The following is a 144,179-nucleotide window of genomic DNA, read 5'->3' on the forward strand; positions in this document are numbered from 1 at the left end:
TGTCAAAGATGCTTCTGCAAAAATAGTATCTAAGACAAATCACCAACATCTGCAAACACTCAATAAATATATCAATGCCAACAACTTCCACTCAACCATGGTATTGAGTTACCTGTGGCATCATAAAATCCATCTCCTACATGAAGATCCTCCAATTCTATACTCACACAACCAAAGTGTTAATACCAAGTGAAACCAAGATCTCCAAACTAAGAAAATACAAACCAAACTAGGAACTAATCCTGCATTGTCACCTCATCACTGTCACAAGCTCCCACTAAACTGTGTATCCAAGCTATCCATGACATGGTCATGAAAAACCATCCTCTAACCATGAGAATCAACCAAGGCATCAAACCATCAAAGAACTCAAAATGCACATCATGAGCTTCTCAAAAGAAACCAAATAATCATGATCCTTAACCAAGAAGATATACCACCATAGCCAAATCAGGAATCCAAGCTAATGAACATCAAGGATGTACTTGTATATCCAATCATGTCATGCCAAAAATCCATGGCACCATGATCACATCCATGAACCGAGCATCTAACTATCAATATGTCCAACCTGTCAGCATAAAATGGTCAACCACAATTCTCAACCATGACTGTACCTGGTAACAACATCTCATCCCTTCTACATGAAGAAAAAATCAGTAAATCATATGACTTAGGGCATAAACAACCCAAATCCAAGCCACCAATCTAAATATGCATCAATTATGAAAAATCAATGGTCAAAGACAACTTGTAACCAAGCTATAAATGCAACCTATAAGTATAGACTGCTTACAACACTGCACAACTTGTAAACCCAACAAGTCATCATACATATCCAAATCAAAACACTGATAAATATATCATCACGAGACCAATTTGAAATATGAACTGGGTATACAATGACATCAAATCTTAAATCTCCAAACATACAATGTCATAAACTTACAATGCTACCATAGTCAATATATACCATAAACTGCTCAAATTAATATCTCACCAAATAAACTATGCCAAACTTGCACCAAATCTAAACTAATGTGTAGAGTGTTGGAATTAACAAATGGGAAGATTTATTTCTGAGGGGGGGTGAATTAGAAGTAACTAACTTTAACCTTTTCAAATCCTTTTAATTGAAACCATTTACATGCATCTAATTCATCTAATAAACATGAAAGTAAAGACATGCATGAAAACAGATAACACACAAATTTGGTAACCTAGAAACCCTCCAAAATGAGAAGGTAAAATTGGGGTGGGAATGACACCCACAAAATCTTACTGCAGCAATGTGTAACTATTTAAGGTTACAATGTTTGACCACTTTCAATGGTCTGCCCTATGAAAGGCCTATCCTGTTAAAGACTTTACACCTTGTTAAAAGTGACCTGGTTAAAAGATTTCACTACCCTACTAAAAGGCCTGGTTAAGGACTTTAGTACATTCACTTGGAATGCTACCTTGTTAAAGGATTTACAAATGGCTGCTAGGCCAACCTAAGTCCATAGGAATTCCATATCTAATACAATTGCTAGAGAGTATTAGAAAGTCTTTGACTTGATAACTTGCAATCCTCAATTGCTAATTCCATATCCTTGTTCTGCTTTGTCTACTCTGATCCTTGCTTGATCTGATATGTCACTCTTCGAGGTTCTGATACTTTGTTCTTCAACAATTGGATTCTGTAATGTTGCTATGTTCTTCACTAAGTCTTTACACTCTTTTGCACTTCGCTATTAATTCACCCATGCACTTCTTTCTCGCGCATCCTCTCTCTTGCATAATTGGGCTTTGTTCTCCTTTTAAAGATTTAGAAGACTTAGGGTTAGGTATGAATCTATGATCAATATTAAATCTTCATTTCCTGCTCATTTCTTGCATTGTTCCTATTGGTTGCATGCCTTCTCCATTATTCTTATTGGTTGCATGATGATTGCATAGAAAATGCAAAAGATTCGATCTTATCTTCAAGATCCTTTGAGATTCATCCTATGTTGGCTCCAATAATGGTTTACATCTGAGTTTGTGAAGGAACAAATGCATATGTTGATTCTGTATTACTCGGCACTTACTAGTTGTTGATGCTCAACACATATAGGAAAACTGGCTCACTCGACTCCTATAGTAATTTTGTTTCACTCGGCATCTATAGTGACTTAGCATCTATACTTTGCTCGGCACTTGAACTTCACTCGGTACCTAAAGATTCCTTAGCACCTGAAGCTCACTCGACACCTATTGAATTTTTTGGCTCAGCATGCATTGTAGCTCAACTTTTGTATTATACTCAGCATCAACTAAAGAATTGGTTAAGTGTGTTGACACTCAATTGTCAAAACCAATCTGAGACTAATAATCTCCCCCTTTGACATGAGTGGCAAAAACACTTAACTAGACATTATAAATCTGATCTCTATGAGTATACTACACATTCTATATGACATATGTACAAGACTTCAAAAACTTGTTCAAAATTTTGTATACCTCAAAATCTTGTAACTCCCCCTGAGCTGATGTGCCATTTCCATTCCTGTAACCAAAATTTTTGTGCTAAATGTGTCTCATGTTGATATATCTAATACTTTTTTGCCTTGTCTACGCTCTGTATCTATTTGCACTCTGTTTTCTGCTCCTTGTACTCTGTATCTATTCCCTATCACATCTTCTTGCAGTTTTGCATCCTTTTGGCATTATTCTTCCGCAAAATGTGAATTTGAATATCCCCCCATTTCGATACTCTTTATTACTTCCATTAAAGAATGCATTATGCAACCATTCTTATTCACATCTCCCAAAAAATTATATCTCCCCATTCTTATTAGATGCAATAATGAATTATCTTCCCCAAGAATATATTCTCCCCCTTTTTGACACTTATGTCAGAGAGTCCCAAGGATGAATATAATACTTTGCCAAAAATATTTTATTTACCTCCATAATCATCTTGAGAGAAGCATCCCAATTATCTAAAGCAATCTCCAATGACATGTGTTGGATGGCTGTCTCTGTTGCAAGATGTACAAGCCCTTGTAGATTAGAAAGATTAGGATCTTTCTTTAGAACATTTTCTGCATAGGCCTGTTCCTTATGGAGTACTTCTAGATGCGGGGTAATGGAAGATTGAATTTGCATCAATTTGACCTTAATATTGGCCTCTTCTGTTGTCAATACAACTAATTCTTTTTGTGTGTGAAGCGTAGCTGCAAAATGCTTCTCACTTTGAGTTGGATCTTTGGGTAGTTGAGTACTGGAAATCTTTAGATTTCACTAGTTTCCTATGTGAAATATGATGAATCACACAACTTGTTGTACAATGAGAATACATTCTCAAGTAGTTTCTTCACTTTTTCAATCTTCTTTGCCAATTCAACTTGTGAAAGTGTTATTTCATTTGATATTTTCTTATTCACTTTCATCTAAAACTTCTTTTCTAACCATTCTAATAATTTAACATTAATTTCTAGGTCCTCATTTTGTACCTAGTCCACATTGTTGGACAATTGCTCCATGATGGGCTAGGTTTCATTAGGTACTTGCAAGTTGAATGCATCAAGAAATATGTCCTTGATTTCCACCAGTGCTTGCTTCTGCCTAAACTCATTTATGAGTATCTCTTGTCTCTTCCTCCTTTCTAATGCCTCTCGCACTTCATTTATCTGTTGTAGGTTCATAGTTCTTGAGTCATAACTAGGTATGACTATTTCTTCATCAAGTGCAAGGTCTCCATAGTGAAGTATCCTTGCAACCTTGGTAGAGCTCGAGCCTGGTGCTAAAATCTACAACGGTACTGCATTAGTGCTCGACTTCTTATTAGGAGTCCCCGAGGTAGGCAAGTTCACCAATGTTTGTATTGCCCCCTACTACTTAGGAGTTTTCTCTTCTTCTTTCTCCTTTTCTCTACTGACTTGATCAATAATGATTATTTGAGGAGGTGCACCTTGACTTTGTGCAGTAGGAACATCTTGCCTTGTTTGTTCCTTTGCTTGCTCCTCGACAGTTGTTGCTATTGTAACTGTATTATCAATCTTAGCAATTTTGTTTTGTTCTTCTTGCTCTTTGGGTTGATCTGTTGTAGCTGTGGGAGGTTGTGTAGATTGTTCTTGTGTTCTTTCCTTCTCCCTTGTTATCTTTGCTAGAGCTTTCTCAACTCATTAACACTCACCAAAACTGGATTTGTACAAAGTTGTGCTTGCAATGTAGATTGGTGAAGGATCCTTTTGAGATCTGCAATTAAAGAATTGATATTTCGAGCTGAAGTGTTAGGAACATCTTTTATAATTACTATATCTTTAGGTGTTGTATGTGGAGGACTTGGTGGTGGCAGTTGGGTGTCTTGGACACTCTGTTCTTCCTGCTATTCCTCGACTGTTGCCTCTCCACCATGTGTCTTCTCCACTGTCTCCTCTTCTATCTCTTTTTCCTCTTCCTCATCTTTTTCTTTTTCTCCTTCCTCTTCTTTCTCTTTTTCTCCTTCTTATTCATCATTTCTACCTTCAAATGGGTCTTCTTGCCCTTCTTTTACAGTTGTCAATCCATATATTAATTTCTACATTTGTGTGGACTTTTGGACAACATCTTCTATTTGGTTCTGTAAAATTTTGAAGGCTTTGTATTTGGGTGAAAATTTGCTCCCATGCTTCTTACTAGCCTTTGTTATTTGACCTTTAGTAAGGTCTAGCTTTACATGAGCCAATATAGACTCCCTTATTTCTTTCTTCGTTTTGAGACAGTAATGCCATTTATTCTCAATTAAATAGCTTAGCTCCTTAGGCACTAAGTTATCTAGTTCAAGTGGGGTGGTCTTGAACTTAGCCATCATAGTGTAGATGGACTCTTCCACTATGTTATGTTGTTCCTTTGACAACTTATTGAAATCTATGGTCTTTAGACTAGTTAAATTGGCATTGTCTCTAATATTATTACAAATGCTTTCCAATTTAGATGTGGCAGAATGACCTACCAATCTAAATTGTTCTTCATTAGACTTTGTTCCTTCTTTGTCTGATTTAGGAGGTGCAACATACTTTCTTCTCTTTTTCTATGATGTAGTGCAAGGCAGGAGTATCCCCAAAGGAGATGTCCTAGCCCCTAGCAAATAACAACGCAGCGAAAATGTAATGACCCTTTTTTGGGTCATTCATTTTTTTTGCCATCTTTCTCTGATTCTCTCTTTCGCTACCTGTCAGGGATCCCTTCGATTTCAACGCTGCCATGTATGTGCTGTGGTTTTGTTGCTGTTTGAATATAGTCCCAATACTGAACCATTATCTAATGCATGTAACTTTTGATTGACCTCACTGCTGATCCTTCCTCTGTTATCAGTAATCAGATGTTGACCATAACCTTTTATGCCTGGATGTCGAATCTAGGGATTATCTTGTGTCGTCACCAGCTAAATTGTTGTGCGTAAGGTCATTAACTTAATCATTCTGACTATATATCTTTTATCAAGTCCCTTTTTTCGGGTGTGACAATTCTATTCACATTTAATATCTTTAATACGTTGAGAAATATGAAGAGATACATCTCTTCTCAAAAGGTTAGATTTAGTTATTAAAAATATTATTAGAAAGCATACTAATATAGTTTGATAAATTATAATATTTTATTTTTTATATGTATTCTTATTATTGGTATATGTAAATTAATTTATTTCTATTATCAATTCTTCAATATTATTTATTCTTTTTCAAATAAGTATACATCATAGTATTGGATGTATTACTATTTTATATTACATTTATTATTATATTAATATGACATCATTATTACATCAATATGTTGATATAAAAATTACGTTATATTATGGTAATATATCTAACCTTATATCATACTTAAACAATTTATTATATTTATTTATCATTATATCAATAGTTAATAGTAATGTATTTTTAATATTATCAATCAATCATTTTATATTTTGTTATTTCCATTTATTATATATAGTATCATTTTCATACAATTATTATATCAACTATATATCTAGTATATTTAACAATTATTATATTTATTTTTATCAATTAACATTATATATATTCAAATGTGATAATATCTAGATATGTTATTATTTCATTGTTTATAATGTAATTGTAACATTTATTTATTCTTATATCTTAACCTTATTATTATGAATAATAATAATTTATATTATTACTATGAATAATACAAATGATTAAGTAAAATAAATAGATCATAAGTATTTATCAATATTATTTCTTTTGTGAACAATCGATAATAGTGTATGAACTATTATTATATTTTATCCAATTATAGGATTCCCTCTTAAAGTATGATATAAGAATAGGGTAACATATATGTATTAAGGTACATAGATACAAAGGCATGATATTAATACATTTGATATAATTACGTAGTATTGAAGAATCATTCTAATTAATGAAATGTCGACTTGTTTGATTTTTAATATCAACTCATTTAATATTAGAATGAAGGTTGATGAATAATAATCTACAAATGATGTGATAGATATCCTTTCTCTTGGAGACAAGGACATATTAATATGTTAACTAAATGAAAAATTATATCATTAGTATTAATAATTAATTTATCATTAAATCTTATAAATATGGGGACATGATAGAAAACAAGAAATAACAATGCAAGAAGCAATAACACAAGATCTGATACCAAATCACAATAATATATTCATAAAATATAACTGATTACATGCAATGTGCTAGGCTATAAGGCCTTCCCGGTTATGGCCAAATACAAAGGAAGTAATAGTTCTACAAGATCCCTCAAGATCCAATTCAAACCCTAGCTAGTCCAGATCCACACTTTGGTAGAAACCTCCAAGGAAGATCTTAACTTGTGCTCGCAAGCCCATTAAGCAATCTCCTTGTTTTCTAAGCTACAGCTACTAGCCCTTCTCAAAATTCACTCTTCCAAGCTCCTCCTCTTCTCCACGATGGATGAATAATCATAATCTTGCTATAAACTGCCTCACATTCGGTGCTCTATCCACAGGCTCAGGAAAACTCACTCTCTAGCTACTCCCCACACTCACTCCTCTTCCGAGTGAATGAATAATGACTAAAGACTTCCCCCCAATTGCTACTTATACCAATCTAAGCCACAATTCAGTCAAGACCATAAATTAAATACAAATACATAAATTAAATGCCAAAGTCAACCTCCTACAACAATTAAATTTCCAAAATTGATGTCTTAGTAAAATTGTGATATCTCCTAGCTCCGAATGAATTAGAATTCGTTCTTTAAACCGTGGGTAGAAATCTAGGCCCTCTTCAATCCCTAAAATTTTCATCCTCCAACTCATTATTAAAAATTAGTTATACGGCCTCAAATAGACACCAAATTCTTAGACCATGCCGAGCAACCAAAGACCATGCCGAGTGACCAAAGACCATACCAAGTCCCAAGACCATGCCGAGAAATCATAGACCATGTCAAACTCCAAAGACCATGTCGAGCTCCAAGACCATGTCGAGCTCCCAAGACCATGCCGAGCTCCCAGGCCATGCTAAGCTCCATAGACCATATCGAGCTCCCAATGTTCACCAAGCCAACCAAAGATGCTCCTGCATCATACTCCCCAAGTAAATTGAAAAATGTGTCCCACACTTTGATGCCCAAAGAAAGATCAACAACCAATTTCATCTTCACCAAAGGCTTCCACTCCAATGGGGACAAGAAAACCAATCTGCACATCACCCACATCTACATCATTATGTCAAACACCAAAATCTCGACCACCCAATCAACATGCTCACTCCAAGGGACAAACTAAACATAATGCCTCATCAACAAATCCTCATCCACATCAACAAAAACCAACTCCACATCAGTAGCAATATGAAGATCTCCATCAACACATGCCAAACTCCCAACCCTAGCAATCTCATTGCTCACAAAAAGATGCTCTGCAATATACAACTCACCACCAACAATAACTAAATCATTCATGATCGAGTGCTCCACAATCTCCATGTCAAACTCAACCAATTGATCATGAAAACCAACCTCTATACCAGCATCAACAAGGTTAGGAATATCTTCAACAACAACCTCTAGTTGTTCTGCAGGTTCTATATCAAACTCCACAAATTGATCAACAAAACCAAACTCGTTATGCCATCTTATCTCACAAACAAGTCTCTTAACTGGCCAAACAACTCTCTTCCAGATCGGTAGACTCTAACTCCACAAATAGCTATGGAATTCCTTCCTCATCCCATCCTTAACATGATCAACCAAGCTAGCTTCAAATCAAGCAGTCATCTCAGAAAACCTCCTCTCTACCACATCAAACCTCCTCTCCACCACATCACGAAGATTCACAAGCATCTTAGAGTCCAATCCTCTTGGAGCCATCTCCCAAGATCTTTGTAAATCCTCTACAACAAATCCTTCCCACGCTCCTTGTGACAACCTTGAATTGTTTGCAATTCAGATCGTAACCTGCTACCTTGCATGAACAATCAAGAACCACATCACAAGTCTAGGACCACTGATTTGCAATCCGAAAACTCTCTACAATCATGCCTCAACAAGATCAGACTTCCATTTTTGCATCCATTGATCCATTTGCAAGCCCTCTACAATTGCAAGTCAGAACCACGATCTGCCACCTTACAACCAAAAGATCTAGGACTCCAGAAAGAAAATCCACCGCCAAATCAAGATCTCCTCAAATCTACTTCTCCAACCCAAGTCTTGGTGCAAACTGCCTCAACTTCGGTGATTTTTCTACACACTCAAGAACAACCTTCGCTCTAATACCACCTGATGCAGTGCAAGGCAGGAGAATCCCCAAAGGATATGTCCTAGCCCCCAGCTATATAACCATGTAGTGGAAACACGACAATGAGAAGCAATAATGCAAGATCTGATACCAAATCACAATAATATATTCATAAAATATAACTGATTACATGCAATGTGTCGGGCTGTAAGGCCTTCTTGATTATGGCCAAATACAAAGCAAATAATAGTTCTACAAGATCCATCAAGATCTAATTCAAACCCTAATTAGTCCAGATCTACACTCTGGTAGAAACCTCCAAGGGAGATCTCAACTTGTGCTCGCAAGCCCACCAAGCAATCTCCTTGTTTCCCAAGCTGCAACTACTAGCCCTTCACAAAATTCACTCTTCCAAGCTCCTGTTCTCCATGATGGATGAATAATCATAATCCTGCTATAAACTACCTCACATTCGGTGCTCTGTCTACAGGCTCAAGAAAACTCACTCTCTAGCTACTCCCCACACTCACTCCTCTTTCAAGTGAATGAATAATGACTAAAGACTTCCCCCCAACCCCTTCTTATACTAATCTAAGCCACAAGTCAGCCAAGACCACAAATTAAATACAAATACGTAAATTAAATGCCAAAGTCAGCCTCCTACAACAATTAAATTTCCAAAATTGATGTCTTAGTAAAATTGTGATATCTCCTAGCTCCGAATGAATTAGAACTCATGCTTCGAACCATAGGTAGAAATCTAGGCCCTCTTCAATCCTTGAAATTTTCATCCTCTAAATTATTATGAAAAATTAGTTATACGGCCTCAAACAGACACCAAATTTTAAGACCATGCCAAGCAACCAAAGACCATGTCGAGTGACCAAAGACCATGCCGAGTCCCAAGACCATGCTGTGCAATCATAGATCATGTCGAGCTCCAAAGACCATGTGGAGCTCCAACACCATGTCAAGCTCCCAGGACCATGCCGAGCTCCCAGGCCGTGTCGAGCTCCATAGACCATGCTAAGCTCCCAGTGTTCACCAAGCCAACCAAAGATGCTCCTGCATCATTCTACTATGCAAGCCCTCCTTGTTTTGTTGCCTTCTTTTTCTCCTGCTCCTTTGCCCCTTGATTTGTAGCCCTAGTATCAACCCTTGTAGTTGGCTTGGCTAGGCTTGGATTTGTAGCCTTCTTCTTTCCCTTGGGTTGTGCAACTGGCTATTTTTGAGCTTTTCTCTTCTTTTGCTTAGCCTTTGGTGCTTCTTGCTTGAAACCTTCCTCCTCATTCGCATCTTCTCCCATACCTTGGGTTAAGGCAAGTGGCCCCTGATCTTGTTCTTCTTCATCACCCTTGACATCTTCACATTCTTCTTCTACTTCTTCTGTAGTACATTCCCCAAATTTAGCTTTTAGCTTCTTAACTAGCTTATCCTCTTTTTTCAGAGCGGAGGTAGTCTTCAACTCCATATCTACTTTTGATCTCACCACGTCATAGGTTCCAAAATGTGGTGCATCCTTGTCAACTTCCTCTGCCAATAACGTAGTTACTGTTGTTGATGCTTCATCTATGTTTATTTCATACCCAAGAGGTCTTAACCATCTCACTCTTGGTATGGCAGCTTGTATGTATGTATAGTCTATATCTACAATTAAACATACATCATTTACATGTTTCTCTACTAAGGAAACTAGAATTCTGAGCCTTTGCTTCATTGTCTTCTTAAAGTCCTCAAAATAACTAGTCATCAAGGTCTCAAAATTAACTCCCATCTGCTCTATGTATTCATTGACTTGAGGTATGATTGACTTATAAGTTTTCCATGCAACTTTGCCAAAAGAAGGAAATTCATTATGAACATAAAAGAAAATATATATCAAAATGGCACCAAATTTGCATTGGGCTCCCTTGGTTCTCCTGATTGCTACTAGATTTTCATTGATCTGTTGTAGTTGCAGTTCTACAAGATCATATGTATGATCCTTCTTCACCAATTTATAACCTACATCAGTCAATGCAAGGCACACTGTTGAGTCAGCTGGATTGCTAGAATTTGTGTGTAATGACCCTAACAACAAAATCAACTAGAGGGTCTTGGATAGTGTCAATTTTCATCCCTCTCTTATTCCACTTAGCACCATGTTTTTCTCAATTGCCTCCTTAGAATCACTCCTAAGGGTCTTCGACCGATCTAGGGTTGGGTACCCTGTCACTCTATGAACAATTCTCTTTATGATTTTTAGAGAGCCATCCTCTAACCATAAGCTACCATCATGCATTCTGCTCAACACTAGCCTAATCCATTCAATCTTGAAAATGGTGGGGAATTGTAGGGCTTGTGTTAAACCCTTCCTCTAAACAATCTAAAATTCTTCCGTCAACACTCCATTATCACACAATTTTTCATAGGCCTCCCTCACTTCCATGTCACCCATGGCTCCAATCTTGCAATTATAACATCTCCTTACGTCTTGAACCATTACAACCTTAGGGGTTATGATGGATAGGGATCCAACTAGGTCATTTTTATATGCAACTTCAGGAATTGGATGGAAATCGGGTTGTCTGACCTCTTTGGACACTAGCTAGACTTCAAATGGTTCCTTCTTTTGAGTTTTTCTAGAGCTAGAAGCCATTTTCACAATCCTAGGGTTATAACATGAAGAAAACACAAAATTGCGTAGCTCAGCATAATCGTAAATATCTTGAAATTGATGCAATCATGCTGGAATGTTGTTGAAATCTTCTTATACATTGGATTCTCTGCTTTGGATTCACTCTGCGCTCTTTCTCGTCTTTGCTCTTCGTTCGCAGTGAGGAAAAATGATTGAAAATATGATAATATACCCTTTTTTCATTGCATTTAATGCTTAGTGTGTTTACAACTATCCACTCGACTTTTGAAGGATTCTATATTACTCAGCTTCAACTAAGATTTCTTCTTCACTCGACTTCCTCTACCAACTCGACTCCTACTAATCATTTGGCTCCTATAGTCTTGACAATCAACTCGGCTTGTATAGGATTTTTACTCAGCATCTAAGGGCAACTCAACAACACTTGTGAAATCTTGAACTTTTAACTTTGCATCTTTGTTCATGCCGATCTATTCTTTTTCCAGTACTTTCTTATCTAGGAACTAATGAATGATAAAACTTTGTAAATCAGTCCCTTGTGCCTTCTCTTGCTTAGTTTGATGAAGTGTGACCACTTGACCTATTAGGTGAAGTGAGCCCTTCATTTGATGTGCTACTCCCATATTTCTTCTTCCACATCTTGTTCATTACTCCATTGATGTGTTCAACATCTACCTTCTTTTTACCTTTGTCATTCTTTGAGTTAGATGCCTTTGACCTTGTTGGGCAATTCCTCCTGATATGACCAGTCTTCAAGCAACTAAAATATTTGGTTTGGCTCAACCATTTGCTGTAATTCCCTTTGAAATGTGTCCTTATGCAATTTTTAGGAATGTGTCCATATTCTTGACAGTAATGACAACTCTATTTGGTGTTGTAGTCCCAATTGTAGTGATGACCATGGTTACCTTCGCTTGCTACCTAATTTGGCATCCACATAGGTTTTGATCTACACTCAAAAGCTCTATGTCCATAATTCTTGCAATTGTAACAATGACCTTCAAATCTTGATGTTCTGATAGTCCTGGTCTTATAGTTACGTGCTTGATGTCCTTGCTTTTTGCACTTTTGACAATGACTTGCATTCTTAGGTTTGTCATGTTGATGGGCATTTTTTCTCCTACATACATTAGAGGTATGTCACTTTTTACCACAAAAATGACAAGTAGGTTTAGTGTTCTTACCTTTATCACTTCTTTCTACTGCAGTCTTGGATGATTCTCCTTATTCAATGCTGATGTAACCTAGTCCTGAAGTGTCATTGCTACCCCTTGGTGATTTCAGTAGCTACTCAAAATACTTGATGGCCTCATTAGGTTTGTTGAAGCTTTTTGTAATCTCCTTCTCTCTTTTCAGGGCATTTTGCAGTTGTTCATTTTGCATCTTCAGTGTAGAGATCTCAACATCCTTGACATTCAGTTCATGATGTGCATTCATCATCTGACTTAGGGTGTCTAGCTGCATGTTTGGAATTCTTGCAAGCTCAATTGACTTTTCTTCTAGTCTGTTGGTAAGGTCTCTCTTGTCTTCTTCTAGCATAGCCTTATCTTCGATGGCTCCTTTCTTAGGTTCAGTCACCTCACAAAGCATCATGGCTTGTGATTCTTGTTCAAGTTTGAGTGTTCTAATTTCTTCTACTTGAGCTCTATTCTTCTCCATTAGGTATGCTATTGCTGCATCAAATCCTTTAGAATATCCATTTGAAAATAGATTTGAGGTGTCAATCTCCTTTTGCAGTGTGTCATTCTTAGCTATGACAATCTCTTTTCTTCTTTTTAATGATTTTTTCAATTCTCCTTTAGCTTCTTCCAAAGAATGTAAAGCAAGTTGTATGTCAATTGCCTGATTCTCTATTATCTTCCCAAATTTGTAGACTTCCATTTTCAGATCTTTTCTCCTAGCTGTAAGGCTCCTTCTTCTGAGAACCAGGCTTTGATACCAATTGTTGGAATTAACAAGTGGGAAGATTCACTTCTGAGGCATGGGGGGGGGGGGGGGGGGGGGGGGGGGTGGTGAATCAAAAGTAACTAACTTTAGCCTTTTCAAATCTGTCATGTCCCTTTTCCAAATAATTAAAAATAATAATCTTTCCTAAGGCAGGCAGGCCCAAAAAGGTGAAGTTTCGGAAAAAGGGGATAATCTTTCGAAGATAATGGACTAATAAATGAAAATTATTATTATAATATGTTTTATTAACCCCTCTTGGACGTGAGTTAGGGTTATGCCCTCTTTTAAGGAGTTTGGAGGCATTTTGGGCTCATTCTAGAACTTGATTTTTGCTCATTTCTTTGTTATTCTTCAGAGGCTGCCAAACCTGTGGAGAAGGAGACCCAAGAACCAGAGTTTGCAAGTTTCCAGGAAGGCTAAGGATGGGATTTTGAAGCCATTCCATGTGCATGCTCATGCAGAGTTTTCCTTTGTGCTGAACAGTGTAGATTTGTGATTTTTCGAGTGTGTTTTTGTAAGAGTTTAGTGTTTCCAGTTGAGTATTTCATATCAGTTTGGGTTGCTTCTATATTTCAGACTTTTAGATGTTAAAATAGAGCTAAATATATGTATTTGGTCATGATTATACTTCTGTGATAGATTATTAGTGTTTTTGCGGTATTTTCGGGCTATTCTATGTTATTTTTGGGAGCCCGATGAGCATTGTTTTTATCCTCCATTTGGGAGCTATTGTGTAAATGTTATACAGATTTGAAAATGTCATTTTGTAGGCTGTTATGCTACTGAAATTTCTATAAAAATTTCCACTTTCAGATTTACTAATAATATGTGAAGCTGTGAAGTTTTTGGCACTATTTCCGGCATACCCGATTTGGGGTTTATTGAGAAATTGGTGGATCTTTGAAAGATTGGTTGTTTGATCTTAAAGATCTGATTAGAGGCTTGAAATATCATATAAAATTAGAAAAGGAACATTTCAATGGTATTAGAGCTATGATCTTGCCAGCCTGAGGGTTTGTAGAAGTTTGCATGTGAGTTTTGACAACTACCCAAATCTTGCATGTCATAATTTATGGTTGCATGTTGCTTCTAATCAGCTGCATGTCAAATTTATGGTTGCATGCTACTTCTAATCATTTGCATGTTAGTTCTTGGTGAATTTGGTGGTTGCATGTTGCTTCTAATCAGTTGCATGTCAAAATCTATGGTTGCATGTTACTTCTAATCATTTGCATGTTAGTTCTTGGTGTTTGAAGAAGTTATAACCTATTGGGGTTACACTCTACTTTATCCAGAATGAACAGGTATAGTACAAAGTCTCAGAGGACACGATCTTGGACAATTGATATCCAAGGTCAGAACAGTAGAAAGGATGGTTATTTAGACATTCAAGATAAAATTAGGAAAATAAGCCATGACATGTCTGAACAGTTGGTTGAGCACCACCGTATGATGAATGACATGTTGTCCAACCTAGCTAAGGTGGATAAGTTGACCAAATTTCTATTTGGCAAATTTTCTCACAGGGCAGGTGACACAATTACCAAGAACTTGCATGAGGAGTTTGAGAAACTAGCTTATAGCCAGGCAGAGGTCTCAGATTCTACTCCGCCACAGGAGGTAGTGAGAAAGGATATTATGCAGATTGATAGTAATGGTCAACTTGATACTCAAATTCAGACAATTATATACAGGTCGTTAAAGAGTGATATCACAGGTATTCAGGATGGTATAGTTACAATAGGTAGTGACTACATCGTAGTGGGTTCAAATGATGATTATGAGGATGTTGTTGTGCATGATGGTGAGATACTTGGTAGAGATGAGCAGACATTGAGCATTCATGACTTTGCTAAGAAAGAGTACCAGGCACAGTTAGATGCTTCATCACATGAGGTTGAGGCTAGTAGTACTTCACACGATTTGTCCAACCAGTTGAAAGTGAACAAAGACAGTATTATGCCTTCATTATCTCATCATGACAGGTATGTGGAGTTAGTTGGTATTGGTCATATTACTCAAGTGAGGATTTTGCTTGAGTTACCGACTAATTCTAGTTTACAGATATGGACTCGAGATTGTTATATTGGCATTTGGGATTCAGTTGACTGGAGATCTTTAACACTTTTTGGTAGTAGTGTTTGTTTAGGTGCTATCATGGATTTGATTAGCAGATTGCATGGTGTTGTCTGATGTTGGTATTAGTTTTTATACACCGGTGTTGGGCTTTGTTCATATATCCAGTCGACCATACTTGCTGGAATGTGTTGATGATCTTTCATATTTGGTAGTGTGTACAAATGAGTCCCAGGATCATATTGGCATTAATGACATCCAGGAGGATGCAGTGGGTAGTTTTGAAGACTTAGTTTCCTTGGGTACAAAGGAGTTGGACAGCAGTGCTATAGCTTTTGATACTCTGTTTGTTGATATGAGCTTTAGAGTTAATTCACAAGATATGGATGGTAATACTCTAGAGACTAGTAACTTTGAGGATACTCCTTTAGACAATGCATCAGAGGAGGTTTGTAGGAGACAATCAAGCTAGTGCCATCATGTGTCTAATCAGTTGAGAGTTAGTGAGCGAGACATTGCTATTACTTGCCAACATTTCGATGTTGCTCGTCAATTGTTAGCAGTTTATGGATGGGGTTCTCCTACTAGTGATGAGCAGGTAGGCAGTTATCTTTCCTTGACAGAGTTCCACTCTTTATGGGAGACTATCCAAATTCTGAGACAGAATTATATGCAATTGGTAGCCGACAGAGATTATCTTATGGAGTGGGGGAGTACAACATACGATGCATTATTGGCCAAGGAAGATGAGGTGAGTGAGCTTACTCAGCAACTCGAGGTGACTTTTGAGATTATTGAGAGTACACAATTGGCTTTCGAGGAGTCACAGTTTCATTTGGCTAAGGTGACCACGAAATTAGAGCGACTACAGTCTTTACTTGATTCTATACAGTCACAAACTGTTGTGTTTGGTGATCCGAGGATGTCCATGGTCGAGATTGTCAGAGACAATGGAGATGGGGATGCATCCATCCTTGATACTAACATTGGCATATCAGGTTCATTCCCACTAGAGTCAGTTTCAATTGAGTTGGGTGCTGTAGCAGATTGTTGTATGCCTGACATGGTGGTGGCCTCTAGTACTGATGGCATAGAGACTAGAGATGTATCAAAGATCATGTGTGATGTTGGTGAGCTGGCAGTTGGCATGGTTCCTGCTAGTAATACTACTCCCTTGGTGATATCTTCAAAGGTAGTAGTCAGTACCAACATGGTTAATGATCAATTGTAGTTAGTTTCATTTGGATTGCAGTCTAAGCCACTGACTGAGATTGGCGCATTCTATCAACATTACATTGTGAGGTATGCTCATCAATTCACCTTTGATGACCATGTTGATGAGATGATGATACAGAGATGTATTTTGGTTCCTAATGCTTATCATCAGTTATGGAATAGTTTAACGCCTCGGGATGAGAGTTGTGATAGGCACGACATGGCGATAGGTTCTGTAGTTGATAGCTTGATAATACATGACTTAGAGCAGGAGCTTTGGAGTGATGCTTTAGCAGGTGTTGTTATTGATTCTACTCCTTTGGCTATGACATCTCCTGACTTAGCTGGTGATCAGTCACAGTGGGTTGTATCACTTGTTCATGCAATGCATGGGAGTTATGGTTATGAGACAGTGGTCGGTGATTTGCAGAGTTGTGTTAACTGTAGGAGTTGTACAGTGTGTGGATTCTCCATACATGGTATAGTTTCATTCAGGAGCATTCACCATTGTTGCAGAGTTGGATTGTACATTCCGTATAGGCCAATGGGATGCGTTGATGGTATTTACTATGTTGGCAATTTGATTTATCCACTTTACTTGGGTTATGATGTTCTAAGAGTTTGTGTCTCATGGGTTTCTGACTGTGGTAGTGTTGATTTTGGAGTTTGGTTGAGCTATAATTGTCAGTTTGGTTATGGATTCCTCTTGGTTATATTGCAGAGGGTATTGCAGGAGCTTGTGTTAATTGATAGTAGTATAGTTCATGACTACATTTGGGATCCAAGTGGATTGATTGGTTTATTGTTCAGCCATTGCTTGAGGACAAGCAATATTTGGGAGGGGAGGACTTGTCATGTCCCTTTTCCAAATAATTAAAAATAATAATCTTTCCTAAGGCAAGCAGGCCCAAAAAGGTGAAGTTTCAGAAAAAGGGGATAATATTTCGAAGCTAATGGACTAATAAATGAAAATTATTATTAAAATATGTTTTATTAACCCCTCTTGGACATGAGTTAGGGTTATGCCCTCTTTTAAGGAGTTTGGAGGCATTTTGGGCTCATTCCAGAACTTGATTTTTGCTCATTTCTTTGTTATTCTTCAGAGGCTGCCAAACCTGTGGAGAAGGAGACCCAAGAATGGGAGTTTTCAAGTTTCTAGGAAGGCTAAGGATGGGAGTTTGAAACCATTCCATGTGCATGCTCATGCAGAGTTTGCCTTTGTGCTGAACAATGCAGATTTGTGATTTTTCGGGTGTGTTTTTGTAAGAGTTTGGTGTTTCCGGTTGAGTATTTCATATCAGTTTGAGTTGCTGCTATATTTGAGACTTTTAGATGTTAAAATAGAGCTAAATATATGTATTTGGTCATGATTATACTTCTGTGATAGATTATTAGTGTTTTTGTGGTGTTTTTGAGCTATTCTATGTTGTTTTTGGGAGCTCGATGAGCATTATTTTTATCCTCCATTTGGGAGCTGTTGTGTAAATGTTATACAGATCTGAAAATGTCATTTTGTAGGCTATTATGCTGCTGAAATTTCTATAAAAATGTCCACTTTCAGATTTACTAATAATATGTGAAGCTATGAAGTTTTTGGCACTATTTCCGGCATACCCGATTTGGGGTTTATTGAGAAATTGGTGGATCTTTGAAAGATTGGTTGTTTGATCTTAAAGATCTGGTTAGAGGCTTGAAATATCATATAAAATCAAAAAAGGGATATTTCAAAATCCTTTTAGCTGAAACCATTTACATGCATCTAATTCATTTAATAAACATGAAAGTAAAGACATGCATGAAAATAGATAACACACAAATTTGGTAACCCATAAACCCTCCAAAATGAGAAGGTAAAACTGGGGTGGGGATGACACCCACAAAGTAGTACTAAAACAATGTGTAATTGTTCAAGGTTACAATGTTTGACCACTTCCAATAGTCTGCCCTGTGAAAGGCTTGTCCTGTTAAAGACTTTACACCCTGTTAAAAGTGACCTGGTTAAAGGATTTCACTACCCTGCTAAAAATAGGCTTGGTTAAAGGACTTTAATACATTCACTTGGAATGCCACCCTGTTAAAGGATTTACAAATGGATTCTAGACCAACCTAAGTCCATAGGATTTCCATATCTAATACAATTGCTAGAGAGTATTAGAAAGTCTTTGACCTGATAACTTGCAATCCTCAATTGTTGATTCCAGATCCTTGTTTTTCTTTGTCTACTCTGATCCTTGTTTGATCTAATATGTCACTCTTCGAGGTTCTGATACACTGTTCTTCAACAACTGGATTCTACAATGCTGCTTTGTTCTTCACTAAGTCTTTACACTCTTCTACACTTTGCTATAATTCACCCATGCACTTCTTTCTCATGTATCCTCTCTCTTGCATAATGGGGCTTTATTCTCCTTTGAAAGATTTTGAAGACTTAGGGTTAGGTATCAATCTACGATCAATATTAAATCTTCATTTCCCACTCATTTCTTGCATTTTTCCTATTGGTTGCATGCCTTCTCCATTTTCTTATTGGTTGCATGTTGATTGCTTAGGAAATGCAAAAGATTCAATCTTATCTTCAAGATCCTTCGAGATTCATCCTATGTCAGCTCCAAAAATAGTTTACACCTAAATTTGTGAAGGAACAAACTCATATGTTGATTCTGTGTTACTCGACACTTATTAGTTGTTGATGCTTGACACATATAGGAAAACTAGCTCACTTAGCTCCTATAGTAAATTTGTTTCACTCAGCATCTATAGTGACTCAACATCTATACTTTTCTCGACACTTGAACTTCACTCGGCACCTATTGAATTTTCTGACTCGACATACATTATAGCTTGGCTTCTGTATTATACTTGACATTAATTGAAGAATTGGTTAAGTGTGTTGACACTCAATTGTCAAAACCAATTTGAGACTAACATAGAGCTCTCCAAGAGCTTTTCGTTGACTACTCGAGGTCCAAAATTTGACTCTGTATGCCTAAGTTATGCCCTAATCTATGCTCAAAATAAATTTGGGCTCTTAAAATCTAACGAAGTGTCAAAATCACAAAACCAAACCTACACCAAGTTCTAGTGCTATGAATTAGCTTTCCAACACCTATAAGAAGGCTGAAATCCGATATCCAGAGAGAAAGTTATGGTCATTTTACTAAGACAGTCTTTTAATCAGTTTCTCTGCGATTTTTTTTTGTGACGAAAATTTTGACAGGATTAAATTTGATGGCCATCACGGGCTAAAACTAAAAAAAATCTTTGATTTCCTTTGAGCATGGCCAAACTAGGGCATATTATATATCAAAATTTATGGAAAATTCGACCCAAGTCTAATGGTGAGGTTTGTTTTTACCTAGGCAATCATTTCTCCCCCTAAAACCCTCACTTAAATGAAACATCCTAAAAAACCCTTTTGTCCAACAATTCCACATGCCCAAAATCTACCAACATCCCATCATAACAACAACCCCAAAAACCCTCAAATCTACAATAAACACTTATATATCTTGCCCTTTCTTTTATCCTCTCATGCATTCCCATGGATTCAATCTAGGGTTACAATAATAAAACCTAGCTCTGATACCACTTGTAAGGAAACTTGCAAGAAAGAATAATATAACAGTTTCCACATAACCCATAGTAGATTTGAAATAAATATGAAATTAAAATCCACATGTAGGAGAATAGACAACATACCCACAAAAATTGTGACACAAGATATACCTTGGGAAACCCTCATTAACGGAAAAATCCAACCTCCAAAAGCATCCATCACCATGTATTATTCAACAAAAACACCATTGCAATACAATCATGGAAGCCTTCAAAGCCATAGCCACCACCGAGCAATCTAAGTGAACAAGCATGAATCCACACATCTCATGAAATGCTTCCAACTTCACAAATGCTCCCTTGGCTAACCTGTAAAGCCTTGTCCCACTTGACTCTTTCCTTTTGCCCTTCTCACACCAACAACTCCCCTTATGTCTGCTTATATGGTAGCAAGTCCCACAAAACCACCAAGTGGTATTACATAAACCATGTGCTACCTAACCCATTGACCCCACATTTAATATTGGAATTTTAATTATTTTTCTCAATATTAAATAATTACACGAAATATTATCACAATGTTACGATACAACTCATCAAATATATCCTATGGGAATCTTTCTATGTTGCACACCCATCTAGGTGTGACATTACATAATAAAATAAAATAATACAATATAGCAATATTATTCAATGTGTGCAACACCTATTATCTCAACAGTTCTTGGGCATAAACTATACCCAATGGTGACCGAGCACTACTCCTTTAGTGATTGAGTCCACAACTACAAACCAAAATACCCCCAACATGCAGGATTGTAAACAACCCTAGGATGCTCTTGCATCAACAACCCATCATAATAACAAACCCTAAACCCTCACATTTGCAATAAAAACCTTATAGAACCCATATATCTTTCCCTTTCTTTCATTCTTTCATGCATTCCCATGGATTCAATCTATGATTACAATAGCAAAACCATATCTCTAATACCACCTATAAGGAAAATTCCAGCCAATAACACTAGAATTTCCACATAGTCCATAATAGATCTAAAATAAATAAGCACTTAAAATCCACATGCAAGAGAATAACCAACATACACACATAAATGTGACACAAGACATACCTCGGGAAACCCTCATTGAGGGAAAAAAAAAAAAAAAAACCCAGCCTTGAAAAGCATCCATCACCATGTATTATTCAACAAAACACCATTGCAATACAAGCATGGAAGCCTTTAAAGCCATACCCTAAACCAAAGAATAGATGTGAACAAGCACAAATCCACACATCCCATGCCATGCTTCCAACCTTCAGAAATGCTACCTTGGCTTAACTGTCTCACCTATCTCACATCAAAAACTACCCTTGTGGTTGCTTTTACAGAGGCAAGTTCTCACAAAACCACCAAGTTGTGCTACCAAAGCCCCACTGACCTACATTTAATATTGGGCATTTAATTTATTTTCCCCCAATATTAATAATTATATCAAATATTATCACAACATGTCAATATAACCCATAAGAATATTCCATAGGAATCTCTACATGTTGCACTTCTATTTAGGAATCTTTACATGAAATAATTAAATTGTCTGTGATGAAATAATACATACAATACCATTGATATTTTAAGAGATTAAGAAATGGCAAGTGCATTAGTTATCTAAATTGATTATCTAGACAATGATTTTTGGTTTGATAGTTAGCTCATGAGATGTTTTAAGATTTAAATTTTAACATTGGATAATGTAAAAAATAATTTATTTTAAATTAATTAAGTAATAAATATAATTTAATCTCTTGAATTGTGACAAAAATAATACAAATAATAATAATACCCTGACCAAGTATTGATTTTTACCCTTTATGGTATGCATGACCCCTTAACCACTTCCCTTGGTGGTTTCATTGATAGTTTTCCTCTTTTGTGCCGAAATTCTCACATTTGAAGTTTGGGTGGGATTGGTTGTGGTTCTTATCTGTGTGGTTTCTAGAATGGGTGGGGACCCTACTAGATCAAATCTTGATATGCATGAGCAACTCAAGACTGATGCAAACGTAAAGGAAATTTGCAATGTTGGTAGTGATGCAATCAAGAGGAAAGGCTTTTATCCTTCCCTTATGACGTTATATGATGATGTTTGTAAAAAAAAATATGAAACCAAGGAAGAGCAAATTAATTATGGGTACAAGTTGTAAATATTATATAAGTCAACAACCCAATCTACATTTAGGAGCAAAGAGACCTCGTAGACTAAGGATGACATAATGGGGGGAAATAAAAGCAAGGTGAGTGGAAAATCAAAGAACAACATGAAGGATAATGATATTAATGGAGGAGGAGACGCAATTTTCGAAAGCACAAAGAATTATTCTAATTACAGTCTCGACCATATTTTTTATAGATTGAAACTAGAAAGGGTCGAGTTGCATGATGAGGATGATGTTAACATGATTCAAAGGAGTTGCACTAATTGGCATTCTACGTCAACTAAGTTAAGGGTGCTAAAAACCAAAGTGATGGAGCCAAAGAGTAAGGTTATAAACTTGGGAAGGAAACGAGGAGTATGACCAGGTTCAACTTTCAGGAGATGTATATTTCATCTATTTCACCATGTCTATTGCAAAAGAAGGTGTAAAGGAATGACACATAAGAGCAAGGAAACTGCAAGGAGCAATTCAAATTCTCGATTGAGGACTGGAGTAATGTGTATCATTAAGATCATCAAGAATGAGAGGCTAGTAATCATGCATAGGTTGCTCTGGTACTTTATTGTTAATCTTACTGGTTGCCCATGATAACCACTTGTTAATTTCCCTTTTTTGTTGTAGATGGTAGACTATGGTTGCAAAGTGAACTCTTTAGTGGCTTTTAGTAGGCTATTAGTCATTATGACCTATATGCTTTTAGACTCCCTTTTGGATGTTGTCAGTTTGCTACTAGACTTTGCTTTCAATATGCTAGTGAATGTTCCTTGCTTTCGATGTTGCTACTGTCAGTATATTGATTATCTCTGTTGGTGATTTTCATGATGTTGGGTTGTAGTTTTGTAAGGGACAACACCCTTGTTTTCCTGCTCTTAACATAACAAAATTTTGATTGTTTTGAAGGAGTAAGAAGTTGTCAATGAATTAAATTTTATAATTTTATACGATATTACGAAATATAACATATCTATTTTTTAAGTGTCTTATTTTTGTATGGATGTAGTTTGATTTTTGAATTGCATACAAATATGTTATACAACATGAGGCCAATACAAACTATTTATGAATACATACACTATAAACTACATATAAAAGGTAAGTAACATAGAAATCTATTTTTTTGTTTAGAAACCACTTCCATATTAGAAATCAACTACAAAAGACCAAATTCTTAGAATTTGCTTTAAACATTCTCATGATATATTAAATTAGAATCTACATAACATTTTAATCAATAAAACTAAATCCATAATTAATTATTCATCTAATCATGTATAAAATAAATACCTACTCCATCACATTAACTCATATTCAAAGATTCCACTACCAAATACAAAAATATGAATTAATTAAAAACATATTATATGTTTTTATATCTTTATTGACCATAGATTTCTATAGTTTCAAATGGGAATGCTTTCATGACATAAAATCCTCTCCGAGAATCTTCTTAATATCTTTTCAGTGCGAGGGCAACATACTTGCACTGCAGAATCGAAAGTGTATTTCAAGGCAAAAAAAAACCAAGACACATTTTCCAACACGAAGTATATTAGACGACGTCACCATAATCGCAATCTTTATATGTAATCTCTATTTATAGAGAAAATTAGGAGATTGTGAACAAAACTTTATAGATAAATCATCAAAAACACATTTCATTGCTGCGGGCCTCCGGGAAGATTCGTCCGGAGGAATTTTATTTTCATATCCATGTTCTGCCCACGAATTAGAAATTGTCACTCTTTGTTCTATTACCCGGACAAAAATTATCATATTGCCGCCATAATTTACGAGACCCCTCAGGTTGCAGGGTTGAATCCCACTGTTCAGCTAACAAATTTTTTAAGAGAAACTACAATGGGGCGATGGAAACGGCTGGCAGAACTAGGACTAGCTGGGATTCGAAACAGCTTGCCAAATAGAAGCAACAGTAGCCGATTTATGACTGAAATTTACTGCCGTCGTCTGTATTCTACAAAGCTTTCTGCATTTAATCCTGTAAATAGTTATTGTTTGCCGTCGAGGTTAAATTACCTGAATTTGAGAACGCTTGCACAGTTTGGAGTTTTAGGAGAATGTAAGCGAGATTTCAAGCTCACCGCGGATTTGCATCTTGAGAACGGGCCGAACGTGCCACCGGCTGTGCCGGTTGAAAAACCACCGAATCCGCCGTTCCTTCCGAATACAAATCTGGTGCGCGCGCGTCCTGCCACTGGCGGGACGGGGGGAGGCGGTGTCGGGAAGGAAAGTTGGGGTGGTTCGACTCTTGGCAAGGCTTTGCCTACTCCAAGGGAAATTTGCGAGGCCCTTGACAAGTTTGTAATCGGCCAGGAGCGTGCTAAAAAGGTTTCAGTGAATTTTAACCCTCCCTTTCAGCGTTAGATTTGCTAAACATTAATAATTTCGTTCAATTTTGTTAATTTGAAGGTTTCAAGAACATATTTTTTCCTAAGCCTTACTAAAACTTTGTAAGAATTTGCAGTTTTGTTATATAATGTGCACCTTTTTTTTTCTAGCTTTATCCCTTCAGTAATTGGAGTTTTCAGTGTCTTTTAGAAGGAACCCTTGCCCACGGGGCTAAAACAGCGATCTGCCTCGGTATTTAATGCGTTCATTTCACAGTTTCTTGAATGAGACGGTGAAGCTTGCTCTGGATTGGTGCGTGTCTAGTTGTTCTCGAGGGTTTAAATCCTTTTTGTTATCGCCGGAATTCTCCATCATTCCTGTGTTATCTAGCTGGCTGGACTCAGGTCTTAATTATTAAATACAAACATTGTTTCTGTTCTATTGCCTTTCAAGTTAAATAACCTTCGAACGAGGTTCGAAAATTTGCCAGGCTCAGGAGGACAAAAAGATACTGAAATCTGGATTTTAGTAAATAAAAATAGTAAATTTTTTATAGGAAAAAGAAAATTATATACGATTCAGAAAAATCTGGCTGGCAAAAAATTTCGGATCAGCTGGATTTTCAACTTAGTTTATTAACTATAGTAAATAATGATTTGCATTTATTCTAAAAGCATTTTGATTTTTTCCCTTTAGGTTCATAAGGACGTGAATTCTTTTTAAAAGCTTCCCCATTTTTCTTCTAGGTCAATAATTACTTGCAATTTTTTTCTACAATTTATCTTTTCTCTAATTTGGAATGGTTAATTGTCCTATTTAGTGCTTTACGATGGATCACGCCTAGCTTTAACTCATGTATATTTATTCACTACTTTTCATTTTCTTTAGCTTTCCGAAATTTAATTTGAATTTGTAAATTTTCTAAAGAGCAGGTTTTTAGTGTAAGATATCAGTGATTTGAGTCTTTGTTAAGAAAATTCAAGTTTGAATAGTAATAGCGTGCAATTTTGTTACGTCAAATGTCTACTATGTAGAATAATTGGCGATGACGGCTTTCCCTACTTATTCTATAGCTTTCTTGAGTCATAATCATAATTTAAGGTCTCTAGCTAAAAATATGGACGGTTCTGTACCCCATTTTCACATTAGCCTTCGCTGTCTTCTACAATTGTTTTAGTCAGTTTTGTTTAATTGGAGGTTGCAGCTGTGATTATGAAGATTTTTTTTTCTGCTTTTCTTTTTACTTCACTAATACTAAACTTAATAATATTCTGCAACTTTATGAAATTTAAGGTCTCCAAAAATTTAATTTGTACCTTCTTTCCCTTATTTTTTCTCATCTTTATTGTGAATTTGGAATTTTATGAGATTGGTGTAAACAATGGAAATCTTTCCACCCTTTCAACTTTAGCTCAATGGAGTATTAATGATGATTTTTCAAGCTTGAAAACTGAAGGTTTGTCGTTCTGAATATGAATATTCCATTGTATGAGCTTTCTCATTAGTTTTCATAAAATGCACTCTGTAACCGTGCAATTTTGTCAGCTTGAAGGTTTCTTTGCTAATTATAGATGCCTTTCAAAATTCAGAAACTTGCAATTGTGCACAATATAAAAAATGAACGTTTTGTCTACCTCTTTCCTTCGATTTTCCTTTGATTTTCTTAAATTTTGTTAAGAATTTTCAATTTACTCAAGCTGATAGTTTGTATTGTAAAATATTAATATTTCTATATTGATTTTTTTAGTCTTTGTACAGTGTAAATATAATAAGAATTTGCAATTGTGTTTTACTGAAGGTCTCTGTATGGTATGAATTTTTATTTTTTAATTTTATTTTCATTTCCTTCCCCCCATCTTAATGATGTTATGGAAATTGAAGGTTTGTGGTGTAAGCTTGTGGTATTTTGTGTTCTTTTAATGCTTCTCAGTTTTGCGAGGTTTTAAAATAATCAACAATTTTATTAAATGGAACCACAGTGTCAAATATGAAGACATTTTCTGTTCATAGTTGCTGGAGCATTTTTTTGATTGAAAATAGATTTAGTAATATGCCAAAAACTATATCATATGTAACCTGTTTATTTCATAAGGGCTATGCAACTACTTGTGAGAGCACACATAACCTATGCCACTAATATCTGATAAATCATAATACAGATTGCTGGCCATGCAAGGCCAGTAAGGGATGTAAGCATATCCAAAGGAAACATTTATAGTTAGGAAATGACTAATCTAAATGCTAAATTGTAGCTTTTTATAGCTAGAAAATTGCCATTAGAGCACAACATTGAATATATTTGACAAAATTGTAGCTGTTCATGGCTGTTCCTTGAAATTTTTGTAGTCGCTATAGCAGTCTAAATAATTCTACCCCAGAGGATATTAAATTTCCTATAGGTCCTTGTTGGATATCACCACTTCAACCGAAAAATCCTTGACATGAAAATTTGTCGTCTCACTCTTATCCATATATCTTTTCAGTGTCTCTACAGAGTATGTGCTGTTGTATTGCCTCTGAAATTCACCGTAACTCCTTAGGAAGGGGATGTCTGATCTATCGAAAGGCCAATGCATGACTTATTTTATTTCTCTTGTGTTCACATCCACAGTGCCAATCTTTATCAGTTGGACAAACTTTCTTTTAAATATCTCCATAGTAATAGTCACAGACATTGAAATATCGTGAAAGTTGAGTGATTAGACTCACTAAATACCCTTCTACTGCCTTGGAAACATTCCTTATTTCTGTTTATAGATAAAAACATAGAATTTCAGTTGAAAGAAGAAGCCAAAAACAATTAAAATACATGTCATTATCAGGTAGACTACCACATGAAATTTCCTGCCACCTGACTCTACCTTTTTCCCCTCTTTCCATTCATGTTAGCACAGAAGAGATACTATATTTCTTTAGCGTAGAAACATTCAAAGAAAATATTTGGATGGTTTAAGGTTTCTCGCAGCTCATGCAATTATTCAAACCAGTGGAAGAGAAAGAACATGTTAATTTTTACAACATCATTAACTGTTTAAGGCATGCTTTCTTAGGTTAAGGTACATTAGACCACAATAAAGGGAATATTTTGCACCACTGCTTGCCAGACAATTTCAGGTTCCAGATTATTTAGATAGTGTGATGTCCATGGGTTCCAGCAGGGAATTTTATACGGTTTTGGTGCCAACTCGGTCCAGGTCAGATCCATCAAACCATGTGAAAATACAGAAAAATATCACTGTTAGGACCACAATGAATGGGTAATTGAGTATGTCCTCTGGTGGGATGGAAGAAAATCAAATTCAGAGCCTAAGGAGGCCCAAGATCTCAATTGCTCATTACATAGAATGCCATTGAGGGACTTGATGCCTTTCTTAAAGCAAGACTTTTCTGAACTACCTTGGAGCTGAGCTAGGGTTTACCTTAATGAAATTAATTCCACCATAGGGATCTATAGGGGTGGAAACTAATTTTATTATTAAATATTATCTGTAAGATACTATTTCTATTTTTCGTTATATCTCTAGTAAGTTTTCAGGCTCTCCATAGGCTTTCGGAGACATTAAGAACCAACAGGGGAGATAGAAAAGCTAGCAAACAAAAAGCCACAAAAGGGAAGAAGCTTCCAAAGCTTTGTCTTTTTTTGGAAGCTTCGGCTTGTTTTGGCACAAACAACGAGATATGTTCCTTTGTAGAACTTCCATGGCTCATTTGCTTTCATGGCTTTTAGTATCCATCTTATAGGTAGGGCTATGCCATTTCTATAAATCTTTAAGTTTATACCTCCTATTTCTTTACACAACTCTAGACCCACCTACTTGAGTAGTTCTTTTTGTTTCCTTTTCCGTCAAATCATATGAATTGCTTGATTATCTTTTGGGTCTTGTATATTTGATAGCTATTGGATAACCACACAGAGGAGTAATAGAGATTGTAAGACAAAGTTATTTGGCATACTTGTATTCTTCATGCTAAGGTTTTGCACAAATTGAATACTTAGGTCTGCCCTTGTTTGTGAGGGGAAAGACCATTTATCTTGGGGCTCATGATTGATTACTTAAGAGATAAAAACTAGCATGTGAAGCAATTGCAAACATGACTTTCTAGTTGGTAAGGGAGTTTTGAGTAAATATCTCCCTTTAAGAAGTAAAATTTGTGTGTTATTGGTAAAGGAAGGGAGAATATCTACCAATCTTAGGGCTAAAATCTTAGCAAGAATCTTGTATGAGACATTTATAAGGGTAATGGCTCTCCAGAATTTAAGGGCTTGTAACCCTCTTTAGGTGGTAGTTTGATTATTCCTTTGTTGATGTTACTACTTTAGGAGCCACTATTAATGGCTTCTTTGAAGACTCGCAACAAGCAATCACTCACCATTTCCACTCTTTTCTTGTGGAATTCCATGAGAAGACCATCTGTGCCTAGAAATTTATCATTACTTAGCACTTGAATATCCTTTTTAGGAGTGCAATTTCCTTGGAGATTTTCTTTTGGTATTATACAAAAAATTTGATCATTGTGACACTTGAGCGTTATTACCCTTAGATGTAAAGAGTTTTTTGTAGAAGCAATGGAATTGATATTCAACCTTTGTTGGGTTAGTAATAAGATTATTTTATGAACAAACATTGCCAATTTTTTCTTTTATGTTCTTCTCCTTAATGTCTCTAAATTAAAATATTGATCCTTTGTGGACATTGCCTACCTAGTTCATTGATGCTCTAGTTTGTAGTATGTGTGTTTGGATATGTTGCAGCTTTCTCAATAAGGTTTTGTTTCAGATTGGTTTTTCTTTCAGGTTTTATGTTAAATGTGCCATTTTGTAGGTCATATTCGTAGATTGGTTCACAACACAAAATGTACACAACAATGTAACATGGATTCAATTATACCAACATAATATTCATTACTAGTTCCAGAATACCAAAATGGTGAGGAAATGTTATTACTTTATTAACTACCAAAAACATGAGTACATCATCCATATTCCAAAGTTCTTATATAATGGCCGGTTGGTTGGGAAAACCAACGGAACCCAACCTGACAAAGCTCAACTAGTTCTAATTACAACATTAGTTTATTACATACTACTTTATCCCCCCCCCCCAAAAAAAGAAAAGAAAAGAAAAGTCATCTTCCAAATGACTACCAAATAGAACAAAAGGAAAATAAGATTTCAAGGAGGCTGTGAAGACATCCTTGGACTCGAGGCTCCACAGAGGTGTAGAAGATTTTGTTCAGTTGTCTTTTGTTTGGCACAAACTTCTTGCAGAACACACAATGCAGCCATCTTTTTTGCCTGCTGTTGTGAATTTCTCTTCTAGGGCAGCTTTCTCTACCTTACACTTGTCCTCTAGAGCAACTTTTTCTACCTCCCCTTGCCTTGCCAATCGTCCTACCAATTGCTTTTCCTGCTAATGTTCCAAGTATGTCCTTCTGAATGCTACTTCCATTTTTACAAGTGCATGTAAGAGAGATGGCTGTTCCTTGGCTAGAGGTATGGTGTATCGGGTAGTCCATCTGCAGCTATTTTCTTCTGCTTGTACCTATCCTGCTGAAGTAACCCCCAATTTGTATGGCAGTCCTTCATGAATGCTACTAAGGATTCAATTGCTCTAGCTATGGCCTCAAGGTTCTGACTCTTAGCTTGTTTTATAATCTCCTTAGTAGTATGTTCCATAACTTGTAATTCTTGGAGAAATTTTTCTGCTTTGTCTTCACCTTTGAAGGTCCCTTGCTCTCACTTTGTATTTTGTTTTGTCTTCTTGTTACCTCCAGGGGGTCGGTGAAGGTGGAGGTACCATCCCCTCTTCTTTAAGCAATTTATTTGCCTCCTCTAATACTATCTCCTCAATTCGTGCTATTCTGGCTTCTTCTGCCTCGACTAGTATGTCCTCCTCAATTGGTGCCATTTTGGTTTCTTTTGCTTGTTTCTCATTCTGCGCATACATTTTTTTCGTGGGTTGTACGACCAAGGCAATAGGATGTGCTACTTCTATACCTTGCAGGGTGTGCAGTCTTACCTTATGCCCACACTTTCTCTGATACCTAAGATTTATCACTTTAGTATGAGTCTGCTGATTTGCAAGAACCAAGTTTACCACTCCTAGCAATGAAATTGTTGTTGCTCCCCATGGAGGAACCTTTGGTTGTCTACTGCCTTTACCCTCCTTTGTATTGTTGCCCTCCATGGTATGGACACCTCCCTTCGTACTAGTGGTGGTATGCCCCTCTTACGTACTAGTCATAGTACAAATGCCTCCGTTGCAATGTTGGTACATTTGCTTTCCTATTGCGGACCTGTATGAGCTTCTTTTGTACTCTTGGCTTCAACACTCTTAATCTCACCTTAGTGAATCTCGGTATACTTAGATACCTCGCTTGGCGATGGTCCTTCTATTATTGGTAGAAAAGTGATATCCAGGCGTGTCCTTCAAGTCGCTGAAACAGATTTCTTCGTTCTCCGAATTTGAAGATGTGTCTATGCTAGTCTTATCCTCCTCGGAACTGCCCTCCATAGTCTCTTCTTGACTTGAGCTCTCAATAGGCGCTACTTGTACGACTACCTGTATTGGTTTCTTTTTCCGTGCTTCTCTTATTGCGAAAGTGTCCATGTGAACCCAATATATCATGGAACCCAATATATCATGGCTGGTTTGTAGGGTTCCACTCTATTTGTTGGAACCAATGCCCCTCTATGTTTAACGACTACCTGAGTACGAACGGCTTCCAAGAATAAGGCTATGGCATGGTGTGGCATGTAGAATGCCTTATGCTTCAACTCCATGAATTCTTGTGATCTTTCTGAGAGAAACTCTGCCCAATTATACACTTGTCCCCTATTTAATCCATCCACCACAGGTAACATCCATAGGGCAATCTCTGATATACGACTTTTGGCTATAAGCTTGCTTTTAACCAAGTCTACAATGCATCATCATTCTTCACTGGCTATCAAGATTTTCTTTAGGCCTTGGATATTCTTTTTGTTGAGAATGCTCTCCCGCTCCTCTGTTCTGAGATCTTTTCTGCACATTAACTCTAGCCACTCTTTTTTTCCTCCATTTTCATTAGGATTTTTGTCAATTCTTGTCCTTGGTTGGGAATGCCGAAAACCTTGTTTATCTCTTTAGTCAAGTAATAGATTGTTAGAGTTAGCTGGGATTACTAGACTATGAACTTATGAGCTTTCGTATCAGAGCCTACCACCATGGTTCGTAATATAGATTCACACTACTTAAAAAAAGAAGGGCATGAAAGCTATTTTGTCTACCTTCGGTCTGCGTAGGGCCTTTTTGAGGGAGTGATTATCTTCTGTATTTTCCCACTAGGTGTGACATTTGCTTCCCAAGACACTTTCAAAAGTGACATTATACGTAGTAGTCTTTTCCACAATTTTTCCTTTGTTCTTTTCAGTGGACATCTTCTTCTCCCTCACCTGCAAGACTTCATTGCCCTTCTTGGAATCAATGATTTTGCCTCTGCTGGGGCTCTCAATACTTATCTTTACTATTTTCTCGTGTTGTGCAAGTATCTAACTACTTTTAATCTTCCAATAGTTTTTGTTCTCTAGGTGGCTGCGTTTGATTCCTTCTTTGAATGGTATTGTTTTCAAAATATGCTTCTTGTCCGTTAGTCGTGCAGTTCTTCTTTGATAATGCTTCTATTCTACCAAGTGTCTCCATATGTCGTCCTTTTCTGCTTGTACGACTCCACACTACTGCATACAATGCTTTCTCTTCTCTGTACACGAGTGTGTAGTACGCTGCCCCTTTCAGTTCGTACGCTGACCTCTCCAGCTCGTATGATTGAATTGCCGTGTGTTTCTTGTACGACTCTTTGTGTACTTGTAGTCTATATGTCACACCTTGTCCCTCTACCTCGTACGGTACTCCTTATTTCTCCAATCCATATGGTAGCTCCAACTCACATGACCCCCCTTTGTGTAGCTCGTACGCCAACTTTATGTCATCCTTTGTGTATGCGGAATAAGCTTGACAATTTGTGTATGAGTCTGGTGTTCGTATGGGTCCCTTCTACTTGCTAGGCTGTCGTCTGCACCTTGTTTCTCCTCTTGATCCGACGTACTATACTTTGGACACCAATTCTGCTTACAACACTTGCTCTTCTCCTTGGTGCAACTCTTCTAGTCTTCCATACATGTACACCGATACTTTGGCAAGTCTCCCTTAGTATAATGTTTTCCTCTCCTTCCCATTGGATTTATACAAGCCAAGGTGAAAATTTACTATATTTTCTTTAGCTTTTTCTTTTACTTATTACCCTTTGTCTTTGTTTTCTTGTATGCCTATACAATAGATAGAACTTGACTCCGCCCTTTCCTTATAGCGTTTTAATTTGGACCCGTTGACTAGGTCCTTTATGGGGTTATTATCCAAGGTAGACAACTTTATTGCTTCATTGTCCTTTACTTCCAGAATTCGTTACGGTCCTAGCCATCTTATTTTGAGCTTGCTCGGTTTTATTTCATTTTTACCATTATATTTGAGTACTAGCTAGCCCTCCTTAAAATTCATGTTCTTCAAATTTTTATCATGCTAGAATTTTCGTCTTCTTTGTGCCATCGCCCATTGAGCTAGTGTCCTTTCATATAGTTTTATTAGAGTATTGAGTCTTTCGCTTAAACTCTCCAAATCTCCTAGTCTGTGTTCATTTGCTATTCTTAGACTTAGCATCATATATTCCATTGGCATCACCGCTGCTTGCCCTTACATTAAGTGAAAGGGCTTTGTCCAGTGGTGGCCTTGTAGGTAGTCCTATAAGCCCATAGAACTGCTGGAAGCCTTTCCTCCCATTCTCTATTCTCAACTCCACAAGTCTTGTATAAAATTGTTACCAATATTTTGTTTGTGGCCTTTGCTTGGCCATTTGCCCTCAGATAGTACAGACTAGAGAAAGAATAGAAAATTTTGTACTCACTTGTCATTGTTTCGATTTCTTGATTGACAAAGTGCACCCCTCTATTACTTGTTAATTGTAGTGGCATACCAAACCCTTTTACTATCTTATCATAGAGAAATTTGGTCGTACTCAGTGCGGTGTTGTCCGAGAGGTCTCATGCCTCTGCCTATTTTGTAAGATATTCCGTTGCCACCACTATGTATTTGAATATGTGGTTATTGCTAGCCGACAAGGGCCCTATAAAGTCCAACCCCCATTGTTCGAATAATTCTTGTGGTTGTGAGGGAAATAGTGGCACAAAGTCTCTTTTTAGAGGTTTGCCTACCCTTTGACACACGTCACAACTCGGGCACCATTCTGGAGCATTTCCATACACTGTGGGCCACCAGACTCAGTCAACAACACTTTTCGAACTGTCATATCAGTTCCCATATGACCTCTTGCTAACCCTTTGTGGGATCTTCTCAGAACTCTCGGGATTTCTTCCTCCATGACACATCTTAATACTTCATCCAGCCCCATCTTATACAACAGTTCGTTAATCAACTGGAATGTCCCGCTTTTAAGTGCAATTTTTCTCCTCTTTGCTGTTGGCATGTCTCTCGAGAAGGTAGCAGTTGACAGGTACTGTCTGATCCCTTCGTACCATTAGGGTAGTATGACAATTTGAAATCGATGGACATTAGAGAAGTCCTCGTTTACTCTGCTTCTTGAGGCTTCCCCTGACTTGATTCTTGATAGTTGGTTGACAATTACACGACATTTCCTTAGCCGAACTATGATGTTGAAAGTAAATTCTTGCAACATAATTAGCCACCTAATAACTCTTTTTTGAATCACAGATTTATTCACGAGATACATAAGTGCTTGATGATCATCAAAAAATGTAAAGGGCGTAACTAATAATTAATGCCTACATTTCTGAACTGCATAAACCATACCTAATGCTTCCCTTTCAATAGTATTGTAATTCCGCTCTAATTTTGATAAGGTACACTAGATGATCCAATCCTTCCTTCCTAGTTTGTGCTAGGGTGATGCCTATTGCATAATTAGATGCATCTACATGGACATGGAATTCTTTGTTCCAGTCAGGGTATATGAAAATCAGAGCACCCACTAATCTCTTCTTTAGCTCCTAAAAAGCCTCCTCCTGTTCTTCCTCCCAAGAAAACCATTCTCCTTTTCTAGTTAGTTTGTCTAAGGGTAGAGATACTTTCACGAATCCTTTTATAAATCTTTTGTTGTACGCTACATCCCTCAAGAAGGACTTGACACCAATTACATCCAATGGAGCTTCTATATCTAGAGTGACTTTGATCTTGTCAGGATCTGTTTTCAACCCTTCTTTGCATACTGTATGGCTTAGAAGTCTGCCTTGTAGAACCATAAATCTGCATTTATTGGGATTCAAGGCCAGCTTGCCCTTTGACATCGATCCATGCATTCTCCAATGACCTTGAGGTGGTGCTTCTTTCCATTGTAAATTGACTAGTCATCCAGGAAGGCTTGGAAATTCCCAACAGACATACCATCGAAGATATGCAATATGATCCTTTGAAAGCTAGCTGGTGCATTGCACAACCCAAATGGCATCCTGTTATAAGCATACACCTTGTCTTCAACTACAAATGTGTTTTTTAGCTTATCCTCCTCAGCAATGTTAATTTGGTTATATCATGAAAACCCGTCCAAGAAGGAGTACATTTCATGGCTGGCCACCTCTTCTAGGATGCTATCAATAAAAGGGATTGGGAAAGGATATTTTATAGTTACTGCATTCAAGCATTTGAACTTGACACATCCGAATTTGATTCTTGTCCTTCTTCATTGATATAACTACAGGGGATACCCACTTACTGCTTTTTACTTCAAATATTATACCAGCCTCGAGCATTGTTGTGATCTCTTATTGAACCTTGGTTGCATAGTTCTTATCATTCGGTACGGCCGTTTGCACATTGGTCTTGCTCCTGGTATTAGTGGTATTCGATGGACATGCAATTTTGGGGGCACTCCTTTCAAGTTCTTGTACGTCCATGCAAAGACGTCCTCATATTCTAGGAAAATTTTAAAAGCTGCCACCTTCAACACCGGATCCTAGTCATCCCCTATGTAAATCTCCTTGGGTTGGTCCTTCTCACCTAGGTTTATTGTTTGCAACTTAGCCTCCTTGTATTAAACTTTCTTCTCAAATATATGTGCTGTTTTATTATTGAGGGTTGTGATACCTTCCATGTATTCCTTATAGGCTGCTGGGTAGCTTTCATCTGATTCAGCCTCTTTGATTTGCGACATATTACACTCTAGCTAGAATACTTCATAGTCTCCCATCTGCTAGTGAAAGAGGCCGTTTAGGGAGTTTGTTTCATCTTCTGAGGACTCTCTAAGTTAGAGCACTCCCTCTTCATCTGGTTCTACTCCTCCTTCTCCCTCTCCCTCTAAATCGGATTTCAGGTCCTGACTTATAGATTGGTTCCTTAGATCTATTGTGTACTTTCTCCAATCTACCTCTATGGACATGGTATTTCTCTTCCAATTATGGGTGGCCTTTGCTGTGACTAACCATCCTCTCTCTAACAACTCATCATACCCTTTCTTCTCTAGGATAATCACCACAAAGTCCATGAGGAACTATTGTGTACCAATCACTACCTCCCCATCAAAGTTTCTATTGGCTTAATTCCATGCCGGTCTACACCCACCATTTGGAATATGGGTGGCCAAAGTGTAGGTTTTCCTATTGCCTTCCAACTTCCAAGGCTTCTTAGGTAGGACGTTCACATCGGAACCTCCATCGACGATAGTATTTGATAGCTTACATCCCATTATTTCCATTTCGACCATTGCAGGTGTCCTTCCAATTCCTATGGTGAATAGGGTGTTGGTTTCTTTTCTTGCTTGCACTTCCTGTTTTTTCTCTTCCCTGGAGAGTACTGCTTTGACACTTGCTCCTTGTGTTATTGCTACCCACAATTGAGGTAGCATTTCAAACAGATCTACAATCTTCATGGTGATGGTGGTCTCTAGTACTTGTTTCATGATGCTTGGTATCGGCTGGGTATTTGGGAGTTTAATTGTACTTGCTTCCCCTTCCTTTGTCTTGTTATCTCTAATGTCCTTTTGGGCTTCCTGAAATCTTTCTTTCTCTGTAGCTACATCCAGATATTCAAGTTTCTTGGCCTACATTCTTGTGATAGCTAATACTTCACTTTCTGCTTTTGCAATATCGAGCATGTTTACCCCCTTTAGTCTAGGGCAATTGGCATCCTCATGATTACTTGGTCTGCACCATTTACACAACATTCCTCTGTTCTGTCCTCCATTGTTTTGGCAGTCCCGTGCAAAATGCCCCCATTCATTGCATTGCCTACATTGAATCATGGGTGTTCCTTTAGAATCATACTAGATTGCTCTCTTGGGTGTGTTGTTATTGCTTCCCTCGCCTATTGTTTCTATACCCTCCAGGTGAAGCTTTTGTATTTGTGTTTTGTGGAGGGGTGGAAGACAATGTGGATTGTTTTCCTTGTGTGAAGAATGCTTGCGCATTTCGTGGCTTTAGATTGTAGGGACTGTCCATGATTGTGTGGCCTAACACCTGACAGATGTCACATAAGGCTTTGTGCAGACATGTTCCTTTTTTGCAATTAGTGCACCATAGTTCCCTCCTTTCTCTTTTCTCCTTAGTTCCTGTTACTTCCTTCATTAGCCACATCATATCTTTCCTTAGGGCTTGGATGGTCTTAGATTCATCCTCGCTCTCTTTTGAACTTTCACTCTTGCCACCATGTCTCTTGGCTTTGGAGGTTTTGTTCTCACTTTCTATATCCATTGCGCGGGTGCATTCGTCGACAAAGGATGATGGTGATACAACTTTCATTTTTCTTCCTAAGGACGAGGTTAGCCCTTTGATGAACCACCTCTTTTTCAATCCATCCACAGGTTTGCTGTCCAACTTCCCTATCAATTCCTTGAGTCTCTTGCTATATGCTTTGACAAATTCATTTTTCCCTTGCCATGTATTATAAATTTTAGTGACTATCTCATCATCGTCATGAAGTTGCCTAAATTCCTCCTCAAAGGTGTCCCGGAGGTCCTTCCCTGTGTTCTTTGTGGCCTCCAAGTCTGTATACCAGTCAATAGCTATACCATATAGTTATACATGTATAATGATTTGCGGAGTTCTTCGATCCTTCCCCATTAAATCTAGGGAGTTTTTGTTTATCTAACGCCATTTTCCTACCACTCTTTCCTCCTGTCGGGATGCCTCCTCTTGCCGGGATTCCACCTCTTGCCATGATGCCTCCTCCTACTGTGATGCTCCCTCTTGTTGGGATGCTCCCTCTTGCCGGGATGCCCCCTTCTAGTGGGCTAGAACCGTGGGTTTGTGGTCTACTAATATCTTCCTCCTCTTGTGATTCTCCTTTTGTGTGGTTGGAACTTTGTTCCTGGTGATGTTATCTTCGTGCGGGGGTTTTAGGATTCTTTCACCCTTCTTTCCTGGTGTTTCCTGAAATAGCCAAGTTGGCTATACCTTCTATTGTGTTTTCAACCAACCTTTCTTCGATCTAATTTGTAGTTTGGGGGTTGTTCACCAGTCCCCTTAAGTTGCGACGTCTTTGCTCCTGTTGGTGGAGATGCAGAGTTCACAGGGCGGCTTCTTCCTCGGTTTCTTCCTCTGGCACTCTCTTGGGATATTTATTTGGAAGCAAGGACATGAATTGTTTTAGTGCCTGGCTATCTTCCTTGGATTGTCACACTCCAGTTCTCGTGTCCTTTTGGCGAATTGATCGAGCACTTGTTGTCTTCTTCGTTCTCTTTTTGTTTCGGCTCTTTCTTCCTCCACACATACCAAATTTCTTGCCAGTAGTTGAGGAATTTGACCAAGTAGATCGTACACCGCTGGTGGTACTAAAAGCTCTTCCCTTACCATGCTTTCTGGAACTGCTCTCTTTTGGGCTTCCCTTTTCACGTTTGGTCAATTGAAACTTCCCAGGCTACCACTAGATCTCGTGTCACTTGATCTTCTTTTGTTATTTCCTCCTCTTCTCCGTCATTGTTTGTTACTTGTATATGTGGTAGGAAGGGTCTTCCCATTACTCCATCCTACCTAGTTGATGACCTCTAGGTTCAGACTTCGGCAACAACGCCAAAATGTAGATTGATTCTACACAACAATGTAACATAGATTCAATAATACCAACATAATAATCATTACTAGTACTAGAATACCAAAATGGCGAGGAAATGTTATTGCTTTGTTGATTACCAAAAACATGAGTACATCATTCATATTCCGAAGTTCTTATATAATGGTCGTTGGTTGGAAAAACCAACAGATGCATCCCCTCGCTTCCTAACTACCCAACCCAAAAAAGCTTAACTAGTTCTAATTATAACATTACTTTATTATGTACTACAAAATTCAAATTTAAAAAGATTCTCTTTAAGATCCTAAGGTTTGGCATAAAATAGATCAACTGTTGACATCAGTGTTCCATCTTTTAATATCTGACTTCTCTTTTAGCAGCCACTTAGGGTGAAGACAGCCTCATTACAATCCTCGTCTTGTAGCAGCTTGGTATCCGAAAGAACTTTCTTGGTGCTCTTAATTTTTTTTAGATTTTTGGTTATTTATCAACTTTTTTGGCATGATAAGATGATAGTTAAAAGGGAGCAAGGGTAGACTCTTAACCCTACTACCATCATCAGTTGGATCAAAGTAAAAAATGTTCTTGTTATCATAGAATTTGTCTACTCTATAATATATTATCTTGTTTCCTTTTTGGAAGTTGCACCATGTGAACCAAATGCTCTTGTTTTCCCTTTTTAATCCTTCCGGTGGATCTAAAAGGTTGAGCTTATTTTCGTTTTATACCAAACTACCATCCATTACCTTTCCAATCCATATCTATTCCCTCAAATTTGTCCTTGCTACTTTCAATCATGTTAAAAGTTTCTCCCAAAATCCAAGGGATATCATGAAGGTTGCCCATCCACCTCCAAAGATCAATTCTTTCCCCATTTTCATTGGGAGCATATATTGAAATTTGAGATAATGACGAGATTCTTATTTTCCTTCTCAATGGTGACAAATTTAGGTATACACTAGAGGTAGTCGCAAATTGAGTTCACCTATTAGAAAGTAATATGACTGAACCCCCTATGCCTTCATCATGTTTAGTTAAGGAATAGGTAGCATCGTTCGAAATAAATGTAAGAATTTATTAGCCTTGACTTCTTGTATAAGTATGGCATCTTCATTAACATTCAGTGACTTCCTCACAACATATTTCCTATTTGGGGCTCAAGTACCTTCACATTCTAACTAGTGCAATTAAAACTCACTGGTAACCATCATTTGAGGGGCGTCCTTTGGGTTCTTAAATGTATCAAAACATTTTGATAGCCTATCATCTTTCTCTATCCTCTAAGAGCATGACTCTTGTTGGCAGTGTGCCAACGTTCCTTGTAGGAATCGCAACATGGTTTAACAACCTCCCGAGTCGTCAGCAAGTCTAGTGGTTGTATTGGGCATTGAAAGTTCAATCTTTTGGTCCAATGACAATCACTACTTCTATCAAGTGGTATTAGAGAGTGGTCATAGGTTCAAATTTGCGTAGGTTATGTTGAGTAATGCTAGGAGGGGGATTCTTGGTTGCGCACCAGCGTCCTTCACAGGATTCGAGACATGGTTTAGCAACCTCCTGTGTCTTCTACAAGTCTAGAGGTTGTATCGGACGTTCAAAGGTAAATTTTTTGGTGCAATGATAACTGCTACTTCTAACAACTCTAAGATCTTTTTTATCCTCTGTTTCAAAATTTTCTTTTCTACCTTAATCCACCCATTTACCATGGGAAGAGACCTAAAGTTGGGGGCACCTTCCTCTTAGTGTCTCTATCATAAGTTAGTGATCCTAGGACCCTTGCTGCTTCTTCCTTTTTGTTGTAGTCTTTTGTCTTAATAGCATTATGGATTGTTGATTGAGTCTATCTAAGACTGCCAATGAGACATTATCATCCTGTCAAGTACCAGAGTTAGGCCAGGAGATCAAATTGGGGTTTGTTATGGTAAATTGACGTTGTATTAAACAAAGGAGATGAAAGTTCCTTACATAGATTTACAAGGACGATGTTTCTATTATGAAACAATTGCAAACCAAAGGTGAGAATAGAAACTACCTAATAAACTAAAGACTAACTAAGATGACCTTTAAAGAAACCGTACATTATTGTAATACCCTCTCTCAAGGGTCATCATCTAACTACCCTGCAAAATATTGTATGTCTTGTGGTTATAAATTCTTCAGATCATTCTGCTGCTGCCACTCCCTGAATTTGTAGAATGTTAATGACCAAGAGTAGCCAAAATCTATAGAGAAAAATTAAGAGAAGGCTGCCCCCTTTTTTGGAATGCTCTGCAACAAGAGACAAGAGCCTGCCACTAATGCTGCCACTAAGATGAGTTTGCCCCTTAACCTCCCAAAATCTGCAAAACCTCTTACTAAATATCATCACAAAATCTCCAACTAGATGTTGGATAACAGAGCCGTTCTTCCCTGCAGCTTGAGACACACACCATGAACAATTGCCATGATTTAGAGGAAAAATAGGCAAACCCTCCAAACTTTTGCAAAAGAGCAGGACACCCAAAAATGGACTACAGAAAATAATGATTTTTGAGGAAACAGTCGTCAAACCCAAGATTACAAGTTGCCTTTTTTGCTTGGAAAAATTGGCAAAAACCTGTAAAGGAATCACACACAACTTTATGAATTGATAATCTAGAAATGATTTTTGAGGATAATAAAAGAAAAACCAAGCAGATAGCTGACACAAAATCCAAGAGATGGATCAGCTTAGAAAACATCATTTCAAAGGAAAAAGCAGTAAAACCTTTTATAAAAGCTAGAGAGCCCTTTTTGATAGGAGCAAGCCCTTAATTTTTAGGAAAAACTTATAAACCCAATTTTTTTTTTCAAGGGACAATTTTTTTATAATTCACTAGAAAACATTTTTAAAGGGAGGACAATCATGAAAGTCCATCATCAATTTTTAAGGGGAAAAATTGTGAAAACCCATCAGAAGTTTTTTTTACTAGGAAAAATTATTAAAAGCCTTCAATTCTTTTTAAGGGAAAAAATCATGAAAACTCATCAGGAATTTCTCTAGAGAAAAATTATGAAAGCTCATCAAAGAAGCCTTCATGTGGCAAAACACGAGATTTGATGTGGTAAATAGCATGTGTGAGCAACGTGCAAGAACATGTAACAAACACACTAGTACATACAACAAACACACAAGTACATGCAACCCTAAAAATTCAGAGACTTTTGCTCAAAGTAGGAAATAATGCGATCAAACCTTCGACAAGCTTGCAATACTGGGATGGGTGACCTCTCGGGAAGTCCCGGTGCTTCACCCCTGTGAGCATCACCTAGATCCAATGAGTGCTAAGTGTTCCATTTATTCTCATGAGAGATGGATTCATGTTGAATCACTACTCATGAAACATGGGTCATCGAGTTCGACTCAAAATCACACAGTTAAATCCTGATATTCACATCACAATTTGACTAGCTGTGGAAATCATGTCCTACTTATCAATTGATGAGCTTAAGGGGCTTTCTAATGAATGGTTCATAAGGCACAACACTTGGTGAAGGTTTTGCAAATGGGGTTGCAAGCTTTGGGTTTAACTGTGGAGGAAACTCTGTAGTTAAGTGCGCTCAGGCTGGAGTAGTACTGGGATGGGTGACCTCCCGGGAAGTCCCGGTGCTTCACCCCTGTGAGCATCACCTAGATCCAATGAGTGCTAAGTGTTCCATTTATTCTCATGAGAGATGGATTCATGTTGAATCACTACTCATGAAACATGGGTCATTGAGTTCGACTCAAAATCACACAGTTAAATCCTGATATTCACATCACAAGCTTGCAATTTTCAGCAAAAATCTTCAAAGACGAACCACAAAAATTTAATAAAACCTCCAACAGAGTTTATTTTGAAAAATCTGAAAAATAAATTTCTAGAAAAAAAATTCCAGATCAGAAGAGGCTTGAATTTTTCTAAAACAATTGCCAAATTTTGTGAAATCCCATTGACCTGCTCTGGTACCTTGTTATAGTAAATCAATGATGTATGAAGCAAAGGACATGAAAACTCCTTATATAGATTTTCAAAGATGATGTTTCTATTATGAAACAATTGTGAACTGAAGACAAAACTGAATTATGTAATAAACTAAAAACTGCTTAAGATGACTATTAAAGAAACATTACATATTTTAATAGAGTCAATGTTATTATGTTTTATAAGTTCTTTGCTGTCTCATACATTTATGCCATTATCCTAAGCTCCCCTTTGCACACACCCATTTAAGACTACCCCGTGGGCATCCCTCTGCACATGGTTAGCAGTAGGCAGGGAAAACATTGCAGAACTGGTGTTAATAAACTGTTTCATCCTAGAGTTTTTTTCTAACTGGTTACTTTTAGGTGGTTGGAGATCAAAGCTAGCGGTGTTAAATCTTGGACCAGAAGGACCAACAAATTCATTATCCATTATAAAGTGTTTTCTTCTGATGGCAACAAGAAAATTATCTTCGGCAACAAGAAAATTATCTTCTCTCAGAATACATGGCAGAATGTGAGGAAAAAAGGACATTAGCTGGTATGATGTAAAAGTTGAATCTGAAGCACACCTTAAATCTGCATCCATACAGATTGTCTTGGTTGGAAAAGAGTCATTATATTACTTTCAATGAGTAATGTAAGGTGATTGTCCGCATCAGAGAAAAACCACGATGAGGTGCTGTGCAATGATATGATGTGGCATATCTTGCTGTGATCCACAGACTAGAGAAGTCTGGTGAAAAATAAATATTGACAAAAGTGAAATAGGACAATAATTAACCTTTTAGGAATTGTCATCTTCAAAGAACCTGGAAAACAGCTACTCAGATAAATCTGCTTCCAGGAGCATGTTCTCTGAATAAAGCTTTACATAGGATTAGCTAATTTGAGAGAGGATGAGTTGAATTTATGTGTACAAGACTTTCTGTCAGGGGGACTATAAGAATAAATTCATAGAATCAACAATCATGCATCCATATTTTGTATTTCTTTATTCTCAGGGATGGTTATTGAGATTCTGTTGTAAAACATACAACTCATTCATCATTATTCGATTTCTAACTAACATTTACGTATCAGCTATTGGCATAAAACTTAGCCTTTTTACGAATAATCACAATTTAATGTTTTAATGCAGTAGTAACAGAAGTAATGCCTGTGATAATACCATAGGTTGGGGCTTTCTTCTTATTTTTGCACCATGTAAATCACAGTTCTGAAATGCTGCAAGTTGCTGCCTCTTGAGTCTATGGGATTCCTTGCATGCTGTTATCATTTGTTTCTTTTAAATGTTCTTCCTTGTTTCTCCTAATGATGAGGATTGAACCCATCAGTCAAGGTTTATCTTTTTTATTGTTCTTCTATTGTTCCCATCAGGTGAGGAGGGGTGATCTTTCTCAAACCTCTTACATCCTCTTATTGCTATTATTATTTGGCAATCACCATGCATGTTTTGTAAGCAACATGCCTTTTTGAAGGTCTACATTGCTAATTAATGTATTATCTACGTCAGAGTTGTTACTAGATGCTCTAAATGTTGAACAATGCTATGCTGATAAAGGTTTAAGTAAATGGCAGGTACATAGCTTAGATAATTTCGTAAAAAAATAAAAAATTAGCATTTTAAAGTGCTATTTTCTTGGTAAACTGCTCTGACATTCTCTTTCTTGTGATAGGTGCTAGCAGTTGCAGTACATAATCACTACAAACGGATTTATTATGAGTCAATAAAGAGAGAGAATTTCGTGGATGTATTAACTGAAGGGTGAGCAATTATTACATGTAATTAAGCACTGAATTTTCTTTTAGATTTTTGTCATTATGAAATAAATATATGCTGTTGATTTCTTTGATATAGATTGGCCTTTGACATTTTATCATCAATGGTCTAGTATCACTCACATCATTAATGAGTGATGAATGTTATTTTTTTGTCTTTCTTTTTGGCCCTTGGGTTAATGTCTGCTATATATTCTTGGTAGCTAATTTGAGCACTGGTCTTGAATGGCAGGCCTGGCATGTCCCATAAACAGGAGGAAACTGATGATGGCGATAATGTGGAGCTGGAGAAAAGCAATGTTCTTATAATGGGTCCTACTGGCTGTGGTATTTACCTTAGCTATTCAAAACTTCTCCCAATTGTTGATTTTGACCACTTATCACAAATAGAGTATACTGAACTTAGGCATTCTCTTGGAAAATAGTTAGTTAAGTGGTACCTTCACAATTTTCATTACATGTAGTTAGACTGATTATCTGTTACAACTGTTTTCTTTTTTTTTTGGGAAAAACAGGGAAGACACTACTTGCAAAAACCTTGGCCAGATTTGTAAATGTGCCCTTTGTGATTGCTGATGCAACAACCTTGACACAGGTATTGATTGTTGCCTTGGGCTTTATCCATTCTTTTAATACTCTTTCAATGAACAGTTTTTGTCTTTTGATATAGATGGCATTTTGTCTTAAGTGTCTTAACATCTACACATATCTTGTAATGTTTAGCATGATGACATTCTTCTGTTTTATAAAATGCTATCTTCCAATCAACAGTCTTCTCTGTGTTTGTTCATGTAATGTTGATGTTATATGAAACATGTTAAGTTTGTAGTTACAGTCAGGTTGATATGATCACGAGTTTCATTATCGATGATGACATAAATATTCCTTTATATACATATATTATATATTATATATATATTACATATATTATATTTTAAATATGTATATATTATTATAATAATAATAATAATAACAATGTATTTATTATACATATGGTTAGTTATTATTTTATACTAACTAATGATGTTTAAACCTTGGAGACATGTCTATTTAAGAGACATATCTCCTTATTTCATACTTACGTGAGATCCAAATCTGCATTTGGAACATATTTATAACAATGGCAATATAATTACATTTGCAGGCACGATCCATGTTACTTAACATGGTATCAGAGCCAACTGCAAATGTAAGAAATCTCTACCTAATATATCAGGAGTTTCTTAACTATGGAATGGAGACACTGAAGTTTGAGTAAGAGGAATTTGGATATTGAGTAAGAGGAGTTTGGAGATTGCAGACCATACAAAAGAGATCGCAGTATCTTAGATCAACCTTCCAACTGCTGGAAAAGAATGATGATACCAGAGGACTTGTGTAACTAACAAATGTACGTAGAGAGTTGGTACAGCACCACTGAATTTCTTTGCTCTATACAAGGAAACCTGTGATAACATTTTAACAGGCTGAAAGAAATTGTGATCACAATAGAAACAAGCAGATATATGTGGGGGGCTATACTTATTCTCGTGGGGGATTGCATTTACAAAGATTTCTCTAGGCATGTGGGAGAAATAGAGGATATTTTGAATTTTAATCAGAAGAAATAAGAAGAGTGGACTGGATAGAGAACACAGAGACAAGTCTGACATGAGACAGTGAACCATAAAAGGCATGTGAACGTGAGAAATAGATATTCGGGATAGTCTGACGGAATCAACGAAACAGACCTATCTCGAATATTTAGCAAGCATCTCAAGCACGATAATTTGAACAACACAGAGGAGACATCGATCGGAAAACAAGAGAGTAAGCATAACTCAAATTCCATTATATGTGGCATCTGCAGACTCGAACGCAAGTGGCCGGGGTGTCAAGTTGGACGGAACTGGCAGAGTTGTGTGATTGGAGGGATTGAAGGAAAATAACATGGAGGTAAGTCCCATTAATCCGACCAGTCCCCTTACATACTGAGAATGCAGAGATATAGTTAAATTTCTCTAATTCGACCCATGTGATATGGGTACCAAAAGTAAGGATATGAAAATTCTATTATCAGTGATATAATAATCAAATTCCGAGGGTTGTGTTCCAAGGAATGATGCTACCAGATCATTGCATATTATATAGTTGGTATAATGCTGCCATTGTGGTTCCTTAAATTCCTTTGTGCGTCATTGGAAGACAAGTATGATAGAAGAATGATCATTGAAGGACGACAACCTATAGAAGGTAAGCACAGAGAGCTTATAAGTTTGAACAAACACAAATAGTATCCTCCAGTCAAATTTTGGACTCCTGGCATGGGATACGCATATACATGGCGATAAGGCAACACACCACATCTTCAAATTGGTCTTGCCTTGCCTGGGCTCACCTATGCTTGGCAACTTTGTCTTAGCATAGAGATTGCTAAGTACTCAGACGTGGCTTCACTAATTAACAACATAACTTCTTAATTGGAATTATTATAAAGATATTTACATTCATCACATCTTGCAAAACATATCTACATGGATGTGACGAAATAGGAGGAGAAGGGACATTTTAAAAGTTGCAATTCCATTGGCCAAACCATAATGTAAATGCTGACACATGGATTATATCACCCACATGAATCCCACCCATGAATGGACAGACATCTTAAGTCGATTAATAAATGAGGGCAGCCTTCATTGGCTCATTCCATTGGACCCCAAACAGTCTTGAGTGCTCTGTTTGGAGGTTGTTGGTCAAAACACATGGCTACGAATTTGGTCAAAACACATACCAATAAGTGCCACGAATCTTATTTAGACCCGATCAACATTTTAAACCATTTTGAAAGACCTTTTAAGACACCTTTAATGTCGATGTGAAAGGAGGAAGTTGGGGCACCTCATGTATTTTTGAACCAAACAAATGAGTACAAAGGTTCGCAAAAGCTATCAAATCCTTGACAACATTATACACACTTACCCCCTTAATGGTAGAATGCATCATTGGGAAATTAGAGATGTAGTTGAATTTCACAATGGACTTGTCTTTTGTATGTAAGTGATTGGATGATCTCATTTGTTGATCATAAAGATGAAGTAAGAAGAGAAGTGTATGAAATAGGGACGAGGAATTAATGTGGATAGCAATTCAGTCACCATTCACCCTCCATGTCACCAACTAACATGAAAGTTGCTCGCGTGAACAAAGTAAAGTCAGAGATCAGAGAACTTTTCAAATAGCAACCAAGGACCCCAACTCACCTAGTCCCATTTATGTAGGTAAAGTCATATCTAAAAGGTGAAGTCTAGGGTAATGGGCCTAATAAGGTATGAACATTGTTGGTGTAAATAAGTATTTACATATTACACTTAAGTTTTACTTAGGTTAATGCATTATTTAATTATTTTGCATTATTTTATTATTATTTTAGGTGAGACACTTAGGAGTTTGTGTACTCTCATTGAGTTACGCAACTCTAATTATGCACATGGTGTCTACAACACAGGAGTATGCATCATTCATTGAGTTGTCATGATGACAATACAGTTATCCGCACTCCTTATTTAGCACATGTTGTCTACACCATTGATTTGCGTGCTACACCATTGTAGGCTTATCCTTACATCATCTCACTTAATCCCGTGCTCAATGGAGGATAATCCATATCTGATGGACATGTGCCTGGTTGTATGACATATCATGATGCTGACTTCTATGCATTCTAGAAGCTCTCCTGAGGCTTTTATATTCAGGCACTCCTAGTGTACTCTCAACCAGTTATTGAATGAATATCGTCATTCTGATCATACTCTGTCTATTTTGGTCTACTGTGTGCTTGTGTTGAGTTCTTTAGTTCTTGGGTGAATTCTAGCCTAAGCCAAATTTTTACAAACATTATTATCATTTTTTACTTACATATAATATGTTTATATGTTGGAGCAAATTTGCATATATATATATATATATATGTTAAAGGAAAATTCATATTAATCTAGACAAGCTGTCTGATAATTGATCCTATAAATCAAATGATATAAGCAACATTAATAGTATACTGTATCATTGGAAACTTGAGATAACATTGATATGTCTAGATAAGTATTATTCAATTCATATGGAATCAGTTTATGAAATCATACATATGAGATAAGTAGTTATTATTATTGAGTATTACATTTTCCTACTCACTATTTATGTTTTTATATATATTTTCCTTTGATCTTTTGTTTTTTCTCGAGTATGTTCTTTTAAGGAAAAGATGGAGATTGAGATTTATAGGGAGGTTGATATTTGAGGCAACCTTAAAAGAGAGGGAGCATATCGAGGATATGATTCACTCAACCTTTGGGGATCTTGATTACATTTCAGAGGGAGTAAACCATGTTGTAATGGATTCACTAATGATATAAATTTGGAATATATAGATTGCAAGATGTGTAAATATAGGTTTAATCAAAAGATCAAACAAATACCTTTGCGTGAACAAAGGGAATTTGAGTTGTGAGATGTTAATGAGGTTTTTAAGAATTCATTTGAACCATCTATGAGTCTCTCTTTGATGAATGAAACTTGACGTATAGATTCATTCATGTGGCGCAATCATACTCAATCAAGATAATTGGTGTATTGTGGACAAGTTTGAGAAAATTGAAGGACATGTTTGCTACTACTGTTAAGCTAAATGAATGTTTGGACGTTCAATGGATGAGAAGGGCTAGATGGAACTTAGACAGAAGTTGTCATATTTGATACAAAATTGTTGAACAATGTAACAATGAGTGAGAATTTTACATTGTGGGTTGGAATAATAGTCAATGTTCCATTCCCACTTGAATCTTCTTTAGAGGGGAGATGTTTTATTCTCAAATAATCTAAGACAATTTCTAAATCTTCGTGTGTAGATAAGTATGCTTATTTTTTTGACATTTATCTTTGTTATTTGTAATTTCTATACATACTATAAACGTTATTTGCCTTGATCTTTTCCTTTATGTTTGAGGATGCTCTTACAGAAAAAGAAAGTTGGTACTTTACACATACTACCAGATATTGTGCAGACTCAACCTAATGATAGTAGCTCCATAGAACCTGATGATCAAGATGGATAAAATGAGGCTCTCATCCTTGATGATTGAGATTATGAGATTCTTCTACATTAAGAGGGAGTATGACACTTACTCGAAGGACACATAGGAGCTTAGAAGATTGATACTTGGAGTCTAGAAATACATATGGGTGACTGCATGATGTTGATGAGCCTACTCCTACGTATAACATGAGGAAGTAATAACTTATCAACATAAAATCAAAAAATTGATATTAGATTCAAAGTGAGTTCAACAGGCATTCTTGGGTGAAGAGAGTTTCTAAGGAAGTAACTAGAGGACCTGACTTCCCAGGATTGATGCTTAGAGGGAGAAATTTTGAGATGCAATCCTTTGTGGAGGATATCTTCTCTATGAGGAGAAGTTCTAAGAGAAATTCTTTGTAATGCACTCTCCTCTATGAAAGAGAACTATGAGGTGAAAACCCCTTGTTCCACCCTCTAGTAGCAGCTATGGTGGGTCCACCCTCTGACTTGGTTCATGGTGGATATCATGTGAGTTACTACATGATGCTGTTGTAATTATATCATGAAAGATGACGATCTTCCATTGATGTATATATTTAGAGGGGAGTTATTGAAAGGTGACAATCTTATCAATAACTGGAGCTGTTATCATAACTGACTACATTAAGTTGTTGTCCCAGTGTTCCGGAAGTTATGATAACAAACTAAAGGTAACTATTGTAAGGTGATGATCTTATCAATAGTAGACCTATCTCCTAACACCAAAATGTGTTGGAGCAAGTGTTATCTTGGTTTTTTGGGCCTGATTTTGCCGAACACCTTGATAACTAACTTATCATGGTTTTTCGAGCCAGATTTTACCAGACACCATGAAAGTTGCTATGATTCTTCGGACCGGATCTTGCTGGACACCATAACTTAAATTTATAATAAACCTCACTTAAGGTGGTGTTTAAACTTATATTAATGTTATAGAAATTTCTTAATTTCCCTCTTTACTAAAAGAAGAAGTGTTGAGAAATTTAGCCTCATTGTGAATTGTAGCAAATTCCATATATAAATATGTGTGTGTGGATGAATTTATATTGATATCCTTAAATATGCCATTCTAGGAATATCATATTGAGATGATATCTTTTCGTATACTCAAGAACATAATATGTTCTATATCAATCCTTCTTAACTAAGAGGGAGTGTTAAGTTTGTAGTTACAGTCAGGTTGATATGATCATGAGTTTCATTATTGATGATAATATAAATATTCCTTTATATACATATATTATATATATATAAAATAATGTATATATTATACATATGGTTAGTTATATTATTTTATACTAACTAATGATGTTTAAACCTTGGAGACATGTCTCTTTCTCTCTCATACTTATATGAGATCCAAATCTGCATTTGGAACATATCTATAACAATGACAATATAATTACATTTGCAGACACGATCCATGTTACTTAACAAAACATCCATGGGAAGCAATAGTTTTGTTGGACGCTTCAAGAAACATGCTCTGAGGGACTGAACTGTAAACATTAGACTTCCTTTTGGCTTGACAGCTATTGTAGGGCTATAGGCTCTGTTTTGTCGGATTTGCAATGGCAATAACATTTAAGTGGGGGTGACGGGTTGAGTTGTGGTTGAAGAGTGGTGTGTGTACTGCAACTGGAGTGGAATCCTAATGGACAGCTTGAAACTCTGAATTGTGTTATTGAACCAAGCCCAACTGGCACAGGAGGGAAATATTATTCCATAGCATGCACCACCACTAACCAAGTACCTTTTGGGACAGAAACTAAATTTTTCATTTCAGGGATTCATTCATTTTTAAAAAAAAAACTCAAGCAATGCCAAAGTAGCTGAATTGAAGCAGTAGCACCCACTTCCAGGTGTCTATTGTGTTCCTTCCATTACAGTAACTTTAAAATGCTTATAAAGTTATAAGCTCACAAAATTTAAATCACATATTCTACATGCTTTAATATTAGTGTAAGCAACACAGTTGTGTAGTTGAATATAAATTTCAAATCTGTACTATGCCTTATAATGAGCTGGTATAACTTTTATGGTAATTCTTTAAGTCGTTTTATGTCATAGTCACATGTGTTAGACCAATTTGGCAGTGCATAAAATTAAACTTATTTTAGTTTTCTTTGTTGATTAGCAAACAGAAATGCATCTGAATTTTGATGTTTACACAGTCCATAATAGTGAATTGGAGTGCTTTTGGCTTTAACTGTCCAGTTTTTTCAGTACTCAGATTCAAACAATTATGGACAAATGAACGCTTAAGTAAATTTCAGGTGCAGATAAAGGTAGTTTTCTAGGTTAGCACAACGATAGATGACACTTTGGTGTGTGAGGCTGGGAGTCCACAAGGGCATTGCTTTTTACATTTTATATATTTTTTGAGAAGTTGGGCAACCGTAACTCCTGCTGGTTTCAAGCTCATGGCCTCCTTGATGGTAAAAATGGAGAAATCAGGCATAGCTGAAGCTAAAATCCATGCAATATAGATGCAAAGAGTGACTTGATCATAATCATAATATATTGTCTTATGAATAAGTAAAATTAATTGTAATAAAATGAATGCTTATATAAATTATTACAAAATATGGGAGCTGAATTCAGTGTTTTTCTTTGTAAAATGTGAGTGTTTTTTAGAATTTGTAAGGTGAACAGTCATTGCATTTGGTCAAAGAAACCCATTCTTGTCTTCTTAGATCAGGAAAATCTTTTTTCTGTAGGAACTTAGTCATCATGATGTTGTAGAGCTGGTTCTGATTTAAGTATTGTTCTTCATTTTTTGTTTCTTTTTCATCGACTCTGTCTAGGATTTTCCCTTCATTCTTCTTCTGGTTGTCTAATTGCACTTCTATGAATGCAGGCAGGTTATGTAGGAGAAGATGTGGAGTCTATTTTGTATAAGCTTCTCATGGTATGATTCTGTTCCAACAAAATTTATTTCTCTGTGGTGGGATCACATTCCTTGCATCTCTTCTCCACACTTTCTTTTGATTTGTAGTCTGGTTACTGAATTAATTACTTTTTTTTCTTGATTTGAAAACTTGAACCATATAATTCTATTTTTTGTTTAAAAAGAAATCAACGCAATCACTCCCGAAAGATGTCTTAAAATTTGTATTCATATGATGCATGAGGCTTTTTTACTTCATTGCTTAATAAACAGTTTTGACAAAGCTATGCATGAAATATAGAGATCTTTGATTTTTATGTTTTGAGGAAAAGTTAAATGATAAAAATAAAATGCTCCCCACATATTTTTCCAAAACATGCTGCCACGACCAACAGGATTGTCTTCTTGGTGTAAGGGACACCTTTACTGCTCATAGAGGACAGATTAGGATGTACTTTGCAATCATTGTCTTTTGGTTCATAGGATCTGGATCTATTTACTCTAAAGAGAAACAATCTTGGAACTTTGGTCACAGGCTTACAGTCAATAGAAGCAACAATGTTTCATATAAAATGATTTTGGCCCACAATATAAATAAAAACACTAAAAACTCCCAGAAATTATTTTCAAGCGTCTGCGTACCCGATTCTCTATCTGCATCCACATCCTATTTCTTGCATTTTTTGTGATGTATGTATATATAACACGCCCAAACACATCCAAAACCCCCAAACAAAATTTTCATGCATTTGTGAACTCGATTCTTGAACTCACATCTGCACTTGCACCCATATTGATATCTTAAGTTTATTCTTGCCATCTTCAACTAGGAGCTTAAAACCATCTTGCTGAACCAAGAAGCATGACAGTTGAAAGGGATAGGACCTTTCTTTCAATGATCATGAAAATTGAGGATGATAGGTTTTTGACTGGAGATTAACTGGTCAAAGGAAATTATACTAGATCTTCATCCATGAAGAATCTGTCCAACGTCCAGTGATATTCTGCAGCCCAACTCTTGTGTTGAATTCGCCTTGAAGAAGTTTGATATTTTGCAGATTTGTAGTACTAGTAATGTCTTCATATATTATTTGCATGAATCATAGGTTTCCTATTTGCCTGGCAATATTCATGTTCCTTGTCGACAAGATTTTCAAACCCAATTTTCAAGTGTCTTCACAACTGAAGAATGACAAAAAAATCACAGGTCTGTTGCTTACATAGAAAAATAAACAAACTAACTTTTTGTGATATTTTGCAATATTGGTGAAAATCTAGGTTGAAGTCATGGTCAATGATGTGTTGGAAAACTTGTGATATTTTGAAGAACATGTTGGGAGCCCTACTGTGAGAAGATTAATTGGAAAATGTTTGTGATATTATGGAAGGCATCTTGCTTCCGTGGCTGCATAAAAAGAACCGTTCTGGCCGACATTTGTGGGCACATGGTATTTTGTGTTTTAACTATTAACTACTAAGCCTTTTGGCTTTAGAGTTTCTCTACATCTACCAATGTTTTCTTTGGATGTTCTTTGCTGAAATTGAATATCTGTTACAACTTGGAACATACTTGGGTGTAACATGGTAGCAAAAATATTTTTTTGGATTAATTCAGTGAACCAAAAGATAAAGTGTTTTTCAGTTGATTTGATGGGGAAAAACTCAGAAAATAAAAGCCTCGCAATTTATTTCAAAAAACTCACCTGCAATTTTTTCTCCTTATTTATAAAATAATCAGTGATTTTAACTTCCTGATTAAACCCCAGCTCATTCAAAAACTTGCATTTAAATCATGATTCCTGAATAATTTGAGTTACTTCTTTTTTTGCTGCCTTGGGAATCATACCCAAGTCAACAAAAATTGGTGATCTGATTACTTGAGAGCAATATATAGTCTTTAAGGCAGTCTTTATTCTTGCAATCTGCTAAATTCTGTTGAGTCCATTGGGAAGTATAAAATGAATTATCAGGTAATGTATGCACTAGATCTATTGCATTATATATAATATATATTATAAATATAAAAGCTGGAAGGGAAGTATTTTGTTAGATTACAATAACTATTAATTAGTGAGGTTTATATGTAATGAATGGACTAGATGTATTACATCATACATATGTATAACCATAACATTTTGAAGGGAAGTAATACTTTAGGTTGGACTGTTTGTGAATGAAGTTTTTATTTAATGTATGCACTAGATGCATTACATTATATAAACATAAAATCTTGAAGGGATATAATGTTTGAGGTCACAATAACTGTATGCAATCGAAAAATGTCTTGTTTTATTGAGCGATAGCTGCCACATTGTATAGTATAAACAGATGCACATAGACATCAACCGGAATATTGAAATGGTTGTACAATTAATCACAACCCTGTAAATCATTTTGTTTTAATTAAAAACAATTGCATAATTGTTGTACAGTTGAATTTCAAAATATTTTCTTGCAATTATTCATGGACTTTGGAAATCTAACAAGTTTTATTACACAATTTATTCACGTAAAGGCATATGACATAGTCACCTGACAATATCCATTGCCATTAATGTGGGTTGGAAAGCAATAAAGAAAGCAAATTAACATGTGAAAGGAAATCTTGTCATCAAAGAAGATGCATCATATATAGATCATGATTGTAGGCAAAAGCTGCCATAATGTTTATCTGGATGCATAGTAGAGTAATGATTGTCATTTTCATCAACTGCCATGGAGAGCCAACACAAATGTGATGATGTCCTTAGTGGGGCTGGGCATTTTTGAAGAGGTGTGAGGAGACTGATGCTAGTGTAGTATAAGTTAGAAAAGTCAACTTATTTTAATTAATTGTATCCTCTTGAATGATAATCGTTTTCTTTGTTTAAGGTGATCCATTTTTTAAATATACCTATGTATATACTGCACGAGTACACATCGTAGGCCCTAACTGTTGATTTTCAGACGAGCATACATAGAAATGTAAAATACTGAAACTCAAAAACCAAGAGAACAGAGGACACAAAAATTATCCTGGGAAACCCTCCACTTGAGGGTGAAAAGCCCAGCCCCACAAAATATAGATTCTTTATTGTATGCAGAAACAAATATAGAGTTCTCAAGATTCTGATTGTCGACTCTTATCAATCAAACCATTGTCCTTATACAGAGTTCAATCACTTGTTATATAATTTTTTTCAAGTATCTCACGGATACTATTGTCAATGAGATTGACTTATGCACATAAAACTATAGTTCACCAACCATATACAGAATGATACTGCCACATATAACACACTTATTACAGAAGATAAACATTTGCTCCTGGCTCGAGAATATCAGAATACATACACAGAAGTCCCTTATTGTTATGGAATTGATCAACCTTCAATACTCAATCCACACTATACATTCGAATCACAAGAAACAACTTCTTTCTGTTGAGTACCAGAAGGCAGTGCCATTACTCCAAATGAATCTATTGCAGTATGAATTGACAACAGTGGATACTTAATGACATTTGATGATTTTCTTCATAAAATGCGGGCGGCAACAGTTACAAGAGAATATGGTGCAACAGCAAAACACATACAACACTACACATATTGAAAGTTGCAAGGAAGCATAAGAACAATATCTGTCTCCAAAAACATGCACATAGAGAACAAATATAGCAGCAAACATAGTCATGATAGAGTCTCCGCTGAAGATGATAAACAGCTCCGGACGATATATAACAGAGAACCAAGATAACAAGTGATTGAACGATGGAGTGAAGACCACAGTCCATCATAGCTAACATACTCTGAGAAAACTGAAAGGATCATTGCAGGTATGAGATGATTTCCCCTTCTGCTAACGGAATATTATCGCTAGCCTTATTTATGCTGTTTTCATCTATAATCACTCTTCGAATGCATTGAAGATACTGTTGCTTAGGACCTTATCTGTATATCCATTCACATAGGTGTTTTGTTAATTTTACGTCTTAAGATTTTCCTTAAAATAATGGTCTCTAAATATGTCTTGTGAATAATTTTGTGCCAGTCTTGATTAATCTATTTGTTTTGTTCATTTTGTATTTTTTTTAATAACTGATTGCCTTTCTATATTGTCTTTCTTACTAATATTAAATGGTGAAACTATTTAAATCTGTTGCTTGCCTTTCTTTTTATAGATGACAATTTAGCTGACACTTTTGTGTTTGTTTTGTTGGGTTAATGCACAGGCTGCTGAGTTCAATGTTGCAGCAGCTCAAGAAGGCATTGTCTATATTGATGAAATTGACAAGATCACAAAGAAGGTATCTTCAAAACTTTTATTATTTTTTCCTGTTTTGTTTTCATTAGAGTGAATCTGCTTGATGAAACTTTTGTGCTCTATACTTTATCTTGGCAGTTTGATAACAATTAAATTCAACTATATGAATTTGCAGGCAGAAAGCTTGAATATTAGCAGGGATGTGTCTGGAGAGGGTGTTCAGCAAGCTTTATTAAAAATGCTAGAAGGAACGGTGAGCTTTTGTTTTCTTTTGATGCTCTTAATGTCTGTAATTATGTTATGTTCAAAAATTCTAAATTGATCATTATTCTAAAGGTTTTTGTTGGTACCATTTATGCTTTAGCTTAGACCAAGATGCCAGTGGCAAGGTTCAGATTTGCTTTGAACTCAATGAATTATAAGGCAAATAGCCAAGGTTGACTAGGACCGATTTCATAAACAGCACCAAGGTTTGTCAAAATACCCGTGAAAGTGAAAGTAAAATATAAATAATTTAAAAGTTTAGGAGTAAATGCTTGTCTGTTTAATTCAACAAGAAAAATGATTAATGAATTTATGTGTGCAATGACCACATAAGAATGTATTGATCAATGAAACACAAATCCCTTTTAATAGTACGGACTACATATAAATACTTTTGTACACACACACACAAACATATATAACTATGAAGTATAATTCTCATATTTGCATATATATATATATATATATATATATATATATATATATGTATGTATGTATGTATGTATAAGAATAAATATATACACAAATAATGTGAGTCAAGTGGGTGAAAACATAAATGACACATGAGTATATGAAAACATCTATGCAGGACGGAAAAAGTGAAACTGGGTTATAACTTGTAGAAGACATTAAAAGAGAAGAAAAATGAGCTGCACATGTGCAAGTGAGCATACATACGAGTATGTAGGAGTGAAAGTATATATGGGGGGATATGAGCATGCATGTGTGTGTACACGAGTATGCAAGTATAGAAGATAAAAAGGACACACACACACCTTATTGTAAAATATATATGAATGGGAGAAAGTAAGAACGTATGGATGTATATTAGTAGGGCATATATATGTATATATAGTTATTGCCAAAATGTTATTCTTTAAAATATATGTTAATCGTCTTGTAAAATATGTATAAATGGTAGAAATTATGAAAGAATGCATGCGCTTTTAGTAAAATGACTGTATAAATGTATATAAAATTACGATTAAGATGAATGTGATTATATATTAAAAAATTAAGATTAACATAAGAAAGTATATGTTTGCGCGTGTGTGCTTCTATAAACATTTAAGTATAGATAAATTGCTATTAAATTTTTTAAAAACATTAATGAAGGAAAGTTTGCATAAATCAAATTGTATAAGAATTAATATCATAAATACCACCCTCACACAAATATATGTACACACAAATCCACACACGCATTTACATATAAGTATGTTTGTATCTATATGTATGTATAAATACACACTCATATATGTATACACCTATCAATACGTACACAGGTGTATATACATGTAGATATGCATGCATGCATAAATACATACATGCATGCATATAAATATATATTCATACATATACATCCATGCATCCATAAATATGCATATGTATCTATGTTACCCTAGGTTTCTAGGACGAGGGGACGGGGAAATGGGTTTCCGGGACAGTTTTTTTTTTCTTGGAGCAGGGGATGGTAGCGGATGGCAGGGGACAGCGGTGGGAACAACTATTAAAAATAAGGAAAATTTAAAATATATAGGGAATTTATAAATATTCATATAAAAACACGAATAAAGCATGCTTATATAAGTTATAGAACCTTAACATATAATGTTTGTGTTAAATAATTTAACTTTAGTTCACATGAGAGTGGAAATCAAACAAATTATCAAAATTGAAACATTAATTATATGGGACAGCAAAGGAAAGGTTTCTGGAAGTTTTGAGGTTTTCGGGACGTCTTGGAAATGGGGACCGGTCAAATTTTGCAGGAAACGCATCCCCGGGTAACACAGACATGGATGTGTAAGTGTAAATGCAAACACACATTAATATATATACATTCATCAATATATAGCTAAATATATATATGTATAAATATTCACATAATACAGACATATGTATGTACATACATACATACATACATAATATATTACTTATATATAATTTTTAATAGCTTATTATGTATATATGTAAGTTAAAAACGCATACATACATACATATAAATGCACACATGCATCCCTCCTCCCCTCCCACCCAAAACGCACATGTTAGCAGCCCAACATAATCATAATCATAAATAAGTATGAAAACCACAAGGAAGTGTGAGTAGATGACTATATGGAGGAGATTTGGAATTTAATATTAAGAGAAGGGTGTCAGGAGTGAGGGAACATAGAAAACTGAAAAGGAAGAGAGGGAGACATGAATGGAAGAAAAGAAAAGTCGAAAAGGAGGAGAGATATCAGGATGGGGGTTGGTGGTTTTTGAGGATAGACAACACAGTTGCCAAGGACTCAAAATTCACCTTTCACCCCTATCAGAGGTTGGTGGGGTGATTATTGATTTCAAATGCCTCCTTAAGTTTCCTTTTAAAGAAGTTGCCCTTTCTTTGAACAAGATTTGAGTGTCTTCTAAACAAATATGGTGCTTGGTGGATGAGGGCTGTTCCATTGATGCTGATTTAATAACATGTTTGTGCTTGGTGTCAGCACCATGCTCTTTGGATCCAGAATTTACAATAAATATGATATCTTATCATTTCAGGATTTTATGTGTTGCTTCCCATCCTTATTTTTTGACTCAGCAATTCATTTGGTGAGCAGTCAAGTTATGGCTAAGTTTCCTGAGACATGCTTGTCTTTTTAAGTCTACAAACTTAGAAAAACATCAGTACATCCTTATTGGGTTATGCTTCCAAACTGTATTTGCATGTTCAATTATAAAGCTGATTGGAACTTGCGACTCTGACTTGCACCAATCTAAGACTGGTTACTTTGACATGTGTACAGATGCTCATATTAGTTCTGTTCAGAATAAGTAAGTATGTTAAAGAGATAATATTACCTGACTCAACTGAAAATTGAATAATCTTGAACTTGGTGAAATTGAATAATCTCAAACTTGGTGACTGATATCTACTGGTTACTTTGACATGTGTACAGATACTCATATTAGTTCTGTTCAGAATAAGTAAGTATGTTAAAGAGATAATATTACCTGACTAAACTGAAAATTGAATAATCTTGAACTTGGTGAAATTGAATAATCTCAAACTTGGTGACTGATATCTACTAGCAAATCCCTCTAGATAGCATGGAACGTTCATTGTGAATCTTTTACTCAATCTTTCCTAAAAGCGATGCCAGACAATTATAGCATTAGCAAGAGAAATTGCCGTGTCTTATAAAAGCTGAAACAGTCTAAAGGAATATTTTACCTTTTGTCCACATCACAGGGACATATGATCTGTATTGTCTGTTGGCATATTTCCAGAATAAATTTTATTAACAGAGCTCTGTTCTCCTCCTTTGAGTGCAGTAGCACACTGGTTTCTACTTGACAAGCACACACTTCTTGAAAATATATGATTCCAATCTCTTGTCTTGTCTCAACTCATATTAAAATCTCTTAATTTTTAAGTGACATCATGAGGATTGCCTACCTGTGTTGTGTCAAAGGCTGTCAGATGCTAACTGCTAACCTGTTGCTTGCTGCTGAAGGCCTACAATTTGTTGAAATTTTCTATATCAGTCAACTTGTTTGTTCCATTGGTTCGCAGAAATGGTGCAAGGAACTGTAGTTTGTTTGATGCGAATGAGACGTTTATGTTCCAGTTAAAATAAGGAAGAGTAATAACAAACCCATCCATAAATTTCAGTATAATAATGCGCATATTGAAAATTTAAAAAATGTAATTTACACCAAATACAGATTCTGTAGAAAAATCCAAATTATATTAATATTGAACTGTGATGCCAAGTTGTGCTGGTCCCTTGCTTATCTGTTAATACCATTTGGAGATATTCTTGTTCAAATGTTTGCCTTATCTGTCACAAAGGCGGTCTTGGTTTGGCATTTCAAAGATATGCTCATGCTATTGAATCTCTAAGCTTCATTTCAAAAGCTATCTGTGTACTGTGTTGCTTAATTACTTCATGGTGATGTGAAGAGGGTTAATCAAACTTGTAGATGGCAAGGGTACATGGTGCCATTTTGCAGGTGTTCCTGTGCGGAAGATGTTCTGGGATGCTGAGATGCTTCAAAATGCTCCCACCTCCCTTGCCATCCCCTAATCGTTGCCTCTGGCCTCTGCTAGGAGGTGCACAGGGAACACTGGGGGATGGCTGGCCTTTCCCACAATAAAGTAAAATATTTGAAAGTATTAAAAAACTACTCTATAATTTTGCCAATAGGTTTTCTACTATAGCACCAAGGCATTTAGCATCATATTGTGACAGTGCACGTAAAAATGCAGTTGACACGCATAAAAAAACCAAACAAACCAAACTATAGTTGACATATTTAAATATGGAAACAAAACATATAAATATGAAATAAATCTTAAAACAAAACAAAATTTCAAATCAAAATAAATAAATAAATTTTTTATAAACGTAAAACAAAGATAAATTTTTAAATTAGACTTTAAAAAAGTAACTTATAAATATGAAATAAATCTAATAAAACAAAACAAAAAATCAAATCAAATCAAATCAAATAAATAGAACAAAAACTTTAAACGTAAAACAAAAGAAAAACTTTTAAAAAGTAACTTATATCATATTTACCACTTGTAAAGTAGAAACAAAACAAAAGAATTAGAAAAGACAAATTTTTAAATTAGACTTGTAAAATGTAACTTATAAATATGAAATAAATCTAAAACAAAACAAAAAATAAAATAAAATAAAATAAATAAAACAAAAACTATAAATGTAAAATAAAAGACAAACCTTTAAAATAAACTTTTAAAAAGTAACTTATATCATATTTTTTACACTTGTCACAGTGCCTTCATGACAAATGCTATGGGTGTACTGTTTTGCTTAATTACTTCGTAGTGATGTGAAGAGGGTTAATCAAATTTGTAGATGGCAAGGGTACATGATGCCATTTTGCAGTTGTTCCTGTGCCGAGGATGTTCTGGGATGCTGAGATGCTTCAAAATGCTCCCACCTCCCTTGCCATCCCCTAATCTTTGCCTTTGCTAGGAAGTGCACAGGGAACACTGGGGGATGGCTGGCCTATTTCCCAATTAAGTAAAAAATCTGAAAATTTTAAAAGACTACTCCATAACTATGCCAATAGGTGTTCTACTACAGACCGAGGCATTGAGCATCATGTTGTGACTGTGCATGTGAAAATGCAGTCGACATGCATTAGAAAAACAAAATCTAAGCTATAGTTGACATATTTAAATATAAAAATAAAACATATAAATATGAAATAAATCTATAAAACAAAACAAAAAATCAAATCAAATCAAATAATATATTTTTTTTACAAATGTAAAACGTAAGTCAAATTTTTTAAATTAGACTTTTAAAAAGTAACTTATAAATATGAAATAAATCTAAAACAAAACAAAATATCAAATCAAATCAAATAAATAAAACAAAAACTGTACATGTAAAACTTGATGAACTTTATTATATAGTTGATATCGGGTTTTCTTTCTGGTTCTTTCCCGATTGAGTTTTTGAACCATTTTATTATATAATAATATATATAGTGGCACATCCACTTTTGCTTAAAAAAAAAAACCTAAAGACGAACTTTTAAATTGAACTTTTAAAATGCAACTTATATCATATTTACTACACTTGTCAAAGTGAAAACAAAACAAAAGAATTACCAAAAAATGAATAGTGGCTTCTTCAGGAGTAAAATTATAATTTACATACAAAAGTAAAATAGCTATTCATATGTTAAACAATGTGATAAAATAAAATAAAATTTGAATATTTGTAGCACCTAAAATAATTATAAGATGAAGTAAACTAATGCACAAAGAGATAAACTACAGACTGTTATCTCTTTGCATTTTCAGATAAATGTATTTAAGATATCTTTACGTGTAGGCCAACACAAATGCAATTATTGCCAACGCCCCGAATTTTAAGATACCTTGTTTGACATGGGCTAATTGCACTTGTCAATCCTTACTGGAGTCAAAACAGATGGAAAATACATTGACGTTGAAATCCTAGACAGCTCTGACAGTTGAGGAAGACAATTTGTTATAGTATATACTGGAATCATCTGACTGGACATATTTAGAGAGCAGACAAAGATGAATGTGAGAGTACTTTCTTGCAGCTAAGCAAAGTGACCGCCAAATTGGAGATATCTTATGTCCTAAGTGCTGTGATTTTTTTGACCTGTGCTTTAGTTGCTGAAGATTTAAGAATTATTGAGAAATCAGTTTACAAGGGAAGGGCTTTGAAGGTGATTTGAAAATCATGGACTCTGCAATAAAATTGCCATTATTGGAAGAATAATTGATGTGAAGAAAAAAAATTAAGATATTTTAGTCCAGAATTTAAATTCTGTATTACACATTGTTTTCAGTTAGAATTACTATTCAGTACCCATAAAAGGCATGATAAATAAACTTCAACCCCTGATTGTGATAGCAAGAATCATCGGAATTAAACTGTCAAATTATTTCTGGAGATATTTGTTATCATGGGCTAGTTTTTGTCAAAAAGGAACTCCAAATTACATTCCATGCATAAAAGATTACAATGAAAATGAAAATCCAGTTGCTATAATGCATAAGAAATGTAGGGGGGAGGTTGGTGGACTGAGTTGAACCCTAGAGGGCATGGTAACTAAATAGTTTGGAAGAGAGACTTAATTCAAATCTATCACAGGGTTTGGCCAGTTGCCTCGTGTTGCACTATCTAAAAATGAAAAGAAATATGAACTGAATACAAGACATTATTGAAAAGTTCTAGATCTAAAGTTCTCATTCAAGCAACCTGAAAATTAAAATGTTCAGTGTCTCGTGATGTAGAAGGATCTTGTGCAAACTGGCAAACAACATCAACAAAAAAAATTAGTTGTGTTTATGTTTATTTGTTTGGCTTCCTCGTTATGGTGGAGGGCATTTCTACATGTTAATTAAATTCAAATTCATATTTGAATTATTTTCCCTCACAAAAGGGCATTCTACATGCATGGAATACTTAACTTTAGTTACAAGTAGAAGATTTGCAAAGCCAGTGCCTATTGTTGGTACAAATATTTAAATTATAATTAGTGTGTCCGAAGGGGTAGGTAGTTGGGTAGTTGGTTGGTCGCAATAGTTTGTTGCAACCCTTCGACACTAAATATTCTTATGTACTTGTGTTCGACATCGTCATTGTGAATTAAAGGAGTAATGCTGCAGTTGTGAATTTGAACAACCCATCGACAAAGGAAGTAGCCACAACGAAGACGATACATTTCAGGAGTTGTTTGAGGGATAAAGAGCATTGACATCTGACTTGATCTCATTGCTTCAAGTGTTGATAAAAACCCACATACGAAGAGAGGACACGAAAGAAAAAGTTCCAAGAGCGCAGTGTAGCACTCTCTTTGAGTAAGCCCTGCTGTGGACCAGTTGATGAGCGGGCTTCCATGACTTTTGGCGCATACATTTTTGGCGCTGAAGAATTTACGTAAGTCAGTCAACTAAGAGAATTGAACGAAGACAAAAATCTGAAAGTATACATAAACGAGTTTGAGGCTATTCAAAAGGCCAGGAGACTCGAGGAACAAGCGAAATGTCGAAGACTCCTAAGGAGACTAGCAAAGGGAAGGCTGGAGGAAAGGTTGCCTGAAGGAAACCTAGTAGGTGCCAGAGCAAGGAGAATTGGAGATGTGGAGTGCAAAGAGTGTAGCATGGAAGGAGGGTACCATACAAAAGGGGACAAAGTAAACGATGAAGACAAACAAAGACAAATTATTAGAAGAGATTAGAAGCCAATTGAGGTACCTCACTCTCACACCGAGAGAAGAGTCGTGGGGTCCAAGGGGGAGAAGAAGAGGTTGAGGACGGTGGTGCAAGGGATACCAATGCAGCCACGAGTGTAGGAGGGACATAGGGCATGGTAGCCAAAGTAATATATCCAACACATTCGTTTTTAGAAACTACACTACACCACAATAACAAAAACTATAATCATGTCTCAAAAAAAAAGTTACTGAAATTGATAGGCGATGAGAAGGAAGACCCCATGCACCATTGAAGAACCTATGAAACCATCTAGTTTGCCAAAACGGTGACAAAAAAAAATGATTGGGCTAAGCATTCCCAACCACGTTGACGAAAGTGGCGATAGATTGGTACTCAGATGTGGATAAAACCATAGTCAGCTTGTGGACAGATTTGAAGGAGTTTCAAACAAAATTATGGTTGTTGCGAGACGATTGAATAAATTTATAGCAAAGTAACATGACTCGAACTTGGCTTGGACTTGGCAAGGGTAACTTGCCTCGTGACCCAGCTCGGACTCGCCAGTGACTCGGCAAAGTGAAAAAACCTCGAAATTTTGAGATTTTTTAGGATTTAAAGAACATTCCATGCACCCATTATTGAATAAAGCTTAAAGACACAATAGCATCATGAACTAGAAGGTAATTTGATCACAATGCTGTTTATGGATAACATCAGTAGAAGTAACGATGTTCATTTGATATATACAAATCTATATCAGGCTTCTCTGATAATATTCATTATTGTTAATTACAGATATATATATATATATGTGTGTGTGTGTGTGTGTGTGTGTGTGTGTGTGTGCGGGCGCGCTCGCGCTTGTAACATACAGTCAATGATAATATTGACAGACAATAATATTGGCAGTGTTGTATTATATCAGCGAATGTTATAGTATCGATAGTGTTGTATTATATCAGCAATCATTGTAGTATCGGCAGTGTTTGATTATAACACCGATCACTTATGTTAATGCATTGTGTATGTGTTAAGTTACTTGTTAGTTATGCCACATAGAGGCATGACTGTACGGGGGTCATAACCCTTCACCAACATATAAAGGAATAGGCAGATCGCTGAGGATAACAATCAACACAAGGCATTATAAGTCCCAGCGATCTGCACTATAATCACAGGATCATTATCAACCTTCTCCTTCGCACTCTTTGCCGAAAGACTATTAACATATTTACACTACAGTACGGGTTGTCGACAGTCTTCATTGGAAGATCTTCATCATCTCAGCAATTACAGAACAGTCACCGTTTGAGAATCAAATCTGATCTGCAGTTATACAAGTAAGAGTATCTATCATTATTCATATCTACTGTAATAGTTTTGTCTATCAAAGATCTATAAAATCTAACATGGTATCAGAGCCATTCTGATAAGAAAAGCTATCACTCAGAATTAAAATCTAAAGTCTGAGATTTACAAAAGCTAAATTATATTATTAAATCAGAATGATGAATCATGTAAGACTAGAAGATAGGCTTGAGGGGGCATCAAATTTTTCATCATGGAAAATTAGAGTCATGATAATATTAAGAGAAATGGAATTAGAGGAGTATATTGAAACAAATATATCCATGCCTAAAAATGATCTAGAGAAAGTAACATGGAAAAGACAAATAACAAAACAATGAAAATTATAATAGATTCTATAAAAGATCATATTCTTCCATCCATATCCAGTCTCAAGATTGCATTTGAGATGTTCTCCACTATAAGAGATACATTTGAAATCAACAATACTAGTAGATTATTGACCCTAAAACAAGATCTACTATATATAAAGATGAAAAATGGAGAATCTATTACATCCTACTTTCTAAGGATTTCTAAATTAAAAGATCAACTTGCAACAATGGAAAATCGAGATGATGACAAAGAACTCAGCATGATAGCACTAAGAGGTCTTCCTCTATCTTGGGAAACATTTATTTGACATTTAAGCTCTCGACCCGAACTCCCTAAATTTTATTTATCAAAGAATGAATGCATACAAAAGAATCGAGATTAGTCTCAAGAGGACTAAGTACAAATCAAGAGGGAGACATTCAGGCACTCCATGTAAATTCAAACAAGAAAAGAAAATTCAAATATAATAAAAGGGAATCTAACAAATTATATAAGCAACATGATTGGTCCAAAGTTAGATGTTTCAAATGTGATAAAATTGGTCAATCCCATAACTTTTGCCCTGAAAAGAAGATAATTCAAGCAGCCTTAGCAGAAATCAAAGGAGAGGAAGTAGAGAAAGAAGAAAGAGAAAACTATGCTTTTTACTTAGCCCTATCAAGCGAATTAAATTCAAACCACAACACTTGGATTATAGATAGTGGAGCATCTCGGCACATCACCGGTTTTAAAGACAAATTTGAAACTTTCTCAGAACAATCCTCAGAAGAAGTTACCATTGGAGATAACTCTACTCATTCTATCAAAGGCATTGGTTCTTGTTCAATCTACCTAAATTCAAAAATTACTCTACAACTCAAAAATGTTTTATATGTACCAGGAATAAAAGGAAACCTAGTCTCTATTTTTGGTCTTGTTGATCAAGGATTTAGAATTACTTTTCAAGAGGGAAAAGTTCTATCTTGGCCAAAGAACTCTAATATGAAGAAAGCCATTTCCATCGGATTTAGAGATGGAAGCCTATATAAACTTTGTAATAATCAAAACCTAGCTCTTAGTCATGAAACTTCAAATTCCATTGAAATTTGGCATAGGAGGCTAGGTCACCTTCACTATCGTGCATTATCATCCATAGGAAAAATTGTAAAAGGTTGACTTAGTCTCAAAATTGATCACTTAAGTATTTGCAAAGGATGTGCTTTAGGCAAAAAATACTAAGCAGTAATTTCCTAAAAGTTTTCACAAATCAAAATCCATTCTTGAACTGATTCACATTGACCTTTGTGGTCCTATGTCTGTACCTTTTCTTAACGGGTGCTTCTTTTATGTAATTTTTATTGATGATTACTCTAGAAGAACTTGGATCTACTTTTTGAAACAGAAAGAATCAGCTGAAGTTTTATCAAAACTCAAAGAGTTCAAAGCCCTAGTTGAAAATCAGATAGGACAGAAAATAAAAGTTCTAAGGTTAGACAATGGAGGTGAATACATTTCTGATATTTTAAAAAACTTTTGCATTGCTGTTGGGATTAAGAGGGAGTTTTTTGTACCATATAATCCTCAACAGAATGGAGTTGCTGAACGTAAAAATAGATCAAATGTTGAATCAGCTAGAGCAATGATACACGATCAAAACCTTCATACTTCCTTTTGGGAAGAAGTATCTAACACTGCAGTCTACATTCAAAATAGATGTCTACACTCAGTATTAGAGAACACTACTCCTGAAGAAGTATTTACGGGCATTAAACCAGATCTAAGTCATCTAAGAATATTTGGATGTCCTGTTTATATCCACATTCCTAAAGAGAAAAGAACAAAACTAAAACCATCCGGAAAGAAGGGGATACTTATTGGATACAGTGAAACAACAAAAGGATATAGGGTCTTCATTCCAGGTCAAAGAACAATTGAGATTAGCAGAGATGTGAAATTTGAAGAAGATATTGCCTTTAATATTTCTAGAAACAGTGATGAATCCATTACTAAATCTATTCCTGAAGTAGATGAAAATCACCAAGCAGAAATTGAGAGGGAGAATGATATTGAACCATCCTCTTCCACTATGTCTAATCATGAAGATTTTGAAAATGTCAACAATAAAAAGAGGCCACTTTGGGCTAGGAAAATTATAGAAGAAAATCAGGTTGAACCTAATGAAGTAATTCGAGAAAGTAAAAGAATGAGAAATCAATCATTTTATGTTGCATTATTAACTGGACTTATAAAAACTGAACCTTCAAATTTTAAAGAAGCACTTTCAAATCAGTCTTGGAAAGAAGCAATGATTGAAGAATATAACTCCATACTAAAAAATTATGTATGGGATGTTGTATCAAGACCTAAAAACAAATCAATTGTTTCTTTAAAATGGTTGTTTAAAATTAAGCATGCATCTGATGGCAGCATTGAAAAGTACAAAGCTACGTTTGTAGCACGGGGTTTCTCACAGAAAGAAGGCATTGATTATGAAGATACATTTGCACTAGTTGCTGGATATACTTCAGTTAGAACCATCTTGGCTATCGCAACATCTAAGGGATGGAAGGTTCCTCAATTGGATGTCAAAACAACATTCTTAAATGGCAAAATTGAAAAAGTTTATATCGAGCAACCAGAAGGACTCAACACCGATGACAACAAAGCTCACGTTTGTAAATTAAAGAAAGCGCTTTATGGTCTCAAATAGGCTCTCGGAGCATGGTATGAAAGGAAAGACAACTATCTAATGAAGTTAGGATATTCTAAAAATGAAGCTGATCTTAACTTATACTTCAAAATAGATGGTGATGATATGATTATTCTTGTATTATATGTTGATGATTTGTTAATAACAGGTGAAGAACATCTCATAAAGAAATGCAAACAAGAACTCACAATAGAGTTTGAAATGCAAGATTTAGGTCTACTTCACTACTTTCTTGGATTAGAAGTCTAGTAACAAAATAACTACATTCTTCTGAATCAAAGAAAATATGTAGTCGACATTTTAACAAAATTTGGAATGATGGAATGTAAACCAACTTCTACTCCTATGGAAGTCAATCTACACAGGTTGAAGGATGATATGATCAAATCAGAACCTACAGATTCTACTTACTACAAGCAAATTATTGGATCTTTAATGTATTTGATGAATACTCATCTTGACATATGTTATGCTACTAACACCTTGAGTTAGTTTATGTGTGCACCAACGAAGATACATCTACATGCAGTTAAATACATTTGGAGATATCTAAAGGGTACTATTGGCATGGGAATCAAATATGATAAAGTCAACATCGAACTTATGGATATTCTGGTTCCAATTAGGCAGGCAGTCCTACTAAACGTAAGAGTACTTCTGGATGTTGCTTTAGTTTAGGATTTGCTATGGTTTCTTGGTTCAACAGAAAATAGTCTTTAGTTGCATTAAGTTCTACTAAAGTAGAATACATTGCATCTTCCTTGGGTGTTAGAAAAGTGATATGGCTATGAAAGTTGTTAGTAGATTTGTTCAAAAGACCTTTGAAGCCCATTGTGATTCATTGTGATAATCAAAGTTGCATCAAACTTTTTGTTAATCCAGTTTTCCACAATTGTTCCAAACATATTGAAATTTCTTACCACTACATTAGAGATATGGTGGATGGAGGAATCATTCAATTGGAGTACACCAATAGTAATGAGCAAACAACAGATATCTTTACTAAGCCTCTTGCTAAATTGAAGTTGAAATACTTCAGAGAAAAACTTAGTATGATTAATTTGTAATATTGAATATTAAATTTAAATATTCAATTCATGTGAGTTTATGCTTCTATTGTTGTTTAGTTGCATCAGATATGTAATGAAAGGTGATGATCTTTCATGGATATATATATATATATATATATATATATATATTCAGAAGTTAATTGTTTGTAAGGTGATGATCTTGCAAATGATAAGCCTGTTATCATGGACATCTCTAGATATTGTTTTGGACAATTAGAGATCATAGATAACGAATCCATTATGTTACCATGGACATATCTAGATATTGTTTCGAACAATTAGAGATAATAGGTAACGAATCTATTATGTTATCATGGACATCTCTAGATATTGTTTCAGAGAGATCATAGATAACATATCCATTTTGATTACTCTAGATATTGTTTTAGACAATTAGAGATCATAATTTATGTTATGATAGTGTTCATAGCATGGTGATTTTAATTATTTCACTAGTCACTGTTTCATAGTGTTAAGATCAGATAAAGTGTTCAGATATTCTATTTTGAAATCTAAAGGTGTATTACTTCTCCCTTGCTAAGAGGGAGTGTTGATGTATAGCATCAGTAGAAGTAATGATGTTCATTTGATATATACAAATCTGTATCAGGCTTCTCTGATAATGTTCATTATTGTTAATTACAGATATATATGTGTGTGTGTGTGTGTTGTTTAGATTAACATACACTTAATGATAATATCGACAAACAGTAATATTGGTAGTGTTTTATTATATCAACGAATGTTATAGTATCGACAATGTTGTATTCTATCAGCGATCATTGTAGTATCGATAGTGTTTGATTATAACACCGATAACTTATGTTAATATATTGTGTATGTGTTAAGTTACTTGTTAGTTATGCCATCGTAGAAGCATGACTCGTGACCAAAGGCTACGTAGAGTCATGACTCTATAGGGGTCATAACCCTTCACCAACATATAAAGGAATAGGCAGATCGCTGAGGATAACAATCAATACAAGGCATTATAAGTTCTAGCGATCTGCATTATAAGTCCTAGTGATCTGCACTATAATCACAGGATCATTATCAACCTTCTCCTCCACACTCTTTGCTGAAAGACTATTAATTTACACTACAATACGGGTTGTCAGCAGTCTTCATTGGAAGATCTTCATCATCTCAGCAATTACAGAACAGTCACCATTTGAGAATCAAATCTGATCTGCAGCTATACAAGTAACAGTATCTATCATTATTCATATCTACCGTAATAGTTTTGTCTATCAAAGATCTATAAAATCTAACAAATGCACATACTTAAAAGTTAAAATACATCGATTACATAAGTACGAAGGTAAATTTCTAAATACTAAATAGTAGCTGAAGGAAATATAAAAGTAAAACATAAATATATAAAATGATAAATCCATGAAGCCCATCAAAATGTATATCAAATTCATGAAATCCAACACATCAATAGTCATCATTAAATGTTCCGAATTCCGATAATTTGTTAAGCTAAACAAAAAGTTAAAACAAGACTATAGCTGTGGCTCCTAGTCCTCATCCTCATCCTCATCTTCATCCTCATCCCCAGCCTCAACCTCAAGCTTAGTATAATCTATAAAATGCCTCTCAGTCAGGCGTCTAAGGTAGGTTTTGGATGACTGATTAGACATAGTATTAGCTTGTGAGGTGCCTCTGGGATCAACTGTAGCCTTTACCAGTGCCTGTGAGGGGCCACTAGGAACAACTGTAGCTCTGTGGTCCTTTGCTGCCATAGCTACGACCTTAGCCTCTCTGTTTGCCTCGTCAACCCACACTAGGTCCTCATCATTAAAGACAGGATCAGTAGCCTCAGTGATTCACTCAAACTCTGTATCAACCTCCTCTAGAGTAATTAGAGGGGTGTCACTATCCAAAATCTCCCTAGTCTTAATGCGTAGGTTGTAATGCACAAGGACTAACTTATTCATTTTCTCCACAGACAACCTATTACGCCTCTTCGAGTGGATGTGCTCGACCATGCTCCAGTTGTGCCCACATCCAGAAGTGCTACTTGGTTGGCTCATTATGCGGATAGCGATTTGTTGAAGGTTTTTGGTTGAAGGCCCAAAAATTTGCTAACATCTATCTGAATTTTGAAAAAAGGAAAAGAAAAAAATATTAGTCTCATTTCAAAATTTGAACTTTAAAGCTATAAATTTAGAAATTAGATTGTATAAGGCTTAAGCTACAATTTTTACCTGGCTGCAATTTTGTATGACCTTTGCAAATTTGACTTGAAAAAATGGGCCCTGTTGCATTATTATAGGCATCCATCTGAAGCAATATATGTGTGGCATTAGTGGCCATCTTTGATATCACAATGTATAAGCCACTAAGAACCTCCTCATTTGCGTTGAAATCTTCACGGAAATGGTATGCCGGATTGAGGTAATAGGTTGTTGCATGGATGGGTTTATGAAGTGGATTTTGCCATCTCTTATCAATTATGTCTCAAATAGAGCCATACTTGTCCTCAACTCCTACATATTTGGCCTTAATAGCCTCCTTGGCCCTATCCGTGCCCTCATATATGTAGCCCATAGCAGACTTCTCCCCATCAACAACTCGTAGGAGGGCTACAAGGGGCTCAGTGATCTACAAAACAATTAAACAAAAAAATAATTTAGTGAATGACGAAACTTTGCAAAGTTGCATAATGAAAATAAACCAAAAATATGTATGAGAAATTAATTTATAAAATTTTAAGACTTAAGCTTTTAAAATTTAAATTACCTCCATAATCTCCTTACATGGCTTCCAAAAACCTTCTTCATCATAAATGCATTTTGTTGCATCTATCCCTACGGGGGTGGTGGCAAAGGAGGAAGAACTCCATTGTGGACTAACAAACATGCACCTCAAAGCTAACCTTGAACTCAACAAGGATTTTAGTGTGATAAAACTAGAGGCAAATCTTGTGATACCGGGACGAGCCAACTCCTTTCCCTTCTTCTATTCCCTCATAATGCTGAGGACCAAGGCATGATTATAGATGAATTAGCAAAGATTTTTGGCCTTAGCAACACATGATTTCACCCATTCAAGCTTGCCAATATCTTCTAACATGAGGTCGAGGCAATGGGCCGCACATGGAGTCCAAAAGATTCTTGGGTGTCTCTCTATCAAAAGTTTTCCTGTAGCAATTTAAAATTAGTTAGTAAACAATTACAAATTTAGATGTGTTCAAAAATTTTTAATTTTCAAAATTTAATGAAAAACTAATATAAATTTTTTAGAACTTAGAAGTTCAAATTTTACCTGCAGCAACATAATTAGCTGCATTATTAGTCACCACTTGGACAACATTTTCTTCCCCCACCTCCCTTATGACCTCCTCAATAACCTCACATAAGAATTTGCATTTTTGACATGTGAGGAAGCATCTATAGACTTCAAAAATATGGTGGATTCTGAAAGTGAAAATTAAACAAAATAATTATCATTGAATAGTCAATAAAACAAAATTTTAGTTATTCAATAATACATTAAATTTTAGACTACAAGAAGTAGAGGATGATGAATTACCTCCACTACAAACAAAAAAATTTAGGAGAGTCCTATTCCTCCTATTTGTCCATCCATCCGTCATAATGGTACACTCCGTTTGGCTCCAAATCTTTCTATGGTCCTCCAACTCAAGTTTCATCTCCTTAACCATTTCTAGTATTAGGGGGCCACTCAACTCATCTTCAGTGGGGGCTTTTAACCCAGCACCACAGATGGAAACTACATCAATCATCCCCTGCCAATAAGTAGTCCTATTACATTTATAAAAACATTTTAATTAGCATATTTCAACATCAAGTTAAAACCATAAAATTTTATTTTACAAATTGAACTTAAAAATTAAAACGTAAAACAATCAAATATAAATGAGCTGCTATAAATAGAATGTTGCAGAAATACCAAAACTTGCAAATTGCTCTTCTTCCAACTTCTTGGCCTCCTTTCTGGTTCTTGGTTTGTTTTCTCTTGTTATTGCATTTATTTTTGGACACCTTTGTGTGATCCTGCTGTTGTCAGCCTCATTGTTGTAATTTTTCAGTCCCATAGACTTTTTATTGGTCTTTTGTTGGACATTAATAACATTATCTTATCATATTCTAGACGAAGCTCTCAAGTGAGGGTTGTGCACTAGGAGTGGAACGTGGTTCAAAAAAATTGTCAACCTAGATTTTCCAACTCTAGGACGAAAGGTAATGCCAGTACTACTAGCAGGGGCAGCGCCACTAGCAGTGCAAGGAATAGATGTAGAAGAAGTACAACTAGTAGAAGCTCTAGGACGATAGGGGGAAGGGAAGCACATTCTCCAACATAACCTATTGAACCTAGGGGTATAAAACTAGAGACAAAAACAGTTCTAGATGAGCGTGGAAGGGAAGTGTAACCAATTTGAGCTAACTCAGCTAATTGTTTTTGTTTTAATTCTTTTTCTTGTTCATATTTTTCTAAGGCAACATAATAGAATTGTTGAGCCTCAGGAGTTGCAATTTTACAAGGCTCAACATCATGACCATGTATGCCAGCAATATGGTATTGCAATCTATTTATACGCCTAGTATTAACGACCTTACAAAATAGGCATTTTGTTTGAGTTCTACCTCTACTTGAAAAGTCTACGGTGTACTTGCAGCACTCATCTTTTTTATTGTCTTTAGAGAGCTTAGGTTTTTTAGGTGGAGGAGCCATTATGAGTAAGGAAAAATGTCAAGATTGCTGCAATAAGACATTTTAGACCAAATATTTCCATTTAAACATTGTATTTTATGAAGATCTACAGTAAAACAAAACCCATAAACATACAAGAAAAATTCATCCAAAAAAGCCATAAGCATAGAGAAAAAAATCATCAAAATCCAAAAAATCAACTCTTACCTATTTGAAATGAGTTGAGAAGTGTTGAGAAGAGCTCCTATAAACTCCTTGATGATCTAAATGCAAGCGTATAGTTGCTCCAATGTCACAAATGCAAGCTTTTCTCTTCTTCCTTTCAGCTGGTGGCAAAATAGTGGCACTGTCTCTCTCTCTCGCTCTCTTTTTCTCTCTTTTTCTCACAATAGTGTTATGAAAGCCCTTTTAGGGTCTTAAGGATTAAAAAAACCAAAAAATATATTTTAAAAAAAGCATTTTTTTATGTTTTAACTTACCCAAACTTTGATTGTTGTGGCCGGGTCACGATAGTCGTGACTCGTGAATCACGCCTTGACTCGCGAGTCACACGAGTCACCCTCCCTGATTTGCCAACCCCGAGTCATGGGTCATTTTGACTCGACAAGCTCTCCCTAACTTGCTGACTCAGGAGACTTGCCCGACTCGCAATGAGTCTCGTTACTTGGATTTATAGTACCAAACAGGCAAAGAATGAGACTATATAAGCTTATGGTCGGAGGTTGCAAGAGTTGTTAGGGAAATTGGACAGTCAACCAACTGATGGCCTAAAGAAGCGGTGGTTCATGGAGGGATTGAGACCCTCATTGAAGATGAAAACTGTACCTATGCATTGTACACAAATGCGTACAACAGAGCAATGAACATGAAAAGTGAGAGCAAGATGGCTAAATAGAAGCACAAGTCGTCATCCAAGGATGACGATTCCTTTGCTCAAAGTCGTGATGTGGAATCAAATAAGAAAACACAAGCCCTCCAAATGGACATGCTAGGAATGATGCAAGAATTCAAGTCCATGAAGGCCATTATGAGCTAGAGTGAGGACGAAGATATGTGGTGTATGAAGTGAAGGAAGAGGGCCACACCAAGGGGCATGCTCGAAGAAGAATATTTGCGATATTTGCAAGATTATTGTTTTTTTTTACTGAGGAATGCCCATACAATATGAAGACATGAGGTCAACACGTGTTTTTCACCCAAGAGCCCTCCACATTAATAGCAATGACCAACCCTATGGCGAATAACACAACAACATTGTCTGGTGGCTTCCGAAATAATAGGTGTGAAGGAAGGAACAACAATAATAATAATAACAATTACAACAATAGCTAGAGTTGCATCTAGTTTGATGCAAAGGGAAGGCCAATGATCCAATGCCATGCATGTAGCTAGTGGAGACACTTCTCTTGTGATTGCGTAAAGGAAGAACCATCTCACTTCCCTGTAGATGGTGTGGGCTAGGAAACCATAAGGATGCTAGTTGTCCAAAGTTTGGTGTGAACTTGTTGAGTATTGAGAAGGGGAGCACAAAGGAGGTATTGGCAGTCACCTATGCGTAGTCAAAGAAGGCCACATACCATGATTTCCATACAGAGAAGCTAAGGGACGTGACGCTAAGGCGGACAAAGAAAAATAGATGATGATTGAGAGGAGGGAGAGACACGAAATGAAAAGTACCTCACTATGATCAGAGCCTTAGAAGAACATTTTGTGGCGAATCATGTAGATAGAGGTTACACTTGAACTTAATGACCCCTTGGAATGTGCACAGATCCAATGTTGCTGGCTATCAACAATGGGAGACATCTTATAGTGATAGAAATGGGTATTCTCTGCACCATTTTGAGAGACAGCATCATGGATGGGGGGTCTGGTGTTAATGTGCTTCTAGAGGAGAAATAGAAGTTGGTGAAACCTTTATTGTGGCCACCAACCTTCCACTAGGTGAGTGCAGATCAATATGACATCAAGCCGCTTGGGACACTAACGACGCAAAGAGTAATGATCGACAACTAGTTATTGGAAATTGTGATCCACTTTAAGAAGGGCTATGATGCGATCCTTAGGAGAGGGTGGTTGGTGGCAGCCAAGGTGAACCATGATTGGAAACAAAACACTATCCATGGAGAAAGGTGAGAGGAAATTCACCATTGATCTCAAGACATAGACGGTGAGCGAGGACTTGATATCCTTGTCAGAATTTGAGTCTGAAGGAGGTATAAATGACACAGATGGATGGAAGCAACAAATGGAACCCAATGAGGAAGGCATCTTGGAATTGCTAGGCTTTTCTGAGGATGGCCTCGACTCTATGAATGGCCTCTTCCACTGGCAAACGAAAGATTATGAACCATTCCATTGCAACATACTTCAAGCGGAGGAAGGGGTAGAGGACTTGTTCTTCCAACATACAGAGGGTACGTTGAAGGGAAGCCCAGGTGAACAAGGCACAAACACATCAGTTTGACATGGCAAAGCCAATTTGGCACAAGGAATCCTCTTTGAAGGTTACCAACCTTGGCGATGAGGTTAATCTCGAAAACATCGTTGTGGGTGATGACTAGAACCTTGTCGTCAAAGCGACATCGTTCAAAATCTTTATGGAGTATAAAGACATATTTGCTTGGATGTATAAAGATTTGAAAGTAGTTCATCTAGAGCTATGCATGCACTGTATTCCGTTGGTACTGGTGTCATACCAGTCTAAAAGAGACCATACAAGATGAATAAGAACTATGTTACACAAGTGAATGTGGAAATTGAGTGAATGTTAGATGCGGGTATTATTTTCAAAGTACAAACAAGTGAGTGGGTCTCTCCCATTATTATATCATTGAAGGAGGTGAACCAAATTCGTATTTGTGTATACTTCTAATGCTTCAATGCAATCATAGTGAAGGACCCCTTTTTGATTCCCTTTACTGATAGTATCCTTGAAGAAGTGGCAGGGCATGAAATCTATTCCCGCATGGATGATTTCTTAGGATACAATCAAATATTTGTAGTTGAGGAGGACAAGTTGAAGATTATGTTTATGGTGGAGGGCAATGTTGGAAATTTGTTCAGCGCTTCCCTTGGGATTCATGACAAGGGCTTAATCGTCTCCTGTGTACTATAAGTTGAGTGATTGTATCAAGCATTAACAAATGGGTCTTTTGGTGCAACAACAACCCCACTCTAACAAGTGGTATGAGAGCTTGGTCATTGGTTCGAATCCTCAGACCCTTGGGTAACGCTGAGGGGGAGATTGTTGGAAATTTGTTCAGCACTTTGTACTATAAGTTGAGTGATTGTATCAAGTATTAATAGATTGGTCTTTTTGTGCAATGACAACGCCACTCTAACAGATGTTTGTGCATATAACACCCTGCCCTTTGGATTTTGTAATGTTCCAACAACGATTCAGAGGATAATATTGCACATTTATGATAAAATGTCCATTGGAAATTTCAAAGCCTTTCTCAATGACTGGTTGATCTTCAATGTGGACACACATCTCGTGGCTCTTAGGGAGTGAATGGAGAGATGCAGGAGAGCACAACTGGTACTGAATCCAAAGAAGTGCAGGTTTATGGTACCACAAGGGAAACAAGTAGGGCATATTGTACACAAGGTTGGATTGAATCGATTAGGACAAGGTATGGTGATTGTTGAAATGGAAGCACTTGTTGACATTACAAGGTGAAATCTTTCTTGGGGCACGTAGGATATTATTGGAGGTTCATCAAAAATTGTGCTCAAGTATCATACTGGCTAGACAAACTCACATAAAAGCGAGAGGTCTACACTTAGAGGACGATATAGGAGGAATCATTGTAGGAGGTGAAGACACGGTTGGTTAGTTTGCTGATATTTTGACATACCCAAATTGGGACAAGGAGTTCCATGTACATGTGGATGCGTCCAATTTGGCTATTGGAATCACTTTGGCACTGGTGGGAGATCATGGGCTGGACCACCCAATCTATTTGTTAGACAAACTCACATGAAAGCGAGAGCTCTACGCTTAGAGGACGATACAGGAGGGAGCATTGCAGGAGGTGAAGACACGGTTGGTTGGTTTGCCAATATTTTGACATACCCAAATTGGGACAAGGAGTTCCATGTACATGTGGATGTGTCCAATTTGGCAATTGGAATCACTTTGACACAGGTGGGAGATCATGCGCTGGACCACCCGGTCTATTTGTAGTAGTTTGTTGTCTAAGGTCGAGAAAAATTACAACAGGATAGAGGAGGCTCTTGGAATGGTATATGCTGTTCAAAAATTTTGATGCTACTTGTTGGGAATGCCATTCACCTTTTATGTGGATTGTCAAGCTTTGATGCACGTCGTCAATAAACCTATAATTCAAGGGAGAGTGACTAGATGGCTGCTAATGTTGACAGAGTTTACATTTACCTTTATAGTATGACCGATAAAGAGTCATTTGATTGCCAACTAGCTCTCCCGCATCAAGTCTGGAGAACTACTAGAGGGACTCAATGATAATTTCCTAGACAGATCTATTTCAAATCGCAGTCTTGCTAGAGTGATATATAAGGATTAAAGCAAGTACTTATCCACATTCCGGTTCTCGAGGGACATTCTTCTTGGAGAGAGAAGGAAATTGGTCTTGAGGAGTGAGACGTTCCACTTGATCAATGTATAGTTATATATAATGAGAATGGACCAGGTACTCTGGAGATGCATCATGGAAGAAGTTCCGAGTGTTCTTTAGGTGGGGCGTGAAAGTTTGACAAGCGGAGACATGGGACCTAAAACTATGACAAGGAAGGTGCCACTTGGAGGTTTGTGGTGGCCTACGTTATACAATGATGCCAAACACTGGATCGTCGGCTATGACACATGTCAGAGGGTCGAAAAACAATTGAATTGAGATTTTATGCCCTTGAATCCCTCACAGATAGAAGATTTATTTGAAAGGTGGGGACTTGACTTCATTGAGCCACTAAAGGCTAGTAGAGCAAGGAGATGTAGATACATTGTTGTGGCAATTGAGTACCTTACAAAATAGGTAGAGGAACAGGCCTTGGCCGACAACTCAATGTTGAGCATAAATGAATTATTGCAAGGTATGGGTTTTTGATACAATTGACAATTGACTGAGGAGGCCACTTTGTGAATGATGTCATTTGGTTGCTAACTTTGGAAGTTCAAGATCTTTCGTTCCTTGTTGAGTCCATATTGCCTATGAGCAAATGCCAAGTAGAAGCGACAAACAAAATATTTGTGTCAGTTATCTACAAATCATGCAAAGTGGAGCAAGAGGATTGGGAGGAAACGTTATCATCAATATTATGGGCCTATTGCATGACATAATAAGTAATTACCAGACAAACACCGTTCTAGTTGATGTATGAATAGGAAGTCGTCGGTCCTGCAGAATTTATGGTTCCAAGCTTGAGGATTGTAATTTAGAATAGGCTCAAAGATATTAAAAACCTTTGGGAAAGCTTATAATACCTTGAACAACTTGGATGAATGTTGAATGAAGGCGTTATGGGCAATGAAGGTCACAAAATAGAGAAGGAAGGCGTGCACGACAAACACTTAAGGTGGGTATAGTGCACTCATGGGTAGCTTGTACTGGAATATAATCTAAGGAATGAGATTAAATTGGGAAAGTTTAAGGTTGGGTGGCTCAAACCATACAAGGTAAGAGAAGTTGGAGAAAATTGTGCAATAAAGTTATGGACACTGTATAGACTAGATGTTAGGATTAATGAGACAAATAACAATTCCATGCAAATGTAAGCAATATCAGAAAATAATAAATCGTAGAGAAGAGAACACAAGACACAAAGATATAATGTGGTTCACCCAATCCCTGGACTACGTCCACCAAATAGCGAGTCCAATATTCTTATCATCCAGTGTTTACAACCTGATTACAATCTGTAATCCCTTACAACTCAATACCACCGCAAGAAGCTACAATCTCATTAGACATTATGAAGTCTCTAACCCTAAGCCATTTTATACAAGCTTTTTGCCACTTACAAAATTAGGGCTAGAATAAGTTGTCCAATAGAAAAATAACAGCTGACGTCTTTTACAATAATAAAGTCAGTTGAGCTTTCGGGGGCGCTTCCCTCGAAAATCCCTCTACGGGCATTACCCCTCGACCCCACGTTGTATTGAGACAGAAACCGCATTTGGGGCTTTGCCCTAGGATCTCGCAAGGGGCATTGCCCCTTGACCTCGTCTTGAGGGTGATGCCCCCAAACCCCCGTAGTAAAATATGGGGGGGAAGCCAGGCCGAATAAAGTGGGGAAAAAATAACCTCCAAGTCTAATTAGGCTCCACATCACAACTCTAGAGATCTTGATGCGATAAATGGGTCCAAGTTGAAACCTTACCATGAAAGGTGTAGGTGATTGAAAGGGCAACCCGAGCCAATAGAAGGTGCGGCATAAGGTTATATTATAATTCCTTTTTAAAAAAGAAGTATACTTTAGAGGACTCACCATACGATTGCCTTGTGAAAGTGTACGATAGTCCCATGTAGTGGACATCATAAGGTGGTCCTGTGCAGTGATCATCGCATAGTGGGGCCAAGTGGTGCTTACCATATGGTGGTCATTGTCAACACATTGTACAACTCAAAAAATAAAAGCATTCCCATGTGGTATAAATTCAGGACCGAGAACATGGGCTATTGCTGATAGTGAAAGTAGAACGCCGTATAGGAGGAGATCGTCATTGTTTGTATAGTCACGTCACTTGATGATAATACAACAACAACAACAAAACACATAAGCCATGGGCATATACAGGACTGGAGGTTGACAGAGATATACATCACCACACACATGTTGACCATCAAGGTGGATTGAAAACGGTAGACAGAGGACATGACGATAAAATGTACAATGATGACATAAGTGAATAGGTGCAAGGAGTCGTACAAAGGAGATAAGCGGGCATAAGAAATGTAATGTCCCCTTTTTGGTTCATCTCTATTGTCGCGTTCCTAGTCCTTTTCACTATGCCATCATGAGCTAACTAGGAACCTTTGAGGTATTTGAGTGAGTTTTGGTCTAGGTGCTTGCAATTTTAGGCCAGGCAGAGTGTTTTAGCTAGGTTTCTCATATACTTAATATTTATGGTAAGTCAGTTGGGTTTGTATTTTGGTATTTCAATATTGGACTTGGACCAGTTCATCGAGAGCTTTCCATCGAGCTAGCACACCGATTATTCCGAGTTCAGTTGGTTGTTTGTTTTATGCCAGAGATGCATTTAGATTATTTATTATGCCACTTTTCTATTACACAGAGACATTAATTAGAGTGGAATTATAAGATAAGGAGAAATAGATAGAGTCAAGCACGGGGAAAATGAAGAGATGTAGGAGATAGTATAAAAGGACATTCAAGTGTTCATTTTGGGGATGCTTGGATATTTGCTCGGATTTGATTTGGATATTGAGCTCTCTTGGAGAGTCAATTGGAAGCTTTGGCTTTTTGCCAGCTTGGAAGAAAAAAATCCACAAGTCAGAAGACAGTGGACGAGTGGAGGTGTCATTTCAGGTGTCTCACTTGTACTTATTTGTATCTCTGATTTTCAGTACTTCTAATCTGACTGTATCTCTGTTTGTAAGATTGGATTTGGGTGGTAATAAGAGGTATTATATTCCTGATGTATAATGCAATAACAAATCTGAGGTTGTTTTAATTTGTGATATTGGTAAAATTTTTGGTTTTGGGTTGAATAACTGGAAAATCTGTCACATGCATTTGCTGTTCATTATTTTTGTGGTATCATTCTGAGGGGTTGAGAATGAATTCTAGCCGGGGTATTACAAGAAAGGTGATTACTATTAGCAAATGCAACCTATACAAGCCAAAGGAGTTCCATAGACTGTACAATGATGAAGAAAAGGGTTCCCACAACCGAGAATTGTTGACTATATTGTTGGGTAGGAGATTTGAGAGCATGTACCATAGGAAGAATTAAAGTGTATAGTGGTGGCGGATAAGAGAAGGGAAGTAACACAATATGAAAGGCATACACAAGTAAGAGATGTGCATGCTGGGAAGTCTCCAGTCGAAAATCAAATTGAGAAAGGAAAGAGTTGCAACATCATTAGTGGCGATAAGTAATCGTCAAAGCATTCTCGAGGCATTAAGGTGAAGCAAGGAGCAAGACTTGGAAGTTGTACGAAAGCAAGGGTTGGCAACACCAATACGTTGTTCCAAGAAATGGAGGAGAAGCCTTAAAAGAGGAATTGATTTAATTAGAAGAGTGTTGTACAGTGGAGGCCGAACAACCCAAGGGTCGCAACGCATACATGGATCATTTATATGAAGCCAGCAATGGTAATCACTTCAATAGATAGGGATTGGAGTGTTTGGCAAAGCACTCATAACTGAATTCATGGTTAGAAAAGAACAAGAAGAAGACAATTTTTGATGGATCCCAACAAGGAGGATTGGAAAAATCAGTTATAGTCAACTTCAAGCAGTTCCTCCAACATAAACAAGGATGCAATGATATTATCCTTTGGTGTAAAAATTGTAGTAGGAATGGATACAAACTCGGGGAAAAAGAAGAAAATTTGGCCAAAGGTGCTATGGAAAACTCACACACAACAAGAGGAGGATGTAACAATGCAAAATGTAGCTTTAGAAGAACCCAATGGATTGGAGTGTAGAAAATGCTGGCAAGAAACACCAAATGCTAACTTGGTGAAGCAAAGTATTAAGAGGGTTGAAGTTTACTAGGTCATACAAATGCCCATTTTCTACATTTGGGATTATGAGGGTGCCCATCACACGCTGATGGAAACCTTCGATAGATTTATACGCAACAATTCTTTTGAGTATCTTGGGCATGATCTCAAGGTTTCCTTTATAGTTGCCGAGTTCATTCTGGTGTTTAGCATTCCTAGTAGGAAGGGAAAGAAAATGGATTTGAAGGCCAAGAAGATGACTCCCGACGAGAAGGAACACTTGATACGATTAGTTTCTTGAACTCTCACGCCAACTTAGATGGGCTCCAAAGCATCTGGCGATATTCTATAGATGGTCGGTGGTGGTAGTCAAGTGGCAAAGGGAGAGGCTGTAGACTCACCACAACTACACTTGCACACGTTTTCTTTGTTTGGCCACTCCCCTCAAATGTAACTCACTTGACTTCACTTGTGACAATTGGCGTGATATCTACATTTTAGTTTACTATTTTGATATCCCTCTTGGTAAAATCTTCATTTTACTTTGCTATTTTGATATCGCCCAACAATTAGTAACAGTCACAGTTAGGGAGGAGTTAGTATCCTGCCTTCGGTTGATTGAGGAGCAGCATAGACAGGAGTTGTCTCAAGAGAGGGCTGCATGGGTAGAGTTGAGAGGGAGGCCCTACTGACAGAGAAGCTAGCCATAGCAGCTTGTTTGCAGGAGGAGATGACAAAGAGGGCTATGCTTGAGGGTCACCTTGCTAGTCCCTTGGAAGCATTAGAAAAGGACAAGGAGGTCCTTGAGGCTGCTTTAATGGTGAAGACAACCATTGCGCAACAGATGCTGATAGAGTGAGACTTGGAGTTTAGGATGGATCTAGTGTATGAGTTGAGAGTTTGTTTGGCAACACCTACACCACCACCGACACCCTCTTCATTAGGGGTTCTCCCTTAACACCCTTAGCCAGAGTTATGATTTTCTTGTAGTGTTGTATAGTGTATATTTTTCTTGTGCATCGCCAGGAGACGACTTTCCTTTTGAGGGGGATGATGTCGTCGGTACAAATAGTTGTTAAATTATAATTAGTGTTTGAAGGGGTAGGCATGTGGGTTGTTGGTTGGTTGCAACGATTTGTCGTAACCCTTAGGCACTTCATATTCTTATGTACTTGTATCCAATCATCATCATTGTGAATGAAAGGAGTAATGCTGTTACTATGAGTCTAAACACATGAATGCAAACATTTTCTGAGAATAATAAAGAAGTTGGTGAGTTCTATACTAGTATATTGTGTTGGTACTGAGTTGTCGTATTAAATAACTTTCCTTGAGAGCCTATTATTGTAGGGGTACACAGGGCCTAGATGGTGAGATTTGAAGAGTTGGCTTGAAGTCGAGTTAGGGGAGAGCTTAAATTTGCACGATGTACCTTTTTAATTCATGTTTATATGCCTAATCCATGCATTCCCATGATGGAAAAGTTCTAAATTGAGTTTTAAGTTCAGTTTGAATTTTGCATGCTACTTAGAGAATGCCTGGGTTCTTATTTTTTAAGAGCCTTGTTTTTAAGTGCTGCATGACTGGATTCTTTTTGAAGTTTGGATGCTATATCATAGAGATGATGCAATTTACTTGAGTTCCAATTTTCTTAATATTTCTCTCCTAGTCTTCTTCTATATTGGCAACTTTGAAAAGATTCATTTTTCATGCACTATTTTTCATTCTTTTTGGAGTGCTACATTATCAGGGTTGATGCAATTATGCTTGATTTCTTAATTTCTTAAGTTTCTCCCCTTTTTTCTCTCATGGCCCTTTTTTGTAATTGGAACTTTTAAAAGTTTCTTTTTCAAGCGCCATTTTGAAATTTAAGGAATTCAACCATGGGACTTTAAGCAAAGAGATTTATGATGTTTAGTAGGGTGGAAATATCTATTAGTTATGGAGGCATCATATGCATGTTATAGAAAGATCAAATTTAAAGACAATGCCTGTTTTCTTAAAGACTAATGCCTAGTTTGGCATTGTATGTTAGATATTGAAGTATTGCGGTTAATTCTAGTCGTAGGTTGCTATGGGAAGATGTGATCAGTAAAATATTAGTTTGAGAAGGTAGATTATATCAGAGTTTACAGTAAAATATTAGTTTGAGAAGGTAGATTATATCAGAGTTTACTTGAAAAAAATTGATTGTAATATTTATTGATAATAAAATCAGTAGTTTTCTGAACATTTGTCAATGAGCTGTTTCCAAGAAAATGCATAATGTGGAAGATGAGATATCTTTATCGGATGTGTTGATTTGAAAAATCTAATGTTATTTGAGAGCTTTTTTTGATATAAAGAGGCAAATTTGGATTTTGAGAGATTTTTAGTTGTGCGCAAGGTTTGAACTTGTTTAATAGCCCATTCACTTTGTAAGTTTGACAATTTTATACTCCGTAGTTTGGTGGGAGAGTAGAGACCTTTGGTTCAGTTTGAAGGGTCTTAAAATGAAAATGAATGAGGGAAGCCTGTAGTAGAGTTTTTTGATTTATTGCTGGAAGGGAAAGGTTCTTCTTCATTGAAACCTCTATTCTTGTCTGTTTCATTTCATTTTGTTTATTTGTATATGGTTATTTTTCAAAATTTTCTCTATTTTTATAATAGTTTTCTCTTGTGTCCCTTTAAAAAAGGGTCCCATTCCAAAATCTTGGAATCATGTTTCTCCATTTCTGGCTATACCTGTCGAAAAATCTTGGTGCAACAGAGGTATATGTCTTTATTCTTAAGGCTATTGAATTTTATGATTTAAAGAAGTCATTGATAATATGTAGTAGCTTTTCCAGACAGATTTATCATTTAATTGTGATCATACAGCTTGGAGATAGTTTACTTGTGTCTCTCTGTCTAGCTGATGCAAATTAGAGACTTGTTCTTTTCTGTGATTTATTCATTTTGAAAGCGTAGAGTTTTTAATGTTCTTTTAAGCATTGGTTGGGACCTTTCGCACTCTATTCTATATCTTAAGAATGAGGACAACTGTTATTTATGGGTTAGTTAATTGCCTCTCTGTTGTCTATGCCAGGAGCATACCTTTTTCTTAAAACCCATGATCTGTGTGTCTATTCTGTGGAACTCACCCAGAAATTGCACCTGGCTTTGTCCATTGTGGTATGCTGCACCAAAAAATGGGTTGTGCTATATCACTCAAAATTTCACTTCAGCATGCTTTCAAGGATTTGAACCCTGAGGCCTGCTATGAAATTGCCGCATGGGATTTGTTTTTCTTGAAGTAAAATCACTTCACGTGTTATTTATGGAGAAAATGATTGTAACATTTCCAATCTGCATCTTTTGAAGTTTTACTGCATTTTCTGTTAAGTTTAAAGTTAGCTATTGGTTATCCTTTTCAAATTTATTCTAATACCTCAGTTTAATGGTCTTTTTGCGAACAATATTGAATATTTGGCCCCCTTTGTGTGTATGAAATCTGTTGTCATCTACTTATATGTGGATGCATATACATTTTTGCTTTTGAATGGTTATATTTGAACGATAAGTTATCTTCGGATGTGTTGAGAAATTTATTTTGGGAAACTGTTTATGTAACTAGGTTGTAAATGTCCCTGAGAAGGGGGCTCGTAAGAATCCCCGCGCTGATCAGATTCAGGTGCGTTAATATTACAGTGAGAATACGTTTTCACATTTATCTGGTTAATTATATGTATTACAGATTTTGTTTGTATTTGTTTAAAACATTTTATCATCTCTTCTGGATCATTGCTAGACAATTTAAAAAGCCAAAATATAAGTAGGTGCAAAGCACAATAAATACAAGAGATATTCTAGTTTTCATTGGAAAATATAATTGTAAACGTTTTGGATTGTTGGATATCAAAGCATTCCAGTTTCTGGCTACCTTGTCCTGCAGATAGATACAAAAGATATTCTCTTCATTTGTGGCGGGGCATTTGTGGACCTAGAAAAAACTATTGCAGAAAGGTAGCTTTTCCAATACTGTTGAGCAAATTGTTAGGTTCTACTTTTTAGTATTTTTTTGTCCTATTAATGTTTACAACTCATTCAAAATACCAGACGGCAAGATTCTTCTATTGGCTTTGGAGCACCTGTACGTACAAATATTAGATCTGGTGGGCTGACAAATACTGCAGTTACATCATCTCTACTGGAGTTGGTAAATGCTTCTCATTCTTAATAGTCATGTCTGAATAGTTTCTGTTTATTTGACTAGCATATGCAAGTCATGTTTCTTAAAACATGTATTTCCTTTGCTGTTTTAAGCATATCTAAAGTCTTTGCTCTGCACAGGCAGAGAGCAGTGACTTAGTTGCTTACGGTTTGATACCGGAGTTTGTCGGTCGATTTCCTGTATTAGTCAGCCTCTCAGCTTTAAATGAGGACCAACTTGTTAAGGTGACTTATAATCCTTTTTATGACCTTAATATTTGTAAAGAAAACTTGTGGGGTGATCCTTTGAGACTTATTTTTGAGTACTTTTCAATATTGAGAATTTAGTTTATGCTTTTGACATGTTTGCACTGACAATATTTAGTTGTAATATGTCTCACTTTTCTTCAGGTATTTTTCTTCTTGTAAAAAGATTCTTGAGATATTCTCATTAGGAAGGAGCATCATGACAGAAACAACATGTCTTCTAAGTTCTTTGTGCTGTCTTTCTACCACAGGTTCTAATGGAGCCTAGAAATGCACTTGGCAGACAGTACAGGAAGCTGTTTTCTATGAATAATGTAAGATAGATTGTGGATCATGTCTTCCATTGATTTTTTCGGAAATAGAGTTTGACAAGCTTAATATTTTATGCATGACAATAGACTTGTTACTGGGAAGTAATTATTAAGGTGACATTGTTTTGTAGGTCAAGTTACACTTCACAGAAGGAGCACTGCGACAGATTGCACAGAAAGCAATGGCTAAGAATACTGGAGCCCGTGGTTTACGTTCTATCCTTGAGAACCTTTTGACTGAAGCAATGTTTGAGGTAAATAATTTGGGCACTTCTATTTTTGAAGTTTGTTTTGGGCTATAATCTCAGTTGTTTCGAGATACTGCAATCATTATAGTTTTCTGATTTCATGAATTTATTTATCAACATCCTTTGGACTAGAGGAATTGGAATACATATTTTATAGACATATAGAACTTGGATGGAAGCTTTTAATGTGTTTTTTGGGAATTGCACCAAAAATTCTAGCCTTAGAATCACAACTTCAATAACAAAACAAGAGTTTTACTATAGTTAGAATTATAACTTTGCCTATAGAATATGTCTTTAGTAAGATAAACATTGGAATAGGTCCTGCAATCTTGTTAGAAAATATATTTAATATAATTTGGAAGATCAAATATTTCCATTTCTATTAGGGTTAGGGTAACATATAAATGCAATATATTATGAATCATTTCAAACTATTTAAATAAATCATGTAGTAGCTCTTGAATTTAAGAAGCCAAGCATCTATAGTTCTATTCCCATAATCAACCATTATAGGGGTTGGAGAATAAGCATTTTAGGGCGTTCCTTTAATATCCTCACTTGTTGCTGAAGAGCTGTGCCTCTTTTTTTGGTCACCCTTTCTTCGAGAGTAGTGTCTCTTCCAAAATCATAATTGCCATTGAACATATTTGATTGTTGGACTAAGGTATTGCTTCAGCCAATAGCAACCTCCTGATTTCTTGTATATGTGCCTCTTCTCATGGCATGATAGAATCCACTTCCTCTTGTCTTATCTGTTTGTTTATTAAAGAACTTTGTGAAGGATAAAAAAAAACAATGTCCTCGTGTTAATTATGGCAGGGGCATGACAGTCCACCCTTCACGAGATTGCTTGTCCTCAAGCAATTTTAAATTTGGATACATGAAAGATAATTGTGGATCCTGCTGCTTGCTGGTATTTCCAATTCATAGGCAACTTCTTCTATTTCTCTTAAAATCTGTAAGGTCCATAACATGTTGGTTTAAGCTTCTTAGCCCTGCTTACCTTGATTGATGACTGCTAGTGAGGCTGTACCATTAAGAAAACTAAGACCCCAACTTCAGATTATCTTTTGGTTTGGTTATTGTTGGCATAAATTTTTTGTTGATTCTGTGTGTGGTGTAGATTAACTTTGAGTGTATTTATGATATTTGTATCTTTTGTACAGAGTATCTAGCTCCTAGTACATGACCCTCTTAAGAGGATCAAACTTCTAAACGAGGCCACCTCATATCCATACAAGGCTTTGAAGGGGCTCATTCCAATTGAAATATGATGGATGGTAACATAACAAGTTTTTTCCAAGGTGTAACCACTTGATTTAAGCATTTTGTTGTCTTGTGACATAGTTTCCTCTGCCCATTTGCACTCTTATGTTTTATGTTGTTTCATGGCTTTAAAATTTGGATACCAATTTGTGCCTCCCATGAGCAGAGGTGGAGGCAGATGTGGATTCTGGAGTGGATGCATCTGACTTAACATTTCAGCACTTTGCATTTTTCTATTGTAGCAAGCATGACGTTTTGTGATTTTTTCCTTTAGTGAGCATGACATTTTTTCCTGTAGCGAGGATTACTTCTAGATTTAATTCATCTCTGTTAGAAAAGCTGATGGTCACTTATAAAAAAAAGGATACAGTGTCCAAGGTTTGAGCTTATCGATCTGCAATTCAAAGTGTCTAGTTTTCTATAATCGCGCATCCCACACAGTCGAAGCGATTTTGTAACATATAGAAAGGCTGTTCAAAGTGTCTAGTTTGTGAGGGTAAGTTGTATGGATGCTGGATGCATATGGTAAGTCGTAAGTCATTCTATATCTGGTTTGTATTTAATATATTATGTTTATTCTAATATATTTTGTTTATTGTATTATCATATAATATATAGATTATTTATTATTAAATTTATTGTATTATGGAAATATTATGATATTGTAATACATTATATTGATTTATATGTTATATTATGTTAATAATATAGATAAATAATAAATTAAATTATAATCTATTCATTTCTTAATTCGTTTATTTTTATTATTTATCATTGAATCTTATGATTTTTGTATTTTCATTGGAATATGGCTTTTTTCAGTTTGAATATTTGCGAACTGTCAATTGGCATTTTTATTTATCTTGATCAGTGATGGAGTATTATACAATCAAATTATTTAATTTTGTATGATTTGAATTCAGATTGATAAACATTGAACGATGAACTATATTTTGATTTTGCGATTGTGATGATTTGCTGATTTGCACTGGAATTGTGAAGATAGACATTTGTGATTTCATATCATTGATATGGTTTATATTTTATAATCTCACGGAGCATTTGAATATGTGTTGGTGAAGTTAGAAGCCATCAAGTGTTTTACTTTTTTTATACTTCTTTCATTTCATTGCATATACATTGTATAACTGTGTGTGTGTGTGTGTACAACACACACACTTCCATGCATCCGCATCATCCCCCAAAAAAAGGCGCACTATAAAATTTTGAAATACTGATTCATTATTTTTTGTGTTCTTTGAGACTTTCAAACTGAATGTTCTTTGTGCTTTAAAAGTGGAGTGAATTTTTGAATAACTTCTGAAATTTAAATTATGCAACATATTACTTGTCAAAGATTTTTCAGAAGCACCGGAATTTAACTCTGAAAATAGAATTATAAGGGCATCATTTACATTTTTGAAGTTTGTATGTGAATGTCTGAGAAGATTAATTATGCCAATTAACTATTGAATGAACATGGTTAGGGTCTTACTGTGCTAGCAAACAAGTGCATTGGAGAAAAGTATTCTAACAATGATGGATATGTAGCTAGATGAATTTTGGTTTTTGGGTTGGTGAATTTTTTCGCCTGGATTGGTAGGATGGGATTAGACCTTATGGAAATATTAGGAGGGGTATCACACTGGACATTAATTATCTGGGTTAAATAAATGAAGACATTCATTTAAGAGAAATTAACCCAGTTGGAGGAGCCAGGATTGAGAACTGAAATAAATGCTAAATTGAAATGAATTAAATGCAATACTTAGCCTGATAACCAATGATGGAAAAGTGATGTGCCAGAACCTGTTCTCCAATGTTTTGGATTTCTAGGATTGACTTGGACAAAGATTGTTGTTTCTTCAAACGCACTGTTCTTTACCCTAGTTCACCTGTGTGGATCTTATCTCCATGTGTGCAGATCTGATCTTTCGTGTAGTCTTGAATTGATGTGTGTAAATCTGAACTAGGAAAAGGGTGCCTTAATTTCTGATGTATACTTTTTGTAAGGATAGGTTCGTAAAACACCCTTGAGGATTCTGTCAGATTGAAGATGCAACTCTTCACGGTCAAATCCCCAATGGATTGGCTTTATGGCTCCAAGAAAACAATTTAAAGACAATAAGCTAGCATGCATTTGTTCTAGGATGATGTGCTTTGTTAATTCTGTGATAAATGCTGTGAAATGAGTGAATTAATGGTTATAAATGCACTTTGACCATATCCACACAATTTTCACTATGTTGGCTTAGACAACTAATTAAGTGGTCAACAAGATGTAAATTTTGAATTAAATTCGGCGATCAAAGTTGAGACTCTAGAAGTGTTTTGGTGCAATCATGCACCTGCAGATCTGATTTAGGCTGATGAATAATATGTCTAGCAAATCTATGGATTAGTGATGGAAAGATTAGGGATATGGATTCCATGAGCCAATTTCATGCCCAATGATGTGGGCCCAAAAATATAATGGAAAAATGCATAATTATGCAATTTTCACCACATTACATTTCATCCCCACTTTGATGTGCATGCAAATTACCAGGTGGACACATATAAATGCTAAATGAGTAGTCAACTTCTGAATTAAATATTATTAGATACTCGGAAGGATACCGATCTGTTTAAAGTAACTCATCATTCTTCAATTATTCTTATCTCGAATACTCCATTGAATCCTGGAAAACAGAGACAAGCATGGAATGAGTAGTATTTGTTGCATCTGTGTATCTTTTTTCCAAAATCTGTGTAAAACAAATGCTACTCATGTCATGTTCACATCTTTTCTACCCTATTCATATTTCCATGATCCTATACACAATGATTGAGGCCATCGTTATCTTATTATTTGCCTATGTTGATAGAAAATTAGAAAATTAGAAAATTTGCCCGACATGCCTTGATCTTATCTTCTACTTATGTGCATGCATGATTATTGCATGATAACACTATTTACTTTGTTTCATGCTTTACCATAATTTCTATCATTCACCTATATTGGGCATGCTTATATGCTTACATCATGATTTTTTTTTTACAATGTTTACATTTTTATATATTTTTCCAATCTCCTCTGATTTCTTGCTACCTTTCTACACAACAAATTGGAAGGGGGACATTTATGTCACTTAAATTTCTTTGTGACTTGTTTTTTGTAGTAACAGCCTCAGTCATCCTACTTTCAAATAGTCGGATCATATCCATTTTCAAGATGAACTTTTTTAGTTCTCATTTCCACTTCTGTTGCTTGTGAGAATGGTTTCCCAAAGCAAGTTGTGCAATATAGGAAGTAAAATTTCGTAATGGAATATAAGCACTTACACATCATGAATTATGTAGCATTGGAACATAACAGAGAACATGTGAAACGTAATTGGTAAACATGAAACATAAATACATAGAGGAATTAGACAAGGCACATAGAAAATGCATATATGAGCTAGATATCGTGTGACTTTAATGAGATACACATGGAACAGTGAAGCTTAAGGGGCACATAATAATGAAATGCTCTCCAAGTGGATCACTATGAACAAAGGTAATATCTCTCTAAATGGGCTGACTGGGATTCCCTAGCTTTGAAAGGGATGTCATGAAGGGATATGACTCCTCCAAATGGAGATATAAAAGGGAGAAAAATCATCCAAGTAAGAGAGTTCAGAGAAGCAAAGATCAGCATTCAACCAAATAAAATATTGCAGAATTCAGAATGAATATATCATACAACAGTTTATATACTGGTCAGCTGTTGTGGTATGAGTATAATGCATTGCAATATGAGTCAGCTGAATTCTTATGTCTTAATTTGACAGGAAGTATGAATATATGCAGATAATCTATTGTTCTAACATATGCATAACTAATAATGTAGTAGATATGTATAATGATGATTCCATTATAGCTTTTATGCAGTCTACTGATCCTTTATGGAGGGGAGGGTAGGGCATATGAGAAATGCAAGTACCATAAGGATTCATTTGAGTTGGTTAACCCTGGGTGGGGCTGGTGGACTGAATGGCTGGTGTCATTCCATGCTCTTGGGGTTGATGGAGGCTTAGGATGCCTTATATGATCTCCATGGTGCTTCATAATATGGATAGGTTATTGGGGCAAGCTTTAAGGGAATTCAAAATTTCACATGTACATTATGAATATTATCATTATGATTATAATTCTATTTTTAACATTATTGAGTCATATGTTTATTTGTCTTTTATCAACTAACCTGGTTGTAGGCTTCAAATCAAGATATTAGGTTGACAATTTACATCCCCAAGCATAATCCAAACCCCTTTTGAGGATTCTAGGGAAAATTGAGTAAGAGTCTTAATAGGGTACATTACATACAGTAGGTGAAAAACACAACAATAATGGCATAAACAAAAGGCCAAATTGTAAGAGTAGATGAAAAATAAAAGCTAATATAAATATATAGATAAGTAAAAGATAATAATGCTCCATGTCTCATGAAGCATATTTTGGGAGATTATCCTCTATAATAAGGTCATCCTTCATCCAAAGATTGGCATCGTATTCTTTTTCCTCAAGTGCATGACTTTCTTCTTTACCTTCATGTGCTTGCTCTTAATAGGAATATAAATTAGTACTTTTTGTGAACATTCTGTCAGTAGGTGGAACAACAGGATCTTCTTGGCTTACCAATTTCTTTTGCTTCTTTGGTTGTGGTCCCATTGTAAGATTTTGCATTTGTCAAAACATAAAACTTTGTTTTGAAATTCACAGAATAGATCCTTCAGCATGAACACTGGTTATTGCAATGCAAGTCATCCATCCTTCTTAGCCAGTATTGGGGGGTTGATAAAGTAGGTTGATGTAATTATGCATTATCTTAGCTTTGTCTTCTTTGTGGCATGAAACATCAGTTCTTGTAACATAGGTCCCTTATCCTTTTGAGACAAAAAATTGATAACCTAGGATTGATTTGATCATGTTACATCTTAGCGTTGTATTTTTTCCTTCCTTTGTTTTTCTAATCTCCTTTATATACCTCAAGTCTTTTTCAAAAAAAAAAAAAAAAAAAAACTTTTATAAGGAGGTTCCTTGGGGACATGTGTGTAACTATCCAAAGTAAAATGACTTGTCTAAAAGTAGCAAGAGGTTGTCATGTCCCCTTTTAAGCTCTGTCTAGCAGTGACATGAGAGTTAGCTTATTATGGAGTCTCGTAGGCTGGCAGTGGTGATCAGGGACTCAGTCAGGGTTTTCAACGTTTAGATTTGGTATTACAGGCAGTAGTAGATCAGTTGAGAGCAGTTCCTTGATTTTAGGAGGCAATTCCTTGATTGTAGGAGATTCCTACCTTTTAGGAGGTGGTGACGTTTCCAAAGTTGAGGTTCTATGAGATCACCCCCTCGTCTCAATTTCAAGAGATTTGGGTGTGTTCTCTATATTGTAGGAGTATCCTTAGATTTGAGGGTGTGACTGCTAATTGGCCTAGGTTGTCCGACATCAGTCATAGGCAGGTGACAAACTCAGTTTCATGTTTTAGAGGTGTTTGGGTTGTTCCTTGGCTACTTGGAAAATATTTTAATATATTTAAATATTCTCCTAAGTTAACATTTTAATAATTTAAAAAGGCTAAGTGTTTAGCCATTTTGGAGTAATAAGGAGCTTTTTGGCTCCATTGGAATCGATTTGCCTATGTGTGATAGCTCGTTGGAAAGAGCTTAGTCTCTAGTATTTGATTATGACTTGTTGGGACTTATTTGATGCTTGGAGCTATTTGTCATTAATAAAGTAACGATTTCCTTCTATTTGGACACCTTTATTAGAAAAATAATGTCATAATATAAAGTTCAAATGCAATCCACTTTAGGGTTCGAATTGCCTTGGAGAGGGGATATAAGGAGAAGGCAACTTAAAGAGGAGTATCTTTTATCATTTTATCATCCTATTTTGGATGCCATTTCTCTAGAAGAGCATTCCTTACCTGGGATGCAAACCCTAGTACTAAGAGCAGATTTGTTGGGATGTAGCCCTTAACAAAATTAGATTCGAAGGTTCCTATGCATACAATTTGATCAAGGCAGTGGATTGGTTTCTAGTATTGTAGTTACACTTTGCAGGCAGTGGATTTTTAGGGAAGGCGGCCACTTTGGTTCAGCCTGGTGTTTATTATAGTAGCTCACTTGGATCCCATTTTCAGTTGGCATCCATCTTGTTTGAAGCACATCTGTATTGGTACTATTCTGGATTTTGGAATAAATCAGACTTTGTGGGTATGGTTTTAGAATCATTTCCGGATTAGTATGTATTGTTGCATATTATTTCTATCACTTCTATTTATCAGTTGTTATTTATTCATTGTAATACCTATATTTTGAAAAATACAAAAAGAAACAACATTCTTCTGCAACTTCTGTCTAGCACTATAAGATTAAAGAAAAATCTATAGGAAAATATAATTTATATAATTAAATATTATAGCAGCAGCAGAGCAAATATCCATTTGGGATATTTCAGTGGTATCATAACCTGATCTTGCCAACCTGTGGATTTGATTACAAATCTATGCATCCAAGAGCTGAGATACACAGATTTTATACGCGCAGGAGAGCTCAACTTGAGCAAGGTTTTGGAATTGAATAGGGAGTTCCTGCTAGCCTGTTGGGTTAGTTGCAGGTTAATGCCAAGGCTGGAATGAGAAATGGGTGCTCCAAGGTTTCATCTCCGTCAATAGGTACAAGTAAGAGGCCTCCTGCTAAGGCTTTCAATGATGCAATAATGAGCAGCTACCATCAGTATCGTTCTCTTCCTAAGGAGATACAAGACATGCTTGCATTCACACAATTTATGGGTATACTAGATGCCAAGGATGATTTGGTATCCAAAAGTTCATATCAGCAACAAGGAAGGAAAGAAGAATCAAAGGATAGAAAAGAAAGTATTGGGAGAGAAGATAAGTTAACAAAGGAAACATGAACCAACAATAACCAGCAAGAGGAATTACCAGATGAAGATCTTGATGGGGTATCAAAAGAGGATATTGAAGAGAGCCCTGCTCTTCAGTGGCAGTCCACATCCTTTGCTTATGGATTTACACATGTCCATAAGCTTATTTTGGAGAGCCAACTGAAGGTTGGTGAAGAAAATGTCATTGCAGCCTTGTCACATTTTGACAGTTCCCACAAGTTAGTAGAGAGCTACATTTGGAAGGTCCAGCTTGAGGGAAGACATAAATGTAAAGAAGAGGCTTCATCAATCTCTGATTTGCATGTGCTTAAGACAGCCATGGAGGCAATGAAGAATAATTACTTAAACCTCCTTTCAGATAGAGATCATCTTTTTGACCTTAGCGTTATTTACTCTATTGCTTTGAGGGGGAAAGAAGAGGAGATTGATCAACTTATTTCAGAACTTTTAAAGGTTAGAGAAACATTGGGAAATTCTCAAGTAGCTCTCCTCATGGCAGAAAATCAGATTGAAGAATTGAGTAGCGAGTTGAGTTTAATCCATGCTTTACCTACAAAATTAGAAAATCAGTGGGAGGAACATTATATGGAGCTAAGTCTACTACATTCTACTTCAGCTTAATTAAAAAACTTGGCTCTTGCAATAGCTTGTTTAGATAGACAACATATTCATGAGGTGAATGAGGAAGAGGAACCATTTGATGATACATTATCCAGTGACACCAGTAGTTCCATTAATACTGAGGATATACAAGATGATTCCAAAGAAGCTATAGAGGAGGATTTCAAAATTTTGAGTTTGGATAGTAGCAATTTTACTTCCCATTCTCATGACTTTGTTGCTTATAGTCTTGAAGAAGTTGATGACATACATTTAGTCATTGCTGATAACCCCTTTTCCGAGATGAGTGCTGATTTGATTTTAGATAACCCACTCTTTGAATTGGATGATGAGGAGGCTCTTGATCTTGATGACACAAATGGTATAAGGAGCTCAATCTTGGAGTATGATTGTGAAGTTGAGCATACACTTGGTGGGCCGACCACTCAAGAGTTGTGTCCTTTATGGGCATGGATGACACATATACTTTTGTTAAGAGGTGGCCTCATGGTTTCCTTGATGGGGCAGAAATAACCTTGCTGATTGGTGACTTTGTACTCTTCAATCCATTGAGGATTAGTGACTATTCTAGTGGGGATCTTATGACTCATCCGATTTTTTCACTGTCTACATTAGGTTTTCAACAGTATGGGAGTGTTGGGAGGTACCCCTATAGGTTAGCGATGGAGTGGGGAGTGTTTGTTGTTGATTGGAATTGGTTTGATAGTATGTTTGATATCACTTGTGCTGCTGGTCAGAGTTATGATAGTGAGATAGGGTGGCCATTGTTGATAGTTTTTGAGCATGCAAGATATTATTGACCCATAGCTATGGTGTCCTGCATAAACAAAGGGTTACATGATAATGATGGTGATAATATGAAGTTCTTCTACATCACACAATATGACATGTGCTTTGTTATGGGACACAGGTATTGATTCGCGAGATACATCACTTTACACAAACTTCCATATATTGCTTCATGGTTTGGAGTGTTTGGGCATTTTTGTCAGAATGGAACAACTGGTTGTATGTTTGAGAGATATGGAGGGTCGCATGCTGTTGTTGAGCGTGTTATTTTGTCAGTTTACTTGTATTGCATTAGGTTCAAGGGTTGTTAGTAGGGACCTCATGGAGAGGCATTGGCAATATGGGTTTGCACATCTATTCAAACAAGTGCAATATGAATATGTTGCATTTTTTTTGAAATTGGTTTGGAATCCAGGAATCAACATGTATAATATATCCCTCTAGTTGATTCATGGTGAGATGCTACACTTTGAAGATCTTGATGTTTATATTAGAGTAGCGCAATAGAGGAGATGGGTGCGTTGGTTGCACTTGGGCAAGTATTGTTATAATGCTACGTATCATACGTCGATTGTTATGACTCCGTTTAGAGCCCTCTATGGTTATGATGCTCTATCTTTTGTTGATTTGGTGATTAGTGACAACAAGGTTCCTTTGGCATAGGATTGGGTACAGGAGAACCAGGACATCATGAGATTTCTTAGAGAGAATCTTTAGCAGGCACAGAATCAACAGAAGGTCTATGCTGATCAACACAAGATTGAGAGGATATTTGAGATGGGGGATATGGTATACCTACGACTGTAGCCTTATTGACAAAGCACCTTTAAAAGGGGTGGAGCTGAGAAGCTTGGACCTTGTTTTTATGGACCATATAGGATTATCAGACGTGTTGGAGAGGTTGTGCATGAGATTGAGTTACCATTTGGCAGTAGGATTCATAATGTGTTCCACGTGTCGTGTCTAAAACAGGCATTGGGATAACATATTATACCATCTTCAGATCTTGGAAGAGAGGGAACACCAGCTGAGAAGCAGGGTGATTCTAGAGTATCTGATTAGCTGGAGAGGTCTCCCTATAGAGGATGCCACTTGGGAGGGCGAGACTATTTTATAGCATCTAGCTTTGCAGTTACTTGTGGGCAAGTATCTCCGAGAGGGGAGGATTTGTCATGTCCCCTTTTAAGCTCTGTCTAGCAGTGACATGAGAGTTAGCCTATTATGGAGTTTCGTAGGCTGGTAGTGGTGATCAAGGACTCAGAGTTTTCAGCATTCAGATTTGGTATTACAGGCAGTAGTAGATCAATTGAGAGCAATTCCTTGATTTTAGGAGGCAATTCCTTGATTGTAGGAGATTCCTACCTTTTAGGAGGTGGTGACGTTTCCAAAGTTGAGGTTCTATGAGATCACCCCCTTGTCTCAATTTCAAGAGATTTGGGTGTGTTCTCTATACTTTAGGAGTATCCTTAGATTTGAGGGTGTGACTGCCAATTGGCCTAGGTTGTCTGACATTAGTCACTGGCAGGTGACAAACTCAGTTTCATGTTTTAGAGGTGTTTGGGTTGTTCCTTGGCTACTTGGGAAATATTTTAATATATTTAAATATTCTCCTAAGTTAGCATTTTAATAATTTAAATAAGGCTAAGTGTTTAGCCATTTTGGAGTAATAAGGAGTTTTTTGGCTCCATTTGGATCGATTTGCCTATGTGTGATAGTTCGTTGGAAAGAGCTCAGTCTCTAGTATTTGATTATCACTTGCCGGGACTTATTTGATGCTTGGAGCTATTTGTCATTAATAAAGTAATGATTTCCTTCTCTTTGTACCCCTTTATTAGGAAAATAGTGTTATATTATAAAGTTCAAATACAATCCACTTTAGGGTTTTTCTAGGGTTCGAATTGCCTTGGAGAGGGGATATAAGGAGAAGGCAACCTAAAGAGGAGTATCTTTTATCATTTTATCATCCTATTTTGGACGCCATTGCTCTGGAAGAGCATTCCTCACTTGGGATGCAAACCCTAGTGCTGAGAGCAGATTTGTTGGGACGTAGCCTTCAACAAAATCAGATTCGAAGGTTCCTATACATATAGTTTGATCAAGGTAGTGGATCGGTTTCTAGTATTGCAGTTACACTTTGTAGGCAGTGGATTTTTAGGGAAGGCGACCACTTTGGTTCAGCTTGGCATTTATTATAGTAGCTCACCTGGATGCCATTTCCAGTTGGCATCCATCTTGTTTGAAGCACATTTGTATTGGTACTATTCTGGAATAAATTAGACTCTGTGGTATGGTTTTAGAATCATTTTTGGATTAGTATGTATTACTGCATATTATTTCTATCATTTCTATTTATCAGCTGCTGTTATTTATTCATTGTAATACCTATATTCTGAAAAATACAAAAAGAAACAACATTCTTTTGTAACTTTTGTTTAGCTCTATAAGATCAAAAAAAAATCTACAGGAAAATATAATTTATATAATTAAATATTATAGCAGCAGCAAAGCAAATATCCATTTGGGATATTTCAGAGGCTCATAGGGATCTTGTTTAATCTTCATAACATTAGAGTTTGGGGGGTTGTGAATAGAAGAACAAAATGATTCATCATAATCATCATTTAGAGTCGTCAGTCACCACTATATTTTTAGTTGTTACCATTTTTGAGGAGATCAGCAGACTTGAAAAATGCTTTTTGCTTGCTAATTTTAGTTAATTTGTTTTAGAAGCCTAGTATTGAAACTCAAAAAACGGAAATGATTGTGTAAACAAATCATACAAATAAATTGAGTTTATAATGCTATAAAAAATGTAAACTAAATAGCAAAGTTGTCCAAATAAAGACAATGGCTAAAAATAGAACAGGTTAAGACAATTAAAAAATAGAGCCTAAATGACCAATAACCTAAGATTCTAAATAATGGGCTAAAGGTAGCAAGCACCTAAGGTACTAAAAATAGTCTAATACCCTCCCTTAATGGTAATTTTATCAACTATCCTGCTGAAGACTTGTTGTGAGGTTTTCACACATCGCCCCAAAATCTTGGGGACCCCCTTTTTAATCGCCTTTAGGGCCAGTGGAGAAGGTTAGATGTATTTTTCACCCGGTTTCAACTTGATTTTCCAGAGCTATCAGTTCTATCCTTAAACCGAATAAGTTCAAAATTGATTTCAACTTGGCAGGATAAGATTGTGAATTTTGTACTTGGACGATTTCTTTTGAAAATTTGGATTTAATTGTAAATTTGAATGATTTTCAAATAAGGAAATTTTTCGTTAGACTTAGGTTCTTGGAAAATCTTATTTTTTTTGGTGAAATAGAATTTAATTTTGTAAGATGAAGTTAAATTGCAAAATCGATTTTTACTCTAGAGGAAATTTTATTTTTTGTCATAAAATTTTAATTATTTAGCAAAATCGATTTAGAGGAAAATTGCAAAAATTGGCTTTAATAGATTAAATTTGCCTTGAAAGCTTTTGGTATTTAATGAAATTGGTAAATTAATATTAAGAAATGGCTTTTGGTTAGCCAAAATTCAACTTCAAGGATGTATTAATTAGCAAACCATCATTAAATAGAAATTTTTAGCATCCCCAAGGCACCATTTAATTTCGTTTTGCAATTTGTGGTTAATTAGTAAATTAAAAGTGCAGTTTTCATTTTAGAAAATTAAAATTCAAAGTATTTAAAGTGGGCCACTAACTTAGCTTTAATTTTGGTTTTTTTTTCCTCTATAGGACCAAGTCGGCCAGCCTGGGAGGAAGGTGAAAGCTGCTATAAAGGGAGTCCCCTCCCATTTCATTTTCATCAATTCATTTGCTCCTCATGCTTGGGCGAATTTGAAGCAAGGGCAGATTTCCAGACTTGGGCGAAATTGGTGGAAGGCAGTTTTTTGGCGATTTTTGGGCAATTTCTCCATTGCCATTGTTGGGCGATTTGTCTAAGGGCCAGATTTTTTGCGTTTTTGGGGATTTTTGCTCCACTTTGTGGGCTGTGATTTGTGCCCTAGGTGGCAGATTTTACAAATTTTGCTCCTTTGCTTGGGCAAATTTTGTGGAAGGGCAGATTTTTTTTCATGCTTAGCCGAATTTTGTGGGAGCCGAATTTTGTGGGGGCCGAAATTTGTGGAAGACAAAATTCTGATTTTCTAGAGGGGCTGCAATTTTTATATCAGATTTGGGCAATTTTGTTGGGAGAAGAGATACATATGAAAGTTTGATTTTTGCATGGAAGGCAAGTGTTGGATAAGCTTAGAGGCTTTGTTTTCTAATTTGCAAAGGGATTTGTAATTCTTTGATGTCATATCCCGGGTTCCGAAAAGTTGCTGTAAGATTATTAGTTAAGGTGAAAGTCATCATCTAGAGTTGCAAGGAGTGCTTAAGCTGACATCCATTCTTTCGCTCTTTTCTAAGAATTGCACTACTTGGTTCTTCTTGCCTTTTGGTCCACCACTCTACCATCCTGTAATAGGGCGACGAGCATGGAGGATGATAGTGCAAGTAAGAATCCCAAGCGGGCAAACGCTAAGAAAGACAAAGAGGATATGACGCCCAAAACTTCCTTCTTCTCGAAAATGAAGAAAATAACTGATACTAATATCGCTACAGTGGACATGATACGGATGAGGGACAGACTAAAGGAAGGACAATCCCCCTTGGCAAAGAGGATATACAAGAGCAGAATTGTACATGCATCAGCTTTTCCTCCTACTTTGCCTTGTCCGGAATTGATTATGGAGTGTGCATCCAGATTTGATCTAGACAGTAAATCCATCATTTTTGGCGAAGGGAAGAGAGTGTTGGCCAACATTGGCGAACAAGCAATTGAAGAGACATTTAATATTCCCCAGAGCAAGGGCATGACAGTTGTAATGGTGGATCAGGCGGCCAAATCATTTCAAAGTGATAAAGAGGCCTACTTCTCACATCTAAAGCGGAATTGGATACACGAAGGAAGGAAAGGAGTTAACAAATCAACAAGGCTTACAGTGGCAGATTTCAAGCCGGAATATGGCGATCTCATTGTTCTTCTCAGCCGGATCATGGGCCTAGCTCAAGCTATGCAATTCGAAAACTGGATGTACTTCTTGATTGATGAAATTGAAAAGAGAAAAGGAAAATTTGATTGGGCTAGGATCATAAGTGAAAATTTAGAATTGCAACTTAGAACAGTTGAAAACCAAAGGCAATTCTACATGGGATCCTATCTGTTTTACTTAATTGCTAGATTGTATGAGAGTGCGGGACTTAGGGCCTTAGGAGAGATTGGTAATGGGCCGGGGCAATATTTGGTGCATGAATGCTATCCGCAGCTTCATTTGCACAATAACAAGGATTACAAGATGTTTTGCGATGCATTCGCCATGAAGACAGTAAGGGTATTACAAGGGGCGCCTGCTAAGAGACTTTCATCGGAAGCAGAAGCAAGGATTAAGAAGTTTGGGAGTTGGTTCATCCAGTTCCCGCAATTCACATACATTAGTGTGGCAGGAAGTACAGTTTGTCCCAAGAGGCTTCCAAGATACCCGCCCGACAAGGTAGTTTTGATGGAATTGGCTAGGCAGCTTGAGCACTATGATAGAGTAATGAGGAATGAGGGGAAAACAGGCGTTTCCTTCTCAATTATAATTGGCAATGATAGTTGCCCAAATCGGGCCGCGGAAAAGGAATTGGAGTGGTATCATTTAGGATGGTACAGAGCAAGGCAAGGATTCGACCCTGTTGGTCTTATCAAGGCATCTCATGGAAGCGAATTTAAGCATGTTCCCACTATAGAGGACTTTTGGGCCAATACAAAAGATGATTTTCACGTGAGAAAGCTAGCTTTCTCGAGATTGTCGGTGAACATGATGAGAGATATCAGATGTAGAGGCCTTGATATTCCCGATCAATTGGAGGATGATCGTAGTGTGTTGAGAGAAGACTATGAGACAGTAGTTGGAACAGAGTTGAATCCAGTGGATTGGGACGATCATCAGGATCCTTCCTTGGAGGCAGTCACAAGGACAGTAGATTTGCATACCGAGTCGTGGTATAATGCCAAGATGAGAAAGCTACAAAGACAAAAGGTTCTCCTTACTCATGAGATGATGAAACCGAAGGAAGGTCTAGTAGAATCAATCAGACAGAAGGGTGAAGGAAGTGGCCGGCAATCGGAGGTAGTTAGAAATAGCAAGAAGAGGGCTTTGGAGGTAGAGAAAAGCCAAGAACGTTCGGAACCTCCAGCCAAGAGACAGCGGGCAGCGCCGTCAAGGGAGAGTATAACTAAGGCTAGAAGCCAAGAGGTCAATTCGAGTGATAAAGGGGCCGCAGTGGAGGTGAGCTCTGATTCGGAATCAAGTGGCTACAGTGAAAGTACGGAGTACTCCCCTCTCTCGGAGAACCAGCAAGGAAATATGGCAGAAACTAGTAGAGAAGAAGATGGGCCGATTGATATTGAAGAGATAAGTCAGGCGTCTAAGGCCGTTGGTGATGCTTTGTTGGTCGAACCGAATCCGGATTTGGGGAGATGCACTGCACCACTATGGTTAAGGCAAATGCTTATGCCGAGAGGCGAGGTGGTAATGGCTCACGCAGTTGATGATATCCAAGGACTAATAGAAAAGGATGATAGCGAGAACCAAAAACAGATGGCAAATACGGTGGCAAGGGTAATCAGAAGCGACAGTGATGGTCACCGAAGGGTTCAGATTGCTATACCAACAGTCAATAAGGCAGCGGATGAGATTGCACAACACGGCCCAAGCGTCGACACTTCCATTTCGACCATGATGAGCGACGTTGGGGTGGCGCTTGATTTTGAGGGTATTAGAGAGGAGGATGTCAGTGAGACAGGATTTGGATCGAGATTGGATGAGTTAGGAAAGGCTGCCGTCAAAAGGAAACATCTGAACACCCTTTCCTCACTCAATGCTTTTATTGGGTTTGCAAAGGAATATGAGAAGGATCACGAAAGGATACTACAAGCAGCAAACAGCGTGGCAAAGTCAGCAGAACTCCGAGCGAAGCACACACCTTGTCCTCCTATGGAAGAAGTTAACGAAAGGCTAGCTAAGTTCATTGCCTTAGCTAAAAGAACAAAAGAAAAAGGAAGAATTATATTAGAAGATCATCTTATGTAAGCCCAAGTGGCAACTTTCTCTTTCTTCTAGAATAGGACAAGTGTTTGTTTCTGATTGGCCACCATTTTGGTGCCTTCTCATTGGTTGCCACTTTTGCACTTTTTTCATTGGTCCATTGATGAGGTGGCATCTTCTCATTGGCCGATGGGGTGGCAACCCTAATTAGGGTTTTTGGATCCAATCTGGATCGTCGATCTTGTTTTGATCTCTACCGTCCATTGTATTTTGGACCTCTATATAAGGCCATTGGATCTCATTTGTAAAGGGGGGGGTTGGAGAAATTGTTGCGAAAATAATACCAAAGTGCTCTCTTTTTCATTGCATGTTGACTAAGAACATTGGGTGTTATTGCATGTTTTCTACTTCCACATGTTAAATTTTCTTTTCAAGTTGAAGCAATTTCATTTCAAGTTGTTAGAGTAAGAGTAAAATAAAATGGATAGTTGCATGGTAGCTTTGGTAGATGTTTGATAGGGGTCAACACTAGGCCACTAGCATCCTAGCGGCTGGTTGGGAGGCTTTGTGTGGTGATCTAGTTTACTTTCCTTTGAAGCGTTGCATCTATGGAGGTAGGGCCGCTGGTTAGCCTTCATTAGATTCGATCCCCGTCCATCTGCTAACCTTCCATTCTTAGGAGTAGGAGTAGTTGAGTAGCCAAATTTCATGCTTAGAAGAGGTTAGTTAGAGAAGTAAACCAAAACATCAGCATTCTCACCTTCCATCGCCATTCACCCTACATTGCCATCATCGCGCCATCAACATCATCTAGCATTCACACCGAACCACCATCTCCATTTTCTCACCAAGATCCAAATTTTTCTCAAACAAGAAAACGTAAGGCCGCCTACGTGATTACCGGCAAATCACATTGATAAAACTGAGCGAGTATCCAACGGTGTAAGGAACATTGGAGTTATACTCATGTCCCATGAGAGATAACTTTTCAAGAGAGGAATTGTGTATTTGATATTCTGTATCAAGCATCCAATTACTAATATGTTATGTAGTGACACAAAACTCGCATCAACAAGACTGTACATGTCTTGTGGTCGTACATTCTTCAGAACATTTTGCTGATGCTGAGACCATCCCTGTATCTGTAGAATGCCAATGACCAAGAGTAGCCAAAACCTGTCCAGTAAAGAATAGAGAATGCTGCCCCCTTCTTCAGAATGCTCTGCAACAAGAGACAAGAGTCTGCTTATGAAGCGAGTCTGCCACTAACTGTGCCAAAATCTGTAAAACCTCTGACCAAAAATCATCACCAAATGTCCTACGTAATATTGGATAGCAGACCTGTCCTTTCATGTCGACAGAGACACCTACTGAGAACAACTGCCATGATTTTGAGGAAAAATTGACAAACCCTCCAAACCTTTGCAGATGAGCAGGATGCCTCAAAAGAGATGGCAGATGCCATGATGTGCGCAGAACTTTTGCAGATGAGCAGGATGCCCCCAAAGACTGCACAAAGCCATGATTTTTGTGGAAAATACCTACAAAACCCTGAAACTGGAGCTTACAAAACATTATTTAAAAAAAAATAAAATGGTAAAAAACACTAAAAACAAGAACAGCTGATATAATATCCCATGTGAACAAATAACTTCATGAGTTACAGATCCCAGAAATTGATTTTGAGGATAAAATTAAAAAAAAAAAATCAAACAGATAGATGGTACGGAATACAAGATATGGATTAGCATACCGAACATCATTTTAAAGGGAAATCCACATAGTAATTTTTTACTGGGAAAATTAATAAACCCACAACCTATTATGGGCAACAACTGAAAGCCTTGAAATACAGAAACCTGAATTTCATATTAGGATTTTGAGTCGATTGTTTTTTTGAAACTCTGAAAACCCTAAATCAGTTTAAAATTGTAAAATCCTTTTACAGAAAACCAGAGGAAACTCTGTTGGAATCCGAAAATTGGGATTTAGGGTTTTGGAAAAAAAAAACTTATGAACTGGCTGCGACAACCAGTATTAACTCTTTGATAACTGCATGTGAAAAAATGGCCCGTAGGTGCAGCATGAGAAAAAACTTCTCGTGGGCAGAGCTGAGAAAATTGCATCCGGAAAACCTGAGAGGAACCCTTGAAGAGGCTCGGAAAATGCCCAAACTTTTGAAACAAAAACCTATTTTTTGAACCACCATAAAAATCCTTTAAACATTGCACACGATTTTTACAAGGAAATCCAGTGCGCATGTGTGGTGAGATTTTTCCCGAGTAGCCTAACAGAAGAATGCCTGTGTTCAGATTTAGCTCTAGTAGATAGAATCTCATAATAAAGCTTGAATTACATGTAAGTAATTTGCTCCTCAGGGAGAAGTAATAGCTAGCTTTTGATTTATTTCTTATGCAGAGTCTTGTAAACCTTCTTAAGTGTTGTTTGAATTTGAACCTTATTAGGTGTTTTCTGTCCTTCAATTTGATCGAGTTGATGAAATTGTTGTTCAATGAGTTGTTTTGCAGCTTTGCCTCGTCATTTGTTTTATAAATTGGGTAAAACTCTGATAATTAATGCAAAACACTGTGATGCAGATTGGAAGGATTGTGGCTTTATATGTGGTTCTTCCTGCTTAATTTATAATTGTATTTATGTTCATTTCAATCCATTTTATTTTTGCATGTAAATTTTTGTCTCTGTATTTATTTGCAAGTTGCAAGCATTTTTGTAGGTGTTTTGAGGTTTTTTCAATAAATGTACATCAAATGTAAAATCTCTCACCCAGTGCAGAAGTGTTGATTAGCTTTTTGCCCTAGGTGAATCTAAAAAGATACATTTAATTTTATTTACTATGCAGGAACCACCTAGAAAACACTCACACAAATTGTAAGTAGCAGGTAGAGATTGTCTAGATAGGAAATTATGCCATCAAACATGTATCTTTCCCCATTCACTATGGGATATGGGCGTAGTTGTTCCACCTGATTTATTTGTTGCACTGGGAACTGCTCTTCTTTTGTATTTTGGCTTTTGATCCATATCTTTTTTATGATGGTGTGACATACTGTTATATGCACAAGTCTAGCTACTAACAACTTGTTATAGGTGATCTTGTTTGGTTGTGTGAAGTGCTCTTGCTTTTCCAATTGAAGGACATGATGTAATGTTTCAAGTAATTGCTTTAGTTAGAAATCATAGCCTTCATAATACACAATATATATGAATGGCATTTTCATGCTCCCAAAACAACTGTTCTATATATGGCAAAAATGTGCTGAAGATGTTCTATAATATATATGATGAGATATGCTATGCTTCTGGAAACTGCTCAAGATCAAGCTTTTTAGATTGTGCATCTCAAAATGCTTCTGTGCTATATGTTGTGACCAGAATTCCTTGGATTTTTTCTTGTTTATCATCTCAGATACCTGAAACGACAGCTGGACACAATAGAATAGATGCTGTTGTTGTTGATGAAGAAGCAGTATCCTCTGTAAATTCAAAGGGGTCAACAGCTAAAATCCTTCGTGGGGACGGTTCATTGGAGCAATATATTCTAGAACAAGAGCGAAATCATTCCTTGGTACGTTTTTTTTTTGAAGTACATTTATTTCTCTCTTGTTGCAAAAATACTATATATATGGTGCATATTTGTCTCGTAGATTCTTGCCCTTAATGTTTTTTTACTGCATGAACCCATATGAGAAAGCATTTTTACATCACATGGCATTGCCAGCCACATGTACTGAAGAATTTATCCCCACAACATAAAACAAAATACCGGAAAGGTATTCATCATTTTTCATGTGCACTTTAATATTGTGAATAATAAAAAATGAAATGCTTGGAAAATTTCGTGGACATTAAAGGCATACTAAACAACTGCTTGATTAGTTGATTGTCAACTAGACAGTGAACTTAAAATTGTATCAATTTTAATTCTTTATGCCATTCCTTGTTTTTACTTTGTTGAATAAACATCAATATTGCACAGAGAAAAAACATTGTGTCTTTGTCAAAGGACATCTGGTGTAATGGCAAAGTCCATGTTGTATGCACCTAAATCTTGCCGAGTTCACATTTTCTCCAATACCAAGAAAAAGGCATCCTGTATCTAGTGCTTTCATGATAGTTAAACTGCTGATTCAAATTCGAGTTCTAAAATTAAGTTGAATGAAACTCACGGAATTTGATCTGTATGAATATGGGATGCATTGTTTCTTGAATTATTCTTCCAAAATAGTTGGCATTAAACACTTAATGTAAAATTGTAAATTTTGTCAACATTGCTCATTTCCCTTGGCATCAAGATAGTGGAAACTTCCAGTAATTTTTTGGTAGTACAAACGTGCAATGTAAAGCAAATTAATGATCTACGACCTTTATGTTGGTAACACATTTGAAGCAAGATATTTGGAAGATGGTATGAAGATGCATCTTCTGTATGGTATATGATAGCATAGAGCACATCTCCAACTTTCTGATCCAAGGTCCTTGATGTTAAATAGTATCATGCAGAGGTCTAAAATGTACAGAAGACTAGTATCAAATATCAGTTCTTTAATTAACTACAGCACTCCATATATATATATATTAAGAAGGTCAAAATATTTAATGTTCATCTTTGAAGTTCAATATTCAGCTATGCAATCAAAGACATTTGTTGAGAGAGTTGGAAATACTTTGTACTAGTATCCTCTAAAGTTTTTAGTCTAGTGTTGAAGTTTCCGGGTGAGATTTAATTAGATCAGAGGATTTTCAAATGCAACAAATATTATTTTATTGAGGCCTTGCTGGCTTAATTTCCTTCCGAAGAATTTTGACTTTGTAAGTGGTCAATTTTAGTCAATTTAGTAGCAGGTTCTGGATATTTACGGCATTCTTGATGAAACTGGATTGTCCTATGGGTTTTTTTCTTACGGTCCCCAGTAATACCTCTTATGTTGGAGCTGAGACTATTGTGAGAGCTCTCTTTGATCACAATCAAGCAATTTTGATGGTATTTATATCTGGTATCTCCAGACCTGGAGCATATATTTGATGTATATCTTCTGTGTAATGGTGGTACTAGTGTGAAGATATGTGGGATTCAGGTTCAAGTTGAATTACATGACAGTAATTGCTTGATAAAGGGAAAGATAAACCTGGATGATGGGTTTGTAAATCCTTGTAAAGACAGTGCATGCAAGTAATAAGATACTATTGTGCTAAAGCCATGTCTTATGGTTGAGCATATCGGAAAAATTGGCCACTGGTTGTCATCAAGGCCCTTTTGTTTTAGTTGTTTTCCTCTAGTATTGCTTACATTAGGCCATCTACTGTGAATATTGTACCTTAAATATCCTCTAACATAATCAAATAATTGGAATATCTAGTCTCCCAAGGATATATATGCTGCACCTTCTTGTCATAGTTGTCGCGAGATGACCTTTGCTCCTCACGATGTTTCTTAAAATCTTTGAAATCCTGACTTGACATATAACAATGACATGACAGCTAAATTGAATGTTTTATACACAAAATTGAGTATATGTTTGCACTTGGGTTAAATTTGAATTGACGAAAAAATTTAGTGGATGTAGGAAATGTCCAGTTGGTTTTTGTGTTATTAGTCTCTCATTTTCTATCAAGTCGTCTAGTGTGTTTGTACCAGGTCGTGTTTTCTGTCTGCTATCTAATCTTTTGAAATCTAGACATAACGTATGTTCTGCTGCCTACAAAATACAAACTAAAATGGAATTTCCACCAAAACTGGAGTATATTTAGGCACCCTAGTTGGTTGAAATCTACGAAACAAAATGGTTAGTAATGGATCTCACATGCATTCTCAGTTGGTAGCTAAATATTATTTATGGACAATTTGATAATCTTAGGGCTTTTTTGTGCAGGTTGTGCCGAATACGCCTGAGGACAGAGAACCGGAATTGGAGCTTACTGCTAGCGTGGCTTAGATGCAAATGCTAAAAAGCTAATTGCTCAAGAAGATAGATGGAAAAAAAAGTGTATTGTACAACTCAAAATGTGTAATTTATGCTTTGTTATGATTAATCACTATTTGTCATATATGCTATGGTTGGTAGGAAATGGCTTACCACATTCTTATTGTAACCATGAAAATGGATAATGATGATAGTTGCATTAAAGTTCTAAAGCCAGGATGCTCACCTTTTCTCCCAATTCGAGCATTCTTTCCATTGTATGAATTGCTCTCTACAATTGATGATCAACATAATATTTTAGGTGATTCAAATGTTTCATACATTTGATAGCAATCCAATTTTAGAAATGACTATGGAGAAAAATATTCAATGTGAGAAATAATGCAACTCTGGAAAGCTTACGAACCGTATCATGTAGAAATTCATTTATAATTGCAAATCACTTAATCAAAATGCCTAAAACGAAAGTGCATACAAAGTCGGGGAGGATCATGTCTAATGACAGTGAAATTTTTGTCGAATTAAATTGAAAGGGTAAAATTAAGTGATAATAAGTAGCAACTTGATTAAGTAAATGATCAAACAAGGGGTTTCATTGATGTGATGCAAACAACTTAGTTTTAAAATGTACGAGAACTAAGGGATTGCCAAGTTTAAGTTAAATCATACAAAGGGTAAGATCTATTATGTGGAAAAGCGTAGGTTCACCTAATTACGATATATGTAGGACCAAACGTTCGTTGTGACAATAAATCAATATAAATAACATAGAAAATCATCGATTCAAAGGTAAAAGCTAACATATGACGATTATGAATAATTCCCAAGCTGTTCAACAAACATTTAAAGAAATGTAGTCTACAATATATGATCCCTTTAAGTATTTCATCGATGTGCAATAACCGGTAAAGCTAAACAATTACAACTTCTCGGAAATAAGACTGAAGCAAGATGGACATAAGAGCAAATAATTGCAGATGATAAATCTGTCCCTTCTGAATAACTAACAAATTAACTCATTTGTGAAGAGGAGATGAGGAAAAACCATTAACAAACAGTTGGAGAGATCTCTAATGATCGGATATCCTCTAAATTTTAGAGGTGCAGCTACCTTTCGAGATGTATTTTAGGAGTTTTTCTGGGTATGTTTTTAACTGGAAAACAGAAAAGGCACATTAACTCAATTTGAATATAGATTCAACTAAAGGAGAATGGTAACAATGGTACGAAGTTCACAAGTGATAATGAAGGAAAAATAGGCAACAGTATCCCCTTTAGATGGTATGAATAACTCGACACAGACTAGATGATAAACACAAACGTAGTTTAATGTACCATAGATTGATGTACAGATAAGAGTATCCAGAAATGGTTGCAAATGCAAAGTAAATAATAACTACAAGTGATTAATGAAGGAAAAATAGGCAACAATCCCCTTCAGGTGATATGAATAATTCAATACACAAAGTCTATAGAATAAACACAACCATTGTCTGATGTACAGTTAAGAGTATCCAGAAATGGTTGCAAATACAAAGTAAATAACAACCACAAGTGATAATGAAGGAAAAAGTAGGCAACAATCCCCTTTAGATGATATGGATAATTTGAGACGCAATGACTATATAATAAACACATCCATAATTTGATGTACAGGAAAGAGAATCCAGAAATGGCTGTAAATATGAAGTAAATAAATGATTGCAAATACAAAGTAAATAACAACCCAAAAGGAATTTGTATGTCAACCCAAAAGGAATTTGTATGTCCAGAAATGGCTGTAAATACGAAGTAAATAAATGGTTGCAAATACAAAGTAAATAACAACCCAAAAGGAATTTGTATGTCCAGAAATGGTTGCAAATACAAAGTAAATAACAACCACAAGTGATAATCAAGGAAAAAATAGGCAACAATCCCCTTTAGATGATATGGATAATTCGAGACACAATGACTATAATAAACACATCCATAATTTGATGTACAGGTAAGAGAATCCAGAAATGGCTGTAAATACAAAGTAAATAAATGGTTGCAAATACAAAGTAAATAACAACCCAAAAGGAATTTAATGAATACAAAGCTAAAAATAACCTTGTACAAAAAGATCACGGCCTCAAAGAAACTCTGCTACGATCTCCCACATTTCAATGCTTATAATAAAATTCCCTCTCAGTTACTATTACTACTAATATATAGGAAATATAATCGTGCTTATGATGCACTTTTGAATCTTTCTTAAAAAAAATCTTCTACAACATGATTCAAACTCTTAACTAATCATAGTGTGCACAAGTTTTTCCTAATGAAAATAGTACGAGTATGAAGCTGGATTATATATATACACACACACATTGTAGGGGCTTATGAAGATACTATATTCTTGTCTTAGCTATTTTATGGGAATGAAACTTCCCAACTAACCTATTTAATAATAATGTATTTTATTCGCTGACTATTACTTATATTATAGGAAATATAATCGTGCTTATGATGCACTTTTGCATCTTTCTTAAAAAAATCTCCTACAAAATGACACAAACTCTTAACTAATCATGGTGTGCACACATTTCAAATTTTAACAAATTGTAGAAATAATAGTTGATCACCATTGGCCTTCAAGATTTGTAAGAATCACTTTCTTGACAACATATGCCACACAAGTTATATGCAAAAGACAATAAAGTTAGTCAAGTTAGTCAAAAGGTGAACACATATATTGACAAGTCAAAATAATTCCTATATAAATTTCATGAAAAAAGTGTAAGGTTCCACCAACTTGTCAAACATAATAAGAAAACATGTGTCCATAAACAAGAAGAGTGCTGACCAAATTGTCAAGTGCATTATTGGTCTATCCTATGGATATCATATCAAATTCAATAATAATTTTGATAAACTAGTTGAAAACAAGAGCTAACAATTGTAAAGAACTATAATCAACTCATCAAAGTATGCCAAATAAGAATAGACCAAAAAAGTCTAAATTTACAAATGATAGAGATTTTAAAAGAGTCATCAACTAATATAGGAATGCTAATATCAATAATTAACTCATAATACACTAATAAAAGACCACCTTGATAGGAACTGCAGACACCTTTTCAAACAAACATATTGAGAGCAATTAGAATATTGTACGAGTTCATTTTCACCCTACCATGAAGTAGTTACACTTCTCCAAAATCTTTCCTGACACGAAAGATAACCAACTAAGCTTGACATAGTCTAACAGGGAAAACTAATAGGAGCAATAGAATTATGCAACATGATGTTTCCACATTCTAATAGTAATATGAGATTATCATGGCATGCTAGATGTAGGGCCCATTTGCCGTTGCACCAAAAGCCATGACTGTTAGTGAACATGGAACACCACATAATTAACCACCTGTGGGTAGGGGAGCGCGTCGCATCACCCAACAATCTCCCCCTCGACGCGCATACCAGGTGCTTACGCGGGTCGGGAAGGCACCGGGGAGATTTGAGCCCATGACCAAGCCAAAACTAGGCTCTGATACCAATTGTAGGGCCCATTTGCCGTTGCACCAAAAGCCATGACTGTTAGTGAACATGGAACACCACATAATTAACCACCTGTGGGCAGGGGAGCGCGTCGCATCACCCAACACTAGATGCATATATGATAAATATGACATAAAAGAAACAATCCTTTCTCGACCATCAATCCAAGGTCTCAAATCCATTTAATTCATATTGAAGCATAACATGAACCAACCTTAAGCATAGAGAAATCATAAATATACTTCCATCATACATTATTAAGGACAACATAAAAGCACTCCTCATACAAGATATGTACTTTCTATGTGTAATGTTTTAGGAATAGTCATATGTCTACAAAAGCATTCGTCCATAAATATTTTTTTGAAGGAAGATAATAATAACTTACTCATGCTTAGGTTATGCCATTCTAAGGGAAATAATCATAAATTAGACCCACAAGCCTACGTTTCCTTCCATAATCCTTATATTAAGTGGTCCTCACATCATTCTTAAAACAAATAATTGCATCACTGTCATCTACCTTGTCCCCTTTTCACTTACCTAAGAACAATTTTTTGATACAACTCAAATAGTGTAAGTATTTTATAAATAAAGCCCAAAGATGATAATTTCATGGCAACATGATACCCTGTCGTGGTTCCTTTTATCTAATTAGTTTCGCTTGGTTCATTATCAAGATAAGGGAATTTGATAGAAAGATAACCTGGGTCTTTTTGCATTGAATATTGAGAGCATTCATCTAGTTATGTTGACTTGTTAATATGTGGAATGAACTCTTGAACTAGTTGAGCGACTTCCTTGTCTTTCGTATTTTGCTTATGTGGCTTAGTTGTTGAAAGAATTGTCCTTGCATATGGCATTTGAGCTCTGGGTTACACTCTAGCACCTTGACTTTGCTATGCTTAGTTGTAACCCTTAGCTGCACAAACTAAAAGAAAATCAATGCTTAGTCCATGTACGTAAGTGTTAGTTCCTTGGGTCAAAAATTGAGTCTCCCTGTTATAGTTACTCGTGACAGGTAAGGAAATGATGTTCCTTGCTTTGAGCTATAGAAGTGAAAATAATCACTTTCAAAGCATCACCTCTTATGTGTGTCTGAGGCTTCGTAGTTTTTCTTGCTTTCTTTCTAAACTATAAAAGCTGGAAATATTTCTAAAGTGCTTGAAAAATGGTGTACCTCAAATTAGTGTGATTGTGTTAGCCGAAAATAGGAACTACAAAATGTATTTTGTAAGTAATGCATTCAAAGTTAAATGCCTATTTTTCTGAATGCATGAAGCAAGAAAAAAGGTAAATCTCTATGAGTTATTTGTGTAGTAATTGATGATTGACTTTTGCATTAAGGGTATGAACACGTCTGCAAAAAAATAATACTTGGCTTGTGATAAATGATAAAAAAGGAGACAATATTGTGTAGGTGATGCATTTTTCTTGCAATGCAAAGGAAAATAAAATGAAATGATAAGATATATCATTTGAAAGAAGGATTATGATACTAGATCTTCATGAGATTCTTGGAAGAAGAATGTAGCATGTCATGTATGAAAATAAAATTCATGGGAATTTGTGAATGCATTTTACCTATTTCATTTTGCATTGCATGAGATTGCAAAGAGAAACGCCAACTCCATCAAGTTAAGCTGACTCAACGATATGTGGAATTAACTCTTGACTTAGTTGACCAAGTTCCTTGTCTTTTGTATATTGCTTATGTGGCTTATGTTGTTGAAAGAGCCATCCTTACAAGATCACTACGATAAGAATATTTTTATAGACATAAAATTTGTTTTTCTTCACACATGCTCATGGTAAAGATTTCAAACTTTGATCCAAATTAATAAATAGAACAATACATGGAAATATTTGTTGTTATCCATTGCCCATTGGTAAATTTCATGCTATATTTGGTGCTCGACATACATGTAAATATAATTCATGCATAAAGACTTGTTGATATGGGAAGATAAAAATTTATGCTCAACTAGTATATGTGATGATAAAATTAAAGAAATGAGGAATATTGTTTGTCAAAATTGTTAAAACTTTTATAAACACCTCATCAAAACCTCAAAATGGTTCAACAATGAAAATTAAATGTCTAGCCACTTTCATAAATTTTTTTGCAATCTATAAATGATGCATACCTCACACTACCATGAATGAATTGTACTTTATTTTGCTCCAACAATCAATTTCAACACCACATCAAGAAAAAGAGGCATTGTATATAAAACATGCAAAAGTAGTTGAAATGTAACACCAAGCAATGAATTAGTTGCCTTTATCAAAATATCCAACACTTATGGGCAAAGAATACTCCTTTTATTCTCATTGACATTACTTCTTAGAACACACCATCATTTTCACTTTGATACCATGTTGGCAATTTAAGACAAATAAAAGCACGGGGCTCAGGCCTGCAAATCACTTTTCATCAATTCCTTCATATTAGTATATTATCAATCATACAATAAGAATAAAAATACTTTTGATACGTGATCGCTATGGGTTGTGGGAGGGAGAGTGGCAGGGGTGCTCCCCTTGCAGGCTCTATCGACAAGAGATTGAGGGTACTTTGTCTTGAAAAATATTTTAGGGACAAAACTCATGTAACCATGATGTGGATCTTGATGCTTAAATTAACCATGTGTATAGATAAAATAGTGATTATTTTGTTCACTTTTCTTTCCTTAGAAGGAGACACTATTTCATGAGGGTATTGTAATACTAATGTGCATTGTTATGGAATCTAAGAGTACGATAGTTGTTGAGTTGCATATGGGTCCATGTTAATGATACTCTAGTAAGAAGCTAGCTCTGCAAGTATTTTGTATTCTATTATTGACTTTTGAATAATATATTGGGTGAATTTTGGTGTGCAAATTTTCTCCTAAAAGAGTTTTCCCATGTAAATCATTGTGTTGTGATATACATGTTATTTATGTAGCTAGTGTAAATATCTAATAAAGTTTTTCATAACCTTTCTCTCAAGGTTAGTGTAAGAAGGTTGACCTTAACTCTTATACACAATCTCCTTGTGACTAACAACTATTTATGAACTATACTCTACTAATTTAATTACATTATCAATTATTATTTACTAACTTAAGAACTACTTTCAATTATATGTAGTCGCAAAATTTGATCCAATAGTTTCTTTATTTTTGTGAAAATTTTAATAGGGAACTTGCCAATTGCACTAAAGATAGTAATAAAATGAATGTGATGGAACAATCTCTTACTTGTAATGAAGTTACATAACTCAAACATTTTAAATCAATATTAATGAACGATAGGTTATCCAACATTACATAATATTCTATTTTAAGAAAGAGATACCATGTCAAAAAGTGTGCTTATAAAGAAGTTCTTATACAAATGTCATCAAATAATATGTAGTCAAAACTTTGGTATGTTATTTGAAGGATTGAATATTAAGTAAGAATGTTTCTGAATTCTAATCCCTATAGTTTGATATTGTGCACAATTTTAGTGGTTAGGTAGGAAGTTTTGGTTTCCTAACAAATTGTTGGAAAATCTTACCATGTTGAACCCAATCATGCACGTCTTCAAACATCCTTATATAATAATACCAAGATTGAGTGACTTTGAAGGTAATTGAATTTAGGTCTTAGTGAACATGATGCATGAGCATCTTGGGATAGTCAACAATCCTATATGTAGTGGCATTGGGCTCAGATTTGTGGAGTTATGCTTTGCACAGTAGGGGATGTGTTCGAGGCATATTGGCGAACCTTTTCCTAAGTGTGCATAAAATTTGGAGTAATCATCTTGGATTTAGAACTATTATGGCAATAGATGGTTGTGAAGGATTTGAACAAAAGAAAAACAAATCCATGAAGCCCTCAAATACCTGCATGTAGAAAACTTGTCATAGAGAAGAAAAGTACAAGAAGAGGCAAGGGTTTGTTCTGAATATATGCAAATTGTATTCTCAAATAAAGAAAAGATGTAGATTGTTACAAAAGATCAATCCTTATAAAAGGAGATTGAAACTTGAAAGGGTAACCTAAAAAGTTACAAAGGGTAACCTAAAAAGTTACAAAGGGTAACCTAAAAGGTAAAAGCTATTTAATAATTACTTATTAATTATTGAATAGAGAATGCAAAAGGTGCATAAAGCGAAACATTAAGAAGGGAGAAAAGGTAATTTAATTAATGAAATTAAATTAACCTTTTTCTCTAACACCCCACCTTAAGATGAGCGACAATGCAGTTACAAACCATGCAGAAAGAGCAAAAAAATTACAATGCAATGTTGAAAGCAAACTTGGGTCCTGAAAACAAGGCTTGATGAGGTACCCAATCACAACCAAATCTCTATGAAATGGAGAAATAGAGAAAACCTAGTGGGAAAAACTCTACTACAAAAAGAGATAGCTCAAAACCTAGTGAAGGACTATAGAAGCCTCCAACTAGAGGATTGTTCTGTAAAATAGTAACAAAGAGAAATCATGAAGAAAACCACTGAACCATGTAGAAGCTACAAAGGTCTGTCAAAAGTAACTGCTGATATGAAGAACCTCCATTGAAATAGAACCTGACCAGGTAGAGAAGAATATAATTTGCATCGAATCAAGAGGCATAGAAAGGAAAACAATTGAAATCAAAGATACAGATGGTATGAAATGTTGAAGTTGATGAAAGATAAACCCCATAGCTCCCGAGAATTACCTGCATGCAAACACCTATCATAGAAAAGAGAGGCAAAAAAGCTATGGAGGCAGGAATTGCCAAATCCATAGATGAAACATTCTTGATGAGCAAAAAAGAAGATTGCTATAATCAAAGCTGAATGAATTAAATTTTACAAAGAGAGATCATCCTTATAAAGGAGATCAAAACCCTAAAAAGGTCTAACCTAGGTTACATAATAATAATTAATAAAAGAATTAATTATTATATGCCTAAATTTTAGCTTAAGCAACTAGAGTTAATTAGGAAATATCTAATTACTCTAACACCCCCCTTAAGATAAACTTAGGGAGTAGCTAAAAACCTAGAAACAACTACTCAAAGTAGAATTGGGTCCTGACAAACAAGGCCCGGTGAGGTACCCAAGCACAACCAAATCTCTAAAAAGAGGAGAAATAAAGAAAACCACATGGGAAAAACCCTACTCCAAAAAGAGATGGAAAACATGCTAAAAGAAACTAGTGAAGGACTAAAGAAGCTTCCAAACTAGGGAATGTCCTAGAAGATAAGAACAAAGATGATCATGTAGAACACCACTGAAGCATGTAGAAGCTGCAAAAATTTGTCAAAAGTAACTGTTCATTTGAAGAACTCTACTGAAATAAACATGACTAAGTAGAGAAGGCTGTAATCTGTATTGAATCAGTAGGCACAACAAGGCAAACAATTGTACTTGAAGATACAGATGGCATCACACACCAAATCCTAAAGAGTTGATCAATCGAACCAAGGAAGCATGAGAAACAACAAAAGAAGCCCCCCTAATGCAGACAAGGGTGAGGTGATAGACAACTGGAAAAGTGGGCCAAAATAACTGCAAGTCAAGGAACCATGATCAAGATGCCTAAAAGAGTACATATGTGTGTACTGAGGTGATCAATCTCAGACACATGATCAGGCTAATGTCACGAAAGGAACACTCATTGGACAAAGGAAGATGGAAAATAAAGGCAAAACATCAACCCCCCATGGCACTTTACTAGAGTAATGCATGTACAATAAGGCACAAGACCTAATGAATCCCAAGAATACAATAATCTGTACAAGTGTCCTTAGATGACACTACTCGAATCAGAAGGCAAACAAAGGCAAACAACTGAAACAAAAATACAGATGCAGTATGACACTTTATCTCAGTGTGTTTGCAAGAATGCATACAAATGATGTATGAATAGACCAAGAGATACATAAGACTAATACAATATATAGTACAAGTCATGACGAATCATCTTAAGCAAAGAAATCGATCCTCAAACCTGACACAACCAAGATATCCACCAAAATGCAAAAATGCAGAAGACTGAATAGAATGTGCTTGGAGCAGAATCTAAAAAAATAAGTAGCATCATTGGAAAGAGCTCAGAAAGAGATTTCCAATGATATAAAGAATTCCCAAATCGATGATCAGATGCTTAAGATATACCTCCCAGAGTACAAAACTGTACCCCTAACTTTGACAGCAAAAAAAGTCATCAAAATAGCATCAAAACTGAAAACTACTTGTACCACTGTGACGGGCTTGGACCCAACTTTTCGATGATATCTTGTTTGCAAAAAATAGAGTTTGCATGCTTGAGATATGAGCAAAAAATTGAAGATAGGTCCAAACAGAGGCCAATGAGGTGACAGGAAGTAGTGATCTAGTGCTGACATTAGCAAAGGAGAAGCCCAAAGTTGACGGTGAAACGACTGTCAAGGCAGAAAAAAGCCATAAAAATGACCCCTGTTGGAGAAAAAGTCCAACTGTTGGAAACAAGAGCTGAAAAATAAAGGGTTGGTGTTGGATTAAAAAATAGGTGGCCAAAAGATATGCCATGTGTTAATTTTTTCCATATGGGAAATTAAAATCATGCAGTCTCCATGAAAAACATGCCACTTGTTAGAAAACAAAGTTGGGGCTCCCCACAAAAACTTCAATCGTGCAGACGTATTCCACCAAAAAAGCTAAAGCATATCCAAAAATATGTGCCCAAAATAGTGTGGAACGAGGTAGAGAGAAGCTGATAATTATCAGTAGATAAGGCTAGGAGAAGTTTCACAGGTGGAGGTACAGGCATGGAGATCTCAAGTTTAACACTCCATGTAGGTACCAAGAAGCAAGCATAAATGAATGTTGCCCTTAAAAATTTCAACACCAAATGCACTCTTTCTCAAAAAGCTCCCAAATTGACTGCATTTCAAAGAGTTGGAAATTCCAATCATGGACATTCAACCTCGCATTAGCTCTCCGTCTTCAACATTTCTGTTGTACTCAAAATATTGGGCCTCTAGCAATAATTAACATGGCAATCCTAGTGCTAAAACTGACCAATTTGGCCTTGTTGAAACCAAGATTGGCATGTTGAAACCACAGTCGTACATGGAAATGGATCTCTCACAAAAAAGGCTCCACTCTTAGCGTCCTCCACTGTTGCGCATGACCACCAAGGAAGGCTGCACCAAAATGTAGAACCAAGGAAGCCTCAAAATATACTTCTGCCCCATTGATTCAAGAAGCTGGTAGTCTTCCCAATGCATGCACAATTAAAATTGTAGATCACTGATAGGTTAAAGTGATGGAGAGGAGGCATTTGTGGAGGGGGATGGCTGCTTGGAGAGGCCGTGGGGGGCCAAAAGCCAAAAAATTCTCAAACTCCTAGATTTGTTGTCAACCCGTGAACCACCAAAGTTCTATTCAATCACCAAAGCATGTGGATAACTAGGTGCCAGAAGTCATAAATTCTGGAAAGAACTATGGGTTTTGATGACTGGAAAATTGCCACCAATCACGCTAAAGACCACTAATATCCCAAAAAATTTGCCAATGAAAAATGGCTTAACCAAAAACAAATCACACTCCCAAAAAATATGTCAACTCCCAAGGTGTTGACAGAGAGTACAAGTGGCATGAGTCCCCCACAACTTCACTTCCTTCCAAATTCCACATCAACTCACAAGATTTCACCCAAAAAGGTAGCACCAAAAAAAGGCAATCACCCAAACAAAGGGCATGATCTTGAGTAAGGAGAGTGCATGAAGACCAAGGTTCCGTGGGATGACAAGAACTTCACCATAAAATGACCACCATTGACGGACCAGACTAAGAGCCAGAAAAAAATGTGAGTCTCCAAAAAAGATGCCTCCAAACAATGTTGATTGTAGCAAGTATTGGGCCATCCTCAGTGGGAACAAAGACGCCAAAAAACAAATGGAAAATATCAAACCGACATTAAGAAAAAGGTTTGATAACCACTAACGATCCTCAAAAAACCAGTACATGCCATTTCAAGAAACACCATCCAAGGCAATAAATGCCAAAGAATCGCTGATCACCAAAAATGATAAGTTGCCTCGATTTGCATATTGAGGGCAAAACGGCCTAGGTACAATTTCTTTTTTGCCTCAAATTTCAATAGTGTCCAAAACTAGATGTATTTGATATGGAAATGGGGGTTTTTGAATGCTTTGAGCTCAATGGTGATGCCCATTTTCGCTCAAAGTGCCACGAAAATTAGTAACCCCCCAGATCCATTAAAAAATGCTAAAAGCTTAGATCTGAAAACCAAAGTCAGATCCGATGACAAAACTCTCATGAATAGAAAAGGGGCATGAAGATCTGGAGCTCTGATACCATGTTGAAGTTGATGAAAGATGAACCCCATAGCTCCCAAGAATCACCTACATGCAAACACCCATCATAGAAAAGAGAGGCAAAAAAGCTATGGAGGCAGGAATTGTCAAATCTATAGATGAAACATTCTTGATGAGCAAAAAAAAAAGATTACTATAATCAAAACTGAATGAATTAAATTTACAAGGAGAGATTGTCCTTATAAAGGAGATCAAAACCCTAAAAAGGTCTAACCTAGGTTACATAATAATAATTAATAAAATAATTAATTATTATATGCCTAAAGTTTAGCTTAAGCAACTAGAGTTAATTAGGAAATATCTAATTACTCTAACATGAAACATCAAAGCCTGAAGGGTTGATCAATCGAACATGGAAGGCTGCAACTAAAGTACGAACAAAAAAAGAGTGTCTATATGGTAAATGATCCATCTCACCAAAATACATACGTACCTAGCCATTGCATCGCCTAGTACATAGGAACAAAATTGAATACATAGCTCACTCCATCAAACCAAGGAAGCATGAGAAATAACATAATAACCCCCCTAATGTAGACAAGGGTGATGTGACAAGCAACTGGGAAAGTGGGCCAATGACTCTTGCAAAATAGAAAGAACCAAGAACATCGAGAGCGAGGAAGAGATACAAACACATGTAAGGCATGTGTCATCGACACATCATGGGGCTAATGTCATGGAAGGGACACTCACTTGACAAAGGAAGAGGGCACAAAAAGGAAAACAACTATCCCCCCATGGTACTTTATAATAGAGTGCGAGTACAATAAGTCAAAATGATGAGAAACATCCCAAAAATGCAAGGAGTGACACTTTATCTCAATGCATTTGCAATAATGCATACAAATGATATCAACAATGATCATAAAGGGCAAAGAGCTATTACAACAGATAATACAACCCAAAAGAAGAAATCCCATCCCACAAAAATGATCCCCGGATATGAAACACCCAAAACATCCACCATAGTGCAATAAAAAAAAACATGATAGAAAGAGCTTGGAGCAAAATCTAGATGACAAACCAACATTTTCGGAAAGAGATTTGAATAAACTTTCCAAAAATATAATGTTTTTGAAAAACGGAGTTGGGATGCTCAAGATATGCCCTCCGGAGTGAAAAATAGAACATCCAACTTTGACTGCTCAAATAGAAAACCAAACTACATCAAAACCAAAAAAATTCTGACCCATCATCTCCATCTTGGAACCAGCTTTTCAATACTTCTTTTGGATTGAAAAAAGACCCCAATATGCTCAAGATACAACGAAAAAATTGACAAGGCCCTTGTATGAACAAGAAAAAGATTTATTTAAATAACTAAATAAATAAATAAAATTAAGAGAAAACCCACTGCTCAAAGCGGTGGTGGCGGGGTGGAGGGTGGGAGCCACTGCAGTGGAGCCGCTAAGTGGTGACTACTAGTGATGACCACAATGGTAACTGTAGCGGTGCCATTGCGATTAGTTGACCGCAATGATTAAAAACCCACTTTAAAAATATTTTTTTGCGATTTTTGATGAAAAACACACCTTAGAGTGCGTCTAGAGGCCATATGACCCTACTGGGCAAAAAAATTGCCTCTGGGATCAACATTGTCTAAAACGGACAAACTTTATATGGAAATAGGGGGTTTGATGCCTTTTAAATCCATCAGTGAGGTCTATTTGGCCTCAAGCTACTCCAAAAATTAGTGACCCCCCCAGTTCTCTCAAGAAATACCCAAAAAAACTCTAGATCTGATTTGTCAAACCCTTGTTCTCTTTTTTCTTCAAATATCGAACAAGCTACAATAGATTTGGCTCTAATACCATGAAGGATTTGAGAAAATACAAAAAAAAATCAAAGCCCTTGAATACCAGCATGTAAAAAACCTATCACAGAGAAGAAAACAACAAGAAGAGGCAAGGGTTTTCTTTGAAATTATGCAAATTGTATTCTCAGATAAAGAAAAGATGTAGATTATTACAAAAGATCAATCCTTATAAAAGGAGATCGAAACTCGAAAGGGTAACCTAAAAAGTTACAAAGGGTAACCTAAAAGGTAAAAGCTATTTAATAATTGATAATTAATTATTAAATAGAGAATGCAAAAGGTGCATAAAGAGAATTCTTAAGAAGGGAGAAAAGGTAATTTAATTAATGAAGTTAAATTAACCTTTTTCTCTAATAGGTTGTGTGTTCCTGATTTTTTGGACAAACCTTGGAGATTATTTTTGCAAGCTTTGATTTGAGGAATTTGGTGGGGGTTGTACCCAGATGGAAAACCTTTCCCACTTACACAAAGTTGCTCTGTAAAACACTAGAATGTGCTGGGACTTTCATTAATTAGTTACTCAGTGATTGATAATTGGATGGGTAGTTGAGATGAACTTAGAACTAGATATGGTATCCCACAGGCTCAAGAAAAAACATATACATTAATTTACAAGACACTTGGTACATGTAACTTCTCCAAGGCCATTGACTCAAATAATTTTTTCAAACAACTATTGTGGAAAGATGGAACATTGTTTATTGAAGTTACAATTAAGCAATTATATACTATGCTTGTGTGTGATCCTAATTTTTTTTAAAGAGTGATCCAAGGGTGGGGTTTGTGTTCTCCCTTTTCCGAATGGTCTTTCTTTCTTTAGTACTTGTGGCAGTCAAAAGTGGAACCCAAAAAAAGTTTTTTAAAAATGGCTTTTGTTGCTCAAAAAACTTACTTTAGGACCTAATTTGGAGTCTTTAGGTCTTACCTCTAGCTGTTGTAAAGTTTGTGATGTAGTTGAGTCTTTTGAACATGTTTTCTTTCAATGTTATTTTGCTGTTATGATATGGTCAATCTTTTTGGGCAATCCTATTGTATGGAACTTAAAACCATGTATTTCTTGGAGTGAAATTTTAGTTGGATATTTTGAAGCTTTTGACTCTAAGCTTAACACTCTTTTTGGTTTATTTTTACATGTGAAATTTTATGGTTCCTTTGGAAAGTGAGAAATAAAGAGGTTTTTTAGCAAAAGGATAGAGGGCTTATTGAGTTTACTTGTAAACTCACATATTTTTCCATTATGTCTCAGGTTTCACTCTCTTTGGAAATCTCAATGGTTCAATCTATGACACTGGTTAGGGATGGTATGTTACTTAGTCATAAAGATGAGGTTAAGGCCTTCAAATACCTTGATCAATTCAAGGATATGATGGACCCGAATTACATAAAACAAATTAAAAAAATGATGGAGGATCTGGACATTTCCACTAGCACCCAACAATTTGCTTTACATGTTTCTACTGGTGAAAAGGTTCATTTGGAAAATGATTTTGTTCTAGTAGGATTGAATGATGAATGGTTTGATGCAACTTTTCTACAAGCTCTAATGATGGATGGGGCCCGAATATAAATCAATAGCATGTTGAAGCTTGGTAATCAACAATATGTAAAACTTTTGATCATCATTATTATGTTACTCAACATTATGTGAATCTTTTTGGATATTTAGTTTAAATCTAATACTGTTTTGATATGTATTAAAGTGAAATAAATGGGTTGACTACCTTGTAAGTCATGTTTAATAGTGATATGGTAGTCTTAAAAGTATGATATTCTGATAGCTTATGCTGAACAGTTCATGATGAACCTGATGTAATCAATTTTTATTCTTTTTTAATATTGAAGTTGGTATGTGCACTTTTGGATTTGGATTGTTGGATGAAAAGTGGACCCATGTCTAAGTGTGCATACATTGATGTGGTATTTTTAGTTAGTTATGCATTGTAAACTTGGGGCTTGTCCTAAGTTTTTAGTTATTTTAGGTGTTTAATATTTGTTGCCAAGTCAACTTGTGGCTTGAGGGTTTATTTAAAGGGAGTATTTATTTAATATAACTTGCTAAGATGACCTGTGGCTTGGTTTAGTATAAGTAGAGGATCTTGTGGAGTCTAAATTCATCATTTTTCAGCATGCATTTCATCATGGAGAGCTCAGAGAGAAAGCAGAGCTAATAGCTAAGTGTGGGCTTGGGAAACAAGAAGGTTTCTAGGTGGCTTGCAAGCACAAGTTTAGATTCTTCTTAGATTTTTCTACTAGATTATGGGTCTGGGTTAGCTAGGAGTTGGATCTTGTGAGGTCTTGCAAAACTATTACTGTAATTGCTAATGTATTTGGCCGTAACTAGGAAGGCCTTACAACTAGACATGTTGGATGTACATCTTACGATTTTATTATGATATTTAGTGTTGTTTTGGATCTAAATCTCTGTGTTATTGGTTATATTCCATTGTGTGGTTAATTGATGGGGGCTAGGATATCTCCTTTGAGGATTCTCCTACCTTGCAATGCATCAAGTGGTATCAAAGAAAAGGCTTGATCTGGTTAGAGATTATTAGAGTTGGTCATTGGTTGATCTTGTGGATATTTTTTCTTTGGGTTAGCGAAGATCTTGGAAAATTCCTCCAAGAAGATTGGGCCCTAGGGTGATTATAGATATCTGTGATGTCATAGAGACCAAAATTTGATAGAAGGTTAACAAATTTCAAATCTAAGATGGAGATGATGAAGAATGATACGGTTGCTGAGATCGTGAGAGCTATAGCTAGTGTACCTAGGAATGTGGGTACTGAAGATGGTTATTAGGAAGCTGCTAAAGACTTTGAGGCTAATGGATCTAGTGGAGAGGATAGAGCTGATTAGATGGAGGGACCTATTGAAGAGAGAGCTGGTTGGTTGGATAGATCTAGAGCTCACATGAAGTTGAAGTATAAGATGAATGTTTCTAATTTCTTAGGTACTTTGAATCCTGAAGACTTGATTGGCTGGATTGGTGAATTGGAAAACTATTTTGAGTTAGAGGATATTGGAGATCTGCTTAGAGTGAGGTTAGCACAAAGTAAGCTGAAATCACATGCTACTTTATGGTGGAAAGAATTGCAAAGAGATAAAGAAGAGGAAGGTGAAATGAAGATCACTAGATGGAGATTGATAGTGAAAAAGTTGAAGAATAAGTTCATTCTTGTTGATTAGGAACTTGAGTTGTTCAAGAGATTACAAAATTAGAAATAGAAATATATATTTGTGAAGGATTACATTGAGGAGTTTTACAATCTGACCATTCGGTCTAGACATAGAGAAATTTCTAAGGAAAAGGTGGATATATATATTAATGGCTTGAGATTCAATATTTAGGATGAGATTGATATGCTAAATATTGCTTTAGTCGAGGACACTTATTTGTATACTATAAGAGAAGAAGAGAAGTTGAAGAGAAGACATCAAGGTTTGAGGAAAGGAAAAGAAGGAACACTCTGAGCAAGATAAACATATTGCTGAAGATGAACCTGTTGAGAAAAATAGAAGAGCATGTAAGGTTGAATTTCAAGGAAACTACTATATATGTGATAAAGAAGGACATAGATCTTTTGAATGTCCCAATATTGATATGAAGGTTGGTGATAAAAGAGTTGTTGTGAATGAGAATTTGGAATCTACAAATGAGTCTGAGATAGAGGGGGATTGTTAGAGTAATAGAGTTTTCTCTTATTAATTAAATCATATTGATTTAATGATTTGGCTACCATTTTGGTAGATTGGAGGTCTATTGGCCTCTGGTCTATTGCTGTCTGCCTTGGTTAGCGCAAGAGGATTGGGTGGCCATGGGTTCCAGTCCGCAGGAGTGCGTTCTGCTGTTATAAAACATTGTTGTCTGTTGTCATTGGTGGGGGAGTCTGGTGGGGCTTGGCCCCATTCCCTCCTCACTTTTTTCTGATCTAGGCTTTGTTTTGAATGAAGAATCGAGACAGGCCTTCCTCCCAGTCTCTTGTTGATGATGCGATAATGGGGGAGCCTTCATCCTCAATGCATGCTATTATCAAGGATCTGACTGGTAAGCTGCAATCAAGGGAGGATGATTCTTCTCCAATCTAAGGGTTTCAACTAAAGAAAGTGAATGGGTGTTTGTAGAGAGCCGAAGATCGGACATTTCTGGTTATACAACTTGAACAAGTCTTAGAAGATGTTGAATACTAGAGCAATCATGCCCTTATATGTAAGTTTTTAGGCCTTCGCTTTTCCTTGCCCATACTAGAATCATGGGCTCGCTAGATGTGGAACCCAGAAGGTGACATGGAAATTCTGTTAGGTGCCAATAACTATTTTATGGTCATCTTTTCAAGCATGTCAGATAGAAACAAGGCATTTGAAGGGGGCCCGTATTTCTTTAACCAGGTGGGGCTTTTCATCGAGCCCTGGCATATGGGCTTTAATTCGACAGAGGAAATTCCCTCACGGGTTCTAGTATGGATCTAATTATCGAGACTGCCTTTGGAATTCTGGAGAGATGATATTCTTCACTCAATCTCGTTGCTTCTTGGGAAACCGATGGGTTCAGCTACACAAACACAGGATCGTAAGGTAATTTCTTTTGCTTGCATCTGTGTAGAAGTTGATTTAAATAATCTGTTGCCAGATTCTATGGAAATTTGCATGAGATCGTTGCCAATAGACTGGATTGTTGTCGGTGTTTCTATAGCCAATGGGATGATTATCATTGGTGTTTCTGTAGCTGACGGGGTGATTGTTGTCAGTGTTTCTGTATTTTGTAGCCAATGGGTAAATAGTTTGTAGCGGACATAATGTTTATGGCCGATAGAGTTCTTCGAGAAGGTTCGATGAATAGTATTTATATCCCATTTGGGATCATTGTAAATCATCTTCTATCATTCATCTTATCAAGCATAATGTAATGTTCTGGCATATGCGAATAATCTAAAGAGTTTTGCTGTTCGTGTTATCTGTGTGCACTTCTTAGTTAACCTATGCAGTAAACATTTGGCACCATTTTCGAGGATCAAAATAAGGTCAAGGAAAAAGATGGAATCCGTACTATGCAAGAGAATTTAATTTTGGCACAACAAGCCAAACATTGATGGAGATTTTAGAAGAGTGCCAACGAAAACTAGAGCACGAAAGATTTGTTGGAGGAAACTCGGCAGGAAGTGGAATTGGTGGAAGAAGCACGAGAGGAGTTTTTGAATTTGTGTTTGCCAAGGGGAGAGAATCCAGACAGAAGAGCATCGACTCGCACATCTCGGAGTGCCGACAGAGAAAGAGCGTGGAGTGAACTCTTCATCGAGGATACACTTCCGTGAGAGAACTTTAGAAGATCCTTTTTCTTCACCAAGGTTCATAGCTGTTGAGATCGCCGGTGTTGAAGTGTAGTTTGACAGTGTGGGAAAATAGTCCACCGGTGTGGGAGTGCAGTCTGCTGGTGTGGGAGACCAGTCCGCCGGTGTGGGAGTGCAGTCCGCCAGTGTGGGAGACCAGCCCACCGGTGTGGGAGTACAAACAACCGGTGTGGGATTGAATAGCACCAGTATTGGAGGATCGAGCAACGCCTATTTACAGAAACCAATTGTGATGGCAGGACCGAAAGAGAAACTATCAAAGTTTAATGGTGATGGTACGACCGATCCCATTTGACATTGCAAAACATATGAAATGATCTGGAAGGCAAATGGGATAACTAATGAAGATGACTGGATGAGGCAAATTTTGACCACCCTACGAGGTGTAGCAATTAATTGGTTCACTGATACAGACCTACAAAAGCTAAACAGTTGGGATAACATTAAAAAATATTTTCTGGCAGAATTTAAACTATTACAGGATGATAATAAAATTGTAGCAGAGATCTTCAATACCAAGCAAGGGAAGAACGAAACTATCTGCGTTTACACCAGGAAATTGAAAGATTTGATAAACAAAATGGAAAATAAGCCGATGGACAGACTTCAGAAAAGGTGGTTCGTGGAAGGCCTACACCCTAACCTATGAAAGAAAATGAAAATTGTGCCACCATCATCATACACGGAAGCCTATAATAGAGCATTGAATCTCAAAAGTGAGCACAAGACAAAGAAGAAGAAGACTACTTCCTCTGATGCAATTGATGACGAGCCTTCTGGTGAAGATAGCAGCGATGATGAAGATAGAAGCAAAAAGGTCCGTGCCCTATAGAAGGACATGATTCGCATGATGGGGTTTAAAAACATGCAGAAGGAGCCAAAAGGCAGTGAGCTATGGTGCACAGAGTGTAAGACCGATGGTCATACTAAAGGATCGTGTCCAAAGAACCAATTTTGTGACATTTGTTAGATCATGGGCCATTCGACAAAAGAGTACCCCTTTAACATGAAGACAAGAGGATCTCCGTAGGTGCTTCTTACATAGGAGGCTTCCCTGTCGAAAAATAGCAGAAATACGAATAGCGCAAGTGCCACATCTGGAGGGTATAGGAATAATAACAGAGGGCAAAATAAAAACAATGCGAAAAATAAAAATAATAATGGGAGCCGAAGTCAAACTCAGTATGATGCAAATGGATGGTCGATCGTTCAATGCCTAGCATGTAATTTGTGGGGTCATTTTGCACGAAATTGTACAGTAGAAAACACACCAAAATTATTATGTAGATGGTGCAAACCTGACGACCATGAAGATGCCAAGTTCCCAAAGTTTGGAGTAAACTTGATCACTGTCGGCACAGATGAAGAGGAGGTTCTAGCAATTATGCGGAGGCAAGAAAAATTGTTGACGGAGGAAAAAAAAAAATTGGGGGAAGTGCAAAAAGATATTAGAGAGGCATCGTTGGCAGGGACATCTCAGTTGAAGGACATCACCAACACCTTAGCAAGGAACTTCGTAGAATAAAATATTGTACGATAGATCTTACAAATAGAGATACGGGTCAAGATAAGTGACCTCCTTCTCACAATGCCCCAGTTACGGACAACCATTCTGAATCATACACCATTTTTGAAAGCAACAGAGGACATAGGAAGGGACAGTAGTCCAACAATGACAACAGACCTAATGCTGTTGGCACTCACATCTGGACGACATCCGGTAGTTGTTGAGATGGGGATTTTGAAAAATGTTTTGACAAACACAATTGTCGACGGAGGGTCTGACATGAATGTGTTACCGAAGGATACTTGGAAGAAATTGGGATAGCTGACGTTGTGGCCACCTACATTCCAGTTGCTCATGATAGACCAACACGGGATCAAACTGTTGGGAACCTTAAGGACATAATCGATAACTATTAGAACACAACCATTTTTATTGGACTTCGTGGTCATTCCATTGAAAAGAAAATGATATGATGCTATTCTCAGATGGACTTGGTTGGTGCAAGTAAAAGCAAAATATGATTGGAAACGAAATACTCTATCAATGGAGCATGGAGGCAAAAGATTCATAATTGACATGCACACACAAATGGTAGATGAGGAGGTAGCATCGTCAGAATCAAAAGGTGAAAGTGATAGTGACGAAGAAGGAAGTGACGATGAAGGAAAGAGGAGAATGGAACCAAACGACAAAGGAGTATTGACACTAGAAGGAGGATTGAATGATGACAACATAGACTCGGTGAATGGCCTTTACCATTGGAAAATAGAAGACTACGAACTATTTTTGAGTTGTAATATGCTAAGGGTCGACGAAGGTGAGATAAAAGAAGAAAATGAGTGTCCGAAGGAATATAGAGAAGCAAATGATGCAAATGAGGTTACGACTGAAGAAGGGAAGGACATACAATATAGATCCAGAAAAAAAAATTTCCATCGTCCGGTATACGGTGAATGGACTGCACAAGAAGAAAAGAATGCATCACACCATAAAATTGGTTGAAGGGTGTCGACAGCAAGGAAATAAGCTAGATCTGCGACAACCATAGGCACGATGGGCGATGGAGGTGACACAAAACAGACATAAGGCATGGCTTGACAAACTCAACAGGTTTCAGTTGGGAGAATTGATATTCAAGTACGATGGTTGGAAGGAAATAAAACCAAAAAAGTTTAAGGCCAGATGGGTTGGACCATATCAGATCTGGAAGGTTGACGACAATGAATTGATAAAATTAGAAACATTAGACGAGCAAGAGGTGCGTCCTGTAGTCAATGGATTTAAATTACAAATATATGGTGCCAGGAAGACTCCCACTGTCACAGAATGGCCAGCTGACTCCCTCGTCGTTGCAGAATGGCGACGCCTGGAGGCAGAATTGAGGTGCTATTTTCTTTTTTTTGGTAAAAAAAAATAAAAAAATGAAAAATTGAAAAAAAATAAAAATAAAAATATTGAAAAATTAAAACAAAAAAAAAGAAAGAAAAGAAAAGAAAAGAGAACTCAATAGGCCGTGGGCACCTCTCTGCGGGAGAGGCCCCGCAGGCACATATCCGTGGGTAACTCTCCACGGGAGAGGCCCCACGGGCACAGGTCCGTGGGTAACTCTCCACGGGAGATGTCCCACGGGCACATCTTTGTAGGAGATTGCTCCAACTCTCCTTCGACGCTGTCTGCGGAAGCAATTCGCGATGATTTGGTGCCCGCGGATGTCTATTGTACCTTGCGAAACTTTTTCTTCCTACGATGATTTGGGGCCCGTGGATGTCTGCTGTCCTCCATGAAGATTCTTTGGTTTATTAGATGCAACAGTTTATTTCCCCACAGGTTTGTCTCAAACCTCCAGTGTCATCTCCCTGTGGTAAGTCTTATTTCATCTTCTCGCAAAAACTTGAGTGCTTCAAAATGGCAACTAGAAAGGAGCAATCATGTGTTATACCAACTACATAGATGTTGTTCTAAGAAAATAAGGAGGACCTCTTTAGTGAGGATGCTGTGGATGGATTGCTACTCTAATAGGGTAGAGCCATGCTCGAAGTTGGATGGATATGGGAAAGCTATAGAAAACTACGAGAGACCCTTGGTGTTTTCCCGCGGTGTTGTGTCTGTGGAGGTTCTTTTCAATATCTTTTTCCTTTAAATAGTTTGGCGACGGTATCATTGTGTTTTGTAGTGGAACTTTTGGTTGGTATTGCTGAATCTCAGTATGTTGTTTCTTCCTTATCTTGTGGACAATGTGGGAATTGTTGTTAATGTCTCGAGGTAGCCTATGGCTAGAAGCATGGTGTTCGAAGTCAGTCCTTATGTTGTGACAGTAAAAAAAAAAAGGGCACAAGTGGGAGAGTGCAGTTCTGGATTTGCTAAAAAAAAAAAAAAAATGACGACAAATTAAGAATGCTCAGAATGAGTAACGAAGGATACCGAAGGGAAGGGGAACCACCAGCGGTTGCAAGGAAGAGTGTAGAATCGATAGAAAGTGATAGAAATAGTCTGTTCTATACATTTTTGTGTGGGTTTTGGAATGCTAATTTGGTCTTGTGCAGATATCAGTCGTGAAGTGTGACCAGTTGAGAAGACTTGAAGCTACTGCAGGCATGGACTGTTTGTGTACTAGAGGCACTGGGAGTAGGTGTTGGTCGAGAGGTTGTCTTGGTGAATGCGTAGAGAGCTCGGAAGGAGCTAATCATCCAGTTGGAGGCAGTGTAGCAACACTTGGCTCAAGGTACCGAGGAGGTAAAAACAGAGAAAGAAGTACAGGTGGTTATCAAGGTCAGCTTCATTAAGGAGGCAGTATTGTGTTAGCAGAGGCTACAGGCACAAGATGAAGGTGATAGTGATGTGTTAGAAGTAGATTTATCTTGTTGTAAATAGTTTGTTAATGTATTTTGTTTGTTAAATTGTCTTAGATATTTTATTAGTCATCAGGAGACGACTTTTCTTTTTGGGGGGGATGATGTCAACCGACTAGATTGTCATCGATGTTTCTATAGCTGACGAGATGATTGTCGTTAGTGTTTTTGTAGTTGACAAGGTGATTGTCGTCGGTGTTTCTGTATTTTGTAGTAGATGGGTAAATAGTTTGTAGTAGACATAATGTTTGTGGCTGATGGACTCCTTTAGGAAGGTTCGACAGATAGTATTTATATCCCATTTGGGATCATTGTAAACCATCTTCTATCATTCATCTTATCAAGCATAATGTAATGTTTCGACATATGTAAATAATCTAAAGAGTTTTGTTGTTCATGTTTATTATCTGTGTGCACTTCTTAGTTAACCTATGTGGTAAACATGTCATCTTGGATCCAACAGCTGGACTATGAGACCCTACCATTTAGATGCAGAATTTGTCATGAATATGGGCATTTATATTATAACTGCTCTAGGAACAAGCCCCCCTCCATGGCTGCTCCTGGACCCTTTGGGGTGGATAAGGGGAAGGCTACCTCATCTATGGGACCTATTGATAGTGAAGGATTTACTCAAGTCAAGTCTTGTAACAAAAGAAAAGGAAAGAAGAGAACTTGGAGGGACAGGAGAACTGAGGATACCTTTAACAAGTTTGAGGCTCTTGAAGATTTGGCCCAAGAGGAAGGTATCCTAGTTGAGCTTCTTTTGGAGGCCAAAGGGTAGCAGGAGACCCAAGTCGGGGATTTGCAAAATGAGGATCAGATTCTAACTATAGAGGAACAACATGCTGGACAATTGGATATTGAGTTGCCTCCGCTTGTCCAGGATATTGGACATATTGGTGATTCACAGGGCTTGATGAGTCCTATCTTGGTAGCTCCTATTCCCAATAAGCCCAAGGGATCCTCAAACTCAACAAAGGCTAGTAAGTTTCCTCTTGTCTTAGGTATACAACAGAAATCCTTCAAAAAGGGGTCTTTGATAAACTGTTAAAGAGTGGCAGGAAGACTGGTCAGGAGAAGGTGAAGATAATGTGTGAAAATTTGGTTGAGTTAGGGTCTGTGAGACCAATTGATTCTCATTTCTCTCACCCCCATAAATGATTGTGTTGTCATGGAATGTAAGGGGGTTGAACAATATCCCCAGACAAAAGGCCATTCATAGATTAATTGAGTCTCAGTCTCCTAATGTGATATGTATTCAGGAAACTAGGCTTTCAGTGGAGGGTTTGGCTCGTTGTGCCTCACGAATTTGGCCTCAATGCTCTTGGCAGGGAGTTGGCATCTTGAACAGTTCAGGAGGGGTGGCTTGTTTCTAAGATCCTAGAAAAGTCTCCCCCTTATGGTGGATCTCCAGTCAGTTTTCCATCTCTTTGGTTGCTTCAATTTTTGAAACTGGAGAAAGGTGCCTTTTATCCAATATATATGCTCCAACTAATTTTATAGGTAAATCACATTTATGAGCTCATATTAGATTCATCCGATCCTTGGACCCCTTTCTCCCATGGATTATGGCCAGAGATTTCAATGCTATCACCAATTTGGAGAAAAAATGTGGTGGGCTAGCCAGGCTTAATCCAACTTTGAACTTGCTTAGAGATATGATTGGATTTTTGAATCTCATTGATGTGAAGACATCCAATGGTGTCTTTACATGGAATAATCAGAGAAGTGGGAATGAGGCTATTTCAGAAAGGCTGGATAGATTTTTGGTTTCCTACTATTGGATGAGCAATAGGTGGGTTACTAACTCAAAAATTCTAGATTGGAGGGGCTCTGACCACTGGCCCATTAAGCTTTCCATCACCTCTTTCAGTGTCACCAAACATCCCTCTTTCAAATTTTAGTTGATGTGGCTCAGAGACTTGTCTTTACTTGACCTAATGGTGGATTAGTGGTATGAGGGGAAGTCCGCCCATGGAACAATGATGTACACCTTTAGTAAGAGGCTTCAACATGTGAAGTACAAGCTTAAGAGATGGAATAAGCATAATTTTAGGAATCTCCATGCTGAAAAGGTAGCTACTCAGACCAAGCTAGATAGTATTACCTGGCAAATTAGAGATCAGAGGATGACACTTGATTTGAGTAAAGCTAAGAGCTCGGCCCTAAAGGATTTTGAGGAGTGGGAGCTTAGGGAGGAGATTTTCTGGAAGCAAAAATATCATGTTGATTGGCTATAGGAAGGGGATAGGAACATTTCTTTCTTCCGCAATTTGGTGAAGGCTTGGAGACAGGGTAATTCTATTTCCTCTCTTGTTTCATCTGATGGTGATCAGATCTCATCTTGTGGAGAAATCTCTAGGGAAGCTGTCAATTATTTTTCTAATCTTTTTACTAAGGATGCCCTTTCTACTAAGGCTAAGGACCATGCCATTTTTTACTGTATCCCCCTCTTGGTGTCTGTTGAAATGAATGAAGCCCTCTAAAGCCCTATCCGATTACCTAAGCTTGAGAAAGTTGTTTTTAATATGAAAAAAGGCAAGGCCTTTGGTCCAAATGGCTTCCCGATTGAATTTTATTAGGAGTTCTGGGAAATAATAAAGTTTGATCTCCTTGAAGTGGTACAGGAATCCCATAGAAATAAACAGATGCTGAAGTCTTTGAATTCTACTTTCTTGGCTCTTATACCTAAGAAGGATGAGGCTAACAAGTTGGATCAATTCAGGCCTATAGTGTTATGTAATGTTGTCTATAAAATTATTACCAAACTGATCACTGAGAGACTTAAACCACTCCTTGGTTCTCTAACCTTTGCTGAACAAGGTGGCTTTGTTGAAGGTAGGCAGATTATGGATGGGGTTGTGATTGCAATGGAGGCGATCCACTCCATATCGTCATCCAAGGAGAAAGCTATGTTTATTAAGCTCGACATGGCTAAAGCGTATGATCGGGTGAGTTAGGAGTTCCTTTAGAAAATTCTTCTAGCCTTTGGTTTTGATGAGGAGTGGGTGAGTTGGGTTCTAAGCTGTGTGACTTCTTCCTCCTTCTTAGTTCTCATTAATGGAGAACTGTTTGAATTGTTTGGGGCTTCTCGGGGACTTCGGCAAGGGGACCCTTTATCTCCCTATTTATTCATCATCATGGTGGAGGGTCTTGGCAGATTTTTAAAGTCACAAGTGAGGCAGGGTATTATCCACAGTTGGAGCTGGAATAATAATCTTCCCCCTTACTCTCATCTATAGTTCGTCGATGACATTGGGTTAATGGGCATGGCTAGAATCAGCGAGGCAGTGAATTTCAGATGGGCTTTGGATATCTATTTGAAAGCTTCAAGACAACATGTTAATGAGGATAAGTCATCTATTTACTTCTTTAATACTCCTCATCTTATTTAGAAAAGGATTGCAAGGATTTTTAGATTTCAAATCGGATCTCTTCCTTTAATGGACCTTGGGGTTCCTTTAGTCTTGGGTTCTCAGTGAAGAGACTATTGGCAGGGGATTTTGGATAAATTTTAGAATAAGTTTAGTCACTGGACTTATAGATGGTTATCTTCAGCTGGGAGAGTGATTCTCCTTCAAACTATGGTGCAGTCTCTTCCAATTTACAGATGTTGTATTTAGGTTCCCCCCTCCAACTTTGTGAGGGATTTTGATGCTTTATCTAGACAATTCCTTTGGTCTGGCAATTTTCTTTCTTTGAAATGGAGCCTTGTGAAGTGGGATTCTTTGTGTAGGCCAAAATTTGCGGAGTGCCTTGGTCTCAGGTCAATGGCTCTTGTTGTCACAACTTTGGCTGCCAAATTGTACTGGAGATGGTGTAAATGTTAGGACCAGGATTGGGCCAAGATTCTTGTTCACAAGTATTTTCCTGGTGTTGATTATCTTGAGATACCAAGGCTTGCTCTGACGGGTAAAGGTTCTTGTATTTGGGACACTCTTAAGAAGGGTGCTCAACTAATCAAGATGGGCCTCTTCTGGATTTGTAACAGTGGTTTTGATACCTGATTTTTGCAGGACTCTTGGGATGGCCATCCTCCCATCCTCTTTAGCTTCCCCCAGCTTCAAAATCTTTGCCACATTTTTACTAATGCTAGATGGGTTATAGTGGAGCACTATAAGACAGTCAAGTATTTGGGTCAGGTGGATGTGACTTGTTGGAAAGATGCTCAGGAGTGGCTAGCGGGTGGTTCTGAGGAAGATTGGGTTGCTCTCACTAAAGCTTTGGAAGTAGGTTTTGCAGCTCTATTCGTGAGCATGATGTCTTAGCCTGGAGTCCTAGCCCAAAAGGAAAGTTTTCTGTGGCTCAACGTTATGCTATGCTTGATAGGAACTTGCATGGTCCAGATGAGGTGAACTGGTGGAAGAAGGTTTCATTTAACCTCTCTTGGCTGAAATGTAATTTTTTCCTATGGTTGCTAGCTCAGAAAAAATGCCTCACCTAGGAAAATCTTCGCAAACGAGGTTTCCAAGGACCATCTATCTATTTCCTCTATTCAAACAACGAGGAATGTACATCTCACTTGTTTTTTTGCTACCCTTATTTGGGAGAGATATGGCACAGATGATGGGAGGCTTGGTGACAGGGTTGTGTACATACATCCTCTTTAATAGACTTTTGGGAGAGGTTGGGCAACCCTCCTGTGAAGACTTCATTTTTGCGAGCAACTTGGATGGTCGGGCCATCTCTCATTCTATGGAACCTTTGGTTAGAGCAGAACCGCAAAATTTTTTGTGACTTGAAGTTAGAAAGTTCACATTTATGGAGAATTATTCTTGGTAGGCTTCAAGAGACCATCTCTGCAAAGTGTGATATGTCTAAAAGTATTAATCCTGGATCTTTCTATTGTGCAAAATTTGAATTTGGGAGAAAGCAAATAGGGTGACACTCTTAGAACAAGACCGCGCCAGGGAAAACAAAGGGTTTGTTGAGATGGGAGGTGGACTCCCCCCCCTATTGGGACTTTGAAGATCAATATAGATGGCTCATCCTGTTGGAATCTTGGTCATGCTGGTATTGGAGGTATAGGTAGGGATAATGATGGTGGTATGGTGTTCTTTTTCTCTACCTATAAAGGTCAATACTCTAATAATTTGATGGAGGCCCTTGCTATTAAGATTGTAGTTGAGAGAGGTTGTTCCTTGGGCTAGAGGAAGACCATTTGTGAGTTTGATTCTTAGATTTTTGTGGACATGTTGAATAGTCAAAGCTTGGAAAATGTTAGTTGGCAATTGGCTGCTTTGGTTAGACAGATTTTAAGCCTTTGTAGTTCTTTAGACTCTGTTTCTTTTTGTTATATCCCTAGAGAATGGAATAGAGTGGCTGATTGTTTGGTGAAGTGGGCGTTAGAGAATGTGGATGGATGGGATATTAATGGAAGGGAGGAGTTACCTGCTAAGTTCAGTGGGACTATTGAGCAGCTGATATTGAAAGATATGAACATGTAATTTTTTGTGGGCCACATGCCTTTGCTTTGTAATTAGATTCTGGTTGAATAAAATTTTACCCCCTTTTTAAAAATAAAATAAAAATCATATTGATTTAATTATTAAGTCACTTATTATCTCTAATTTACTTAAGCTAAACTTTGGGCATATAATAATTAATTCTTTTATTAATTATTATAATGCAACCTAGGTTAGATTCTTGTTAGGGTTTTGGACTCCTTTTTAAGGATTGATCTCTCTTTGTAATTCATTAATTCATTATTGATTATAACAATTTCTCTCTTTGCTTATCAAGAATGTCTCATCTATGGATCTAGGAATTCCACTCCATAACTTTTTGTTTCTCTCTTTTTGTGATAGGAGTGTGCATGTAGGTGATTCTTGGGAGTTGTGGGGTTGATCTTTCATCAACTTCAACATGGTATCAGAGCTCTGGATCTTCATGCCCCTAATTTATTTATGAGAGATTTGGCTTGGCTTCCAGATATGTGTTTTTTCTTTCAAAGAGTTTCATTTCCAAAGGATTTTTTGTATTGGATCTGGGGGGTCACCATTTTTCACTGCACTTTGAACCCATATGGACCTCATCACTGAGCTCAGAGTACCCCAAAACCCTATTTTCATATAAAATTTATCAAATTTAGACACAATTGGAATTTGAGGCAAAATAATATTGCTCCTAGATTGAGCACATTTCCTAAGGCAGTGGTTTTTTATTTTTTTGCCACAAAGTCAAATTTTCTTGGCACAAAAATAGAGATATACGGTACAAAAATTAAGGTTTTGGGCAGATAAATTGAGATTTTAGGAACATAAATTAAGGTGATTTTGGTTATTGACTTGTACGCTTCTCGATACAGTTTATGTACGAAACTAACACACTTCCCAAGGTAATTTTTGGTACTGGCATACACATTTCTTGAGGCATTTGGCACAGATCTCAAGGCAATAATTTAAATATTTTTTTGCCTTTCCAGCTCTGGTTTTGACCTAAATGTTATTTTTTGGCCATAACTTGGTCATCTGGATTTTGATTTTTGCAAATGAGATATCATCGAAAAGATAACTTTGAGCCCATTGTGATGGTGCAATTTATTTGACTTTGGATGTTATTTGGTTTCCAATTTATGTAGTCAAAGTTAGAAGTTCTATTTTGCACTCCAAGAGACATATCTTCAGAAGTTCTATTTTCTAGATTCTGCTCCAGGCACATTCTATTCAATTTTTTTCTTTTTTACATTCTGGCAAATATCTTGGTTATTTTAGGTCCGAGGATCGATTTTGTTATTTTATATTATTTTTTATGGGTTGTACTATCTCTTGTATCAGTCTAATATCTATTTTGATCTTTGTTGACATCCTTTAATAGCTTTTTTGCAAACACACTATGATAAAGTGCCACTCTATTGCATTTTAGGATCTTGCACATCTTTGTGTTTCCTTATACTCACACTATATTATAAAGTGCCATGGGGGGTTATGTGTTGGCCATATTTTCTATCTTCTTTTTTCAAGTGAGTGTTCCTTCTACAACATTAGTCTCATGATGTGTCAATGACATGAGCCATTATAGGTGTTTGCACTTCTTTTACACTCTCAATGTTCCTAGTTCTTCTTTCTGTAGGAGATATTGCATTCAATTTTAGTGTTCATGTCTTACCTCTCAACATTATAGGAGAGTTATCTTGGTTCTATTTCTTTCTTGGTTTAAGGAGTGAGCTATGTATTCAATATTTGATCCTATGTACCAGGGTATTGTAGTGGCTGGATATCTATGCATTTTGGTGAGATGGATCATTTACCATATAAACATTCCTTCAATATTTATTTTTGGAGGCCATGCATCTACCTTCCATCTTTGATTGATCAACTCTTCAGAATTAGTTTTCTCTACTTGGTTATGTTCTATACAATGGAGGTTCTTCAGATCAATAGTTTGGTAGTGTTTGCAGCTTCATGCTTCAGTGGTGTTCTAGTGCTGTTCTTCATGACCATCTTTTGTTCCTATCTTCCAAGACATTCCCTAGTTTAGAGGCTTCTTCAGTCCTTCACTAGTTCTTTTCAACACTATTTCCATCTCTTTTAGGAGTAGGGTTTTTCCCATGTGATTTTTCCTATTTCTCCTCTTTTCAAAGATTTGGTTGTGCTTGGGTACCTCATCAATCCTTGTTTCCGAGACCCAAATTTACTTTCAATAGTAGTTTCTACGTTTTTAGCTACTCCTTTAATTTATCTTGGGGGGGGGGGGGGGGGGTGTTAGAGTAATAATTTTTTCTCTTATTAATTAAATCATATTAATTTAATTATTAAGTCACTTATTATCTCTAATTTACTTAAGATAAACTTGGGGCATATAATAATTAATTCTTTTATTAATTATTATTATCATGCAACCTAGGGTAGATTCTTGTTAGAGTTTTGGACTCCTTTATAAGGGTTGATCTCTCTTTATAATTCATTAATTCACTTTTGATAATAGCAATTTCTCTTTTTTCTCATCAAGAATGTCTCATCTATGGATCTTGGAATTCCAACCTCCATAGATTTGTTTCTTTCTTTCTATGACATGTGTTTGCATGTAGGTGATTCTTGTGAGCTGTGGGGTTGATCTTTCATCAACTTCAATAGGGATAATTTGCTGATTCAAAGAGTATTGCTTGGTAAGAAAGTGTTGGAACCTTTTCAAAGAAGAATTTTTTTAAGGACTTGTTGCAAGTTTGCAAGTAAATTTTGGAATGTGATTGTAGATGGTGGTAGTACTGATAACCTAGTTACTGAGGAGATGGTTTAGAAATTTGGTTTGAAGAGAGGGAGACATCCTTGTCCTTATAGGATCAGTTGGTTGCAAGATGAACATGCTCTAGAAGTGAGGGAGAATTGTCTTGTTACATTTTTAGATTGAGCAATATATTGATCAAGAGTTATGTGATATTGTGGACATGAGCAATTGTCACATATTACTTGGTAGACCTTGGTAGTATGATTGCATGACTGTGTATGATTGTGTCAAAAATGTGTTTATGTTAGAAATGAAGATAGTAACTAAGAGGGGAGGGGAGAATCAATTACTACAAAATAATTCCCAGTCCCTAGATTTCAAATCAAACCTTTCATAGATAATGCAATACTGTCTATCTTGGTTAAAACTAATTTATTTCTGTAACTTGGTTAACAAAGCAATCTTATATTAATCTATTTGAACCTTTAGTAACTTAGTTGTAGAAACATAAAGCATAAAGAAAATAACATGAACGCAGATGACACCAAGATTCAATGTGGAAACCCAAATTGGGAAAGCCACCATGCAACTAGTTACAATATTTTTCACTCTTCTAAAGTGAGCCTTGCTAGGAGCCAACCCTGTTAAAGATTAAAAAACATATTATTAAGTATGACCTTGTTAGAGGATTTAGATCACCCGATTAGGAGTGGCATAGTTAGAGATCTTAGAACACTTCAATATTGAAATGTCACCTTGCTAGAGGATTTAAAATATGACTGGTAAGTCAACTCTGTTAAGAGATTTCTTCATTGCTACAATAGTTAGAAGGTAACATTAGTTTGACCTGATTTATGAAGCAACTTCCTTTGCAGATTCAAATCTCTATTCTGGCTTCACTTCTAGATCCTTACTGATCAAAATATTCTCTGTGCCTTATCTTCCACACTTTCTTGCTTTTACTTTCCCTTCATTCACATATCCATCTTATTCCATTTATTCCACTTTCTAATTTCTATCCTCACTACTTGACCTTTCTTATATATGATAAGGTTTGATAAGTCAACTTGAATACCTTTTGAAATAATCATTACACAGCCAAATAGTTGGCCTCAATCAGTTAATTATTAGACAAGTGTATTCTACTATTACTTAATCAATACTGAGATTGATCACTTGATTAACACTGAAAGTCTTTTGATTCTTGACGACTCAGTTAACATTGCAAGATGGATATTCTTCATTTCTTGATTGCTCGATTAACACTGCAATATTCTTCATTACCTGACTTCTCAATCAATACTGAATATCCTTTGTTAATACTGCAAGTTCTTCATTTCTTAATTAATACTAACATTTGTGTAACATCAACGGAAACATACAATTTGGATAATCGTTTCCAATAATCTCCCTCTTTGGCATTG

The 144,179-nt window shown here is 36.5% G+C and overlaps 1 protein-coding gene across 1 annotated transcript; it reads left to right on the top strand.

The window, feature by feature from the left end:
* The first annotated feature begins 24,040 nt into the window (after positions 1-24,040).
* LOC149570161 (CLP protease regulatory subunit CLPX1, mitochondrial-like) lies at positions 24,041-111,500 on the top strand. Its single transcript, XM_089822822.1, has 15 exons — positions 24,041-24,723; positions 44,454-44,542; positions 44,789-44,883; positions 45,072-45,151; positions 52,506-52,556; positions 56,746-56,820; positions 56,953-57,030; positions 87,163-87,219; positions 87,481-87,551; positions 87,645-87,744; positions 87,879-87,983; positions 88,256-88,318; positions 88,447-88,569; positions 108,681-108,839; positions 111,145-111,500. Exons 1-15 carry the CDS (start codon positions 24,088-24,090, stop codon positions 111,205-111,207), a joined length of 1,845 nt encoding a protein of 614 aa, XP_089678948.1. The 5' UTR covers positions 24,041-24,087; the 3' UTR covers positions 111,208-111,500.
* Positions 111,501-144,179: the final 32,679 nt, after the last annotated feature.

This window comes from Cupressus sempervirens, chromosome 3 (assembly GCF_028749045.1).
Source record: "Cupressus sempervirens isolate cs-2001-9-10 chromosome 3, ASM2874904v1, whole genome shotgun sequence".
NCBI lineage: Eukaryota > Viridiplantae > Streptophyta > Pinopsida > Cupressales > Cupressaceae > Cupressus > Cupressus sempervirens.

What these genes read in the sequence shown, in the direction of transcription:
- LOC149570161 (XM_089822822.1), top strand. Translation starts at nt 24,088, where the DNA reads ATGTTCTGCCCACGAATTAGAAATTGTCACTCTTTGTTCTATTACCCG. An exon ending in GCCAGGAGCGTGCTAAAAAG is followed by an intron (nt 24,724 to 44,453) that starts GTTTCAGTGAAT and finishes TTCTTGTGATAG; the next exon opens with GTGCTAGCAGTTGCAGTACA. An exon ending in TTGACAAGATCACAAAGAAG is followed by an intron (nt 56,821 to 56,952) that starts GTATCTTCAAAA and finishes ATGAATTTGCAG; the next exon opens with GCAGAAAGCTTGAATATTAG.